General features: G+C 44.6%; 1 protein-coding gene across 1 annotated transcript; it reads right to left on the bottom strand.

Annotated features, from left to right (window-relative positions):
- Positions 1–39733: 39733 nt before the first annotated feature.
- On the bottom strand, positions 39734–100367 carry LOC144820341 (uncharacterized). The gene is made up of 3 exons (XM_078677909.1): positions 99794–100367; positions 99179–99522; positions 39734–39778 (listed from the first exon to the last, which is right to left on the bottom strand). Exons 1-3 carry the CDS (start codon positions 100197–100199, stop codon positions 39734–39736), a joined length of 795 nt encoding a protein of 264 aa, XP_078534035.1. The 5' UTR covers positions 100200–100367.
- Positions 100368–144179: the final 43812 nt, after the last annotated feature.

The following is a 144179-nucleotide window of genomic DNA, read 5'->3' as shown; positions in this document are numbered from 1 at the left end:
CGATGGTTCTTTGACCAACTTATCTTGCCACCTGCAGGGTTCCCCGGCAGCAGTGATAAATCCAATTTTTAGGCAGCTTTCCAATGGGAGCTACATAATGTTGAATGATCACATCTGTTGTGGAATGATGCCAGGAATAGCCTATCTCGTTAGTGTGTCAGCCAGGGTCACTTATTGTATGCTAGTATTGTTTCCTAAAACTAAGACAGACGGGGAGTTGCCTCTATGGCCTTCACTGAACATCTCCTCTATACGAATTGATACTTTAAGCAGAATGAAAGCCATTCTTTTGCAAAAAACTGTGCCACTGACCTCGTCCAGAGAGACGTATGATCTGCAAGTTGCAAGGTCCTCTGCAGAGATTCATGCCCTATTATCAACAAACTGCCCAATACATTTTGCAGAAATATTAGGTCGTATCTTAAACATGTCTGATACCAGTGGTATTGTACATGTATTTAAGACGATTTTTTCGGGACTGTTAGCACCCTTTGAAGCAGTCCTATGCATTTTTCCAAACTTCGTGCACTCTGTGTTCGGTGGCCTGCCTCTCATCTTGGTATTCGTAGCATGGAGACTATTTTTATTCCTCCTGCTCTGATATGGCAAGTCCATTCACCAGCGATACCCAGTTTACCATGGAGAACACTCTTCTGGCCATGCAGTATCGTGAACGCATAACACAGATTCTTGGCTTGGCTCGTTTGAGAGATCTGAATACCACATGGTTCCTTTCGTTCAGACCAATATGGCAAGATTGCATCTTACCTGTTCTACGATGCCTGTTTTGTGGAGAGGAATGCATGTTGGATATCTGTCTAACACTTCCATCAGCACTGCCAACGGATGTTGACGCTTTGCTTGTTCGGGTAACGGCTCATGCATTGTGTTGCCCCAACGGCTACCAATCCTGATGACAGCATTCATTGAGATCTCACCGGCAAATCCATCTGAGGGTGAGATACGCAGACCAAAAGGCACACAGGTACCATCTACTGCGAACATTGTTAATGCGGCTGGCGCTGACGGCAATGCTTTTCGTCTGTGTACGATTGATCTACTTAATGAAGTAGTGATAAAAAATTGGTAGTGGTGTTCCCTTGAGGGCGAATAACTGCACCTTCACCTATACAGTAAAACAAAATCGTATCAGAACTGTGGACAAATATGATCAGTATGATCTTATCGGAGTGCTACAAAGACCACTGTCACTCACTACCAAGGTTGACTGATGCCTATCCAAGGGATAAGCCAACATAAACATACAAACAAAGGGTTCAAGTGAGCACAATCCTAAATACAAAGTAAACTTGTTAATCACTATAGTAGCATGAAGACAATAAAGCAACTCCAATGATTCTTCTTTCTTAACAGGATATTGAAGCAAAAAGGCATTGTATATTTGTGTACTTCGTTTATTCAAGAAGCATCAAATGAAACAGCCAAAGCACCAAAAGACAGCCGACACGTGTTTCATCAGTACAAGAGTCTGTACCGCAACTTTTTCAAGGCTAGATGGATGAAAAATGTAGAGTAACAAAAGAGGCCAGGATTGACAGTCAAAATCAGGTGTTTCCAGTCCTAAATCTGCAATCTATATCAAACCAGCATTGCGCCAATGTAATAAAAGCACAGTGTGGCAATGCGTAGAAAGGTATCTTGTAAGAAATCAGTTAGAGTTCATCCAATAGAAAAGGACTAAAATGTAATATGGCCAGTATCCACATAAATCAAATACAGCAACGTCGTATCAGACGATGTGTAATAGTATTGGCAAGAAAGTATCCGGAAATGTCAATATAATGCTAGTGGAAAATGGTGGAAGATATCAGTGGCAATGAATCCTGGGGCCAATGTCATTTTAGTATATGATTGTGTGTCAGATAATTGTCTCATAATTTCATCCAGGTAAAGTTCATTGTCCATAAGGACAATGTTCCCTCCCTTGTCCGCCTCCTTGATAGTGGGAGTAATTTGTGAGTTGTAACAGGGCATTTCTTTCTCCAACCGAGAGTTTGTCTTTGAGTCTAGATGGCCTGTAGTGGATACATTGACACTGCATAAGTTAGCTAATTCATAATTGAATTGCTATGTACTTTACAGGGAATATAAATTAACACTTACAGATATTCAATAAGTGTAAAACATGTGTTAACGAGTTTATAATGTGATTGCATTACCGTAACAGAAGCGCTCACATTCCGTTTTGGTCACCATCTTGGAGTGTGTGCCTGAACACATGTATCATAAAACAGAGTGCCTGTACTCATAGCAATGCACGCGTCCTCCCTTGTTCGCCTCCTTGATAGTTAGGTGGGAGTAATTTGTAAGTTGTATCAGGGCATTTCTTTCTCCAACCGAGAGTTTGTCTTTGACTCTAGATGGGCTGTAGTGGATACATTGACACTGCATGCTAGATGGCATGGGAACAATGTCAGAGTTCATCAGCAAATACTGACTTCATGGAGGGGATAGGTATGAACTGAAAGACAGAAGTTGAGAGGCAGATCCTTTAGTTCAGGCACAACCATGAAAGAGTTTTACTCTACCAGGTGATCAAATGCCATTTTACAAAGCCTTATTGCATTCTGAAATTGTGGTAGAAATCTTCTGTGGTGCGAAGACTATCACAGAACATTCCACTCACTAATGGTTTTAAAAAGAGCCCCTCTAGTACTAGGAAGCACATCCTTGGCTGGAAGAGTTAACTGGCCTCGCTCAGTTGTCAATAGCCTCCATCTAGGCCAGAAAGAGCTAATTTGTGTTAATTACTGACCTCTTAGAAAGAATTAACTGTCTGGGAGTGGACAGGAACAGTTGTTAGAATAAAGGTCAGTGTTAGCGCTACGACTTTTATAGTAGTAGATGTCAGGAAGGGCTTCTGTTTATACTCACAGAATCCACTTAGACAGCCATGCTCCATTCACAGATGGGGAGAGAACCACTTTTGATCCTGTGAGGTGGGAGGTGTTACAATTGCACTCACTTTGTAATCTGGATCCAACAGGATTGATGCTAATATTCACACTTCACTGAAACCTCACTGAACATACAAAAATGTGTTTTGATCAGAGGTAGATCAAGATAAAGGGGAAAGAGAAAATTCAGAGAGAAATATAGACACCAGGTATTTACCTCACCTAACTTTCCTGGTGTGCTCAATCCACTGTGTGAACGCGTGGATATCTACAGCAAGAAAATACTCTTTTAGTTCATAGTCAGAAAGATTAAAGTTTACTGAATCCGCTATATCTCATGATACACCTGATCATTTTCTCTCAGTTACCCTTTCTTTGATGTTGCTGACAACTCTATGATTTCTTAGAGCTGAAAGAGGGGAATAATATTTATAAACATTGTCTAGAATAATCCAGACTAAAGCACTGAAGACCACCCAAAATGTCTACAATATGGAGTTCTATTCCAATCTTAATATGGAATTTGATCAATGCACCACCGTAATAAGTAACTGAGTTTATTACTACCCTTGCTCCAAATAACATTTTATTGAACTATATTTATTTTCACAAGCACATTAATGGGTTCTAATTCCCTTCTGATCCATGTGCACCCAGCTCTCCTTTCAATGAGCAAAGAAAATACAATGGGGATACTTTCACTAAAAATGCAACACATTCAAAGAATAGCTATTGGCATAACTGTGTTCTAGTCTCTTTACCTACATTCAACAGGTTGTCTGTTAAAGCTATGATGATTAGCATACTCCTAATTGTACAAAGGATTTTATCATCAGCAAACAAATATAAATATACATTAGTTTTACATCTTTCACTCTTGAAGAAATGCAATCACTACCTCACCACTAGTAGTACTTTGCTACCACATATGAGTCACGTGAAGTGCTAAAGTCTTTAAATAGAGAAAACTTTCAGTATTGAGTTTCAGTATTTGACATGATGACCTGGTATAAAGTTTGGAAACAAAGCCAGGTGAATGCGGAATAGAGTTCACAGAACAAAAAGAGATGACTTCAGTATAGACTAAATCACACAAAGCTGGATGACTTTAATATAGAGTTCATAGTACAAAAGCAGAAAACTCTGGTATAGAGAATCTAAAATGCTATGCTGTATACTTTTCTGTATGCAGATCCTGAATTACTCTGATGTGAAGACCCAAACTGGTGTGCAAAGCTGACAGTTTGTTGAGCTTGCGTTTTATCATTCACCATCTTTTTGATCCATTCAACAGTATGGAAAACCTCAATTTGGTGTTGTTGCTTTACTGACATGACTTCCATACATTGTTCTGCATCCTGAAGGTATTCTGTCATTGCCTGTCGCTCCACCATGCCTGTAGTGTTGCCTAGGTAGGTGCACTTTCCAGTCTTGGCTAGGCCCTCTCCTTCCACCTTGACTGGTGAAAAGTGTAGGATGTTGAGTGCATGACTTCTGCTTTCTTCATTTTGATCTTCAGCCCGATTTGTTGTACACAGATGTTGAGGTGATACATCATTTCCTGCATGGGCTGACTTGTGAGAAAGCTTGGCTTGGTCATCCGAATACTCAAAGTTCTGCAGTGCAGAGCCTTTGGCTTGGTCTTCAGTTTTGGGACTCATCACCAGGTCAGTGACTCATTAACTGAGAAGAATCTTGTGCATTTTCTTGTCACTAAACATTTCCAACCAGGAACTTTTGATGAGATGCAGGCAAGATACCTTAGACACTATCATTGCGAGAAAATGATTGAGATGGATAGGCACACCATCAGTAAAGAACAAGACTCCAGCACTAGAACGGCTCTCCTCTAGACCATAGAAGGCATACAGAAGAGAGGCAGGTCAACAAACCCCCGGTGGCGAAATGTGGAAACAGAAATGAAGACCCTGAAGCCCAGCTGGAACACAAAGTTGCCCAAGATAGACCGAAGTGGAGGTCCATCATTGCAGTCCTACATGGCAGTTGGCATTACGAGCAGTAAGTAAGAAGACATGAATAAATCTGACCTCTGGCAGCATAGGTTCTGGCTGCAGCAACATGAAGGCCAATTGGGTAGCAAAGAATGCTGTACAAGAGGAATTTATAGCCAATTAATCAAGCCACAATTATAAGTCTTGAGGGAGTTCCTTTGCATCCTGTAAATTATAGTTCAACTTAGTTCTGTTATGTGCTTTGCACATGGGAAGCATTGTTACCTTGAAGCCTCTGTCCAATTGGTACCTTCACTCTGCACACACTGATAAAGCTCACCTGACATCCATAAGTGAACATGGATCTTGAATCCAGAGAGCAGAATATCTCATATGAATAGAGGAGTGACTGAAGACAGGCCTGCCTAGTGGCAGATGATTTCAACATTATTGAAACAGGAACTCCTGGGTAACTTTTGAGTAATACAAAGAGGAAATATTGCAAAAACGAGATGGTGGACAGTGAGAAAATCGGATTGGGTGGCAGAATTTTTCCTTTCATCCTTTCAGTGGCTAGTGCATACAGAAATTATTGCAACTTAACCACCACCTCTTCAGAACATTCCTGGACCTGGGAAGACTTAACATAAGAATATCCTTCTAGAATAAGATTCTTGACTACTTATGAAGATGCCGTCTTAATGGCCTCAAGGTCTCACAGACTCCTGAATCCTGCTAGGACCCATGAACTGGAACTGATCTCTAAGGTTGAAGAGTTTGGCCTCCTGTTTGCTTGATTCCAAAAATTTGAAGAACTCTTGGCTCAAAGAGGACCCAGCCTTTCCATTGAGAACTGGACATTGCTGATGATAAGGCTGGAGCAAAGCCTGATAATTAAACGCTCTCCCCAAGGAGCTCGGCATGAAGGAGGAACCAGAAGGAATGATCCTATCAGTTGAAGAAAAGTGTGACTTAGTAATTTTTTTCACCTTTGGAGGATGGAGCAAAGTGCTGAGGCACCCCTCTTGGGGAAGGAAACAAGTTTTCCACTACCTTTTACTGTTCTAACAACTGGTTCACGGGGACCTTGCAGTAAAGGTAGCCAATCTAGGGGAGGCCTGCCTGACTACTGCTATCAGTCTAGTCCCAGTGGATGATTTTGACTTCTAAAAAAGTCACAAAGTCTAAAGTTAAATCTTTGAAATCCTGATATATCCTATTGAGTACTTTGGTGCCAAAAACGAAGGGTCTGCAGGAATTCGGTGACGATGCATCCGACTTCAAGAGATCCTCACTGGCCTCCATCTGGGATTTAGCCCCACTAAAATATTTTGTCTTCCATTTCAGGGACTAAGTGAGAGGGTACAATCTTTGACAGGGGCAACTCACTTGGGGTATCCGACTTCTGTTCTATCACAATCAGATTGAGATTGTGCTAGGTCCCGATCAACTTAGTTTTTTCAACTGCCATTTACTGTTTCTTAGTGCTTTTTCCCTTAAAACTTTACAAATTCATAACTCTGGTACATCATAACTCAATTTAATGATCTTGGTGTCTTTTTGCTCATCACATTTTATTCTAGTTTTTGCAACTGGTTTGGGAACATTCTTGACATGTATTCTTTACTGTAAAATTGTTGGTACTGCTGAAACTTCACAAGCACTTCTCTGCTGCTTGCTCATAGGTATCAGGGGATGACCAGAGATTTTCTCAGAACTGTATTTTGGCCTAACCAAACATTGTCAAGAAATTGGTAGGGTTACTCGTCTCTTAAATTCATAGCCCTCTTTCTAGAGATAAGAAACATCATCAGAAAGGCAGCTCCACCATAAGAGATGTCTGAAAATGAAGATTAATTTTCACGTTGTAGTGTTTCTAATCCTGTGCTTTCTAACTTCTGATACCCTGAATATTATGAAATTCTGAAGAGGCTTACTGTTGGATGGCAGCAACCTTCTCCAATACTTTCTTAATTAGATATATTTTGGTATTGTGATGGTTATTGACATAAGTCTGCAATACAGGGAGTACTTTGTTAATAAAGTAATTGCTAAATGTATCCCTTGCTTGAAACGTTAAGAGGCAACAAACCCCAGCAAACAGGTAGGTAGTGTAGTGCTATTTACAGTAGTGTGATACAAATGGGAATGATGTTGTATTCTATTGTGAACATGCAGGTATTAGTGTTAATGGAGGCAATCTTTAAGTAAATGTTACAGCGACTAGAGGAGTCTAACAAATAGTGGGTGATAGTCTGTTTTTGAGAAGAAAGAATAGGTTCAGGTTAAATGCAAGATACTCTAATGGGAGAGAGGGTCATGATTTATTGCCTGGGTAATTTGGAGTTGATATTACTCTGTTCAAATACTATTTTAATATGGATGTTTCATTAAATGACAGTTGTAATATTATAACTACACAGAACCAAGCTTCTGATCTTTTTAAGTTCCATTAACCCACAAGGACATACTAATGCTGAATGTGTGCTTTACAAATGACTCTAGCATAAAATAATGTGAAGAACAGTGTTATGCTTACCCAATGAAAGGGTAAGCATACTCAATGTACCCACCTCAAATGGTTGGACAGCTGAGATGTTCTGGCCGCAGTGCAAATTTAGAGATATGGTCCATAATTCTGATCGGAATTACATTTTTGGAAGCATTCAGTTAAATATTAGTTTGAAGAGGTATATTCAGATTGGGGTCCAGATTTTCTAGCATTTTGTAATATGGGTGCAACACTATTTTGGTGCAACAATAACGCAAAGTGAATTTCCATCATTACAAAGCCCGATTTGCATTTGTAGGAAGCTAGCTCTTTATATAGTGGGCCAAAAAGAGTTACAATATGTAAACAGTCCAGGCAAACCCCAGAGGAATTACAGAGGCACAAAGTAGACCCCAAATGCTCTCATTTATGGTAGTGTCTGTAAGCAGTTAGGCACAACAGAGGGCAGCGTTAAGCATTAACTACACGCACACAAAGTCAGTAAGTGAGACCACACTCAATAAAGAAATCTGACACCAATTTTTAAAATAACACATACTTTTATGTAAACTTTAATACCAAGATCATCAGAATCGGGCAAGTACTTTTTGAGTTATGAATTTCTACAGTTTTCAAAAATGGACAGAGTGCATTTTATGGATCAGTAATGTTATCCTACGGAGGACAAACGTGTTCCATTCGTACACTTGTCAGCGACTTAGGGAACTGTTCTTCTGGACTTAAGGTGAGTTTGGATAAGGTCTAAGACAACACAAACAGGTCACTTCGGGGGCTCTGGGTCGTACTGGTGCAGAGGTGTTTCATGTCATCAGGTGTCTCATGTACTTCAATGGGAGAACGGTCAGGTCATAAAGAGGCTGCAGGATGGGACTGGGGAATCAATCAGGGGTAACCCACAGAAGGGCATGACCCTTGACATCCTCAGGAACACAGGGACACCATTGGTTCACCTGTCCTTGGGCTGTGGGTCTCGGTGCAGTGGTGTCTTTTGAGGTTGGATTCCAGTGCAGGAGTCTCTAGCAGTTAGAGTGGGCCTGCAGAAAGATACTGCAGGAGGCCACTGGAACTCCAGTCTGGCAAAACCCAATCATAGGCTTGGCTCTTGTGGGTCTGAGGAGCCCGTTGGCATCATCACCTCTCTTGGACTCGAGCTCTGGAGCGCTGGTACATAGGTGTTTTGAGGCGTTCGGTTGCGGCAGTCACAGGCTCACATCTTGGTCTTTGTTTTGCAGTAAAGGGGCTAAGGGCAGCTGGGCCACTCTCGAAATGGGTCTCACTGTCCCTAAAGTCCCTCAATGTGCAGGATTATCTTCCTTGAATGTGGTGCCCAGAGTAGGCAGAGCAAGCCTTGGCTGCCTCTAAGGGGCCTGGTACCCGGGTATTGGTGCTGTGCAACTCCGGTTGGTGCTGCTGTCCTACCACTCTGAGGAGGGACAGATTTGACCTTCAGGAGCACAGTGCCCTCTTCCTGTGGAGCTGCTGTTTCAGTCTTCCTGGGGCAGCAACTCGGTGGACCAAACCTTGCATCTTTGGTGTCTGTGACCGTAGCTCCTTTACTCCAAGGGGTTTTCTCAGGTAATTGGTGAGCACTGGCAGCTCTACAGGTTTCTTGGAGACTTCACAGCGGCAGGTCAAATCTGCATCTTCCATGATTGTTGTTACCAGCAGTCAGGCTGGCAGGCTTGGCGCCCAGTCAGTCATTGCTGCTCAGTTCTCATGACGGACACTTCTCTGTCCACTCCTTCTCTTTGAAGCCCCCTACCTTGGAATAATAATTTTGCCAGCAGTGTTGGAGGAAAAGGTGATAACACGTCTCTATAGAGCAGGCATTGTTTCTGACAGCCGGAGAGTGAAGGATCTCACCCCTGGGGGTCAGAAACTCATCTGTGGCAGCAGACAGGACTAAACCTGTCAGCTAGCACAGTAGTGGGCTGGAAGGTTTCAGGGGGTACTCTTAAGGTACCCTCTGGTTGCATTTATTAATGAATCCATCAATGGAATTGATGCCAAACACTGTAAGTTTCAGTGAAGCTATTATGTAACTGGGGAACTCATTATGACCAGTGTCCAGTACATACCTTTAGATGGCTTCCCTGCTCACTTGCAATATCTGGTAATAGAACTAGACAACACAGTGTCATATCTGCTCAGTCCGATATGTCCTCCTATAAATAATAATGCACCCTGACGTAGGGCTCAAGGCCAGCTGTAGGAGTGACATACATATATTAGATGCAATGACTTTGGCATAACACCAGGGAGTTTGTCATGTTGTGTTTTCACTCATGATTTGCACAATGTCAGGATGCCTGCATTGGCGGTCTATGTGGAATTTGTATGTGGGTCCCTTAGGGTAGCATAAGACATGTGTAGCCCTTAGGGACCCTCATTAGTACCTCTGCCCTAGGTACCCGGAGTACCATTTACTAGGGACTTACAGGGGTGCTAATTCCTTAGCCCAAGGTAGCACAATTAGACTTTACCTTGGTGTAGGGAAGGAGCACTGGCACTGAGGTCTGGTTAGCAGGCCTCAGTGCACTGTCGGAGTTGAAAATCAGCATCCAGCAGCCAAAAACAAAAAAGGGGGAAAGTTTGTGGGAGGGGTAACTGCAACAAAAGGCCAGTTCCCTACAACATGACTTTCTAAAAAAAAGTAACGCTAGACACCACGTAGCATTGCCTTGCGCTACTTTGCAGTGGTGAGGCATTAAAATGGTGGAGCACAAAGAGGAAATAGAATCAACGGATAACTTATGGGAAGGAAGACTTTCTGCATATAAAAAATCTTGCTCACATTGTAGGCATCCTTGCACAATGGCACAAGTGTGCCTGCATTGGATCTAGGCAGCCACAATTGCGCCAATGCAGAGATAGGACTGAACAGAGCCATACCTTTGTAAATATGATGCAGTTAATCCCTCTCCCATTCACACAACACAGCCCAGCAACTAGCTGCACTGCCTTTGATTAACCATTAGCATATCTAGGCCTGGTTAATTTTTGTTGCTGAAGGTGCAGGAGAGAGAAACTTTTAAACTATGCTTTGTTAAAATTGTATACACTTACCAACTCATAAATCTTGAAATTAGTATTGAGTTAAAAATACACAAGCAGTAATATATTAAACAATATTGTTGGTGAAAAGCCTGCAAGTCGCAACACTGCAAGTGTAATTGTAAAAATCGAATGGCTTGTTTATGACTTTGGCGGTGTGGGAGCAGGGCTGCCCCGCCGCAGCCCCATTCCCACACCACCAAAGCCATGTGAGCACCATCGCCAGATTGCAAGTTGTCTCATGTCTGGTGGGTGTTTCTTTAGCAGTCACATGGTGGTGCCGCCCAAAAAAGGCACCGCAATTGGAGCGTCAAAGGCAGTTCCTGCACGACATGGACTCTGCAGTCCATGCCGTGCAGAAACAGGGATGCATGCACTCAGGGGATCCCTGCATGCACCCCATGGCCCTGAGGCAACAGGTGGACCTGTAGGGACCCCTTTGTTTTCTCTCCATCACAGTTTTCAAGGTGGGCCCACAGCCATCAAAACCACGGTGTAGAGGAAACTCATAATATGCTTGGCAGTGCAGCAGCGGCATCACCAAGCATATTGCACACTCAAACTCAAGACCCCTGCAACTGTCAGGAATCTCTGATCCAAGGCGGTTACGAAGGTCCCATGGTGGTCGAAAACGTCCAACTTGTAATAGAGCGGTCGGACCGCCAGTGCAGCGATGCCTGCACCACCACGTCATGATTAGGCCCTAGGTCTCAATGAACTAAAGGCACATTGTGAGTCAAAAATGTCTTTCTGGCCTGCAATGTGCATTTTGTGACTCACTGAAATTTCCTGAGAGTGATAAGTGTGAAAGGAGCATTGCCTGAAATTCATCAATGATAACCCATCAGTGCATTTGCAGGCAATCATGGTGATTTACAAACGGATTTACTGACTCATAAATATAAATGGATCATAGATTCTCTGAACCTTATTAAATGACTTTATGTGCTGTGAAAAAGTGTCATATCCATCAGAGCACAAACATATTTTCAGACATATCACTTTGTGTCAGACCCATCTCTGAGAGGATTTAACCTCATATCCTGTTTATCACCATTAAACAACAAAGGATAATATGGGATTGAGTTGTCTGGTGTTTACTAGCAAAAATATAGGTAGTTTCAACATAACGTCTATACAAAGTGAAAAATGAGGGCAACACCTGCAAAGGTAAAGAAATGTGTGTGTATAGGCTAGAAAAGTGTAAATGCCAAAGTATAAAGTCAGTCAACTACAAAGTTTACTAAGGCTTAGTGCTATCGTAAAGTGTTGCTAGTAATACAGTGTGACACAACATGATGCACTGGTATTAGCCTTTTTGCACAAAGGGTGTTTTGTGTAGGAAATTGCCCCTTTGTCAGTGCAAAAAGCGCTTTGAGCTGCTTTGCGACACCTTGCATCAAAAGTGTGGGGGGTTACTGTGGCAATACTTGGATGAATAGGTGCAAACACTTATAGGTTTTGAAGCAAAGCCTAATCTACCAAGATAGCCACACCAAGTTTTGCTCCAAAACCAAATGCCTCCTTGAAGCAAGTTAACAAATGGAAATGTTCTCATTTCTCCCAAACAAAACCATGCATTCCTTGTGCATGACAGTGCCTAACACAATTTCAATGTGTGAGATGCATTTAAGTTCATCTAGGCAAAGGAATATGTAGCAGATCAATTTCTGCACCATGTGCAAGATTGCATCAGGATGCATACTCAAAGTGCAGAGAGCAGCATCAGGCCAATCTTAGTATATTTGGCTCTGTGCTTTGATTTTTTCTTGTGCAACACAGTCCATCAAATTTGGGTGCTATGCAGAGTTGCATGAAACATTACTATGCCTGCCTCAAGGTGGTCAGGCGATTGTGATGGCTGATAGTGTCATAAGCAGACAAGGGGTGGCTGATAGCGACATAAACAATACATAACACAAACAGACAAGGTTCTTGAGGTATGTGATTTGAATCTTTGATTCTTTGGCCTTGCTGGCTCCCTTCTCTGTGGATTACCTACTGGGTGTCTTCCTCCTATGTTGATTACCTATTGGGTGGCAATGAATTTTCTTACAACTATGTTAGTCCTTAGTTAAAGTGGCTTTGGATTGTGTAGTAATGTAATTGAACCAAATCAGGCCTAGGTGCGTTTCAGGACAGTGGCGGCTTCTCTGCTAAGGCTGAGAAGCATCGCCTCACTGCGTGAAGTAAAGGAAGCATTAAATGATAATACCTCGCTTTATTATTATTTTATTTTTCCTTCTGCTGCAGCTTTGTGTTTGGGGCGGAACTGCTCCGATGACATAGGAACAGGTGAGAAATGGTTTGCCCACTCCTAAGTGCAGATGACTGTTTGGCCGGCCCTCTCGAGCCGGTCAAACATTTATGCACACTTCGCATCTTCTCCATGCAGGCAGCATTACAGCCTGCATGAAGATCATGCTCAGGCCCCATTTGCTGGCAGAGCACCAATCCACGGCACTCAGACCATCCACAATGCAGCATAGCAGCATTGTGTTTGACTATCGGGAGCTGGGTGCTTCCTGCTGCGCGACTGGAGTCAGGAAGACGAGGCCACGGCTGGTCGGCTGTCACAGGTATCTGTTTTTTTGCTTTTTTTTCGTAGTCCCCCCACCCCACCATACAGGTACGGTAGTAGCAGCCGCTGCTGATTCAGGACTATGCTGAAGAATCCACTCCAAGAAGGCAAGTGTGACTTGCTTGGGCAGGAATGTATGATTGTACAGGACTTTCTTTGAATTGCGTCATATGTGATGCGTCTCAAGTCTGTCTCAAGGAATGCCCGACATCACTAGGACAGCTGCCGTTGTAAGGAAGTATTTTTACAAGTTGTATATATTCTTATTAGATTATATATTGACTGTGAGGAAGTAGAATTACTTATGGCTGTTCATGCTGGGTTAGTGTTCCTGAATCTTGACATTGCTGTGTTTATTGATACTGATGTCTGTCATTAGAGAGTGTGGCATGTGGAAGGTGATAGAGTCGGGGAGCATCTTCACTCATTTATAGAGACCGGCTCTTATTTTTCCTCATCAGACATTTCCTGAAAGCATAAGTGGGAAAAAACACAGGGCCTGATTCTCAAACTGTCTTTGTAGTATGTTTGTTGTACTACAAAACATACTATAAAATGCAAGTCACAAACTACATGCAGAGTTTTACGACTAAGAACTCCCTAAACGTATGTGTGCTAAGTCACCTCCTGACTGCAAATAGAAAAGAAGTAGGAAAATCCTTCACCATGGGTGGGACGTAGAGACCTGCAAGAGTTAGATAAAGGGGCCGGGAGAGTCTGGTAGTCCTTTAAAGAAGCGTGAGCTCGATTGAAGACTGCACAGTCTTGGTATTCAGCACACTGAGATCTACAGCGCAGGCCCCGATCCTCACAGGCATTCATTATTTTAAAAAACGAATCACTGGGTCTGAGGAATGTATGTTTGATTATACTTAAGGCTTCCTGTTTTCCGTTTTTACAGATTTTTACAGATAAATACAAACAGAAAGACATTAATTTTTTGGCTATGTTTATTTTTAAATATGAATTAAAATGGAAATTGGATTCTTTTTAGAGTGATTCTAAAGGCTGTCAGTCATGACTGCTTGGAGCAATAGCTGTGCCGGTTAACAGGTAAGGGGTTAAAAAAAAGGAAGGGATTCCTAGTAAAAAAGGCTTAAACAACAGGAGATATGCACTACCTAGATACTAAAAGGTTCATGTTTTCATATATGTGCATTGATTTTTCATCTGTGGATCTTCATATCATTGATAAATATCAGGCATTCAAGCATGAATGCACAATTATCGGGTACATAAATGTGGATATATACTAGTTTCAACTTCATTTTTTTCTCAAAACCCAAAATAAATATGGATAAATAGAGATAACGGTAGCAAAAAAAATATGAATAAATCAGATGGAAATATAAAAAAAAAAAATACAGTGAACGGGAGCTCTAATTATTCTTAAAAAAAAAAAATATTTATTGTTCAGTTCATAACAAGGATATAACATATACAAAACATGTATAAACCAACATATTAAGGAATGTATTGCAAGGAAGCAAGAGAATAGAAAAAGAGGTAAGAAAAAAAAAAGAGGAGAGGAAAAAAAGAACAAAAAAGAAGAGGAGATCCAAACATTGCAAAAACAGGTGGTTAAATGATAGTGCACAAAATCAATCTAAACAGAGACAGGCTCACTAATCAGGACATTCACTTTCCATATGATATATCATGGGCTGCCAAATCTGAAACCTTAGTTCCTTTTTCTTCACTGACTTGAGACGATAGATATTAAATTCTAGGTGAAATACATTATAAAACTTAGCGCGCCACATTTCGTATGAGGGCGCCTCAGGCTTCAACCGAGCTCTAATTATACTTTAATGTGTGCCAGTAATGGTAATGAACTGGCAAACTTTATCTTATTTTTTGTATTTTATAACATGAACACCTGCTTTGTAGAAACATGGATGAACCTTCTTAGCCTATTGAGCTCAAGTCGAGAGACAATTATTTTCGCCTTAGGCCTTGTTGCCTGCTTACAATGTAATTAAGTTGCTTTCTAGCATTCTCGCTAAAAGAGGAGAAGAAACCCCATCATTTATCTCAAGAGAACTCCCAAAGGTTTTAAACAAAGATCCAGACAGCTGCAGCTTGTGCTTTATGACAGAAGCAAGGCTGCCAATCAAGTTAATGAACCTGACATTCATGAGAGCTGGCTATTACCTCTGTCTTACAGTTTCCTGGAAAGATTGGACTGGTACCAAAAATGTATCCTGAAGGTCCTCTGTGAACGTTAGCAGCCGCACATCTCTGTGCAATGTAGGAATGATCAGGGGGATTGTCTCAATTCTCCATCAAATGTTTAATATGTGCATTCAGAACTCGACATGCTTTTCAGTCAAATTACCTTGCTCCTGATTGCGCGTCTTGCATTCAAACGTTTTACCTTAACAAATTAATTTAGCAACTTCCTCAACTGCAAAGCAACTTTATTTCTGTAATTTAGCAAATATTTTGTTTCTATGAGATTCACCTCAATTGAGCATTTCCAATTTTCGGCATAATGTTACATTGATTGAGCTGCACTCTCTGAGACCCACAACATATTTTGTAACCCTTGTTACATAGACACTTTTGTAATCTATTGGTGAGCTGAATTAAAAGCAGGACTCCAATAAAGATTGCCCAATCTACTGACATTCATCTGACTGCAAAACTATGAAGTGGATTAATGGGTTTTCCTATTTTAAAGGTTCCTAGTAGGGGCGTAGCTATTAGGCAGGTGCAGTAGCATAGGGCCTGGATTGTTAGGGGCTCACTGCACCCAAACGATGGCTATGCTTTATTATCTTAAGACCCATAGTACCTTTGTTACTCCGTTGATTCCTAGACCATATATTTAGGAAGCTGAAACTGCTGAATTTCCGATGATTCAAAAGTATATGTTTTATATAATTAGTTTATGAGTGTTGATTCTCCAAAATGCCATGGTTAGCAGAAGTGACATCACATATTTTTTTACTTTAATGACATCACAAAAAAATACATTATATGACAAGTGATCATGTTATTTTCCCAGGAAGGCATGTCACATAACCCTAACATCAAAAAAGTTTGATCACTGAAGTTCCCTAATTACTGCGTGTTGGACCTGCGATGGGCAAGCCCAGCACAAAGGGGGTAGCTTGGCTCAAGTGTCAAGGCAGTGAAGGCTGTAGGGCTAAGCCGGCTCTGACCCAATAATAACCCCCTGCACAGTCACACCAAAAAGAAGGACACCACACCACTGCTGTAGAAAAATAGGATTCCTTTATATAAAAGTTCTCTGCTGTAAATAGGGCTCAATTGGGGAAGCACACTCACATTTCATTTGTTACAGCACTCTGGGATTCAGGTTGAGAATAAATTCAGTAAATAGGACTTCAGGAACACTGGTGTTGCATAAATATTAGGAATAGCTCCATCAATAAATACAATGAATATCAGGTTTATATATCACCAATACATGGAATAATAAAGCCTGGTTCATTTAAATGCATAACCACATTTTTATTCTGGTATCACTGCCACCAATTAAATAAATCAGGAAGTTTACATTTGCAAGATAAACCCACTTTGAAAAGGATAACAGTACTTGTGGAATCATGGGGAATGCATGCGGGCTTCTCTGGATTCACGGTGCACTGGGGACTCTTTTATGTTCACGCGGGGCCCATGCACGTGTACCTAAAGACAAGGAAACACGGTAAATATGACATTTGGCCCTCCGCTGCCACCGGGGAAGGATGTCCGCTTGCCGGTGTGGTTTACTTGAGCCTACAGCAATATCGCAGGCACCAGGGTAGCACAGTTCGAAGTCAGTAGACGAACGAACGGCTGCCAGCGGGGTCACTCAGTCTCAGTGCTCGTTCAAATCAACGCTGATGCACAGTTCCTGGATAACGCGGCACCCCTCCAGGGGGAACGACCCACCTCACTACGGCTGCAATCGAATAGCGATTCAGTCGGGGCACAGCACTTCCTACGCCAGCATCAGGGTTCTCAGGGGCTTCACGGACCTCCCTCCGACTTCCTCATACGGGGGCTGGTCCCGCCCACGGCAACAGTTTCCCGGGTCTCTGGGAAAGGGCAGGGACGCTAATCCCACCCAATGAAGGCAGGCCTCTCCCCGCCCCGGCGCACCACCTCACCTTCGATCACTGCACAACCAGGAAGCGCGCAACGCCGGTTGGGCTCGGAGATGTCCGAGTCCCCTGCGATAGGCGCTATTCACGAAGGGGGCACTGTGGAAGGTCGCGACTCGCCTATTCTTCACGATTCCGCCACCGGGGGGGGGGGCACATAAACTTGGCCACAGTCTTTTGGGGCAATGAGGCACTAGCTGGGCAGGCGCTGTAGGCGCAAGGTTACTGGAACACGCCTGACTGGAACGCCAGTCAGGAATCAGGCTATTAACCCTTGCCACTCTACTGCCTGTGCTCTCAGCCACCTCAGGGGTCAGCAGGGCAGGTGTCACTCTGGTGTCAAGTCTGGAATCTGAATTACATCTAAAATGGCCGCCAGGGACTGGGCTTTATATAGCCAGTGCCCTGAGGTACTGGCACGAGCCAGAAGGTTCTAGAACCTTCCCTGGCTGTGTCAATGGCATGGCACTTTTGAGGTGTCTTTTGGTCACTCAGAACCACCGTACTGGGGCTCTGGAGCAGCCATTTTGTGTACCTGAGGAAAGTTATGAAATTCCTGTCAGGAAAGCGCGCCAACCAGAAAGGGCGCCAAAACCTCAAAAGGTCAGGGTTCAAGGAGGCTCCAATGGGAGTCACTCACATGAGGGAAATATGTGTCCACCATTTTAAGGTTAAACACACACAGGTTGCCAACCTCAGTTTTCATGTCCACAGGTTTCGCCAGGCGCCTTGTACATAGGTGCCAGAAACCTTGTGAGCAACTGGGTGTCAAGGAACACCTAGCCCCATGAAACAACACACAAAAACGTCCTGGTAGACAAATAAAAAGCAACAAATTTTGGGAGGTTCAGGGGAACAAAAGAAATCATATTGGTGAGGGGACTCTCAGAAGCAGACGGGTCCAACACGCGTCTCCCCAGCCGAAAGTGGGGAGAACTACCCAACCCCTTGGGAGTCCTCAACACTAAGGCGGAAATACCTGGAGAGACCGTCTGCATTGGCGTGGTCAACTCCGGGCCGATGTTCCACCGAAAGTCCATTCCCTGTAGAGAGATAGACCACCTCAACAGTTTGGGGTTTTCCCCTTTCATCTGCATGAGCCAGACAAGGGGTCGGTGGTCTGTCTGAACAAGGAAGTGTGAACCAAACAAGTATGGTCGCAGCTTCTTCAGTGCCCAGACCATCGCAAAGGCTTCCCGCTCAATGGTACTCTACCTCTGTTCCCGGGGAAGCAGTCTCCGTGACAAAAAGACCACGGGTTGATCCAGACCCTCTTCATTGAGTTGCGATAACACCGCCCCAATGCCAATATCAGATGCATCTGTCTGGACAATGAACTCTTTTGAAAAATCTGGAGCCTTCAGGACTGGAGCTTTACACAATGCTTGTTTCAGAGTGTCGAAGGCTCGCTGGCAAGCCTCCGTCCAGATGACTCTCCTGGGTTGCTTTTTGGCCGTGAGTTCTGTAAGGGGTGCCACGATAGTGCCATACCCCTTCACGAACCGTCTGTAGTAACCTGTGAGGCCCAGGAAGGCTCGGACCTCAGTCTGGGTCTTGGGGGGTTTCCAGGCCATGATTGCCTCAATCTTCGCCTGAAGGGGCTGCACCGTTCCCCGGCCCACCAAGTGACCTAAGTACACTACCGACCCCTGTCCAATCTGACATTTGCTGGCCTTGATCGTCAAGCCAGCCCGTTCCAGGGCCGGAAGAACGGCTTGCAAGTGCTGCAAGTGATCCTCCCAACTGCTACTGAAAACAGCTATGTCATCCAAGTAAGCAGCAGAGAATGACTCCATCCCGGTGAGGATCGTGTTCACCAGCCGCTGGAAAGTGGCAGGAGCGTTCTTGAGCCCGAAAGGCATAACGCAGAACTGGTAGTGTCTATCAGGTGTGGAGAAGGCTGACCTTTCCTTGGCTCCATCAGTCATGGGAATCTGTCAGTACCCTGCAGTGAGGTCAATGCTACTGAGATATTGGGCAGCTCCCAACCGGTCAATCAATTCATCCACCCGAGGGATCGGATGAGCATCGTTTTTCGTTACCGAATTGAGTCCTCGGTAATCCACACAGAATCGTAATTCTGGTGTGGTGCCAGGTGGGGCAGCTTTGGGTACCAAAACCACCGGGCTGGACCAAGGGCTGTTCGAAGGTTCGATGACTCCTAGCTCCAGCATCTTGGCTACCTCGCTTCGGATGCTGGCCTTCACCTTGTCAGACAGCCGGTAAGACTTTGACTTCACAGATGGGCTGTCTCCTGTGTCCACGTCGTGGGTACACAGATGGGTCTTACCCGGGACAAGGGAGAACAGCGGAGCGAATGTCCCCAGGACCTGGCGACATTCCTCCTGCTGCTCAGGAGTCAGGGATGGTGAGAGTTTTACTCCCTCCTCTGACCCATCCTTTTCTTGAGACGCAAGGAGGTCGGGGAGAGGCTCTGTGTCCTCTTCCTCCGATCCGTCAGTCACCATTACCAACATGACTTCGGGCCTCTCGAAGTGGGGCTTGAGGCGATTGGCATGTAACACCCGATGCGGATGCCGAGGGGTCCTTACGTCCACCAGATAGGTAGACTTGCCCATCTTCTCCAATACCTCATAGGGGCCTGTCCAACGGTCCTGGAGAGCACTCAGCTCCCCCGGCTCCATCACCCACACCTTCTGTCCAGGCTCCAACTCCACTGGGTGAGCATTGTGGTCATACCACGCTTTCATAACTACTTGACTGGCTTCCAAGTTGTCAGAAGCTTGCTTCAACAACTTAGCCATTTGGCTTCGGAAGGCCAGCATGTAGCTCTCCACATCCTGGGGAACTTTCCGGGGAGACTTTTCCCAGGAGTCCTCACCAGGCTGAGAGGTCCACGTACAGGGTGCCCGTACAAATTCTCCAAGGGGCTGAAGCCCACTCCCTTCTGTGGCACTTCCCTGTAGGAAAAGAGCAAACAGGGTAGGAGGACGTCCCATTTCCTCCGCAGGCTTTCGGGTAGACTTCTGATCATACTCTTTAAGGTTTGGTTGAACCTCTCCACGAGGCCATTGGCCTGTGGGTGATAAGGAGTGGTGAACCGGTAGGTCACTCCACACTCCTTCCACATTGCCCGCATATACGCTGACATGAAGTTGGTCCCCCTGTCAGACACAACTTCTTTGGGGAATCCCACTCGGGTAAAGATCCCCATCAGGGCCTTCGCCACTACCGGTGCAGTAATGGTTCTCAGAGGAACTGCCTCTGGATACCTTGTGGTGTGATCCACCAGTACCAGGATAAACCTGTGACCGGATGATGTTGGTGGATCTAGGGGCCCGGCAATGTCGATGCCCACCCTTTCAAAGGGGGTGCCAACGACGGGAAGTGGTTCCAGGGGAGCCTTCAGCTTCATCCCTGTTTTCCCACTGGCTTGGCATGACACGCACGACCGACAGTATGTGTCGGACGCCACCCTCATTCGAGGCCAATAAAAGTGGGGGACAAGCCGGGCAAAGGTCTTGTCCTGACCCAAGTGTCCTGCCAAGGGAATCTCATGAGCCAACTCTAATAGGAAGGCTCGGTAACACTGTGGGACTACCAGGGCCCATGACAGTCCGTGCACTGGCGCCCTGGGTTCACTGTAGAGGAGACCTTCCTCCCAGTAAACACGATGGTTCCCAGACTCGTTACCTGCTGCCTGGGCTTCAGCCTGTTGCCTCAGACCCTCGAGGGTGGGACATTCCCTCTGTCCCTTGCTTAGTTCCTCCCTGGACGGTCCTCCCTCCTCTCGCCACTCAGCGGGGATAGGTAGGTCCTCCATCAGAACCATGTCCTCCTCCGCGTACTCCGGGTCTACCTCCACAGGTGGCCTATCCGTCTCATGGGGCACGGACATCGAGGCAGGCTCCTCCTGTCCTCGAGATGCTCCCTCATCAGCAGCTGGGTGGGCCATTGTTCCAGGCTCCAACCCATGCGACTTCTCCTACCGAGCAGCCGCAGACCTGGTACTCACACAGGCCCAATCAGGTGTACCCAGCATCTCAGAATGAGTCCGGTATTCCACCTCCTTCCAAGCATTGTGCTCCATATCATTGCCCAGTAGACAGTCGACTGGCATGGCAGGGCTTACGGCAACTCAAAGTGAACCTGCAACCCCTCCCCACTCAAAGGGAACCTCGGCCACGGGATAGTGGCACATTCTGCCATCAGCCATCGCGGCTGGGTGAAGTACGCCTGGAATCACCTGCTCTTAAGACACCAGATGACTCCTTACCATAGTCATACTGGCTCCTGTATCTCTCAGAGCTTCCCCTCTATGGCCGTTGATGGTGACCCACTGCCCATACTTGGTAGTATTTGAGGGCACCTGGATCTTTGGAACCATCTCCCGATCACCCAGGGACACTAAGGTGACACCCGCCCAGTCCCCCCCCTTAACTAAGGGCATCTCCTCCCCGAGCACTACACTAGCGACTCCCGGGGCTTTTCCTCCAGTGGGAGGGGGTGGTCTCTTTGGGCATTTCACGTCTCCTTTATAATGTCCAAAACCACCGCGCTCGAAGCAATGGACAACCCTTGGCTGCTGACTCTGGCCAGGATTAGGGTTCTTTAGCGGGTTAGCCTTAGAGTTGGGAAAGGAACTTTTCCCCTTAAAATTATTTTGGGGGCCTTTGGAGAACATTTTTTTCTTGTTATCTCCCCCCTCTTTCTTCTGGGGAGCGCCCTGTCCGGACTTCTGAGAATCTCCTCCCGTCCCCCTCGTGGACACTCGGGTACTTGTCCAAATGTCCGCCTCCTCAGCAAGCTTACGGGGGCAAGTAAGTTTGCTGTCTACCAGGTGTTGCCTCAGCTCGGGAAGACATTTCTCGAGTAGATGTTCCTTGAGTATTAGGTCGTACAACCCTCGATAGTCTTCCACCTCACTACCTTGGACCCACCCATCTAGGGCTTTCTTGGCATAATCCAGGAAGTCAACCCAATTCTGTGAGCTCAGTTTGTGGCTGCCCCTAAACCTCTGCCGGTATTTCTCTGGGGTCAACCCAAACTTGCTGATGAGCGCCACCTTCATGGCGGGGTAATCTACCTGCCCCTCCCGGTCTAAGGCCAATAGGGCATCCCTACCTGTCGGAGGCATGTACCGGTATAATCCACCACCCCAATGCTTCTCATGGATCCCATGGGCTCTTAAGGAGACCTCAAAGGCGGTCAGCCACTTGGCTATGTCGTCTCCAGCGGTATAACTGGCGACCACGTCCTTGGGTAAATGAGGCCTGGGCTCCCTGACAAATTCCTTTGACTCGACACCCCCCGGAGTAATGTTACGGGCCTGGAGGTCGAGCTCTCGTAGCTTGAGCTCATGTTCCATCCTCCTCCCCTATCTCTCTCTCCTATCTTCCATCTCCAGCTTGGCCAACTCCCATCTTAACTGTCTCTCCTCTCTCCTGTCGGCTAACTCGGTCTCTGACAACCCTCTTGAGGATACACTGCTGCCCTCCCGTGAGGCTACTCTGGGGCTGATTGACATCTCACCCACCCCCAGGGGACATTCCGCAGTTCCCTCAATGACAGTACCTCTGTCTGACTCCTCCTCCTCTACCGTTCCCTCCGGGTGTGCTTCCTCCCAGGCTCGCAGACTAGTACGGAGCTCCTCTCTTTTGGCCCCTCGCCTAACGAACACTCCCCTTTCCTGACAGAAATCCTTGAGCTGTGCCACAGTATAGGTCTCCAGCTCTGACATTTCGAATTCCATCTTGTCAGTGAAAAGTGTGGACAACCACCACGAAGTAGGTTAGAAGGATATGAGACTCTGAGGGTCACCTCCACCCACCTCCAGAAGAGAATTTGAAAAAAACTAAATGTTAAATCAGAGGGCAGCTGGGAGAAAACTCCGGGTGTGTACCTGTGATGCACACTGAATTATTATGGGGTACAGAACAAGCACGGCTCGCAATCCCACCCGCTGAACACCAATTTTATGTTGGACCTGCGATGGGCAAGCCCAGCACAAAGGGGGTAGCTTGGCTCAAGTGTCAAGGCAGTGAAGGCTGTAGGGCTAAGCCGGCTCTGACCCAATAATAACCCCCTGCACAGTCACACCAAAAAGAAGGACACCACACCACTGCTGTAGAAAAATACGATTCATTTATATAAAAGTTCTCTGCTGTAAATAGGGATCAATTGGGGAAACACATTCACATTTCAATTGTTACAGCACTCTGGGATTCAGGTTGAGAATAAATACAGTAAATAGGACTTCAGGAACACTGGTGTTGCATAAATATTAGGAATAGCTCTATCAATAAATAAAATGAATATTTGGTTTATATATCACCAATACATGGAATAATAAAGCCTGGTTCATTTAAATGCATAACCACATTTTCATTCTGGTATCGCTGCCACCAATTAAATAAATCAGGAAGTTTACATTTGCAAGATAAACCCACTTTGAAAAGGATAACAGTACTTGTGGAATCATGGGGAATGCATGCGGGCTTCTCTGGATTCACGGTGCACTGGGGACTCTTTTATGTTCATGCTGGGCCCATGCGCGTGTACCTAAAGACAAGGAAACACGGTAAATATGACATTTGGCCCTCCGCTGCCACCGGGGAAGGATGTCCGCTTGCCGGTGTGGTTTACTTGAGCCTATGGCAATATCGCAGGCACCAGGGTAGCACAGTTCGAAGTCAGTAGACGAACGAACGGCTGCCAGCGGGGTCACTCAGTCTCAGCGCTCGTTCAAATCAACGCCGGTGCACAGTTCCTGGATAACGCGGCACCCCTCCAGGGGAAACGACCCACCTCACTACGGCTGCAATCGAATAGCGATTCAGTCGGGGCACAGCACTTCCTAGGCCAGCATCAGGGTTCTCAGGGGCTTCACGGACCTCCCTCCGACTTCCTCATACGGGGGCTGGTCCCGCCCACGGCAACAGTTTCCCGGGTCTCTGGGAAAGGGCAGGGACGCTAATCCCGCCCAATGAAGGCCGGCCTCTCCCCGCCCCGGCGCACCACCTCACCTTCGATCACTGCACAACCAGGAAGCGCGCAACGCCGGTGGGGCTCGGAGACGTCCGAGTCCCCCGCGATAGGCGCTATTCACGAAGGGGGCACTGTGGAAGGTCGCGACTCACCTTTTCTTCACGATTTCGCCACCGGGGGGGGGGAGGCACATAAACTTGGCCACAGTCTTTTGGGGCAATGAGGCACTAGCTGGGCAGGCGCTGTAGTCGCAAGGTTACTGGAACACGCCTGACTGGAACGCCAGTCAGGAATCAGGCTATTAACCCTTGCCACTCTACTGCCTGTGCTCTCAGCCACCTCAGGGGTCAGCAGGGCAGGTGTCACTCTGGTGTCAAGTCTGGAATCTGAATTACATCTAAAATGGCCGCCAGGGACTGGGCTTTATATAGCCAGTGTCCTGAGGTACTGGCACGAGCCAGAAGGTTCTAGAACCTTCCCTGGCTGTGTCAATGGCATCAAACACAAAGGGCCTTGACTCACAACTCAGCAGGGCTGAGCCAACAATAGTATAATTAAACAAAACAGATGCCAGTGCCGAGAGATTCGCTTCAAACCTAACCAGGTCACAGAAACAATTGTTATGAATGTAACATAAACAATTTGCGTAACAAATTGCAGCATATGAATTTATTAATACTTCTTTTTTAGTTTCTTCACTTTTTTTTACACATAAGTATTCGTGCATGGAAATACAAAAATTCTTTTATATACAGACTATATACAAAAACGATTACCACAATAAAAATTTACGTATACACACTTCAAACATTCTTGGCCGTGCAATCACCTAAACCATTCATACAAACAACAAAAAAGCAGTGGTTGGTCTTGGTGTCACATAGACTAAGGTTATAAACTCCAGGGAATAGTCCTTATAGTTTTACAATGACAGGGTCTTTGATAGAAAATCTCAGAAGAGTAACCAAGAACTCGTATTATTCACTAACAGCCGTTGTGAACAGAGCTTTTTAAATGACCCACGACCAAATGGGTCGACGCGTTTTAAACCCCGCAGAGTGCCGGGGTTCTCATCAGGACCACAAATAACGCTGCAACAGATAAGAAGACATAGCTTTAGAATCGTGATCTATGAAAAGAGACTGGACCCCTACGCTACATACTGGCCGCCTTGTCATACCTTAATTCCTTTGTTTCAAATCCTCATTCAAAAAAGTTGTATTTCCAGGGGAAGTGCGCGCGGAAGCTGCGAAAGGGTGAGAAGACAAACAAACGCTACATTTAGTCAAGACATACACCCACTGTGTTATTCCCTCATGTGTCCACTCTCTCAGTGTAGCGATGTACCTGCTCGGCCAGTGGCGTATGGATCGCCGAAGGGTAGATCTCGTGGCAGGCGCTTGAGGCGGGGGGCGAGTCACTCCGCTATGGACGAAAAAAGGAAGTCAGAAGAGCTAACCACACGCATGGTTCCTATGATTGAACTACGTTGTCGGTGTGTGTACGCCACATACCAAAAGCCGTGGATTGAGCACTTCAGACGGGAAGGCTGCGTGCTTCGCCTTCACTTGTTTCAGTGATAGCGGCCGTCTCACCAGTTGCTTCCTGGTTTGTAGACCTTGGCCCGGTGGTGGTTCTGGGAATTGTAGTGTGGTTAGTTGAATCGGGTGGAACAGCCCGGTGCAGCTAGGTACTGGCCTGGCGGAGGTGAGGGGGTGGAAGGGATCGTATGTGTCAGAAAGGGCGCCCTCTGTGGGGTGTGAATTAGTGTGATATCACGCTGTGAAATCACTGCTCCACATCACTAAGTACTGAGCCTTAAACTCATCAGACATGAACTAATTGTTCGGTTTGTAAATCTCTGAGATTTCATTGAGGCCCCTTAGTGCAGTATTAAATTTCATAATAAGTAGCGCCTCACGCTGACATAACGTTGCGTCCACATCTCCTCCAAGCGGGTCTCTTTCTATTTTGGAAAGGACTGTCCATCTCAGGTCCGTTTGTTGGTGTTTTTTACTTATCCAATGGTTGACCAGAGGGGCATTCTCAATTCCTCTCCGAATTCTGGATTTATGTGGTGTTATGCGCTGTCTCACTTCCTGCGTGGTTTTCCCCATGTAAACCAACGGGCATGGGCACACAATCGCAAAGACGACATTTCTGGTCTTACAGTTCGTGAAAGATTCATGTTTCCAATGAATGTTGTTGAATGTGAAAACTGAATCCTCTATTGTCTCTTCACAGCATGTGCAAGTCCCGCACTTATGGTGTCCTTTGGTTGGAGGAAATCCAAACAAACTTCTTAGTGTTGGAGTTTTTTCAATCGGGAGAGCTGCTCTTACAATATGGTTAGCCACACTTTTCTCCTTTTTGTAGGCGAATAATGGTGGTACTGCGAATTCCTCATGTAGATCTTTCAATAGATGCCAATTAGACATTATTAGTTTTTTATGTTGGTTTGCTGCTGGACAAAAGGTCGTGACACAAACCAGTCTTTTCAGATCCTGTTTAACTTTCCTTTCCAGCAATGTTTCTCGTGGTATCCACCAAGCTCTTTTAAGGGAGTTTTTTAGTAATTTTTTAGGATAACCCCTCTGGATCAGGCGCTCCTTTAGAAGGCCTGCATGTTCAAAGTACTCCTCTTTCTTTGAACAATTCCGACGGATCCTGAGAAATTGTCCGAACGGAAGGTTTTGTCTTAGACTGCGTGCGTGATTACTAGAAAAATGTAAGGCTTTATTTCTGTCTGTTGGTTTGCGAAATAGAGTGGAACATAAACCTCCTTCTTGGGGTTCCACTTTGACGTCCAGAAACGTGATAGATTTGTCGAATGCCGTACACGTGAACTTGATATCATTCGTTCTTGAATCCAGCCACCTTACAAATTCATTGAGTTCTTCATGTCCTCCTGTCCAGATGAGAAAAACGTCATCTATATAACGCATATAACTAGATATGCAATGTTTGTATGGATTATTGTTATATATAAATTTGTCCTCAAAAAGTCCCATGAACATCACTGCTAAATCAGGAGCGAAGGGACAACCCATCGCCACCCCCTTTATTTGATAAAAAAACTCAGAATCGAACATGAAGAAGTTTTTTTGCAACGCAAATCTTGCCAATCCTAGAATGAAATCTGTCGGGACCCTCACTGGTCTTTCCCTGGAATCCAAAAATCTGTCAACGTTTCGAGAGCTTGTTCTTGCGGGATTTGGGTGTAAAGTGAAATCACATCTAGAGAGACTAAAAGTTGTGTATTACAGTCAAGTCAAGTCAAAAAGTTTTTATTTGTATAGGTACTCAACAGAGGACCACAAATTTACATTTACAACAAAAGGAAAAAAGAGAAATTTTAAGAAATAATTGCACATTTTAATCAATACAATGTTAAAAAAGATTTAAGAAATTTATAAAAATTATAGCAAACAAATTCATTTGGAGGCTGTTTACATAAATCCATTAGTTCGTTCACTCGGGTAATTCTACAAGATCGATAAATCGGAGCGAGGAATCTTTTCCGTGCAGTAGTTACCCTCAAATTGAGGCACACGTACAACAGGTGCTCTAAGGTTTGGTCTCCCCCCTCACACAGGGGACAAATCGAGGATCCCCCTGGCTGCCATTTTACTGTGTAAGTTAGTATGGGTAAGGTGCCCAGTCTTAGCAAGGTAATTGTCCTCCTTGGACCATGTGTCAATGAAAACCCAATATATGGTTGTTTTTGTTTATATTCCAGGGAGTCTACAAAAGATTTGTATGTTGACAATTTTTTACAATGTTGGTAGTCTAGTTGGTAGCTTAGCTTCGGAGTGAAGCATTTTAAGAAAAGTTTCATTTGGGCATATGTCCAGCCTTTTAGCATTTCCAGGGTGATCTCTGCCATTTGAAAAATATTTTTCATATTTTTTAAAAACGTTTGATTTTTAAATGCACCCTCAAACATTTCTTGACTCAGCAGATATCTTAATGTGCCCTCTTTTGCATGGAGAAGATTGTAGCTCCACCTAATTACATTTGCTACCGCCGTGGCATAGGAGCTCGTGATCGAAAATTCTATACGTAATGCTTGGACTGGTGTAGAGTCAGAGACTTTCATTATCCTTTTTAAAATTTTCCCCTCCTTACGATCCATATAGGACCATTGTGTCATTGGAATGTATTCTGTTGCATATGACAAAACGGGAGGAATTTTTGTTTTATATATTTTTATTAAAGAGGAGAAATGCCGGTTCCCAGTTGTCTGATATAGCCTTAAGAGGGCCTCAGTATGCACCTCTGACTTCCTCATTAGATTTTCTATATGACTTTGATTCGTGATATTTTTTGAGAGAATCCTGCCTAAGTATGGATATTCGCTTACTGTTTCTATCTTCTCTCCACCTATACTCCATCTATATTTAACAATAGATTTCTTCCTTGAAAAAACCACAATTTTTGTTTTGTTTAAATTGGGGACTTAAAAGTTAGTTTTTGAGTAATCGTGAAGAATGTCCAAGGATTGTTGCAGACCATAGGGAGTAAGATCAAACATCACGATGTCATCGGCGTAGAGTAGCACTTGTATATTTTGTTTAGCAATTTTAGGGGACAGATTTGAGCCTTGAAGCAGTTGCTTAGGTAGGTCGCTGAGGTATAAGGAAAATAATAGTGGGGCCAAGAGACACCCTTGCTTTAGGCCATTAGATGTTTTTATCCTTTCTGTTAATCCCTGTTCGCCTCCCATTTGGACCTGGCACCAGGTATCGGTGTGGAGGTTCACTATAGTTCGGAGTAGTAAATCTGGAATGCCAAGTTCCTTGAGTTTATACCATAGAGTAGGGCGATCTACTCGATCAAACGCCGTTGAATAATCTACGAACACTGCGTATACCGCCTGGGATTTACCAGTTACGTATTTATCTATTATTGTTTGTACTATAGCAATGTTGTCCGTTACTGAATGTTTTGGCCTAAAGCCAGCTTGAAACATGGGAATTTTGTTCAATGAAAAAGCCCATTCTTTTAATCTTTGTAATACCTCTGCTGCGAATATTTTTCCAGCAGCATCCATTAAGGCGATTTGGCGATAGTTTCCTGCGGTTGTCCTGCTTCCCTTTTTATGTATTGGGATGATGGTACTTCCCTGCCAAGATATAGGTATTTGACCAGTGTTAAAAATGTGGTTGAATAGATTTGTTAACAACTTACTCCATTCCATTGGATTTGCCTGGTAGATCTTTATTGGGATCTGGTCTGGACCAGAAGCTCCTGTTTTCCTTGCCTTTCTTATGTTCCATTCCACTGAGATAGTTGTAACTCTGTATATATAAGGGTCAGCGTCTCCGCTGCATTGTTCTGTGCTTTTCCCCTCAAAGTTAATCGGGTTTGCTTTATATAAGTCTGTTAGATAAGTTTCCCAGTCCTTTGGAGTAACAGGTATTGCTTGTAACTTTTTTTTTGTGCCAGTTAGTTTAGCTACAAGAGACCAGTATTTCCGGGAATTCATATCTTTTGCCGCTTCTTGAATATCCACCCAGTTACGATCTTGATTTTCTTTTTTTCTTTTTTTCTTTTTTCTTCTGAGTTAATTTTTTAGTTTATTTATTTCTTTCTTAATTGACATAGAGTGGTTCAGATATTGGGCACGTACTAATCTGTTCAATTTTTTCTTGATTATAGATGATTGGGTATTTTGTGTGTTATTTTTGTTGCGGCTATTGTTCCCATAATTCACACCTTTAGGGGCACATTGCAGTTTTTCCAATAGTAGATTTTTTAGCTTATTGATAATGAGCTCGAAATTTTCTATTGGATCATCCAAAATAATTTCTGATAGGAGATCTTTCTGTTCAATCAGCGTCGATATTCTGTCCAATACTTTCGAGCTCCAGAAAATTCTTCTTTGGGCACTATTGACCACAACAGAGCTTCTATGAAATATTAGCTGCCTGCTGATAGCTGTTTGAATCCTCCATTCAGTTTTTAGAATTAACAGAGCATGGTCGCTCTCTTGGCTTAACTGAATTTTTAGGTGGGTAACACTCTCCTTTATATTCATATTACAGATAATATAGTCAATAATGGATGAGTTTCCATTACCCTGTCTGGTATTTGATGCCGGAATGTCTCCTTCTATATTTCCGTTCAGAATTACACCTCTTATGGAAGGGAGTGTCGATAATAATAGTTTCCCTCTTTTATCACATTTTTCACCCTTTGGAAATTGCGGGACTAAGGACTCAGCAAATTCGTCATCATAAAGTTGCATCCATTTTCTAATTTCTGCATTTGAAATTTTGCCATTTAAATCACCTGCTATTATATATGAAATGCATAATTGATCTTCAATAATTTGAGTGATGGATTCCATAATTACTAGAAAGATATTATCGTAGTTCTTGCCCGGAGGGGCATATACGTTGAATAGCAGAAATGATTGTTTTGTTGCTTCATCATGTGTTTTTAGAAGGATTTTTAGGCATTGCAGGTTTTGTGATTTGGTCTGGATGATTTCCTGGGCCCACATATAATCCTCCTTCAATAATATGGCCAGGCCACCCTTTGCATGGCCACGAGTGGATGCTGTGGCGGGGATATCATATACGTAATAATTATTTTGCGAAAATGATTGTGTTTCCCAGGTTTCCTGTAGCATTAAGAGGTCCGGGTGGTTACTTATAGCTTCCGTTAGTTTGATCTTAGTTATCCCCGCTATATTCCATGATATAATTTTGAGACCATTGCTAAACAGGTTGTCCCGAACGTGATGTACATTTATTACTGTTCAAATTCTCAGATACCCATGACCAAGATCTGATGCTTTCTCTATATTCCTTTCCCTTTAAATCTTGTTGCCATACTAACCTTTCACCATTTTCCAGTTTTACCTTCAAAATGTCTTTCCCAGAGTACTTAATTCCTGAATGCGTTACTTGGGACACATCAGTTTCTCCCAGAGGATTTTTGGAGTGCGAGTTAGAAATTTTCCATATTTGATCGTCATATCTAGGGGGAAATCTGTTGTCTTTGAGATCCCTTCTTAGATAGACGTCGTATCCATGTTTGTGTAGTGTTTCCTTTTCACTGAATATAATTCCAGGTATAACGTTTGACCAGAAGGTTACTGTAGCTATTTTGTTGTTATCTTTTTGTGGAAAAATTACTAGGTCGATCTCATTGCTATTCATGGATTTCAAGGGTTTAATATGGTGAAGGAGATTGATAATTCTTCTTCTGTTTAATGGTGCTAAGTCCGTTGGAAAGAGTTCTTCAAGTTGAAGTGTTCTGGAGTATGACGTTCCTGCTCCATGTTGGTTTTCTCCTTTGTTCGCACTTTCGATCGTGCTTTGGAGTTGTAATGCTTCAGGGACATTATGCGAGACAAAATCCTTTGCAGCCGGATCTAATGGTTTCAATTTCTCTTCTCTTTTTTTTGAACTAGTTTCCATATTAACCATAGCCCCAGGCTTAGATGGTTCAATTTCTAGTGCTTCTTGATTATTTTTAGCAGTTATAAACTTTTGGAATTTCAGCTTGCGATTATTTTTCCTATGTATGCGTCTTATTGGTTTCTTCCTCTTTCTTTTTCCTTCTACTCGGTCAATATTTATAGATTTATTTGTTTTTTCTCTTTTTTCGTTTTCAGATGTTTTATTAGAAGTAACTTTTTGGCTATTTTCATCCAAGTCTTCATCCTTCGGTGTATCCGATTTCTTTACCTTTGCAAAAATTGGATAATGTTTGTCTTTAATAGGTTTTTCTTTGAAAAGTCTTTTCAGGGAGAATATCGGTGTTTCGTATTGTCGTATTAGCTTCTCCTTTTTTTGTTTTGGGATTACTGATGTTTGTGTACCACGATCATTTTTTTCTAGGTCTTTTACACAGTTTTTGTGACTTGTGTAATTCCTTTGATCATTATCATTAAACTTCATTGGGTTTTCCCCCAGTTCAGGGGGTTCTTTCCGTTTCTTTTTTTCCTCAACCAAATGCTTAAGGATTCCGATTTGTACATCCAGCGTTTGGTCTGAGTTTTCTAGTATATTCCCTAGAAAGGAAAGAACCGACTCAAGTATGTCATGTAGGGAAAACAAGGCTTTTGACATACGTGTAACTATGTTAGCTGTATAATTGGTTTTTATAAGAAAAGGGTCTACCGATGATTCAAGTGTTTAAGGATTCGTTAGATTTTTTTGCAAAGGGGAACTATTAGTTATTTTTGTCTCATATTGGTTTTGTGTTATCTTAGAGTTATTTGCACAAAGTTCTTCCAGATGACAGGTATTTCCTGGGCATTTTTTTGGTGTTGAAGATGTTAGCTGATTTTCCTCGTGACCCTGGATTTGTAAATTTTTCGAATTATTGAAGGACTTTTGCAATTTGTCAAAAACAATGTCACTTAAGCTCAATTTTGGATCTGGCCCAAGTTTAGATAGCACACATACTTCTGACCCTGTAACCAGTAGTGAGTTTGGTATTTCTTCTTCCAAAAGTAATTTTTTATCAATTTCGTCTTTAGATGTCAAAGAAGAGAAATATTCAGTAATGGCCGGGGTCCGTGTAATGCGACCTTGTTTTATTGATTTGTCTGTTGTTTTGCGAACAGCGTCCTCCGTACCCATACGTTTCATAAAGATAGTCCTAGATCGTAATTTTTTTATACCCATTTCTTTTGCTACCACGATTTCTGTTAGTATTTAATTACTTCAAGTCGCTCGTTGTTTTAGAGTGAGTATTTAGCACTAGTGGGGGAACAAGTAAAATGAGGATTTGGCTTACCAGGAGCAGATGGTTATTAAGGTGGCCCGTCCCATCCTAGTTCGTCCTCGGACGGCCTCAGACGGCCCGCCCTTTGCCCGGGCTTATCCCCGCGCTTGTTCCCGCGCGCGTCCCGCGTCGCGGTAAGCAAGATGGTATTCGTACGTTTCGTTGGGGGCGTGTCCGTGGGCGGTTCGCCTGGGGGAAGAGGAACCAGCTGATCCCTGCTAGGAATCCTGGTCCTCGCAGTCCCCCAGGCTAGGTGCGCTCTCAGTGCACACCCTGGCCTCTACCCTTTAGACTCTAGCTGGGAGTGACAGGCAGAGCGTGCGGAGTGCAGCTCACGCTCACACCAGCGAGTCAAGGGGAGGCAGCACCACGAAGCGATGTTAGTTGAGCGTCAGCTCCCTTCAAGCAGCACAGGTCAAAATGAATGAGGAGGAGTTCCAGCAACAGCAAAGCAGAGTACCGCACCAGTTCCAAGCTCCGGTGAGTGGCGCCCGCGAAGCGGGTGTCACGAAGCTATATTCAGCTCGTTGGGGGCGTGTCCGTGGGCGGTTCGCCTGGGGGAAGAGGAACCAGCTGATCCCTGCTAGGAATCCTGGTCCTCGCAGTCCCCCAGGCTAGGTGCGCTCTCAGTGCACACCCTGGCCTTTACCCTTTAGACTCTAGCTGGGAGCGACAGGCAGAGCGTGCGGAGTGCAGCTCACACTCACACCAGCGAGTCAAGGGGAGGCAGCACCACGAAGCGATGTTAGTTGAGCGTCAGCTCCCTTCAAGCAGCACAGGTCAAAATGAATGAGGAGGAGTTCCAGCAACAGCAAAGCAGAGTACCGCACCAGTTCCAAGCTCCGGTGAGTGGCGCCCGCGAAGCGGGTGTCACAAAGCTATATTCAGCTCGTTGGGGGCGTGTCCGTGGGCGGTTCGCCTGGGGGAAGAGGAACCAGCTGATCCCTGCTAGGAATCCTGGTCCTCGCAGTCCCCCAGGCTAGGTGCGCTCTCAGTGCACACCCTGGCCTCTACCCTTTAGACTCTAGCTGGGAGCGACAGGCAGAGCGTGCGGAGTGCAGCTCACGCTCACACCAGCGAGTCAAGGGGAGGCAGCACCACGAAGCGATGTTAGTTGAGCGTCAGCTCCCTTCAAGCAGCACAGGTCAAAATGAATGAGGAGGAGTTCCAGCAACAGCAAAGCAGAGTACCGCACCAGTTCCAAGCTCCGGTGAGTGTTACAGTCAAACTGAACAGTTGCTAGCTTATTGAGAAAAGCTGTTGTGTCTTTAAGGTGGGCTGGGATGGTTTCAATAAACGGTTTTAAAAAGAAATCGATATACTTCGCCACTGGTTCCATAAGAGACGCGCAGCCGGAAACAATAGGGCGGCCTGGTGGATTGAATTCATCTTTATGCATTTTGGGCAAAACGTAAAAGACAGGGGTTCTAGGGTTTTTATTTTGTAGAAATGCCCGTTCTTTTTGCCCAATGATGCCCTGTTCAAAGCCTTTGTCGATCATGTCAAAGAGCTGATTTTTTATTTCCGTAGTGGGGTCCTTTCCGATGCGTCTGTAGCATTCGTTATCATTTAGTTGCCGGTGGACTTCTGTTTTATATTTATTGATATCCCAAATTACAATTGCTCCTCCCTTATCGGCCTCTTTAACGACCACTGTCTTATCATTTTTTAACGTCAATAAGGCGTCTTTTTCGGCTTTTGATATGTTGTATTTGACGTAACATTTCTTTTTTTCAATTGAAGAAATTCCTGAAAGAACAGTACGCTCAAACATCAGTACCTCCTTAGGAATTTTGAAGCCTGTTTGACAGAAGGTGGATTTTCTCTTGAGTCCTGTAACCTCTTCTGGTTGCTCTTCTTGAAAAAATGTTTTTAACCGAATTTTGCGGCAGAACTCAAGTGTCTCTAGTTTCATTTTAACAAAGTCTGTCGGTCTAGATGGAACAAAATTTAGACCTTTAGTTAAAATAGCCATTTCTGCTATTGTCAAGGTATTATCAGATAAGTTGAAGACGGGTGATTTATTTAGTTCTTGTAGAACTGTCGGTGGTCCTCATTTCCCATGGCTGAGAAAAGCGGAAGCAACTGGTGAGACGGCCGCTATCACTGAAACGAGTGAAGGCGAAGCACGCAGCCTTCCCGTATGAAGTGCTCAATCCACGGCTTTTGGTATGTGGCGCACTCACACCGTCAACGTAGTTCAATCATAGGAACCATGCGTGTGGTTAGCACTTCTGACTTCCTTTTTTTGTCCATTGCGGAGTGACTCGCCCCCCCGCCTCAAGCGCCTGCCACGAGATCCACCCTTCGGCGATCCATACGCCACTGGCCGAGCAGGTACATCGCTACACTGATAGAGTGGACACATGAGGGAATAACACAGTGGGTGTATGTTTTGACTAAATGTAGCGTTTGTTTGTCTTCTCACCCTTTCGCAGCTTCCGCGCGCACTTCCCCTGGAAATACAACTTTTTTGAATGAGGATTTGAAACAAAGGAATTAAGGTATGACAAGGCGGCCAGTATGTAGCATAGGGGTCCAGTCTCTTTTCATAGATCACAATTCTAAAGCTATGTCTTCTTATCTGTTGCAGTGTCATTTGTGGTCCTGATGAGAACCCCGGCACTCTGCGGGGTTTGAAACGCGTCGACCCATTTGTTCTTGGGTCATTTAAAAAGCTCTGTTCACAACGGCTGTTAGTGAATAATACGAGTTCTTGGTTACTCTTCTGAGTTTTTCTATCATAGACCCTGTCATTGTAAAACGATAAGGACTATTCCCTGGAGTTTATAACCTTAGTCTATGTGACACCAAGACCAACCACTGCTTTTTTGTTGTTTGTATGAATGGTTTAGGTGATTGCACGGCCAAGAATGTTTGAAGTGTGTATACGTCAATTTTTATTGTGGTAATCGTTTTTGTATATAGTCTGTACATAGAAGAATTTTTGTATTTCCATGCACGAATACTTGTGTGTAAAAAAAAGTGAAGAAACTAAAAAAGAAGTATTAATAAATTCATATGCTGCAATTCGTTACGCAAATTGTTTATGTTACATTCATAAAAATTGTTTCTGTGACCTGGTTAGGTTTGAAGCGAATCTCTCGGCACTGGCATCTGTTTTGTTTAATTATACTATTGTTGGCTCAGCCCTGCTGAGTTGTGAGTCAAGGCCCTTTGTGTTTTTTGACTTTAGAGCAGGCACCAAGCTCGCGAGGTCCTGTTGGGCAGAGAAGTGGCTGCCACAGGGTAATTGTGTTAGTTGAAGTGGGTTGGTCCATGGATGGACAAGTGCATGTAGGACTAGTTTGTTTTGTTTTGTTATTTATCGATTCACTTCTGTTTCTGTGCACTTTGTATTGTTTATTGTCTACACAATTGTGTGATGGCTGAAAAAGACACACTTGCCTATAGCGAGGAACATATTCAGAATCTAATAAGAGACCCCCCTGTGTTTGCGTCGGCAGCACTTAGTCTTACAGCTAATACCCAAAACGAGTCGGACAAATTACTTAGGCTACGCAAAAAGCAAATCAGGACTGACCTTCACGGGCACTTCCTGCTACAACACCTACGGGCAGGGACGATCCCATCAGGACTACAAATTCGTAACGTCCCAGTAGTTTTTACAGACGACCCGGGTTACAAAAAAGGTTTCAGCGGGATTGAAACCAAATGTAGCAGAGACTTGATGGTCCTCACCATTGAGACTGCTCACAGAATATCATTAAAAGAACTGGATGAGATAGCTATTCTGCAGAGTGAAATTGAAAACAATCAATTGATCACTGACTCTAAGACACTTCTGGAGAAAATCGACAAGGAAATATTGGAATTTAAGGATTTCACGGTCACACAAAAAAACAATAAGTTTGAACTAGACAAAAAGAACTTTTCGTTGGAGTCCGTCTATCCCTATTTGCACAAGGATTTTTACATACGTACAGAGTCACGGAGATTCTTACAGGATAATCAAGGACGATCCCGTCAGAAATTCTTGACCTTCTCAGATACAACTTCTTCGTCGGGGAGTGAATCTGATAATACTACCAGAGTGCTTCAGAACAGACAAGGCAACCAATCAGAACCCCAACAACAACAACAACAAAATCAAATGCCTTTTTTAGGGCGAGGCCAACAGAGAGGCAGGGGACGGATCCGCTTTTCTCAGCCATGGGAGATGAGGACCCGCCGACAGTTCTACAAGAACTAAATAAATCACCCGTCTTCAACTTATCTGATAGGACCTTGACAATAGCAGAAATGGCTATTTTAACTAAAGGTCTAAATTTTGTTCCATCTAGACCGACAGACTTTGTTAAAATGAAACTAGAGACACTTGAGTTCTGCCGCAAAATTCGGTTAAAAACATTTTTTCAAGAAGTGCAAGAAGAGCAACCAGAAGAGGTTACAGGACTCAAGAGAAAATCCACCTTCTGTCCAACAGGCTTCAAAATTCCTAAGGAGGTACTGACGTTTGAGCGTACTGTTCTTTCAGGAATTTCTTCAATTGAAAAAAAGAAATGTTACGTCAAATACAACATATCAAAAGCCGAAAAAGACGCCTTATTGACGTTAAAAAATGATAAGACAGTGGTCGTTAAAGAGGCCGATAAGGGAGGAGAAATTGTAATTTGGGATATCAATAAATATAAAACAGAAGTCCACCGGCAACTAAATGATAACGAATGCTACAGACGCATCGGAAAGGACCCCACTACGGAAATAAAAAATCAGCTCTTTGACATGATCGACAAAGGCTTTGAACAGGGCATCATTGGGCAAAAAGAACGGGCATTTCTACAAAATAAAAACCCTAGAACCCCTGTCTTTTACATTTTGCCCAAAATGCATAAAGATGAATTCAATCCACCAGGCCGCCCTATTGTTTCCGGCTGCGAGTCTCTTATGGAACCAGTGGCGAAGTATATCGATTTCTTTTTAAAACCGTTTATTGAAACCATCCCAGCCCACCTTAAAGACACGACGGCTTTTCTCAATAAGCTAGCAACTGTTCAGTTTGACTGTAATACACAACTTTTAGTCTCTCTAGATGTGATTTCACTTTACACCCAAATCCCGCAAGAACAAGCTCTTGAAACTTTGACAGTTTTTTTGGATTCCAGGGAAAGACCAGTGAGGGTCCCGACAGATTTCATTCTAGGATTGGCAAGATTTGCGTTGCAAAAAAACTTCTTCATGTTCGATTCTGAGTTTTTTTATCAAATAAAGGGGGTGGCGATGGGTTGTCCCTTCGCTCCTGAGTTAGCAGTGATGTTCATGGGACTTTTTGAGGACAAATTTATATATAACAATAATCCATACAAACATTGCATATCTAGTTATATGCGTTATATTGATGACGTTTTTCTCATCTGGACAGGAGGACATCAAGAACTCAATGAATTTGTAAGGTGGCTGGATTCAAGAACGAATGATATCAAGTTCACGTGTACGGCATCCGACAAATCCATCACGTTTCTGGACGTCAAAGTGGAACCCCAAGAAGGAGGTTTATGCTCCACTCTATTTCGCAAACCAACAGACAGAAATAAAGCCTTACATTTTTCTAGTAATCACCCAAGCAGACTAAGACAAAACCTTCCGTTCGGACAATTTCTCAGGATCTGTCGGAATTGTTCAAAGAAAGAGGAGTACTTTGAACATGCAGGCCTTCTAAAGGAGCACCTGATCCAGAGGGGTTATCCTAAAAAATTACTAAAAAACTCCCTTAAAAGAGCTTGGTGGATACCACGAGAAACATTGCTGGAAAGGAAAGTTAAACAGGATCTGAAAAGACTGGTTTGTGTCACGACCTTTTGTCCAGCAGCAAACCAACATAAAAAACTAATAATGTCTAATTGGCATCTATTGAAAGATCTACATGAGGAATTCGCAGTACCACCATTATTCGCCTACAAAAAGGAGAAAAGTGTGGCTAACCATATTGTAAGATCAGCTCTCCCGATTGAAAAGACTCCAACACTAAGAAGTTTGTTTGGATTTCCTCCAACCAAAGGACACCATAAGTGCGGGACTTGCACATGCTGTGAAGAGACAATAGAGGATTCAGTTTTCACATTCAACAACATTCATTGGAAACATGAATCTTTCACGAACTGTAAGACCAGAAATGTCGTCTATGCGATTGTGTGCCCATGCCCGTTGGTTTACATAGGGAAAACCACGCAGGAAGGGAGACAGCGCATAACACAACATAAATCCAGAATTCGGAGAGGAATTGAGAATGCCCCTTTGGTCAACCATTGGATAAGTAACAAACACCAACAAACGGACCTGAGATGGACAGTCCTTTCCAAAATAGAAAGGGACCCGCGTGGAGGAGATGTGGGCGCAACGTTATATCAGCGTGAGGCGCTACTTATTATGAAATTTAATACTGCACCAAGGGGCCTCAATGAAATCTCAGAGATTTACAAACCGAACAATTAGTTCATGTCTGATGAGTTTAAGGCTCAGTACTTAGTGATGTGGAGCAGTGATTTCACAGCGTGATATCACACTAATTCACACCCCACAGAGGGCGCCCTTTCTGACACATACGATCCCTTCCACCCCCTCACCTCCGCCAGGCCAGTACCTAGCTGCACCGGGCTGTTCCACCCGATTCAACTAACCACACTACAATTCCCAGAACCACCACCGAGCCAAGGTCTACAAACCAGGAAGCAACTGGTGAGACGGCCGCTATCACTGAAACGAGTGAAGGCGAAGCACGCAGCCTTCCCGTCTGAAGTGCTCAATCCACGGCTTTTGGTATGTGGCGCACTCACACCGACAACGTAGTTCAATCATAGGAACCATGCGTGTGGTTAGCACTTCTGACTTCCTTTTTTCGTCCATAGCGGAGTGACTCGCCCCCCCGCCTCAAGCGCCTGCCACGAGATCTACCCTTCGGTGATCCATACGCCACTGGCCGAGCAGGTACATCGCTACAATGAGAGAGTGGACACATGAGGGAATAACACAGTGGGTGTATGTTTTGACTAAATGTAGCGTTTGTTTGTCTTCTCACCCTTTCGCAGCTTCCGCACGCACTTCCCCGGGAAATACAACTTTTTTGAATGAGGATTTGAAACAAAGGAATTAAGGTATGACAAGGCGGCCAGTATGTAGCATAGGGGTCCAGTCTCTTTTCATAGATCACGATTCTAAAGCTATGTCTTCTTATCTGTTGCAGCATCATTTGTGGTCCTGATGAGAACCCCGGCACTCTGCGGGGTTTGAAACGCGTCGACCCATTTGGTCTTGGGTCATTTAAAAAGCTCTGTTCACAACGGCTGTTAGTGAATAATACGAGTTCTTGGTTACTCTTCTGAGTTTTTCTATCAAAGACCCTGTCATTGTAAAACGATAAGGACTATTCCCTGGAGTTTATAACCTTAGTCTATGTGACACCAAGACCAACCACTGCTTTTTTGTTGTTTGTATGAATGGTTTAGGTGATTGCACGGCCAAGAATGTTTGAAGTGTGTATACGTCAATTTTTATTGTGGTAATCGTTTTTGTATATAGTCTGTATATAAAAGAATTTTTGTATTTCCATGCACGAATACTTGTGTGTAAAAAAAAGTGAAGAAACTAAAAAAGAAGTATTAATAAATTCATATGCTGCAATTCGTTACGCAAATTGTTTATGTTACATTCATAACAATTGTTTCTGTGACCTGGTTAGGTTTGAAGCGAATCTCTCGGCACTGGCATCTGTTTTGTTTAATTATAATATTGTGTCAATGGCATGGCACTTTTGAGGTGTCTTTTGGTCACTCAGAGCCACCGTACTGGGGCTCTGGAGCAGCCATTTTGTGTACCTGAGGAAAGTTATGAAATTCCTGTCAGGAAAGCGCGCCAACCAGAAAGGGCGCCAAAACCTCAAAAGGTCAGGGTTCAAGGAGGCTCCAATGGGAGTCACTCACATGAGGGAAGATATGTGTCCACCATTTTAAGGTTAAACAAACACAGGTTGCCAACCTCAGTTTTCATGTCCACAGGTTTCGCCAGGCGCCTTGTACATAGGTGCCAGAAACCTTGTGAGCAACTGGGTGTCAAGGAACACCTAGCCCCATGAAACAACACACAAAAAGGTCCTGGTAGACAAATAAAAAGCGGCAAATTTTGGGAGGTTCAGGGGAACAAAAGAAATCATATTGGTGAGGGGACTCTCAGAAGCAGACGGGTCCAACACTGCGTGATTAGTATAACAGCATAAAACAGACAAATGTCAATTTTAGATACGACTTCTATTATGGTGCTGACTTTAACTTTGAAAGTTCTTGGAATACTACTTTCCTGCATTTGTAATGAGAGCGCAAAGCATGTAAGCTAGATCTCTCTTAGGGAGTTTCTCCCCAAGAGTATATATTTTTTAAATGGAGTGAAAGTGCATTTTATAGCACCATTTTCACATAAATGTGCTAAAATACCATAGGGACTGACAGGGCACTTATTAAATGTTAAAATCCTTTCATTTTGTGCCAAGCCAATAAAACCTGATGTTTCCCAGTAGTTGACCCCATTTGTTTAAGGGATGTTCCCCCCACATGCCAAAAATTGCCTCCATTCCATGGATGCCCCCTTATATAAAAAAATGACAAAACATGCCAATGCCAGAATGTTGCCATTTATGACATCTGTATACCATAGGTGACCCGTATGGTGTCAAATATTACCGCAGTATGTCAGGGCTAGCATTTTGTCATGGTTGCCACCCTGCTATACCCCAGGTTTCCCTTTATGGTTTCTAGTCTTCCACTGAAACCAACCATACCAAGAAGTGCCTCCATTGTGCTCATACCAGCATTTTTCCACTGGTATCCACATGACAGGAATGTTCTCAAGTATGGCAGTGCCATAAATTACCTCTAGTGTGCCAGTGCCAGTAGTTTACCATTGGTTCCCTTTAGGCCAATAATTAACCCCATTGTGCCATTGTCAGTATTTTGTCACAGTTGTCTGTCATGCTAATAAGTATGCTAGCACTAGTATTTGCCCTGGGTGACCTGGGTGATTACCTTGAGTATTTCAGGGCCAACAACAACCTTTCTAGAATCATATGAACATTCACTCAGTCACACTCATTATCTCACTCACCCTCACCTATTCATTTTCACTTGCACTCATTCATGCTCACTCTCACTACCTTACATTACCTTACACTCATTTCTAGTCATTCTCACACACTCGTATTCACTCTTAATACCACTCATTTTCACTCACTCATACTTACTGACATTCAGGCCTAGTTTTACCAATGCTTTGCACCGGGTTTGCATCACTTTTATGACACAAACCAATGCAAAGGGTTAAGGTGGGTTTTACTTTCTTTCGAAAACAATCAGAATTTGTATTGGATATTATCCCAATGTAAGGAAAAGTTGCGCTAAGTGCTGATTTGCATTACTTTGCATCCAAAGGGTGTTTAATAGGTTCTGCATAAGCATTTCCATGAAATCACCAAACATTGATAGGCAGAAATTTGCACCAAAATGTTATGCCTCCTCAAGGCAGTGTTAACAAGGAGAATTGTTTTTATTTCTTCAAGTTTTTCCAATTTTACACGTGTGCTGTATTGTACAGCACTCATAGAAACTGGGAAAAGTGTCAAAGCATAGTTTTTGTACTGGAAAGGATGCCTTCCATTACAAATCCGAAGCTTCAGAAAAGGCACAAACCCTTGCATTATAGTGCAAAGGAGTTTTTGTTGGCACATGGATCCTAAAAGTGCACCAGCACACAAGGAGAGAAAAAAGGCACCATCTTAGCAGATATGGTGCTTTTTTACTGTCTGCCTTTGACACAAGGGACGCAACTTTGATGCAGCACTGTCTTGCATCAAAGAATAGTAAATATGGGCCTCATTCACACACAATTTCACTCACTACCTGTCACTGACTCACATATTTTCACTCTCATTCACACATGCTGACAAATACACACGCTTGTAGTGTCCAGCAGGACACGGTCTAGTCGTTTTCTGTATGCCCTACACTAAACACCCACCCACCACTGATGTCACTGGTCAGGTGACACAGCTTGAATAAAAGAGGCCGAGCCCACGTGCTCTGGGCCAGTTGTACCATGTAGCCCACTGTGTCTGCGTCAGTGATTGCAAGCAATGAGGGCCCAGGGCCCGCAACATTACTTTGGCGACGAGGAGGGCGGACGCTAGCCACGCGTGCCGCATATAAACGACGAAAAACTCCAGAAAGGAAAAGGGAACTGCCCATGTGGAGGGCAACCTCTCAGGGAAGCAGCGCCGTCCGCCGAGAGGCCTGCAGGGCGTAAGTCGAGCCCCGGGCCTGCCTGCAGACAAGAAGGTGACCGGGAGCCCACCCTGCACCTTCTGCGTGGGGTGAAGAGGAGCGGACCGACCGGAGCCCACCCGCGTCGGCCACGAGAGAGTGACCCCCACAGAGTGAAGAGCAGACCAACCAGAGCCCACCCGCGTCGGCCGCGACTGAGCCCCCCTGCCTGGGGTGAAGAGAGAGCCGTGCAGAGTCCACCTGCATCGGCCGCCACCGAGCTGAAACTGGATGCCCTACAGACGCGGCAACCACGGTGAGACCTCCACGGAGCCCACCCGCGTGGAAGGTGAAGGCCCGTCTGCCGAAGGTGAGCCCAAGCACCGAAAGCGGAGCCCACCCGCTATAATCTGCGAACATTGACTGTGCCCCCTAAAGTGCTAGCGACGCCGGCTATCAGCCCCCAGCAAAGTGAGGCCAGCGCAGCCCAACTGCGGCCTGCATGCGACGACCCCTACCCCGCCGTGCAGCGTGTGAGTGAAGTTGCTGAGGCAGGGAGCATATGGAAAACTGCCGGGCCCTGCCCTGAAGTCAGCGGGAGGCCATCCCGATCCCCGAGGTGCCCGCAGCGTGGGAAGAGCTGCCGGGCGCCGAATAGTTGAAGCGGAGCCCACCCGCAATGAGCTGAACCTTCAGCGGAGCCTACCCGCAATGAACTGAACCTTCAGCGGAGCCCACCCGGGGTAATGTATTAGTCACTCCCCGCGCGGCGTGAGACGTGTGACTGCGGCGGTGGGGGAGGGGGAAATGGAAAATCTAGCACCCCGCCCGCAGCCGGCAACCGCATCACTACACCCCCGGCGCAGCCCAGAAAACCCACGACATATGGAAGAGATGTCCGGCGGTGACCGCCTGCATTAACCCCAGCACCGTGGGTGAAAGAAGCGGCTGATCCTCGCAGCCCGAAGAGCGGTGCCAGCAACACCCCCACGCAGCCCGTGAAAAGGGAAGGCAGCGAGGCGGTTCGCCTCGTAAGCATAGGCCCAGAGTAACACTGCCGGCATAAAGCCAGAACTCCCCAGCGCAACAAACAATGAGGGGGAGACAGAGTGGCATGCAGCACCAAACCCCCATATAGCACGCAGCCCATGGAAGGGAGAAAGCCTGCTCGGAAACACAAGGATTAGAAAAGAAAGGCACGTGCAAAGTGCCACTGACCGCAGCAAGACCGGAGTCCGTGGGGAGCCCCATGTGGCATCTTACATCCCCGTGTGTACAGGGAGCAGCTGGGGAGGCAGGCCATGAAACCCGGCTGCTCCAACGACGCTCGCTCGTGTGGAGGAAAAACAGGGGCCGAGTCAGGGACAAGAAATGGATCCAAATCTCACGAGCAAGGAAACCGGCCAAGGAATACAGGGAAAGCAACACTGCCATCTCGGGACCAATCAAAGGTACTGCACCCACTAAGCAAATACACTGACTGAACCCAGTGATTTCCCCAGCATGAAACCCTGCCTTTAACCACAGCCCTGGTCACAAGGACAGTACCCAAGATTAGCCCGCAGCAACACAAGCCGAGGACGGCAACCACCGCGGTCACTGTGAAATGACTAACTGCAGCGCAAGGCCACCACAGGAACACGCCAGAACACAGGGCAGGAACACGCAAGGAGTGAAGGAACTCCACACAACAGGACAGCACAGCACTGCGCAGAAACGCGCAAGGAGTGAAGGAACTCCACACCTCAGGACAGCACAGCATTGCGCAGGACCGCGCAAGGAGTGAAGGAACTCCAGGCCACCATGACGGAGAGGCACGGGGATCGCGTCCTCGGAGACCTGTCAGTAGGTCACAGCGAAGATGACTTGCCAGAAAGTCATCGCCAGACGCAGACCAGGCAGATGGTCACCCGGAAAGAAAAGGAGAAGATGACCAGTCAGATGGTCGCCCGAAAAGGAAAGAAGACGCGGACCATTCAGATGGTCGCCCGAAAGGAAAGGAAGACGCGGACCAGGCAGATGGTCGCCCGGAAAGAAAAGGAGAAGATGACCAGTCAGATGGTCGCCCGGAAAGGAAAGAAGACGCGGACCAGTCAGAGGGTCGCCCGAAAGGAAAGGAAGAAGCTGACCAGGCAGATGGTCGCCCGGAAAGAAAAGGAGAAGATGACCAGTCAGATGGTTGCCCGGAAAGAAAAGGAGAAGATGACCAGTCAGATGGTTGCCCGGAAAGAAAAGGAGAAGATGACCAGTCAGATGGTCACGACTGCGAAGACATGCCAGAAGGTCAAAGCTAAAGTAACTGAATAGTCTGACATGAAGACTGACATGAAGTGGTCCATGGACGGGACCCAGAAGAGGTCTGATAACACAGACCCAAAGTAAAGTAGGAGCAACAGGAAGAAAGGTGCGATGCCTGGTTTTGGTCATCGGAACAAGAGAAGGCGTGTCCTAAGGGTAGGACACAACCAGGGAGACACGAGTGGAGTGCACGCCACACGGAGATGGCCTGGGTGGTTGAAGACAAGAAAAGGGACCAACCACATCGTGAAAGGAATGGAGGAGAAGAAGGGTAGTGAGTGCCACGGTGCCACTAGGAATCACAAGGAGAGAAGAGGTGTGTCCAGTCAACACACACACACCAGAAGAAGAAGATGGTGACCTGCACTAGAACACTAGAGTGCATTGAAGAACAAGGCCTGGCAAGAACACCGGCGGCACAAGTCAAAGATATCTACCTACGAGCCATCCATCCACATGGCGAACGCAGAAGAGGGCAAGTTGGACTGTTGGCAACAATCTACCTTTGGGGTTGAGCGGAAGATTGGATGGCTAGAGTGCTCACACATCCGGCTGAGGAACTGACCACTCCACTCCACCCCGTGGCAACCCAAGAAGCAGAGGCCTCAAGGGACTCTGGTGGCAACAAGTCCCGCAAGAAAGACAGATCCACAGCTGCGCGTCTGCAGGACCCATGGAGAGGAAAGCTCTGCATGCAGGAAAAGAGTCAACAGCATAACTTTCAGGCGGAACTAGGACACAACGGTGAAGATCGTGGAGCGCCCCGCTCACGGCCCGAAAGCTATGGTGGAGCAACATGACCGACAACACCAGTCCAGTGGAAGCCTGGCAAAGAGGTCCTCCTGGACATCTTGTAAGAGAGGAATACCGGCGAGAGGGGCATCCTAGTGAGAGGGATGTTTGCACCTACTCAGGACTGAAGAGGAGAACCTAGAGGACAAATAACATCCATATCATTTCACCCTTCTCTCTAACTACCAACTGTCACCAGTGGTGTCAAGCAAAGGCAAGACCGAGAACAACGTCCAGGCGGCATAGACAGAAGACAGGACTCGCCAAACAACTGCGAACCATGCCACAACTAACTGTGTTCATGGATGCAGTAACTACACTATCTGCGGCCTGCAAGCCGCCAAAGAGACTCGTTTCAAATCGAGTCCAATGTTATATTGTGGTATTGTTTCCTTCCCACAGGCTGAACTTTGTCGTGGGGTTTTGCGAACAGTACTTTTCTCCCACAGGTTGGACTTTGCTTTGTTTTCATTTTTCCCCAAGTTTGGGAGGGATGTAGTGTCCAGCAGGACACGGTCTAGTCGTTTTCTGTATGCCCTACACTAAACACCCACCCACCACTGATGTCACTGGTCAGGTGACACAGCTTGAATAAAAGAGGCCGAGCCCACGTGCTCTGGGCCAGTTGTACCATGTAGCCCTCTGTGTCTGCGTCAGTGATTGCGAGCAATGAGGGCCCAGGGCCCCCAACATTACAACGCTCTCTCACATAAATGCGATCTCACCCGCGAGCATGCACACAACATACTTTTTTTAGTGTGTTCCATTTTTTTCATTACAATTAATATTAATTATTACTGTAATGAAAAACGGCAGGAAAATAAGGAAAGGGAGCTGCTGCTGTCCTCTTGGCACTGATTTTGCCACCTCTGAGGTAGGGAGTGGCAAATGTAGTGTCAGGGGCAGCAAATAGCAAGCTATGGGTCCCAGCGCGCCTTATAAATTATGTCCATGGGCTAGTTATGCAGCCTCTATCATCTTACAATACTGTATTTTACACACGTTTTCTTCAGTAAATACAGTGAGTATCTCATCAATTTGAGGAAAAGATTGTCCTCTTTAAATCCTTTTTATGGCTCGGGGTGAATTTCTACGGGATACTTTCTATGATACCTTTTATACCGGTGCCAGACTTAGTGGAGGTGGGAGTGGGTTAGGCAGGTCTTGTTCTTGTAGAATCTGCAATGCTGCATTCCATGTTTGAAACCTAACCAGAGGTAGGGTTTTTATTAACTGGTTTATTAGTTTCAACTCTTTTTTCAAAAATCTACTTTTAGAGTCAGAAAATTCCACAGTGTGTTGTCTGCATTTTTAGACATTAATAACACAACATAAAAACGTTAACAGAACATAACATAACATAAAATGGCATGACATGACATAACATAACATATTATTACATATCACACACGGGCTACAAGGTCCAAACCACAATATCAACAAGCATTGGCATAGCTAATACGAACATTGAAACGCTGCGGGGACTTTTGTTGGTTTGCTCCCTACCTGTTCCTCGGTGCAGGACGCTACTTGTACTTTTCCGGTGGGATCGCTGGTGCTCCTTGTTCCCCCTCCCGCCGCTGCAACAGCCATCACGGCCGCAGAGTGGAGGTGGGGACTACAAATCCCATGCTGCCCAGCGGCGGAAGCCGCCAACGATACTTCCGCGCCCAGAGGCGCATTTAACCCCAGGTCAGCCCCGGCAGAGCGGGCGAACATTGAAACACTGCGGAGACTTTTGTTGGTTTGCTCCCTACCTGTTCCTCGGTGCAGGACGCTACTTGTACTTTTCCGGTGGGATCGCTGGTGCTCCTCATTCCCCCTCCCTCCGCCGCAACAGCCATCGCGGCCGCAGAGTGGAGGTGGGGACTACAAATCCCATGCTGCCCAGCGGCGGAAGCCGCCAACGATACGTTCGCGCCCGGAGGCGCATTTAACCCCAGGTCAGCCCCGGCAGAGCGGGCAAACATTGAAATGCTGCGGGGACTTTTGTTGGTTTGCTCCCTACCTGTTCCTTGGTGCAGGATGCTACTTGTACTTTTCCGGTCAAGTCAAGTCAAGTCAAGTCCGAATTTGTATAGCGCACTACATACCCGGAGGGTCTCAAGGCGCTCGAGGAAGGGGGGAGGTTTACTTATCGAATATCCAGGTTTTAAGCTGTTTTCTGAAGTCTAGGTGGTTTTGAGTGAGGTGGATGGGAAGGGAATTCCAGGTTTTGGCCGCTAAGTAGGAGAAGGATCTTCCCCCCCATGGTGGCTTTGTGGATGCGCGGGACGGCGGCGAGGGCTTGATTGGACGAACGCAGCTGGCGGGTGGGGGTGTAGAAGGAAAGGCGCGTGTTGAGGCAATCCGGTCCAAGTTCGTAGAGGGTTTTGTGTGCGTGGGTGAGGAGACGGAACTTTATCCTTTTGTTGACGGGGAGCCAGTGCAGGTTTTTCAGGTGACCGGAGATGTGGTCTTTGCGAGGGATGTCTAGTATGAGTCTGGCTGAAGCATTTTGTATGCATTGGAGTTTTTTCTGTAGTTGTGCGGTGGTACCGGCGTAAAGGGTGTTTCCGTAGTCCAGACGGCTAGTGATCAGTGCGTGGGTGACCGTTTTTCTTGTTTCGGTAGGGATCCAGCGAAATGTTTTTTTGAGCATGCGTAGGATGTTGAAGCATGATGATTAGACGGCGTTGACTTGTCTGGTCATCGAGAGTGAGGAGTCCAGGATGATGCCTAGGTTCCGTGCGTGGTCAGTCGGTATGGGGGCTTTTCCTAGGGCCGTTGGCCACCAAGAGTCATCCCAGGCGGAAGGGGATGTACCTAAGATGAGGACTTCCGTTTTGTCCGAGTTCAGTTTCAGATGGCTGTGCTTCATCCATTCGGCTACTTCTTTCATCCCTTCACGTAGGTTGGTTTTGGCGGCGATTGGGTCTTTGGTAAGTGAGAGGATCAGCTGGGTATCATCAGCGTAGGAGATGATGTTGAGGTTGTGTTGACGTGCGATGGTTGCGAGGGGGCTCATGTAGACGTTGAGGAGGGTGGGGCTGAGTGAAGATCCTTGCGGGACGCCGCAGATGACTTCGGAGGCCTCTGACTTGAAAGGTGGGAGGCGGACTCTCTGAGTTCTTCCGGCGAGAAATGAGATGATCCAGTCCAATGCTTTTCCTTGAATTCCTATGTTTCTAAGGCGTTGTATCAGGGTGCTATGGCAAACTGTGTCGAAGGCTGCAGATAGGTCAAGGAGGATTAGGGCGACTGTGTCTCCGTTGTCTAGTAGAGTTCGGATGTCATCTGTTGCTGCGATGAGGGCGGTCTCGGTGCTGTGTTTGGCTCGAAAACCAGACTGTGAGGAGTCGAGTGATTTGTTGGTTTCGAGGAAGGCGGCGAGTTGATTGTTGATGGCTTTCTCAATGACTTTGGCAGGGAATGGGAGGAGCGAGATGGGGCGGTAGTTTTTGAGTTCGGTGGGGTCCGCAGTGGGTTTCTTCAGAAGGGCGCTGAGTTCGGCGTGTTTCCAGCTTTCTGGGAATGTGGCGGAGTTGAGGGAGCAGTTGATGACGTCTCGGAGATGGGGTGCGATAACGGAGTTTGCTTTGTTGAAGAAGTGATGGGGGCATGGGTCTGTAGGGGATCCTGAGTGGATGGAGTTCATTAGGTGAATGGTGTCTTCAGTGGTGATTGGGTTCCAGTCGGAAAGGTTGTTCGGAGGAGGTACAAGTTCGGAGGTGAGTGGGGTGGTCTCGTTTGCGGGTTGGTTGTCAAAGCTGTTATGAATTTCAGCGATTTTGTCATGGAAAAATGAGGCGAGGGAGTCGCAGAGGGCTTGAGAGGGGGTGATGTCGTTTGAGCTGGCGGTGGGATTGGTGAATTGTTTGATGATGTTGAAAAGTTCCTTGCGAGCGTTGTTGTGTAGTTGATCTTTGAGTGTTGATTTCTTGGCTGTCCGGATTAGTTGGTGGTGTTTGCGGGTGGCGTTTTTGAAGGCGGCTTGGGTGATAGTGTTTGGGTCTTTTTTCCAAGTTTTCTCAAGGGAGCGACAGAGCTTCTTGGATATCTTAAGGTCATCGTTGAACCAGGGGGCGTTCTTGCTTCCTGAGTTAAGCCCGTCTGCGCCCGTCCGCGGCCGGCCGGGGCGAGGGGCACGTCACTCTGCCCCCATTACTACCTATTCCCCGACTAGCTTGAAATTCCTACAAGGTGATTGGCCCCTTGCATCTGTCATTAGTAGTAACATCTCATCTCTTGGCCTTACCCCTTCTACCCCGACACTCCGCCCCTCCCCGCCCTCCCCTCCCTCTGTTTTGTCTTTTATTTTGTTAAACACTAGGTCGGCGGTGAAACATCACCAGGACCTATTTATCTTGCTCGACACCCAGAAGCCAGATATATTATGCTTAACAGAGACGTGGTTTGGTGACTCGTCACTCCCCGCTCTCTTAGCGACTCTTCCCCTTACCTATGTGGCTCTTCGAGTAGACCGCCCTGCTGGGAAAAAGGGAGGCGGTGTGGCGCTCATCGCCAAAACCGAGTACAACTTCCGGTTACTCCCGTCTGCCTTTATTGACTCTGTTGAGTATCTGGTAGCTCGTTCTGATATTTTCTCTCCTCCTTTGATTTGTTTACTTGCCTATCGCCCTCCTCAGAATACCCCTCACTTTATTACAACCTTCCAGGACCTAATAGCCACGCTGACGGTTAATCATGCCTCCCTCCTTATATTGGGGGATTTTAACTACTGGCCTAATGATCCGTCCGAATGTCAGGCCTCGAAACAATTCTCTGACCTGCTTCAGTCTTTAAACTTTATCTCCCGTGTACAGGTTCCCACACATACGGGCGGACATGTACTTGACCAGGTTTGGTCTCTAAACTATCTTATCTCATCTGTAGCAGTGTCTCCCTGTCCTTGGTCCGACCACGCCATCATTTCTTTTACCCTCCATCTTAGCTTACCAGCCAGGATTCCGCGGGAAAAGAACTTCTGGGCCAGGAACTGGAGCCGGGTTGACTTAACCTCGTTATCATCTTCCCTCCTAGCCACAGTGCCTAACCTAGATGGCTTATCTCTGTCAACACAAGCCACTGGGATTGATACCTGGCTTACGGAAGGCTGCGACTCTGCAGCCCCCCTACGCCGGATCTCAATTAAAAGACCTAAGGAGGCTAACAGATGGTTCGATACCCACCTCAAAGATAAGAAATCGTCCCTTCGGCGCGCTGAAAGACTTTGGAGAAGGGAATACTGCCCCCTTCTGAAAATTCGCTACTTAACTCTACGGCAGGACTATAAGAAAGCTATCATTGAAACTAAATCCACCTACTTCTCATCAAAAATCTTAGCAGCTGAGAATCAACCTCGAGAAATTTTCTCGATAGTTAAGGAGTTAGCTTTCTCAGACAGGAGTACATCCAAACCCCTTCCTACACAAAACCTCTGTGACTCATTAAATTCTTACTTTTTGGATAAGGTGCTTAACATTAAAAATAACATTCCCCCTCCCTCTGCTTCTTATGCCGACCCCTGCCCACCAGCCCTGCCGCTTAGTCTAATATCAATTCCTCCCATCACGGAAACTAGGTTCCAGGAAATTTTGCTAAAAGTTAAGTCGGGATCTCCTGCTGACATCTGCCCGGCTCGTATTCTGCAGCAAATCTTCTCGGTCTGCACACAGCCCCCGATTATCTTCTTAAACAGTTCCCTGTCACAGGGAATTGTGACCCCGGCCCTTAAAGTAGCTTCTATTGTGCCCATCTTAAAAAAACCAGGGGCCGACTCAGCTATTTCTTCCAACTACCGGCCCATCTCTTTGCTGCCGTACCTGGGCAAGGTGCTTGAGCGGCATGTTGCCGCGGTGCTTAGCTCCCATGTTGAGACTACGGGAGGCCTGGCATCCTGCCAGGCTGGTTTCCGCCCTAAACACTCTACCGAGTCTGTGGTGGTGTCGGTCCTAAACACCCTCAGGGAGGGTCGGGACCAAAATAAACATCAAGCCCTGGTGCTCCTCGACCTCTCCGCCGCTTTCGATACGGTGGACCATTCCATCTTGCTTTCACGTATCGGAGCGGCGGGAATCGGAGGGTCAGCACTAGTGTGGCTCTCGTCCTTCCTGCGGGATCGCACACAGGCGGTCCGGTTGGGAGAGTTCACGGCAGACCCTGTTAAGATCACTTGTGGTGTTCCCCAAGGTTCCTCTCTTTCCCCTTTATTGTTTAATCTTTACATCTATCCTCTGATCTTTGCACTCCAACAGCGGGAGGTCGCGGTGTATAACTATGCGGACGACCTCCAGCTGGTCTTTGACCTTTCTTCTTCCCCTCACGCTATCTCCAATTTTCAGTCTATTATGATTTTTATCAGGGACTGGATGAGCCACAATCATCTGAAGCTCAATCCGGATAAAACCGAGCTGGTGCTTACTGGTGGCTCCCCCAGTCCTTGGAACTCTTCTTTTTGGCCCCCCACTCTCGGTACCTCCCCCCTTCCTTCTTCTACGGTAAAAACATTGGGCATAAAAATTAACCACCAGCTCACTCTTCACTCACAGGTTGGTGCTGTTGTCTCTTCTTGTTTTCTTATGCTTCGAACTATCCGCACTGTTTCCCGTTTCTTTTCCCCTCTGGCACTTAAACTCATTATGTCTGCCTTGGTCATCTCCCGGCTAGACTATGCCAATGCCCTCTACAACGGCATTCCGGCATACAGCCTCCGTAAACTCCAGCTTGTGCAGAACCAAGCAGCTCGGCTGGTGTATGGCCTTCCCCGGTTCCATCATGCTACACCTCTGTTGAAGGAACTGCACTGGCTGCCAGTCCGGCAGCGTTCGCTTTTTAAGATGGGGTGCATGGTCTTTCAGGCACGACTAGGAATGGCCCCGGCCTTCATTTCCTCTCTTCTAACCAATTACGTTCCTGTCAGACACCTTCGTTCGTCGGATCAGGCCCTATTGCAAGTCCCCCGTTTTACCAGGAAAAAATGGGGAGGTTCCAACTTCTCTTATCTGGCTCCGGTATTCTGGAACTCCCTGCCGGATCACCTCCGAAATTTAAAACAATATTCCCTTTTTCGTAAGGGACTGAAAACTTTTCTGTTTACTCAGGCCTTCCCACTCTAATTGTTCCCATCCCTGTTTTATTGCATGCCGCTAAAGCGCCAAGAAACCGTAATGGTGTACGTTGCGCTATACAAGCCTTTTAAATTCAAATTCAAATTCTTCCTTGCTTGAATTGATGTTTTTTCAGGGGTGCTAGTTTGTCGGCGGTTTGGGTTAGCCATTGTGTGAGGTTGATAGCGGCTTGGTTAGGGTTCGTTGAATAGGCAGGGTTTTTTTGAAGAAGCGAAGAGGAGATCTGGTCGATGTTGATTTTGTTCCAATTTCTTCGCAGAGTTGGTAGAGGGTGGTTGTGGATCGTGGTCTTATTGTAAATGAAGTGGATGCAACTGTGGTCCGTCCAGTGGAGGGGTGTGGTATGAGTGAAGGAGATATGATTGCTGGAGGTGAAGATAGGGTCGAGTGTGTGTCCTGCGTAGTGTGTGGGGGTGTTAACAAGTTGTTTGAGTCCAAGATTGTCGAGATTGTCCAGGAGGGTGGTAGTGTTACTGTCGTTGCTCTTTTCCAGGTGGAAATTGAGGTCTCCCAGTAGAATATATTCTTCCGAGGGGAGGGCGTGTGGGGTGATGAAGTCAGTGATGTCTTCGCTGAATTTTGTGCGGGGACCTGGTGGCCTGTAGAGGAGGGTGCCTCTGAGTGTGGTCTTGGGGTCGGTGTGGATCTGGAAGTGAAGGTGTTCGGTGATAGCGAGGTTGTCTTCTGAGCTGGTTGAGACGCGGATGGTGTTCTTGTGGACGATGGCGATGCCTCCTCCTGTTTGGATGGTGCGGTCCTTACGAATGATTTTGTAGCCGTCCGGGATGGCTATGGCGATGTCTGGAGCTGAAGAGGCATTCATCCAGGTTTCTGTTAGGAGGGCGATGTCCGGAGAAGTGGTGTCGAGTAGATTCCACAGGTCGATGGCATGTTTGTGAACCGAACGGGTGTTGAGAAGGATGCATTTAAGGTGGTTGCTGTTGGATCTCTGTTTGGTGTTTGTTGGTTTGGTGTGGGTCTTGATGCAGGTGAATTTGCAGGAGTGGCAGGTGAAGGGTCCATGGGTGTGTCCTGGTGCTGCTGGGGCGCAGTTAGGGAGTCGGCCGGGGTTAAGTGCTAGGAGGGTAGAGGCGTTGTAAGTAATGCGGGAGGGGTGGGTGAGGCGGGAACCAGGGGGTCTGGCGTTGGGTGCGGTCCAGGCGCGGACGGGCGTAGACGGGCTTACCTTTGGCGCTCCTTCGGCGCGGCCGCAGCGGGTGGACGCTGCGCGTTGGGTCATTGGTCATAAATGGAGAGAGGAGGGGGGGCGGAGCGTGGGAGGGGCAGAAGGGAGGCGGTAGCGGGGAGGGGAGGCGGGCCACAGGGAAGCACAACAACAGTATTGGTGGTCGGAATGGAAAGCGAGATCGGGTCAACAGGCAAAACGTACAAACAACACAGAGTATGCAGAAGGTATTACCAAAGTGAGAGACAGAGAAACGACGCGCAGCTTGGCAGGGCAGTGAGGGTGGCTCTACGATACTAGGCGCAATATTTGTGTTGAAGCGCTATTGAATGAAATAAATTAGGCTGCGGTATTGCAAATGCTGTTTGAATAAATTAGGCTACGATACCACACGCAGCAGCGTGATCGGCAATGCGCTTCAGCTGTTCCGGTGGGATCGCTGGTGCTCCTCGTTCCCCCTCCCGCCGCCACAACAGCCATCGCGGCCGCAGAGTGGAGGTGGGGACTACAAATCCCATGCTGCCCAGCGGCGGAAGCCGCCAACGATACTTCCGCGCCCGGAGGAGCATTTAACCCCAGGTCAGCCCCGGCAGAGCGGGCGAACATTGAAACGCTGCGGGGACTTTTGTTGGTTTGCTCCCTATCTGTTCCTCGGTGCAGGATGCTACTTGTACTTTTACGGTGAGATCGCTGGTGCTCCTCGTTCCCCCTCCCGCCGCCGCAACAGCCATTGCGGCCGCAGAGTGGAGGTGGGGACTAAAAATCCCATGCTGCCCAGCGGCGGAAGCCGCCAACGATAATTCCGCGCCCGGAGGCGCTTTTAACCCCAGGTCAGCCCCCGCGACGCGGGACCGCGCGCGGGCTAAGCCCGGGCAAAGGGCGGGCCCTCTTAGGCCCTCACAGGCCAGAGGAGGCCGGGCAGGGCCACCCCCTTTGGCTCATTGTTTGTGGACTTTCTCTCACCAGGCTGACAAGTAACAACGTTCAGGGTATTCATTAAGGTTTCTCTAACTTGTTGTAATCCTTTTGAAAAGCCACTCCCGGAACTGTTATTGTAACCTAAACTTGTATTTGTATTCTGTTATAAGTTGGGGATATAAGAAATAGCCATGCCCAAAGGGGTAACAACGAGCAGGAAATCACTGGGAGGTGGGAGTTTCATATGCACTAGAGATCATTTTCTGACTAAGGCGGCAAATAAGTTAGATCATGAGATTGCAGCGGCCGAACATTGCCTCTCGATAGAATCACTCTCCAATAAACGATCGTCCCTAAGCTCCCTAAAATCAGTTACCTCGCCCTCCACTCAATCTAGAGGCAATATCGTCATGGAAGACCCAGGGATTCCTTTACTGTTACAAGACACCCCAGCATTCACGCAACCCCTTACAGGGGGATCCTACTACTATAATTAACCTTGACCAATCTCTTAATTCCCCAAGTGAGGAGTATCCCCCACTGCCAACACCAGGGAACAAAGCCGGACCCACCCATCAGACACAGGTTAATCATGTACATTCTAAACAGAGGGCTAGGTCAAAGAGAAAGAGTGGCGGGGACACCCATATAGGTAGGCGCGCCAAAATATCAGGACCATCTACTCTATCTAGTAAGAAGCAACCTATGAGTGATATACAACCCGGTTTACTAAAACCACTACCCGGGGGCACTTTAACTGATGGGATAATGGAGGGCATTGAACAACTTATAAAATCCCTCTTGCTACCACTTATAGAGCGAGTCAAGAGGCTGGGCGACCAAATGACCCACCTACTGGAATCCATTCACTCTAATGAAGTGGCTTTAAAACAACTTATCTCACAGAACATATTAAATACATCTCGTGGTCACACACCGGTTGCAACTAACCCCTATCGGGAAGGCACCTTATTACCATCAAGGGTCGCACCGGTTGCTCCTAATAACGAGCAGCCCCAAAAGTTGCCCAGAGAGACACGACTAGCGGGAGCTTCAAATTCGTCAAACTTGCCTAATAGTAACAACATAGCAACAAGGAAGACTCCCCCTCCACACCTGGCTTCAAACAATAGCGGATACTACACTGACCTACCCCTGGCAGCAGCCCACTATGTGATCATACTGACAGGGGTTCCAGTATTGGGGGAAGGCAAGAAAGAAGGCCACACTAACCTCAAAAACAAAGTTATACATTGGCTGACCACCAATAGACCCTTACCCCCGAACATCAATGGGGATATACTCTCAGTTAGGAGACGAAGCTGGTTGGGTCCCCGACCTAAAGACATCGAGGGGGACGTAATATTAGTCAACTTTAGAGACCCTAGAGTTGTCTCTCATATTTCAGACTGGTTTTCGGTGAGAGGTGAAGGTGGGATATCACCTCGTGATTTGACCTACTTCTATCCAAAGGCTCTATTGACCCAGTCAAATCACATGTCATTTTCGGAAACTCGCAACACTCCTTATTGCCCTAACTGTAACTCCCGTCCCTCAAATTCCAGACCACCCTTTTCTACGATACCCTCACTCTTTCCCCCATCACGAACAGGCAGGCCTACCCTCTCACATTCTAGCAAGCACCAACATCCGAATTACAACCCCCGATAGAGTATCCCTATAGGTAACCCATTCGAGCCACTGTCCGGTCTCGATGATCTAGATTGACAGCCGATGGACACCATGCCGAGTCAATTAACTGACTCATTAATTCATACTTTTGATTATCAAACTGATCTGGGGTCTCATCCACCACCTGATAGATCTCCCAATGACACTGTATCCGGTGAATCTTTTCCCGAAGGGATGTCACACTGTCCCCTAGAGAAGGATCTACCAAAACTTATAGTGGACGTTGGGACACAGCCCGAACACTCTCCTATCACTCTCCTTCCTTCCCACTTGATCGAGGTAAATCGAATTGACTCTACCTACACCTCCAAAAAACTGATAATTTCCCCCCACCCAGTTCGTTCCTGGAATGTGGCAGGCCTGTCAGATAAAATCGGTCAACAATCATGGCGGGACCTAGTCAATAATTACTCTATCCTCTGTCTTCAGGAAACCTGGGCTGTAGACCATGTCCACTTACTGGGGTTTCAGACTTTTCACTCCCCAGCCTCGCTAAACCCTCAAGGCAGAAATAGTGGAGGTTTGTGCTCATATGTCAGCATTACTAGCGGGCTTACCGTTTCAAGACATGTGCCCTCCGAACATTACCAAATTTAAGTGAATAAATGGGGCATTTCTAATAATATGATTTTAATTAATTTTTATAACAACGTGCCTATTGAAAATTTGGAAAGAGTTATTAACAATCTAATTCACAGTGTTACCTCCTTAAAGGAACAGATAGGTGGGGAGATTTTTCTGGCCTGGGTGTGCGATTTTAATTGTAACATCTGTCAGAATGGCCCGAAGGGCTTGTGCGGCCTCGGGAACCTAATTCACGACAATCCGACCCATTTCATCCATTCCAGGCTGGGTGACATTTTGAATAATCTCTTGTTTTACTTTAACTTGTCTTATATTAACAAGCTATGCTCGCCACCCACACAGTTCCAGCCAACTTATCACGGGAGGGGATGCAACGCTATAATTTATTTTACCCTCCTCTCCAAAGCACATGCCCACCGAGTAACATCATGGGAAACCCTAGATGAAATTTATGGTGATCGTTATCCTATCTTATTTTCGATAAGAAAGGCCGAACAAGAGCAGTCACGGAGGGACACCTGTTTTTTATATCAACAACCGATCTCCCTCGCTTGTAACAACGGTTATACCCTTAAATGGGACAGGGTTGACCCTGCCGGGCTACTAGCAAAACTATTCTCGACCATGAGGGAAGACATGTTTACCTGCCTGTCTCCCTTTGAGGAACCATCAAAAATGTTGGGCTCCTTCCTAAAGATATTAGCCACCTTAAAATCTTTACTGACCAAACAGTATCGCTCAGATCCGAATCGCCCTAAAGGTTGGTTCGATAACAATTGCACCACTGCATTAAAAGCCCTAAAGAAGGCACTACATGCTTCACCTAGATCTCCGGGTGAGATCCTTCAAGCAAGAAGCTCCTATCGTCTAGCAATTAAACATAGGGAAAAAGTATTGAAGCAAAAGGCATGGCAGGCTTTGATCACTGCCTCCAAAAATAGGGATTCAACCGCCTTTTGGAAGGCGGTCAACGCCCCCTTCTTTCGGAATACTAATGCGGCAGCGATAGATATTGCCATAAACGGGGAAACTTGGGTCACCCATTTTCAACAGCTTTATGACATTGTAAATCCAACTGTCACTGTAACTCCCCCACTGACTACCATACCTGATGAAAAAAGAAGCTCCTGTTTGGGAGTCTTCCCACTGGGTATTTTCTTCACCTGTGACGAGGTTACCACGGCACTAAGGGAGAGGCCCTCGGGTAAGGCTCCTGGCCCAGATGGCATTCCAGTTGATGTCTTTAAAAATGAAATTCATCTCTGGGCTCCTTTATTAACTAACGCCATGAATAATGCTAATTCCCTCGAATTTATACCAACTTGGACGGAGGCCATTGTGGTCCCTATCTTTAAAAAGGGGGACAGACAAGATCGAACCTACTACCGGTAGCAGGCCGGATAATTCTGAAGCGAATCCAACTCTGGGCGGAGGAGGACAACATTATATCAAACCTCCAATATGGCTTCCGCACTGGCATGGGAACTATCGAGCATAGTTTGAACCTGTTTCTTTTAATATCCAAGTATACTCAGGCCAGGAAAGGGAATCTTTTTATTACCTTTATCGACCTGAGTTCTGCTTTCGATTGCGTGGATCACAACCAACTATGGTCGACACTATCTGACCTGGACATTGATGTAACAATACTCAATTTCATCAAGGAACTATATAGGGGTGCCGGGGCCAGGGTGCGCTTCGGTCAACGAGGTGAGTGCTCGTCAAAATTTTCCATCAACAGGGGCGTGAGACAGGGGTGCATCTTAGCCCCCCTACTCTTCACCCTATATATTAACTCTATTGGCGACCACCTCATGGACCTAGAGTGTGATTATCCATCGTTTCAGGGCCACCCTGTCCCCATACTCCTATATGCCAATAACGCTGGCATCATGTCACAAACCAGGCTAGGTCTGCAAAGGGCAGTCTCAATATTTCCAAACTATATGAAAGAAAAAGGATTGAAAATCAATATTACCAAAACTTACACTATGGCTTGTGGGCACGGCACCAACAAAGTACCTTGCCCATTATTCATTGAGGGTAGAAGGATAGAGTCAACGGTCCAATTCCCCTATCTCGGTATCTCCTTTAATAGGAAATGTACTTGGCATACCGCAGTTAAATCTAGAAAGCTAGCTTTTACAAGGGCGGTTGGTGCATTGCACAATTCTGCTGCAAAACTGGGTGGCAGACCCGTTAAGGAGCTGATCTCAATATACAAGGCCAAATGTATTTCCACGGCCATTTATGGTGCAGGTATCTGGGGTATTGAAAATATAACATCGATTCAATTAATTGAAAAGCAATACCTCAGATATTTGCTGGGGGTCCCTAAATCCTCTTCAAGCTACCTTGTCCACATTGAACTGGGTTTGCCTTTTATTACAGACATCCTAAAGATTGCGCCCATTTTGCTGTGGCATAAGGTGTGGATCACCCCCGAAACAGCCTTAAAACGGAATTTAATTTCTGACTGTCTTATTTTAGACGGGGTTACAAAGCAGGCAGCATTTCCATCCCGTGAGGGAAACGGGTTCATCTTCCGCCGTGAGGGAAACGGCACCGGACGACTCGCTGACCCACGCCGGACCCACCAGCAGCAGTGGGAGGAACTACATCTCCCAGCTGCCCCGGCTCACCAGGCACACCTGTGGCTCCTGAGACTCGCCCGGAGGCGCTACAAATCAGCAGAGCGCCTCTCGCCCCGCAAGTCGCGCGCGGGAGCGCCCGGGTGAAGCCCGGGCAAAGGGCGGGCCCTCTGTGGCCCTCAGAGGCCTGAGGAGACTGGACTGGGCCAGGGATTATACATCTTTTATCCGGATCTTAACTGGTTATTATTTACGTGATAATTTATTTCTTTTTATCTGTGTATTTTTCGTGAGTGAGTAGTGTTTCTTAGACGATTGCTCATTTTGTTTCATAGCTATACAAGATGTCTAAATCCAAAAATGATAAACCGGCCACAGGCCCCGGCACCATTGACAATTATATGGTGAAGAAAGTGAGCCAGATCAATAATGAACGGCGCGCACCTTTAGGGAAGGGGACTGCGATACTGTGTTTGCCTGAGTTGTCTCCGCAAAGGGTGGACACAGAGGCTGAGGCAAATATGAGTGATATAGTTAGAGAAGATCTGTTGATGCCTACTACGGTGAGTGTTGAGGTTCACTTAGATCAACATGCCCTGTCAAGTGAGGAATTAGGAGAAGTTTTGCTTGCTTCAAGGCCTGTGCGAACCTGCAGGAAATTTTGGCAGGAAAGCACAGCAAAAACGGGGGGGGGGGACACAGTAAAAAAAGAAGCGAATCGGGTCGGTCAGATACTAATGGCCCAGTCATAAACCCCTTTGTGTTTACCGGAAATAATGAAAGAGGTCTTAATATAAATGCTGAGCAGTTTGCATCTCTTATTAAAAACTTAGAGGTAAAATTAGAAGCAAAATTAGAGGAGATGATTAAACCGCTGACTATTCAGATAGGCACTCTGGCTACGGAGGTGGCTAGGCTTGGCGGCTTGGTGTCCACTCACTTGGCTGTAGCCACCGGTGTAAGGGCTAAGGCTGGGGGAGGAGGGCAGGAGGTGACGAGTACCAAAGTTCTTCAGAACACTTGTAATACTGCTGCAGTAGTTACTACTGTGAATGAGGTACTAAGTACACCAGTCGTCCCAATAATACCTGCTCTGCTGACACAATCCAACTCAGCTCCGAGGAGCGGACTAGATTCACGGCCTCCAAGGAGTAATCGTTATTTGAACTTACCACCTGACTGTGCACCGTTTGTGGCGGTTTTGACTAATGTTCCACCTTGCGGTACCCACCCTGCCTCACTGCATGGTGAATGTCACGCCTCACTGAAAAATAAAACAGTCGTTTGGCTCAATAAAAACTGTGGTTTCCCTATTTCATATTCAGATCAGATAATGGTAGTAAGGAGGGTGAATTGGGTAGGCCCGTCCTAAAAACTGGGAAGTGGGGATTGCATTGTTGTAAATTTTAAACATCCCCAACATGTGGCAACTGTCCTCCTAAGAGCATCTTCACTAATATATAATGAGAACAGTATATGTGTGCGTCCACTGGGGTATTTTTACGCACATTTGTGCCAACTCCCCCCACAACAAAAGTTAACTAGGCGGGTGTTTGAACCTCAGACCCTGGTTATGGACACACAATTTTCATATAACATTGCTAATCCATGTGGGACTGGAAACATGGCCGAAAGTCAGAATAGGATTACTAGTGCTGGACGCTACCGTCATGGGTTTAATGTCAATACACAGAATAGGTATGATGCTCTATCTAGCCTTGAGATGTGTGATTGACATGAGGTACCTGTGGGTCATGGCACTGCGGTATTAGGTGAACCAGCAACCTCTGAGAATTCACGGGACATAACACCTGGATGTAATGTTGTCTCGTGGAATATTGCGGGTTTGGCTGCTAAAATGGCTGATGAAAACTGGGTTAACTATATTAAGCAATTCAAGGTCATCTGCCTACAAGAAACCTGGGGCCCGATGTAGGTAGCCCTTTACCGATCGGTAAAGGGCTATCGAGATGTAGGGGCACATTTTCGGTAATTTTACCGATTCGTTATCATTACCGAATCGGTAGATTTACCGATTCGGTAATATTTACCGATTCGGTAATGATAACGATTCGGTAAAATTACCGAAAATGCAATGTAGGTAGCCTATGTTCCATCAGCACATGGCTTACAGAATCGGTATTTTACCATGGAATACAAATCCATGGTAAAAAAACGATTCCTGTGTACATGCACATCTGTGCATGTACACATGTGCCATGTGACAGACAGACGTGCCCTTAGGGCATGTCTGTGTGCCACATTGCACACATGCCCATTTTGGGGGTGCTAGAGGGTGTCAAAGTGACACCCCCTGCACCCTTGTGAATTCTTTAATTACCGATTCGGTAAATACCGAATCGGTAATGCCTAATCATTCCTATGGGCTTCAAAGCCCATAGGAATGAATGGGCATTACCGATTCGATATTTACCGAATCGGTAATTAAAGAATTGTTAAGGATTCGGTAACGAATCCAGATGTTGGGACCTACATCCCATTTACCGATTTTGAAATACCGAATCGGTAAAATTCGGTATTTCAAAATCGGTAAATGGGATTTACCTACATCGGGCCCTAAGTCGGTAGAATGCGATCTCTTCTTAGAAGGGTATAAGGCCTTTTATGTGCCAGCTATATCATCAATAAGAGGTAGACCAAAGGGGGGACTTGTGATTTTTGTTTCTATTCTAGTCCCTTGTAAAATTTGTATAATTGAATCACAGCATTCTGGAGTGATGGGCTTAGTTCTAAATGGAGAAAACTGTCTGGCTGGTTTGGTGAATTTTTATAATGCCATTATTGTTAGTACTGCGTCTAATCAAATATCTGTATTGAATGCTTTTATTACTACTTCTATGAAGGATTTTAGCCATAATCTCATGATCATGGGGGATTTTAATGTGCACCCGTGTGGTGATCCTTTGAAGAAATTCTTAACAGATTTACGGTGTGAGCGCTTGGGTGGTTTACATATGAAACATACAGTGGATGGGGAACTCTGTAATAACTTAATGAATAACTTGGACCTCTCACTGGCCATGACACTTAGGGACCCCTTAAAACGCTTTGATACTCCTACTTTTAAAGGGTATGGAAGGGGCACTTTTATTGATCATATGTTATTTTCACTGACGATGCAGGTTTTCTGGACTCGTTTAACATTGTTCAAAGTGAATTCAGTGATCATAACCCTTTATTAATTTGCCTGAAGGGACCCTGGATTAACAAGGAAAAACAGAACTGTAGCTCAGGTAGGCTATGTACAACAGATGGGAGGCGGCGACTGAAATGGTCAATGGTTACCCCAGATTAAGGGTGGGCGTCCGAATCGGCTACGCCCACGGAGTAGGCGTAGTGTTGCCTTCTATGCATTTTGCGTAGACAGCGTAGCCGGCAACACTATGCCCACTCCGTGAGCGTAGCCGAGTCGGCCGCCACCCGCCTCCCTCCCGCCCTCCACTAGATACTTTATTTAAGCATTTGCACGGATAAAAACAACTTAAAAGCACTTACCTTGTCCGGGGCTCATCCGGGTCTTCATCTTTGAATAGCGTCCTTTGCCTGGATACCAATGCGCATGCGCGGGCGGCCGCGCATGCGCATTTCTCGGGAGAAATGCGCATGCGCGGCCGCCCGCGCATGCGCATTGGTATCCAGGCAAAGGACGCTATTCAAAGATGAAGACCCGGACGAGCCCCGGACAAGGTAAGTGCTTTTAAGTTGTTTTAATCCGTGTAAATGCTTAAATAAAGTATGTAGGGGAGAGCGGGAGGGAGGTGCGTAGTGGGGCTACGCGGAGTGCGGGAGTGGGCGTAGCTTCTCGCCCTCTCCGCGTAGCTCCGCGGAGCCCCACTACGCCCCACTACGCCCAGGGTTACCCCAGATCTACTATATAAAAATATAGTGGATAAATGCACTGAGGATATTAAGAATTGTACGCATGAGGGGGGAGATCCCAGGCAGGTCCTTACTGCATATCAAAACCTGTCGGAGAAGGTGTCAGAGCTGATGATGTTCCTCGTAAAGAACTTGGTGAAAGGGGGGCCTAGGTGGTTTAATCACGATTGTTCCAAAGCAGCACGTAACCTTAGGTTTGCTCTGTCAGCTAACCCGAGAATTCAGGAGGACGTAAAATTGCGCCGGAAAGAATACAAGTCTGTTATTGCATCCCATAAGGAGTTTTTAAGAAAAGAGGCTTGGGACGAGATACTTGATCCCTCCACCCTAAAATGTAGCTCTAGATTCTGGATGTTAGTTAAAAGACCGTTTTTGGTTGAAGACCCGGGTGATGGTCTAGATTGCTGCGTAACTAAGGAGGAGTGGGAACTTCATTTTAAACAACTGTACCATTCAGTGGACCCTGTAACAGTTGATTCATCTCTCTATGTTAGGGGAGGCACCATTAAGTTTGATAGAAGTGAGGTTATGGAGGCCATAGAAGGGCTCACAGCCAGGAAGGCCCCAGGACCCGATGGGATCCCACCGGATCTGTACAAATTTGACCCAAGTTTTTGGGCACCTATTCTGGTAGCTGTATTTAATGCAGCCGCTACAGCGGGCTGTCCCTTGTCTTGGGGATTATCAACAATCATCCCTGTGTTTAAGAAAGGAGACAAGGGCAGCCCCCTGTGCTATCGTCCAATCTCATTAATAGACTCTATGGTCAAAATTATGGGGAGAATCCTGCTGCAGCGAATGTCAAGTTGGACGGCGGACAACAATATTATGTCCATCTCCCAGTACGGCTTCTGTAGAGGCCGTTCCACCATAACCCAGTGCCTTAATCTTTTCCTTATACTGAGTAAATATACTGTTGTGCAGAAGGGAACTGTCCACCTTGCCTTCATGGATCTGTCATCAGCCTTCGATTGTGTTAACAGGGGAAGGCTGTGGCAGACCATGAGGGAGAAAGGTGTGGACATAGGGATTGTGGACTTTCTGGTGGACATGCACAGTAATACCAGTGCAAATGTTAGGTATTCAGCAAATGGGGATACTACTGGCAACTTTAATATTAAAAAGGGAGTGCGTCAAGGTTGCATTCTGGCCCCATTTCTTTTTAATTTTTATATTAATGATTTAGATGCTGTTTTACAGAGCGGACTGCCCCAGAGTTGGCAGGCGGGGTATTCCAGTTCTTTTATACGCAGACGATGCGGTTTTAATTTCTAGAACAGAAAAGGGTCTCCAGGCGCTTTTGAATGCTTTTAATATTTTTATGACTAGCAGAGACCTAATGGTCAACAATTCCAAATCATATATCATGCATGTTGGCCGACAATCGAAAAATAATTTTATTTTTAAACTAGATGATGTGTTGATCCCTATTACTCAAACATTTTCATATCTTGGTGTCGTATTTGACACTAAGCTTAGCTGGGGTCCTCACCTGGCTAGAAAGAATGGGGAATTGACAAGGGTAAATGCCTCCATTTTTAACTTTGCAACGAAATTGGGGAAGAAGCCACATAATGCAATGATTAAACTTTATAATGCTAAATCGATAGCTACTGCTGTATATGGCAGCAAATTATGGGGCTACGTAGCTGGAGAACAGTTACAGGTCACTGAAAACAACTTCCTAAACGTCTTCTCTGTGTTCCGGCCAGCACACCTAATTTGGCGGCACACGAAGAACTGGGTACACAGTACTTGTATGATATATTTGCCCTAAGACCGCTGACATGCTGGGTAAAATTGTGGTTAAACCATGATATACCGCTTACCCGCCTGATTGTGAAAGACCTTGTTTCTCAGGATAACTCAATGTGCATTCCCTGGTTAAAATACCTAAAATCCTGCTTTTCAAGGCTTGGCTGTCTGAACTTGTTTGAAAACCCTTGTGGGATTGTAAAGGGGGATGTGGTAGCAATCAAGCGGGCTTTTTATATGGACAGAACGGCCCAAAGAGAAGGGGAGGAGCTTAAGAAACCCAATATTTGGAAATATGTTATGCTAAAAACTTGTGACTCTATGGAGCCATATTTAACATGCACTTTTACCTCTCATGAAAAATTTCTGTTGACAAGGTTTAGGTTTAATATTTTTCATCATCTTTTAATTAGAACAAATTCAGATATTTTTAATAAGACTGCTGCTCCCTGTGGCTGCGACGGGAAGTCTCCACAGGATATGCTGCATTATATATTTTTATGTAGGTTTTATGAATACCCGCGCAGACGTTACCTTGTTGCTCTTTTAAAAAAAATTTTTTAATCAAATAAGACCAGCTCTTATGTATTTACAGCTCTTGCATAGTGACAGTGTTCTTCATGTAATAGAATTTTTTAAATTAACTGTCAAACTGAGAAATTGCTTGGAACAGTGATTCTATATCTCTTAATGAATGATGAGCTTATCTATTGAAAGACCTTTTTATCATGTTGTAAACCAGTACTATTTGCACTTTAATGTTGATCTTGTCTACTTACTCATTTATAAGACACGTGTAATATGTTTATCTTTATGTGATTATGACTCTTAAAGAATGAATTTTTATTTGGACTGTCTATATGTGTACTTTTATGGTGTGAAATATAACCGAAATAAAGTCTTTATTGAATTGAATTGAATTAGACGGGGTTAGGAATATTAAATGGCTGTCCTTTGTGGAAACTCTGATGACCGAGATCGGCCACCATGAGTATTTTACAAGCCCGTCCACTATGGAAGCGATTCCTAGGAAAACTTTGAAAAAATTGGCTATGGATCACCTAGCTAATAAAAGATGGGCTATAGAAAAATCAAAAATCACAGTTTTGGCCTTTCAGCAAATCACCACTAATCCAGGGCCCCAACTGTACTTTGTAAGCGACCTAAACTGCTTTTCAAGAATGCTAATATCACGTTTCAGGTTTGGGTCTTTTTTCCGTATAATCACCTTTCCCACCTGTAACAATTGGTCGAGGGAATTGCCCACTTGCCCTTGTGACGATTCATCTCCCCAATCCAATTTACACTGTGTCTTATTTTGTAAATTTTATGTTGTCCCGAGGAGGATTATTCTGAAACCTATCCTTAAAGGGTGGGGCCACCGTTCATGCAGAATAGCTTTTGTCAGACTGCAACAGATAGAAAATGACAATGTGGCACACGCCATATCCAGCTTTTTGAAATTACTGGTTAAGTTTAGGAACTCAGGGCCCGATTCACAGAATGAATTTAAGACTAAATCCTAAACTTACTACTATTTGGTATTCACAGAATGCACTTACTACTTTCGGGATTCACAGAGTGAACTTACTACTTTCGAGATTCACAGAATAAACTTACTACTTTCGGTATTCACAGAATAGATTTAAGACTACTAACTCTAAGTCCGAAATCGTGGAGTAAATTCCGGAGGCGGAGCTTGCGGCCCGGAGGCGGAGCTTCCGGCCCGGAGTCGGAGCTTGCGGCCCAGAGTTGGAGATTTCAGCATGGCAAAAATCCCCACCTCCGAGCCGGAAGCTCCGCCTCCGGGCCGCAAGCTCCGCCCCCAAGCCGGAAGCTCCGCCTCCGGGCCGGAATTTACTCCCCGATTTCGGACTTAGAGTTAGTAGTCTTAAATCTATTCTGTGAATACCGAAAGTAGTAAGTTTATTCTGTGAATCCCGAAAGTAGTAAGTTCACTCTGTGAATCCCGAAAATAGTAAGTGCATTCTGTGAATACCAAATAGTAGTAAGTTTAGGATTTAGTCTTAAGTTCATTCTGTGAATCGGGCCCATTATGAAATAATCTATTTTTAAATACTTGCATTTTTAGAATTTTTAACAACTGGTTTTATAAACTTGGAACCCCTTTTTTTATTGATTGTAATAACATTGTCTGTTTTTTTTTAATCTCTTGTATTCAATTGGCACTTTTTGAATATATGTTCCTTTAATCTGTATGCTTTTATGAATTCATACTGAACTCGAATAAAGCTTTTTTTTTATTTGAATTTGAATTTGAATTTGAATAGCTAATACGTCTCCCTTTTGGGACCTTATACGTCTTTAGCCATGCAGCATATTACCCTGTGTATAAGTGTTTACCCATGCAGCATGTTACCCTGTGTGCTGTGCCATCAGGGATTGACGTACTATGCATTTACTACACAGTGTGTTATAATGTTGATTCAGCAATACATGTTTGCCTTAGGAAACAGAGTTAAACCTTGGGTGGTGGTAAAGAATAGTGGCTTGTGAATTTTTAGTGCTGCGAGGTCAGACCCAATGTGACTATGCAAGTTATTATTAAAATCTGCATCACACACAGTATAATATAGACTGACACAAAATACACAAAAATGTTTAGGATACATTGGTGCATCCAATTTGTATATGTTAGTAATTCCCAGACTGTACATTTTTTAAGTGTGAGTGTATGTGTCTTTATGAGTTTGTGCATGAGCCTCTATGTATAATTCAGTATGTGGGTATCTATGTGTGGGTGTGTTCAACTATATTGCAGCATTTGTATAGCAGTTGCCTCTTTGTATACCTGTGGGTGCCCAATTGTTTTACTGTATCTTTATTCATGTGTTTGTGCGAATATTTTTGTGTGACTATGTATGCATCTGTATGTGTTGGTGTGTGTGCGTGTTTGTGTGTGTGTGTGCCGGTTTACTTGTTTGTAAGTGAGTGTGTCTATTATGAATTTAATCTTTATGTGTGTCTATCCATGAGTGCAGTTCGTCCAACCATGTGTCTGTTTTGATGTGTATTTGTATCTTCCTGTATCTCATACCACGGACTGAGACTGAGGCAGATCAAGCATCCCTCACATGAAACAGATTCAGAATGGATTGATTGATTGATTGATTGATATCTGTATATCTCTGTGTATGTTTGTGTGCGTCTTTGCATCTCTGCGAATCTCGGTATAGTTGTGTCTGTATATATCTGCGGGTTTATGCACGCCCATGTTATATGTGTGTGTAAAGCCATTATGTACCGGTATATGCCTTTCCCTCTCTCAGTGTGTATATGTAAATGTCTGCCTCCCTTTGTGTCCTGTATATAAAGTTCAGGAGGCTACAGCACCTGCTGCAGCTAAATATCAGATCTACACGGATGCAGGGGTAAAATGTAGAGCGTGTGCTAACATTTTTGCCACTTTAAGCGAAGCAACATTTTACTAGCCCTTTCCCATTGAAGTTTGGCCCTAGTTCATGATTCACCAACCTAGTTGGCGTGTCCGTAGTTGACGGCATCATATTCAGCATTGGAGTCGGCCGCTCTGGAAAAGGAGGAAAAGACCCCATCAGACCCTTGCTCGCCATCGGTCCATTCCAAGAGTGTGAGAGAGTGTCCCTGGACACAGGCAGGAGTGATTCCTGATCAATAATACCTGCTGGAGTCGGAATCTGGGCAGTTGGCATGTCATTCCTGCACTGGATTCTGCACAGAAAGGTCAGGCTTCACAAAGAACCGCCTGATACACCACGAACTGCGGCAGAGAAAGCATCCCTCTTACATGAAACAGATCCAGAATGGAAAAGAGAAGTGCAATCTTCCATCACACACATCAGCCTGATACAGCACAGATAAGCAGAAGCTCAACTTACATCACAAGCAGCAGAGATAAAGTGAGGAAATAAAAAATCCGAGCTTATCTGACGGAAAATACCGGGATGGCAGGGCCTGCTTGCTTACAGTTAAATTAAATGGGAGTACATGAAACACAATCGCAAACCTGGACTCATCATAGAGGCAGAGATCAAGCAACCCACAGCAGTGCCATTTCGCCTCTTTTAACTATCGGGCCTAGTAATTACTGGTGTTCTTTGCATAAAGTCCGCACTGGCCACTGAGTGCTGCCTGTGCACTATCCACTGCATCACCAGCATGAATACTTCATAAATCCTGCAGCGGTGGTAGTTTGAATGTCCAGATTTCCAAATAGCAGAGGATATAAGCTCTTCTGCACTGGTATCACGGTTTATTCTTGTAGCTCCAACAGCTGGTTTATGTTTATTTCAAATGTGTTGCCTTCCTTTCTTCATAACTTTCATCTGTTATAAAATCCAAAATCTAGACAACCACCAAAATATATGATCAGCAGTTGCTTGTGCTTTGCTGAGCTTCATTTAATGATGTCTAATGAATTGCGTAAACAACTTTCCATTTTTAGTGTGAAGTATATTTGCTCACGTGAAGACTCTTTCACATGCAAATCATTTTTACAATCATATTAAAAGATATTTATTTTATGGGGACTATGATTCACGGATCACATTTTTCGATTTCCATTTCATTACACCATCTTCTAAATCACACGGCTAGACTCTTTGAAAGATATAGATCTGACCAGTAATTGAGTTTATTGAGTGGGTTTACCCTGTTATTGTGTATCTGAGCTGTAGTCCCCTTACCAACTCCTGGAGATAGCCTTTACTACTCATTAATACCAACACCACTCTTGTAGACTCAAACATACAAAGGGAATAGCCTGGTTATTTCGTTGGAGTTAAACAGTATCTTAGCCATAGGACACCAATGGAAAATATATAGATGTATGGATGGGTAACAGTGAATTATGGAATTGTTTATTACTTAGGGGTTCCTACTGACATTGAACAGATAACATGCATGAGGCTTGAGTTGTCTATGATGTAATTCAATAACTCACTATTTACACAACTATAAAGTTATGTCTGGCCCCCAAAATCATCTGCCCTTGCGTTCAATTGGTATGGAAGGGCATATGAATAATGAGGGAGCCAAATAAGACATGGCTTCTCGTTCCTGACCTATATGTAAACACAAGTAATTTATTTTCCATTCTTACCCAACGCTCACCAGCATCCTTGCCTTCCTTTCCCCTCCTTCAGTTCTATTTTTTAGTTTTGAGTCGAAGCAGACAAGCAGCACTGCCCTGACTGACTTTCAGTGGTACAAAAGGGGGTGGTGATGGACAGAGCATCTGAACCAATCAAACACTCACACCCAGTCAACAGATCTAGGTTTAATCCATCACTGTTCTTTAGCCCACTCTGCCACCCCAGTTCAGACATGGCCACATGCAAATCAGTCTGACCCTGTGCCTCATGGGAACAGTCCAGCCCGAACTACCATCTCATGCCTTCCCTGGACCGGAAACAAGCTTCCGAGGACCGGTTTCTGGCATTACAGCCGTCTTCAGCCCGGCTTGCTAGAATCCAGTGGCAAAGTGAGCAAGGGACTCACGCCTGAGCATACCCTGCCAACTTATGGCGAACAAAGAGGTACAAAAGGGGGTGGTGATGGACGGAGCAGCTGAACCAACTTTCAGTCAGCCTTGCCTGGAAGGCCTTTATAGCCGATATTGTTTATTTCACTTTCTAAATTTCATAACTCACTGCTATGATATAGCATCAGTTGATAACAAAACTCTTTACCCACTGTTGTTATGTCATAAAGGCCTTCCAGGCTAGGCTGACAGAGATCTCTGAAAGCTTGTCAAAGCAGAACTGAATGTTTGCTTTGACTGAAAACAGAAAGCCCAGCAGCTGGAGGAGGAAGTAAGGTGGGTACGGGGGTGGAGGCTGGTCAAGTATGGCAAGTAAGGATTTGTTTTTACCTCTGGGACAAAGATACATAATAGAGGCCATGTTATGTATGGCTCCCGCATTACTCCTCTGCTACTGCATAGCAGTTTAAAGCAGGGGCAGATTATTTGGGGAGCCACACATAAAATAAAATTATTGATGGGTAATATGTGAAATACGGGGATGTTTTTCACCTCGGGTTCTGTATGATATCATAAACAACTCAAGCTGCTCTCTCACTCTCTATTTGATGTCACTCAGAACCACCTTGATGAAAAACATCACCATAATTCATAGTTACCTATCTATAATTCTAGATGTTATCAACTGTTGTTTCATCATAGCAGTCAGAAACTGAATTTAAAATGTGACTTAAACGATAAAGGATTACTATGGAAACCATGCATAATAAGGTATCCACCAAAGATATTACATCGAAACCACCTGATGGTCAAGGTCCCAGAGTAAATGTTTTACAATATACTTTAATTATTATGCCATTATCCACAAACACTCAAGCCACTTAGAAATAGGTTCACTGCTGTTGGGAGTGCTACCAAAAAGCAGAACTTGATATGACTCCATAAAGGTGAGGAGCTTATTAGGGTGGGCAGACGACACAAATCCTAACACTAGAGGCTGTCCAGTAGTTACATTTACAAAGATATGTTGATAATAAGCATTGCATTAAAATATGTGCAGGGTTCCCCACACATTGGTATTTTCCATGGATCTTGGGCCTAACTGCCCAACCTTTTCCTTTCCCCTGTCATTAGGTAGTGGGCAATTTGGAAAATTGTGAACCAGTAGATATACAAAACTGTCTTGTCTTGGGTAGTCACTTTTTGAATACATCCTTCTTCTCCCACTTCTAGGTTTTGTTGGACAGTGCACCTTTTGCTCAGCGGCGGCCCCCCATATGGGAAGAGAAGAGCCACCCCCTTGCTGCCAAATGCAGCGAAAGTGAAAAATAAAACGATAATAAAATGAATTTTCACTGTTCCCAGCCCGAGCAGTGTTTGGGGCAGGGCGCTGCTGCTGAGTGGCAGCAGGAGAGTGGCGCTCACTCCAACAGATTACACTGCACAAGTCAATTTGGCTGGCCATCTTACGATGGTCAGCCTGACTTGCGCAGTGTACACCTCTCCACCTAGCTCTCTCAGACAGGTCGGTGGAGAGCAGGCACAAGCCTCATGTGCCTTCTGGAACATCGACTTACAAAAATACAAGATGCTGCCCACACACTCACTTGGATCCTCTGTTTTTGAGGGAAAAGACCAAGTCGACACTTCCTGGTCAATTTGGGTTTATCACTCAACCCTTTTATTATTTGATTTTTATCTTTTTTTGTTTGATGTATGAAAAAAACACCTTATCGTAATTTATATTTTGATCAACAAACACTTATATACAATTCATAATTATTTACAACACAAAAACATACACATGACTACACATATATACATGATTATTTGCTCTGATATATATACACTAAGTTGTTACTGATTACATAAAGACATGAGTCATTGACAGTTCCGTGAAAATAAACAATTAATCACAAGGGACTACAACTTGATGTAGTTAGCTCAAAAAGAATAGAAAAAACAGACTCAAAATTAATTCATTCAGTCTATTCAACAAATTAATGTCTAATCTTTTTTACGCCAACGCGTTTCGAATCCGGTATGTCAACTCTAAGGATTCTCATCAGGGCTCTGTCTTTTTACGAGGTATCTGAAAGTGTATAAAGCAAAGCTTTATTTAGCTAGATTGTTGATATATGACAAAGCTTCCCACTGCACTTAATTTATATTCCTCTAATTACCTGTTCTGCCAGCTATTGCCGGTTCGGGAGTGGATTGTGGATCCTGACTGAGTTTCTTGTTTGCAAATCTGGAAATAAATATATGACTGTCATAACCTGTTTTGTCTTGATTGTTATACAGAACAAGGGCACGCACATTCCATCGCCTACCTGACTGGATCTTTTCGTTGATCCTTTGTTTTCATTAATATAGATTCATTTTCACCCCGGTGTAAAACTTACAGCCTGTAAGGGATGAAACGCTCATTTAGTGCGCGTTCACAAAGACGCGAGAGAGAAAGGCACTCAATGCTCTACTCGGCATACCTGCTATATGTAGCTCTGTGTTGGGGCTGTTCGTGTTTCTTTTGCATATGACGGTACGCGCTCTACACCGATGTCGGCACCACTTATGAGGTACTCAATACCTCCAATCGTTTCCCCTAAAGGAGATAACCTCATATTACAAAACCCTTTATCACTACTGCTTTTCCGCGTGAATCAACCAAAGTTGTTTCAGGACTTACTTAATCACGCTGCAACCCGGCGTCTGGCTCACAATTCCGAGTGTGGCGGCCATGTTGGAACGTGGTTTTTAAGCTTGTTAAAATACGTTTTCGTGGCGGCCATCTTGGAGTGGGGTTTCTGGAAAGGGATTTCTTTTGGGATATACAGAAAGGTGAATCTCAGTGGTGAAACACGCCAGAGTATCTGAAGCAAATTACAGTCTAGATATCTCAGATAGTGAATTGAGGCCGCTTTGGGCACTTTTGAACTTCAGTATCAAATATGCCTCTTTTTGTAAAAGAATTTTCTCATGATCAGTGTTTCTAGACTGTTGTAATACATACAAAACCGTCCATTTCAAGTCGGTCTCATTATGATTATTTTCAATAAAGTGCTCCACCATAGGTGCAGTCAACACCTTATTCTTTAGTCGTGATTTATGTTGTGTTATGCGCGTATTCACCTGTTGGGTTGTCTTGCCTATATAAATTTTGTCACATGGGCAAATTACTGCATATACCACATTACGTGTTTTGCAGTTTGAAAAACGTAAGTGTTTCCACTTAGTATTTCCATGTTGGAATTCCTTCCCTTCCACAGTTGTCCCACACGCTACACATGACCCACATTTGTGGTGTCCCTCTATAGGTTTCATTTTCCATAGTGACAAAAGGTCACTCTTAGGTTTGGGTATTGCTATGTCAGCTCTTACAAGTTGTTGTCCTATGCTTTTGCTCCTCCTATACGCGAACATGGGGCGGGGAAAGGGACAATCCAAGTTCTCTAATAGGTGCCAATTTTTTAAAACAGTTTGCCTGAATCTATTGGTATCAGGCCCAAATGTGGTGACACATACCAACCTGTCCAGTTCGACCCTTGGTTTTACCTGTAGTAAACATTCACACGGTGTACAACGTGCCCGCTTGAATGAGTTTTTTAGCAATTTTTTAGGATAACCTCTGCTTTCCATTTCGTGACAGAATGTATCCGCATGTCTTTCATACTCCGATAGTTCCGTACAATTTCTCCTAATGCGGAGTAGTTGGCCATAAGGTAAGTTGGCCCTTAAGTGCCTGGGGTGGTCACTTTGATGGTGCAATATTGTGTTTTTGTCGGTCTGCTTCTTATGTAAGGAAGAGACTAACTTTCCATTTGCACATGTGATCTCCACATCCAGGAACGTCATTCATGAGTCACTGGATGTCATTGAGAATTTAATGTCTGGATGTTTAGAGTTAAGCCATCCGTGGAACTCAATCAACTCAGTGTGACTCCCCTGCCACAGGAGCCACCCGTCGTCGATATATCGTAACCACTGTTTGATCTGACTGCAGTACGGGTTATCCTCGTATTTTAACAAGCTTAAAAACCACGTTCCAACATGGCCGCCACACGCGGAATTGTGAGCCAGACGCCGGGTTGCAGCGTGATCAAGTAAGTCCTGAAACAACTTTGGTTGATTCACGCGGAAAAGCAGTAGTGATAAAGGGTTTTGTAATATGAGGTTATCTCCTTTAGGGGAAACGATTGGAGGTATTGAGGACCTCATAAGTGGTGCCGACATCGGTGTAGAGCGCGTGCCGTCATATGCAAAAGAAACACGAACAGCCCCAACACAGAGCTACATATAGCAGGTATGCCGAGTAGAGCATTGAGTGCCTTTCTCTCTCGCGTCTTTGTGAACGCGCACTAAATGAGCGTTTCATCCCTTACAGGCTGTAAGTTTTACACCGGGGTGAAAATGAATCTATATTAATGAAAACAAAGGATCAACGAAAAGATCCAGTCAGGTAGGCGATGGAGTGTGCGTGCCCTTGTTCTGTATAACAATCAAGACAAAACAGGTTATGACAGTCATATATTTATTTCCAGATTTGCAAACAAGAAACTCAGTCAGGATCCACAATCCACTCCCGAACCGGCAATAGCTGGCAGAACAGGTAATTAGAGGAATATAAATTAAGTGCAGTGGGAAGCTTTGTCATATATCAACAATCTAGCTAAATAAAGCTTTGCTTTATACACTTTCAGATACCTCGTAAAAAGACAGAGCCCTGATGAGAATCCTTAGAGTTGACATACCGAATTCGAAACGCGTTGGCGTAAAAAAGATTAGACATTAATTTGTTGAATAGACTGAATGAATTAATTTTGAGTCTGTTTTTTCTATTCTTTTTGAGCTAACTACATCAAGTTGTAGTCCCTTGTGATTAATTGTTTATTTTCACGGAACTGTCAATGACTCATGTCTTTATGTAATCAGTAACAACTTAGTGTATATATATCAGAGCAAATAATCATGTATATATGTGTAGTCATGTGTATTTTTTTGTGTTGTAAATAATTATGAATTGTATATAAGTGTTTGTTGATCAAAATATAAATTACGATAAGGTGTTTTTTTCATACATCAAACAAAAAAAGATAAAAATCAAATAATAAAAGGGTTGAGTGATAAACCCAAATTGACCAGGAAGTGTCGACTTGGTCTTTTCCCTCAAAAACAGAGGATCCAAGTGAGTGTGTGGGCAGCATCTTGTATTTTTGTAAGTTTATGATTGGTCCAGCTAGCCCCACGTCCCAGGACCTGACTCCCCCATTCTCTTTCTGGAACATCGAGGCAGCCTGCTCCAGCCAATCCTGGTGCTGCTCTCATTCTGCTCACCTGCAGCATGAGAGCAGCATCATAATTTGCAGAAGGGGATGTCTGATGCTCCACAAGGTGCTGTAAAGCTGACGGCCTCCAAGAAGAAGGAAGAAAAAGACAGAGGAGAGTGAAACACAGGTAAGTGCATTTTTATTTTAATCATTTGACCCCACAGGGTTCGTCTTTCAGTCCCCTCAATGTCCCTCTAGTGTTTGATGATTGATTTTGATTTGTCAACTTCTAAAGCGCGCGAATGCCCGAAGGCGTCTTGGCGCTATGACAGACCCTCGACTCTCGAGAATGGTATCTTGAGGGTCACCACCTACCACTGTGTTTGCCTAACCTTATGTGATAAACAAGAATATTAGGGAGAACAGGACTTTGGCTCTACCCACATATTGATCTATCTACTGGGCAGAAGTTGCATGCTTCTGCTGGAAAAGAGTGCTTATGTTGCAAAGATTATTATTAATACGACATATATAAATTTATATATATATATATATATATATATATATATATATATATATATATATATATATATATAAATTGATTGTGGTGACAAGAAAGACGACAAGGCCATGGGCCTGATTGAAAAGTTATGTTACATGCCATAGGTGTGATTTCTTTATGATTATGAAATGTAATGAAAATACATTAGGCCTGATTATTTATTGTGAAATTCAAGTATTAAAGCCCAATGGCCTATTTGAGTGGCTGTATTATTACACTGTGTTAAAGCCTGTAGTAAAATATTTTCTAAAACTAATTCCCACAGAGTACCTTAGTATTCAAGGATCTTGTTTACCTACTGTGAGTCAGCGGATCCTTGGACTCACTTCAGGTAGCCTGGTTTGAAGGATGAAGATACAATCTTTTTTCTCAGACAGCAGGGAAAGCATCAAGCAGCAGGGCCGTCCTCTATCAGCAGGGTGGTCATTGTTCTATAGTATCCACAGATCCAGGAGTGTACAGGTAAACGGGCCTCAAGGTTCAATATTTATACCTGGTGCCAGCTTTGAAGCAGGAGAAACTTCTAGACTTGCCCTTCATATGCCTCTGGAATTTCCTTTCTTCAATTCTCTACCCATGTCCCAGGGTGTCTGGGGTGACAAAAGGCTAGTGTGTGTACTTAGGCATCTCCTTTAAAGTGCAAGTGTGTTAGGTGACAGCTTAATTCCCACCCATACTGTCAGGATTGCCCATCCTGCCAACACGGAATCCCCTTTGTGACACTGCCTGGGAGGAATAAACTGCACCTAGCCATGTGACCCAGGAAACAGAGGCTGGAACCACCAAATGGTTAGGACAAGTGAATGTAAATTTTCTAGAAGTGGCATTTCCAGAATTGCGACTGAAAATCGGAATTAACCATTAAAGAGGATATTAAATTACCATTCTTTAGAGACCAAACATGATATTTCTATTGTTCCGAGACAAATATTATCACCTATTAAATCGAGTAAGGTTACCCCATGTTATTCGTTGGGAGAGGTAAGCCTAACAGTGATCAAAAATGAATTTAAGACTTTTTCACCACCAGAACATGTAAAACCTAAAAGTAGATGTCCCACATTTTAGCTACTATACAGGTGACTCTATAGACTGCTTAGTGCTTAGACTGGGGGTAACTTACAGATATTATAAAAGGAGGTTTGGCCTTGGCAAATGTTTTTTTTTTTTTGCCAGGTCAAAATGGCAGTTTAAAATGACAAACAGGATGCATTTGCAGGCCTGATGCATGTTTTAAAAGGCTATTTAAGTGGGTGGCACAATAGGTGCTGCAATCTCACTAGTACCATTTAATTTACAGGTCCTGGGTACATGCAGTACAACATTACTAGGGATTCATAAGTAAATTAAATGTGACAATTGTGTGTAACCCAAATATACATGTTAAAATGCAAGAGCAATTGCATGTTCACACTGGTTAGCAGTGGTAGAGTCAATAGAGTCCTAAAAACCAACAAAAACGGGTTCAGAAAACATTAGGGGTATAGGCAAATGGTTTGGGGATAACCCTGCAGAGAGGTCAATGCCCATAACCTACTTAGGATCAACCCTGATTTTTTAGAAATTGCTTTGGTTTTAAGACCTGGCCTGTCTGTGAAGGTTTATGTTCTCACCAAAGAAAGAGCTGTTAGAAGTAGACAGGCAGTAGCTCTGCCCACAAGTTGATCATTTTCTCCCAAAACATTTCATTGAAAAATAGTTATGGTAAGCTGCCTAAGAAGTAGTTCCATTGCTTATAACTAATGGGGATATAGTTAACATAGGCCCCATGTCAAGTACAGTAGGAAGGGTCTGCGCAATGTAACCTTTTGACCAATACAGTAGAAAGGTGTTTCACATTGTGTAAATGGTTTTTACAATGAACACCTTTATAAACTCCTTATGCAGAGGCTTTAATTTAGAAACCCTACAAATGCAATACCAAACGATTTTCATTGTGAACTTTGACAAATATAATAGGAAGGGGTTTTGCACTCTGAATGCCATGACAAACCCCACTGGAAGGGGCTTTACGTTTTGAACTACTTGGCAAAGCCATGTAAGAATGGGTTATACATTGTGACTCTCCAGGGGGGACAATACAGAGTTCTCTTTTTAGGTTTGGCTACATGAAGGTTTAGGCCTTCATCATGATGTTGGATGGACTTGCATCCGCTCAACTCCGTTTCGGTGAGGGAACCACCGGACCACATGTCAGCGGTTCGGCATACAGAATTAGGATGCAACCACGCATGGTGCGGTCACAGACTTCAATTTTACAATGGGAGTTTATGTGCTGCGGTCTGAAACTTGCCACAGCGCAAGCTCCCACTGTAAAATAGAAGTTTTTGCACATCCCTGCACCGTGTGGCAGGCACCTCATAGTGCCTGGAAAACAGTGCAGGGATATGAAGGGGCACCACAGGTGCCCCACAAGGCCTCAAATTGAGGGCCAGGGGTGAAGGGGGACTTGCTGGGGGCCCCCAAAGTCACTCCCCGACAGCCTTTACATTTCAGAAAGGCTGACATGGTAAGGCTCTGGGAACCCAACATCATAATTCCGATGGCAGAAATGCTATCCTTATGGGATTATGTGCGGCTTCCGACTTGAACTCAGTCGATTTCCCTGGCCGGTTTACACTCTGACCGCCAACATTATAATTCAGCGGTCAGAATGTAAACCTACCATGTCGGTTGGTAAGCCTCTGACGTGCGGTCGGAGGCTGACTGACCAACATTGTAATTAGGCCCTTACTTTTCATGTCAAGAAATACATTGGGCGAGTGTAACGTATTTCAAGTGTCTTTCTACACAATGACTACTTAGTCATGTTTATGTTTATGGTACAGTCAACAGGTTTACTTTACTGATTTTTAACTGTGCTGACAAAGGTGTAGGTTTCTCTTTCTATATTGTGTACAACTTTACAAAGACTGTAGACATAATCTTATGATTTTGAAATGCCCCATGTTTTCCACATAGCCCATAAAGGAGCATTGCTTTTTTTTCGATGGGAGATTTCTGGTGTACCGGTCCTCACATAGTATCTCACAAATAATTGGAGCAGACTACATTTAGAGGGTAAGTTTAACCCTTTGATATTACTTTATGAAATATGTGTTACAATAGGGTAACGAGCACCAAGGTCATGTTCCCAAGCTAGGCCCCTTTTCCCGGTTTTACTTTTTAATTCCAACATGAATAGAATATGATGGAATCTTATTTTTTAGGTTAAATTCCCATGACAGGCACCTTTTCCTGGTTTAAATTTGTAATTCCAATATGAATATGATTTCATTTTATTTTTTAGGTTAAATGTGGTATATTTGACAGGTAATGACCACGTGAACAACCACTGTCCTTGATTAATGAAACTTTGTAAAGCAGTACTTATTTTCAAGTGATCTATTTACTCTTATGTTATGGTTACAATAAGTTCAAGTTTAAAATTTATATAGTGCACTACTCACCCAGAGGGTCTCAAGGCGCTTGAGGGAGGGGGGTGCTTTACTTATCGAATATCCAAGTTTTTAATTGCTTTCTGAAGGAAAGGTGGTTCTGAGTAAGGCGGAGGTGGGTGGGGAGGGAATTCCAGGTTTTGGCCGCTAAGTAGGAGAAGGATCTTACCCCCATGGTGGATCTATGGATGCAAGGAATTGCTGCGAGGGCTTGATTGGACGATCGTAGTTGGCGGGTGGGGGTGTAGAAGGACATTCGCGTGTTGAGGCATTATGGTCCTAGGTCGTAGAGGGCTTTGTGTGCGTGGGTGAGGAGACGGAATGTCATTCTCTTGTTGACGGGAAGCCAATGGAGGTCTTTCAGGTGGCCGGAAATGTGAGCTTACCGAGGGATGTCCAATATGAGTCTGGCTGAGTAGTTTTGGATGCGTTGGAGTTTTTTCTGTAGTTTGGCTGTGGTTCCGGCGTAAAGGGTGTTTCCGTAATCCAGTCGGCTGGTAACCAGTGCGTGAGTGACCGTCTTTCCTGTTTCGGTGGGGATCCAGCGAAAGATTGTTTTGAGCATGCGTATGATGTTGAAGCAAGATGATGAGACGGCGTTGGCTTGTCTGGTCATCGAGAGGGAGGAGTCCAGGATGAAGCCTAGGTTACGTGCGTGGTCCATGGGTATGGGTGCGGTTCCTAGGGCTGGAGGCCACCATGAGTCTTCCCAGGCAGAGGGGGATGATCCTAAGATGAGGACTTCCGTTTTGTCCGAGTTTAGTTTTAAACGGCTGTTCTTCATCCACTCGGCTACTTCTTTCATTCCTTCGTGTAGGTTGGTTTTGGCGGTGTTTGGGTCTTTGGTGAGGGAGAGGATCAGCTGTGTGTCGTCTGCGTAGGAGATGATGTCGAGATTGTGTTGGCGCGCAATGGATGCGAGGGGGCTCATGTATACGTTGAAGAGGGTTGGGCTGAGTGATGATCCTTGTGGTACGCCGCAGATGACTTCGGTGGCTACTGATCTAAAAGGGGGAGGCGGACTCTTTGGGTTCTTCCGGCGAGGAACGAGATGATCCAGTCCAATGCTTTACCTTGTATTCCGACGTTGCTGAGGCATTGTATGAGGGTGCTATGACAGACTGTGTTGAAGGCTGCGGAAAGGTCAAGTAGGATGAGGGCAACCGTTTCTCCGTTGTCCAGTAGTGTTCGAATGTCGTCTGTTGCTGCGATGAGGGCGGTTTTGGTGCTGTGTTTGGCTCGGAAACCGGACTGTGAAGGGTCGAGGGATTTGTTGGATTCGAGGAAGGCGGCGAGCTGACTGTTGACGGCTTTCTCAATGACTTTGGCGGGGAATGGGAGGAGCGAGATGGGGCGGTAGTTCTTAAGTTCGGTGGGGTCTGCTGTGGGTTTTTTCAGAAGGGCGTTGAGTTCGGCATGTTTCCAGCTTTCCGGGAAGGTAGCGGAGTTGAAGGAACAGTTGATGACATCGCGGAGATGGGGTGCGATGATGCAGTCTGCTTTGTTGAAAATGTGGTGGGGACATGGGTCGGTTGGAGATCCTGAGTGGATGGAGTTCATCAGGCGGATGGTGTCTTCGGTGGTGACTGGGTTCCAGGCGCAAAGGTTGTTAGAGTGCGGTTTTGGTTCGGAGGTGGGTGGAGTGGACTGGTCTTCGGACTGGTTTTCAAAGCTGTTGTGTATTTCGGCGATTTTGTTGTGGAAGAATGAGGATAGAGAGTCGCAGAGGTCTTGGGAGGGAGTGGTGTCGTTGGTGCCGGCGGTGGGGTTGGTAAATTCTTTGACGATGTTGAATAGTTCCTTGCTGTTGTGGGCGTTGTTGTCGAGTTGATTCTTGAATGCTGATTTCTTGGAGGATCGGATCAGTTGGTGGTGTTTGCGGGTGGCGTTCTTGAAGGTGGCCAGGTTGTCAGTGGTTGGGTTTTTTCTCCAGGCTTTCTCGAGAGTACGACAGAGCTTCTTGGATTTCTTAAGGTCATCGTTGAACCAGGGGGCTTTTTTGCTACCTTGCTTGATATGATGTTTTTTCAGGGGTGCTAGTTCGTCAATAAAGATGTACAGAAATATCAAGATTTCAACACAACCTACGTTAGAGAAACATTTATTGAAAATATTCCTGGAATAACTAAGGACCCGATGTACAAATATTTTGTCTATTTTCAAACCCCTGACAGAATGATTTACAATAGCAGAAGCTGATCAATGAATTGTAATAAACTCCAAAATTCAAGGAGTTTGCCAACACTGCACAATGATTCGATCATTCAGTGACTTGGCCATTTAAGACATGAAATGGCAATTTCCTAAATGTGAATTCCATATAGCGAATTGCAAGCGCTATGTACTAAACATTTGCATTCTATGAAGAGTAGAATGCACTCACATATTACCATGAAGTGGAAGCAGAAGGTAACTAGGTGGAAAGTACACAAAGGTAAACTTACACTTCTGAGTAAGTTTACTTTTTTTTCATAAATTACGAGTTAATGGTAAATTCACAACTATGAAGACTCCACAATTGGATCAGAGAACTCCACATATGAAAAGATAGACCTGTCCTATATTTTGATGTGCGGAGTTCTCCATCCCAGAATGCAGAGTACCCCCAGACGTAAACGTACTATAACTCGTAGTTTATGAATACCAACAAAAATGTAAACTTACACAAAAGTGTACATTTAACTTTGTGAATCGGGCCATTTGTTTCCTAGAATTGCTCATTCTGAAATATAAAATAGCCACTGGTAACGTGAGGCAATCCTGCAAATATTGATTGGAACCCTTGGTGCATACCTAATCAATTACAGAACAGGTTTAATTCAGACATTTTCATGACTCATTTGTTCCAAAAGCCACACCATAATTATGATGTAGAAATAGACCCATATCCCTTCATAAAGCAACAAATCCACGCCACGCTTTTCTGCTACACTTCCACATGATATAAGAAATGTCACAAACCTCAATCTTTATTATGTTATTACTAATTTCTAAATGATGTGCAGAGTTTGCCATTCATAGGCTCTTGTTACTGATGACTGTCTTCATTAGCAGAGTGGAATCTGCTAAAGGAGGATTTCCCTATGGTCAACTCTTGCATTACACAGGTGTTTGTGGGAGTAGACCCTAGAGTGCTCGTAGAAAGCCTCTAAGGGAAATGTTTAACTTAGAAATGGAAAGAGTATGGGGCATATTCTCAAGGAACTATCCCCAAGTTATCGGCACTTTATCGCAGCCAAAGTCGTGATTAAATTACCTCCCAATTCACAAGCTGGTGCTAAGAGTCCACATCACAGTTTACCTGCGATAGCTGCTGCAAAAATCATTGCCACAGATTACCCCGGCAACTATCGCTAATGAGATGCACAGAAGGCGTTCCCGTGTAAAAAGCCGCGACAACACCACGTCACAGCATTCTCAACGACTAGCCAGATCGGTGATAAGATCACAAAACAAGCAATAAGGCCCGTTAGCAGCAGGAAATTAACACCTGCTCTGACCTGGTGTAAAGTCGGACTACAACCTGCACCAGAAAAGGGAGCCAAGCCAAGAGCCACACCTGAAGGACAACAGATGCCATGGGGCCAACGATCTTGCAGCGCAGACACCCAAGAGGGCCACAACACCCACCGTCACCACCCCCAGGACCATCCCTCACCCCCGACCCTACCCCTGGCACCCCCCACCTCCCCAGACCAATATATTGCACATCAACATCACAAATTCATGAACAAAATCATTCGCCTGATGTTGCACCTTTACAACAATCAATATACATGTGAGTACAGAAAATCTGTTTCATTCATTCACCATTGAAAGCTCAAACAAAATATCACATTTGTCCCCAAACAACTATTTGGAAGAGTCATGGTGGGCATCCCTGGACATTCTGTGAGTCACAGCCTGCAAGACAATATCCAAGATAAGAAGGTGTGTCAGGCACTCATCAAAGGGCAGAGCGAGAGAGAAAGAGAGAGAGAGAAAGAAAGAGAGATACTGAACAAGGAGCGCAAGGCCAATTGGGCCCTTGGCTCATTCATACATGCCAACTACTGCGGGTATTTCACAATTGGTGCACCCCAAATCTAAGACCTGGCATCAAAGTCAGCGCAAAGGCGACATCAAAATTTAAGAAATGCAAGCAGTAGTCAGACTAAAATTAGGTATGAAAGGTACTTTGTCTCAATACACAAGGCAGAAGGACAACCGAACCCCCGACCTTGGTGCTCAATGCGGCTGGAACACCATGCATGAGATACCATACCAGCCTCTGACGACTCCCACACCACGAACTGTACTAATGAAAGACCAACGTGTCTACACCCCACACACACCTGCCCCTGCTTGAGCTACACCTGCAAGGGATGCCCTTGACACAATGGTAAAAAACAACCAATACATCCAAACGGTGCACACACATACGACTCATTACCCAGAGATGTGGCATATCGTCCACCGAACATCAGCCGGTCTGAAGATTGCTGGTGCTACGAGACCAACAAACGCAATGGCAGGCAATTCCGGGCACATGCACAACCCCTGTCACGTGGAACTGTACCTTGCACAAATGCTGCATCTGTCGAGATCACTGCCAATGGCAGTGTTGCAAATCAGTTACCGTCTGAGTTTCCGTCTTGCCTACGTCACCTGCGTCCAGCCCTGGTTCCACTATTGATCATGCACATTCGAGTGCCCCTTGGACATCTGCTTTTCCAGCACAACGGTAGCTGAATTGGTTTATGACTTGACAGTACACCCCCTGTTGGCCCACCAACAGGAGTGTCACTGGGATACTCGTGCATGGGATGCCTTGATCTTTGGCGTATGTGCTGGCAGTTGTGCATGGGAGATGGCACAACTCCTCGTGTGCAGTGACCACATCGAGGCTCTCCCCTATTGGTCAGTCTTGCGGATTGGTGAAACAGCGACGGAGCACATCTGTTCGGACCAGTTAATGGAGTGGCTCTCCCTGGTGTTCCTTGAACTCAACAACAACGTCCTCCTGGAGCAGATTGCCCATGAAGCTGCGCTCACATTCACGGACAAGTAACTACGTTCCTGCAGCCACATCTGATTGTCACCCACAGCACAGGTCCCCACAGCTTGTTGCACCTTGGGGAATGCTTACATATCCCACCACAACAGTGGACAAGTCTGCCTTTGCCTGGACTCAGAATGCACGTGCGTGGAACTACGCGTGTGTACACACACCTGTGCAAGGTGATGCAGGCCCATGGGTGGAGCTGCACAGCATCGATTGGAATCGTTCCCAATTCGGACATACTACTGGGGGGGAGAGTACACACATGGCAATGTAGTACAACATGTGACCTTGTAGAACCCTTTCACCTGCTCACTGTCAGCAGAGCAGATAGTCGGCGCAGTTCGTTGGTACAGAACTATGCCGATCCCATGGGCTGTGAGTCTTGTCCCCTGACACGGGGCAATGAGCATGCGCCAAACATCACATAACTCATCCAGCAAGGCAAGGTGGGCTGCACGTGTTGCCATCAGTTATGATTTGTGAACATTTTTGCCTCCCAATCCTTGAACCTTGACATGTTTGCATGCTGTGTGTAAGTGTCTGAAACATTTCCCTGCATGTTGTGGCCCTTGCCTTGCCCCTACTGACATGCACATGTTAATAAAGTCTACGTAACTTCACTAGTGTTCAACTGTGATGAGTGTTGATTAGAAGGACAAATCGTGTGCCTCAATGAGCATTATCCGTACAGGGAGGGACTGACTGATGCCTGTACAATGGGGGTGGGTCCCTCTTGACAGCTCCTCCTCTGTGAGCCAGACATTGTGTTTGGGATAGTGGCTGGCACAACTGTGCACTTACGTGTCTTCAGCAATGTGAGTATGGTGTCCAACTTCCGGCCATGTGGAGCAATGTCATACATCAAAGCAGACTGTGTCCACACAGATGTGTGTGGGTTGGTATGCGAAGAGACATTCTGTTGTCACATGTGATGGAGGACACCACTTCTGGCCTGCTACCAATTTTGACATATCTACACACAGCCCTATTTAATACATGGACGGCTGCCTACGTTGGGGGGTTGCGAGATTGTTGTTCATGTGCAATGAGGCCACAGCTAGTTCACACCTTCACAGTCATCTAATTGGTCATGTGGTTCAGGGTCAAACATGCGCATTGATGTCATTTACCAGGGTGTACCGTCTTGCGCAAACAATGTCCCTACATCCATTCATACTTTCATACTTGAGTGCACATAGGCATGACACATCTGTATAATTTCGAATGATAATTCACATTCTAATGAATGCCGGAGCTGTACATGGCCATGCCAAGCCCACATTACATGGTTGCCCAGTGGGGGACAACCAGAGTCCCCCACTGGGGGAATTAAAAGTGAATTGGAAGAGGGAGAGTTCAGCCCACAGCCACAATGCTGTGTCATTGGTAACCACAGCAGATATTCCCGTCCATGTCAGGGTCCAGGTGAATGTCGCAGAGTTTTCCAGGGGATAGTGGGAGGTGTTGTCCCAGGGCATGATGCATAGGGCTGCACCAGGCAGGGACAGGCCATATGGTGGGGATGATTGCTACTACCTCCTTCCCCACACAGTGATTACCATCCACATCTTCTCCTCTGATACGTCTTCTGTGTCCGATGTGTCAAGTGTGTGTGGTGATGTTATGGCTACATCACTGAGTGCCACGGACACATCAGGGTGCGCAGGTGATACAGCTGCATCACTGTGTTTGACTGACACATCAGGGGTCAGAGATATTTGTGTCAAAGTTCCCGCAGCAGTTATCTGGGACAGGCTCAGTGGCAGCAACGGCAAGATGGGGAAGTGCAAGGCATGGAAGATCCCAGCAACATCTCACTGGTGATTAGCCGTGGCAGCCATACTTCCAGCCTGCATCGGCTCCATGGTCTCCATTATCCTGCGCATCTGTGCAAACTCTGTGCTGTCATCGCTGGTGCCTGTCTGACTAGACAGTTCTCGTATCCAAGTAATGGCCTCAGCCATGTCAGTCAATGATGGTCAGAGAGCATGGTGCGGACAGTGGGTGTCCATTACGGACTGTAAGTGGGCCCTGATGGGACTCAGGCACCCACATATGGCATCGAATTTGGCTGCCACAAGCTCAAAACCCACTCGCAGTTGATCAGCTATCTCCTCCTGGCAACCCATCACACGGCGTTGGAATTCCATGTGTTGGTCGGGGGGTCCTGGGAGACAGCCATGGTGGTGTGTGCTTCCTGCTGTGTGGTCTGTGCAGGGAGTGGGGTCACCTCGAGGCAGCTGGGCTGCCCTGATCCTGGGGGTGGGTGCAGAGGCTGTCCATCAGCCGTTGGTGGGTGTCTGAGCATATGTGCAGGTTGTCCTCTTCATCATCACTGATGAGATTTGTGGTTTGCTCTGCAGGAAATGTTGATTGTCGCTCTGCAATGTAAAGAGGAGATGCTGGTTAACAGAGTGTCCCATGTATGTTGACGCTTTGTAGATGTTTACATACAGACTGCAGGACAATGTACATTGGGACTGTTTTAGTGGAGCTGGCTATTTGGTGGCAGACAGTGGAAATTCCGACTACATGAAGGCTGTGTAGTTGTACTTGTACACTATCATCTCACAGTGTCATGCAATGCCAGATGTGAGTGGCCAGTTACTACGCACAAGCAGTACCAGTTGTGTCCTCTGTCCTGTGGTGTAGGTGTTGCACTTTGAACCACATTGTCGTCAATGTTGTTGTGCTGTGATTGCTATGTTTGTGTGCTGCATTGTGAGAGAGTCGCCACTGCAGCTCTAAATTAGCGGACCTTATCCCTTTGAGGTGCTGTGCCTTTGACTTGTGTGCTTTTCGGGTGCTGGGATGTTTGCTACTTGGGTCATTTGTGCTCTTGGACAGATTTTTTGGTCTTGTGCATTGTTTGTCTGCTGATGTGCTATTGATGTCATGGGTTGTAGGTGCACGTGGATGTATCAGAGTGTGAGCTGCTCCTTTACGGATTTGATCCACACTGGGCCACCTCAATGTCGAATCGTGCACCTCATCAATTATTTTGACTGCAGCCATGCTATCTGTCATGCAATGTCACTTGCATTGTCAGTGTAACTCACAGAGCCGCTGCTTTTCTGGATTCTGCACATGTGCATGGGTAGGATGGGGCATTGGTGATATGGAGGGGGCCCATTTGTGCACATTGTGGACGGGGGCCTACTTGGTGTCTCTATGTGTGCTGTAGTGTGCTATATATGATTGTGCATGTGTGCCATTGTGCCCATCTCCCCCCGTCCCTCCAGTCCCTGGTGGTTACTCACCCTGTTGCTGTTGGGTCAGGTCATATCGAGCTGTGTCCAGACCCCCAACTCCTTGCACCATCTCCACACTGATGACTGTAGCCACCATTTCCTCCAGCTCATCCAGCTCCTCTTGTGGTGCAGGGCTCTCACCTCCAGTCGCCTTTGCTGCCTTCCTCTTGGCAGCAAGTTTCTGTTTGGTCTGGCTTTGCACATCATGCCAGCGCCTCTTGACCTCTACCATTGACCTCCTCCACTCTCCTACTGCATTAACATTGTTGCCGATGGACTGCCATATTTCCGTTTGTGTTGCCAATGATGCAGTAGAGGTGACAACCAGTTGTTGGTAGTGCTCTATCATCCCCTTGATGATGATCCGGTCTTCCTACAGACTGAACCCCGTCTTCCTCTTCCTCTTCTCCTTGCTCTTCCCCAAACACGGGGTTCCTGGCTGGTCCACCGTGGGGCTTGTGGGATTCGGGTTGTCCTCTGCACCCGGTCGGGTGCATGCATGGTGCTACATGGAGAACATCGTTTACAACTAAACTTTTACCACGCACTACCATTACAAAGCAGGAATTACAACGAAAGTCGTTACAACGACTTTCGCTGGAGGGCACTGTTGGATAGGGAATAGTTTAATTTTCTATCCAACACCTTCCCTGCTATCCACGGGGACTGGAGTTGGAATAGTAAATTAAACTATTCCACTATCATGCACCCCCCAACGCAAGTCGTTGTAACGACTTGCGTTGTAATACCTGCGTTGGAAAGGCATGCGTGGTAAAAGCATGCGTTGAAACGTCATACATCCTGCTACATAGTTTGCTTTGGTTTTGATGGTTTTTTTTAGTTGCTTTTATAGTGCATTTTCCCGCATGACGCGTGAGAATTGCAGGCCTGTCGCTGGTTGTCACTGATTTTTCTATCGCAATTTGGGGCATCGCATCTTTTTGGGCGTTTGTGTTTCGCATTTTTTCTGCGTCTCGTTGATTTTTACGGGGTCATTTGGCACGTTATCCTGCTACTATCGCATGGTGCCGCCGGGTTGGGAATAGAACTTTAAAACAGTGTTATTTTGTCGCGATAAACTGCGATATGCAAAGTTGCGTTACGCTAAATTTGCGATGTTTATCACACGTTCTTGTTAATATTCGCCTATGAGTATTAGAGTGTAGCCATTGCCTGCCGGAGGTGTTAGTCAGATATTTGAACATCCCAGATTACGGCCACTTGACATTGGGACAGAAAGTCATTGATATTTGGAATTTTCCCTTTCTGTAGGGAATTCGATTAGTAAAGCATTTGTCTGAGGCTGCACAGACGAGGCACACTTCTAATATTTAATGCAGCAACTTCTTTCTTATCCTACCCCTAGCCTCAGTACTTTGGAATAACAGACAGACGGCATAGAATATTCTGGCATTGACCATTCTGCAGCTGATTCCCTCAGAGACACGCTCCATTGAAACTACATTGTTTAAAATGTAATTGTCTCCCCACAATTTACCAACAATTGTGATTTATTTGTTGCCAGAACACCCATTTCCTCGGAAATGACAGTGTGCCTCCAGCTGCATCCCACTGGGGTCACAACAGTAAGTGGCAAAAAATGGCAGCATGCTCTTGTCCTTGGATTCTAGCTACACCTGCCACAGCTCACGTTATAAAAGCAAAACCGGAGATATGGATGGGTGGCGGCTGGCAGAAGTGTTGATCTCTCTTTTTTCAAGATTCAGCTGCTGCTGCTCTTATGAATAAACCACGGAATAAGGTGGGAGCATGGGCTATTTTTTAAGGTGCTTTTACACACGATCGAGTCGGGGCATGCTGGGACAAAAGACTATAGATGCTCTCACATGTGGGGCTGACACCTTGTTTGGAACGTAATCACGCACTCCAGAAACATAAACATAATGCTGTCATCATCATCAAATTACTTTATTCGGTATACAGCAATACCATAAAAGTACAAAAATGAATTTAAAAGACAACAGTGTATGTGACCTGGTTCAAATACATATACACACTTTTAAGGGTTATATTACAGATATCTATAAAATTCATCTTGGTGGTTATGAAAATGAACCTCAGTAACAATGGGACATTAAAAATGTATAAACAGTGCATTTAAGATCTGTCAAGAGTAGGGGCGCTAATGCAATGCCAACATAATAAAAAGGGGGACCCGTCTCCCACAAAATTCATTATTTAATCAACATGAGGGCTAGTGCAAGAAGAATCGCATCAAGTTCCGTCAGCCATCTCCTTTTGTGCTTCTAAGTCTTGCAGCCATCCGTAAAAAGTTAACAGTACAAAATAGTGTTAAAACCTCTGCGGACAATTTTAGGAACAGTAGAGCCACCTTTGCCTGTTTGAACCTGGCGTTTTTTAAAATACGCTTTAAAAATAACTTTCTGGGGTGTGCATAATAGGGGCTGTTAGAAACGGGACCCCCGGCCGGCCAAGGCTCACGCCAAGGTCAGTCAGGGATCACCATTTCTAAGGTCAGGGCAAGGGAGTCACACACCAAGATAACCCCTGCTCACCCTCTAGGTAACGTGACGCGAGCAGCAAGGCCAATCTCAGAGGCGATGTGTAAAGCGTTTGCGCGCGCACCCCAGCGACAACACCCTAGGCCCACCACAAAGGAAACTCCACACAAGGTTATATCAAAAATAGCCTTTGTATTATAATAATAAAAACACATTAGATAACACACACACTTTACAATGTGCCAACAGGCACGGGCAAGATTTACAAGGGATTATGTACAGGACATGGCCACCTGGACCACTGTCAGGGGTATGCACTTTTTAGAAATAGCACTTGTAGGTATAACACTTAGCACATAAATATATAATGACTGTAACACAGAAATAGTAAATGTAGCATACAACCAGTAACTACTGGTAAAGGGAAAATACCTCCTACGCCACCCTAAACACTGTAGGGAAATCACGCAAGGAACTAGGACCTTATCATCAGGACCTATGGAAGGAAAACCATCACCTAAGCAATTCACATTTAGCAAAGGGAAGGAAACCTAAAATAATCACCTAAGCAAGTCACATTTAGCAAAGGCAATAAAACATCAACATTCCTCTAAGCAGGTCACTTTTAGCAAAGGGAAATAAAAGCATAAGGAATCACCTAAGCAGGTCACTTTTAGCAAAGGTAATACATAAACAATCCTCTAAGCAGGTCACTTTTAGCAAAGGGGATAAAACAGAAACAATTACCTAAGCAGGTCACTTTTAGCAAAGGTAACAACAAACATTCCTCTAAGCAGGTCACTTTTAGCAAAGGGAAAAAAAAAATAAAGAATCACCTAAGCAGGTCACTTTTAGCAAAGGTAATAACAAACAATTGTACATGAAACATTAAAACACATTCAGAGGTGCAGGTAGAACATTTGCGCAGGAATCACATAAGCAGTAAATCATAAATTGCGCAGTGTGCACGTAGCACAACACTAGAATTGTCCCCCAGGCCAATTGGCCTCGCAAGGGCTGGAATGCCCTGAGTCTCAATGTCAGGGAAGCTGCGCAGGCAGCACAGCACACAAAGCCTAAACGTAGCAACTGTCCACTAAGTGCTGGACAGTTGTAAATAGGGCTGGGCAACGTTGGAGCCTCGTGGGCTCAAGAACAATGAATGGCGCCCAAGAGCCTCTCTGGGGCTCTAGAACAACTGGGGCCAAGAGCCTCTCAGGGCTCAATAAACACCTGCGGGGCCCTGGAGCCTCGTGGGCTCGAAAATGCAGATGTGCCCCTGAAGCCTCTCGGGGCTCCCTCGCAATTGGGGCGGAACGTTGGAGTCCCTCACGGGGGACTCGAAGACAGATAATGCCCCGGGAGCCCTTGGCTCCCACAAAGAAATGCTGCCCACGTTGGAGCGGCCCTCTCCCAACGGGGCCGCTCGAGGAATCACAAAGAACCCGCCCCCGCACTCACCGGGACTTCACTGGTGCTGCGGGAGGCGGGAGACACGGCCGGCTTCTCCTCTCTTGGACGGCGCGCTGGGGCCGCGGGCGGGGCTCCCCTGCCCTCGGGAGCCTCGGCGAGACGCGGCAGGCTGCTTCCTGCTTCCTCGATCCTCGCAGCCAATCACAGCGCGAGTCGCCCGGCGAGCCTCCGGCAGCTGTGACCAATCACAGCGCGGCTCTCCGGGTGACGTCAGCGGCTGCACTCTCTCGGTCCCGGGCTGTGGCGGTGAAACCACGGGGCAATGCCGGGTGGGCTCCGGCGGTAAATAATTAAATAAAACGGGGCAATGCCGGGTGGGCACCGGCCTCAAATTAGAATATAAAGCGAGGTAGGCACTCGCTATGCCTGGCAAAGCGCTCCAAAGCGCTATAATCAAAATAAAGCGCACCCAGCGCTTAGGGGACAAAGAGAAGCGCTCCCAGCGCCAGGGAGGAAAATAAAGCGCTCTTTAGCGCTATAAGGCAAATGAAAGCGCTTCCAGGCGCTCTGGCAAAAGTATAGCTCCAGTAAGGTCTGGAGGCAGGCAGGGGGGGGGCAAGGCAGGGCCAGAGCCAGCACACTGGGTCTCCAGGCAGGGAGACAAGCCAAGTGGCGGTCCTCCTGGCCCTAGCAGCAGCAACAGCCCCCTCTGGCAAGGATCCAAAAGTAGAACAACTTCTGTGGGGACACAGCCCCATTTTTATACAGAGAAATCCTTTGTTTCAGGGTGCAGGGTGGGGGGAAACCAGTTGCAGCTGGCTGGGGAGTACCCTTGATGGCCCAACCACCCCTTTCATTCACTGGGGAGGCTTGGGTCGTTAGACAAACCACAGGGGGGCGGAGCCAGCATTGTGTGGGGAAAAACCCAGCCCATCCAGGACCCAGGTGCACTCCTCCCACACATCACTCATGCTGATCTCACACTCACCACCGGGCAGACCCATCCAGACTTCCTGGAGCCTGGCATGCCAGCCAGCTCCAGCCAATCACGCTCCAGCACCCTCACTGCACACATACATCAATGTCCAGAAGTAGAACTTCCCTTCTAGACACATGCAAGCCGCACATACCATTGCGCAGCATTCATTCTCACGAGTTCATACATACCAAACTCGAGCCTGCACTCCCCACACATCAGGAACTAACATGGACACACACATTCCCCATGCATTCCTATGGGAGGGCAGGCCAGCCATACTACACGCACGCACTTTACTCTGGGGCACAGGGAAAAAGTGCGCCAAGACCCAAAAATCACTAACACTGGGTCACAAATAAAAGCAAAAAGATTAGGGGTGAACCTGCCCTAAGGCCCATGTCCAACACAACCCCCTTCCAGCCAAAACGCAGGGCAGACCAATCACCACCGTGATGGACTTCCCTGCTTGGGGCGATAAAACACGGACGCGGGCCCACAACTGCAGGGACACCCTCCTGTTTTACGCCACGGTGAACTCCTAGGGTTCCTTCTAAAACTACTGTAGGGACTAACTGGGGTACCCCACTGATACTCTCCAGCTGCCCTCGGCCAGGACCAGGCCCTAGGCCACCCAGGTGCCGCTGGATCCTGCCTACTCACAAAGTGGGGGGTAGTAACCCCTGGCACATAATAGCCATTCTCCACCCTTCCTGTCTGCAAGACAGGGCTAGACTGCCACTGGTTCTCCAACCTAGGGTCTACAACCTCAGGCGGACCAGGAGTCTCAGGGAAGGCTCTCCTCCCCCTACCTCTTCTTCTAGGGTTCCTCCTCCTCCTGCGAGGGGTACCCTCTAAACACCATTCTCCCAACCTAGGGTTTAACCCCTCAGGTTGCACCGGGGTCAGAGGGGGGCTCTCCCACCCTCTGCACCCCCTTCCAGAGTCCTGCTCCCTCCCAACCGGGGCGGTACCTCTGGAAAAAGAACTGGTCAGGACACTGATTACAGTAGTCCCACCCTTCAGGTCAGGCGGATCCTGAACCTGGCCTCCGGTCTAGAACCTTTGGTGGAACCAATGCCTGGCACTCCAGGACTCCTGGGGACTCGCATACTATTCCCCAATCACTCCTTTCGCTGGACTCCTGTACCCTCCCCACTGGAGCGGTACTGCCAGACTCTAGAACCATAGAAGCTCCGCTTACAGATGCTCCAGGTCCTCTACACACTAGGAGATCTCCCTCAAGTGAACTAACAGGCAAGTCTAGGTTCCCATCCTGGTGTTCCCTAAAGAAACCATCCAGGCTCTGTGACAGGGCTTCGGGCGTCTGGGGACTCTCGGTCACACACTCACTCCTGCTCCACTGAGACAGGCAGTCAGCCCCTACACCCTCCTCACTAACCTGGGACCTAGCTGGGCTACTCTCACCCTCCTCCACCACGCTGGGCTGGAGGACACCTGACCCACTATTGTTGGAATCACTCACTAGTGACTCTAAAGACCCTCTCGCACTGTCCCAGCGCTCTGCTTCCTCTGCGAGGGTGTCTGGATCAGTCAACCCATATTCCAACAGGTGTTGGCGCAACCCTGGCAAACAACTATTGAGCACCTGCTCTCTTAGAACCAGATCAAATAGCTTGGCGAACTCAGTTCCCATGTGAACCTCTAGCCAATCAGACAGTGCACCTTGACATTCATCCACAAACTCTTCCCAAGACTGGTGAGACAGTTTCCTAAGGTTCCTGAATCTCAACCTTAACTCCTCTTCTGGGGAAACAGGCACCACACTCGGGAAACTGGGAGTGGGACTGTCTACACTAACACTTAAATAGCTGCCACCACTGGACTCCACCCTCCCTGTCCCTAAGCTGGGACTGAGTATCCAACTCACTCACCTCCATGCCGCCCTCTTCACAGAATCTGACCAGCTCTGACCTACTGTACCTAAAAAGACAACAGAGATCAAAAACAGGCTCCATTTTGGCGGACGTTCTCAAGAAGAGTTTGACACAGGGAACCTGGGGGTCTGAGCTTACACAGGAGTACACAATTACAAGATTCAGCAAGATTCCTATCTCAGAGAACTTGCACTCCTCTGTCCAGTGTAACACACCACTCATTCACACACACCCTCCCCTCGGACCGGTAAGGCAGTTTCTACCACCCCTGACTTCTCAACCTGACCATAAGTGACACAGGTACCAAACTCTGGAAGCAGGGCGGGGAACAAATGTACTGGACAGAAATTACAAAATGACACCTTTCAGGAGAAGCAAAACTGAACTTCCCTAAAAAACAACAATCCCCAAAATGTGGTTATCTAAAATTGCAGAGTTTTGTAGTGTGGCCTGTCGCCACTGTGGTACAGCGCAAACGCAAGTCCAATCCGCACCGCTAGCCACCAATGTTAGAAACGGGACCACCGGCCGGCCAAGGCTCACGCCAAGGTCAGTCAGGGATCACCATTTCTAAGGTCAGGGCAAGGGAGTCACACACCAAGATAACCCCTGCTCACCCTCTAGGTAACGTGACGCGAGCAGCAAGGCCAATCTCAGAGGCGATGTGTAAAGCGTTTGCGCGCGCACCCCAGCGACAACACCCTAGGCCCACCACAAAGGAAACTCCACACAAGGTTATATCAAAAATAGCCTTTGTATTATAATAATAAAAACACATTAGATAACACACACACTTTACAATGTGCCAACAGGCACGGGTAAGATTTACAAGGGATTATGTACAGGACATGGCCACCTGGACCACTGTCAGGGGTATGCACTTTTTAGAAATAGCATTTGTAGGTATAACACTTAGCACATAAACATATAATGACTGTAACACAGAAATAGTAAATGTAGCATACAACCAGTAACTACTGGTAAAGGGAAAATACCTCCTACGCCACCCTAAACACTGTAGGGAAATCACGCAGGGAACTAGGGGCCAGATGTAGGTAGGCTATTACCGATCGGAATCGGCCGAAAATACCGATTTCCGTCCGTTTCCGATCGGTAGTGAGCGTTCGATATGTAGGTGACCAAAAATAGGCTGATTCGGTAATTATACCGATCGGTATGATTACCGAGCAGTAAAATACCGATAATTGAATGTTACCTATCGGTAATGTTACCTATCGGTAAAGTTACCGATCGGAAATGTTACCGATCGGTAATGTCACAGATCGGTATTGTTACCGATCGGAAATGTTACAGATCGGTAAATAAAAGTAGGTAAAATTGAAAATCGAGATGTAGGGAGGCCCAGAAATACCGATTTTGCCTCAAAATCGGTATTTGAGAGTCGGAATTTACCATGGATTCAAATCAGGTGGTAACCAGGTGCAGCCTATAAAAAAGGACCCAAAATGCAATTCAGTTTGCACAATGGCGGCATTCTATGTAATAGCAAGACGTCTACGGCTACGGGAGGAAGGAGAGAGGGAATGGCTGAGACAGGAGCAGGTCTACAGGCAGAGGGTCACCCTGTTGATGCTGACAGAGGAGGAGATAGTACAAAGGTACAGGTTGGCTCCAGTAACCATCATGGAGCTCATCAGGGACCTTAAACCACTGTTGGAGCACCCCACCCCAAGGGCACATGCAATACCAGCACATGTGCAGGTGCTGTGCAGCCTCCACCTGCTGGCGTCAGGGAGCTACCAGAGCGTGGTTGCTGTGGCGGGAGGGGTGACCCAGAGCAGCCTCTCAAGGTTCTTCCACAGATTCCTTGACGCCATGTTGCACAGGATGGAGCATTATATTTCATTTCCATCCACCCATGCTGAACTGGTACAAACAAAATCAGACTTTTACCAGATGGCAAGATTTCCCCATATCATCGGATGCATTGATGGGACACACATCCCCATTTGTCCCCCTGCTGCCACCGAATACATTTACCGCAATAGGAAGTCAAGCCACACCATCAACGTCCAGGTGATTTGCAATGCAAAGTACGTTATCACAGACCTTGTAGCTAAATTCCCTGGAAGTACACATGACTCCTATATATTTCAGAACAGCGGCATCTATGAACGGCTGTCAGCAGGGGAATTTGGCGAAGGATACCTCCTAGGTAAGACAGAGTCTGCGACAGCATTCACACATATTGCAGTGAGACTTACAAGTATACATGTGACTAATGTACTCCCATTTCCCTTTTAGGAGACAGTGCATATGCCCTACGTTCTTTTATTCTCACTCCCTACCTCAACCCCTCCACACCCAGCCAAAGGAGGTATAACCGGGCACATAAAAGTACAAGGAATGTGGTTGAACGGACATTTGGCATCTGGAAGAGCCGATTTAGATGCCTTCACAAGAGTGGAGGCGCAAGGCAGTATACCCCCATAACATGCTGCAAAATCATAGCTGCCTGTGCCATGTTGCACAACTTGGCTGTCAAAAAGGGTACAGAGGTGGAGTTGGAGGAGTACGAGGACCATGATGACGACAATGCCGTGCCTGACATACAACCTGCTGGAGTCACAACACCAAGTGATGGGAGATACAGGCGTGAGGAAATAACAGCCAACTATTTCTGAGTAAGTAATGACACACAGACAGGTTGTGAATGGAAGTAAAGTATTTATCTGTTGGCACGAACTTACAGCACTTAGGTGCAACAAATTAACATGTACAAAGGTGGGGACAACATGTCCAGGGTTACTTCACCCAAACTTTTAAAGTCACTTTCTCTGCCGCTTCCCAGACACACTGGGAGTATCCCCACTGCCTTCCTCCAGGCTTGAAGGCTCAGCTGTGCGCCTCCGGCCCCTACGAGCAGGCACCACAGCACTACCCAAGCTGCTGCGGCTACTACTGTCCTCCCCTTCAGCCACATCCAGGGCAGGATTGTGAGCAGCATTACTGATCATCATTGCCTCTAGGGCACTGGTTATTTTGGCTATGCCCCTTGTGACCTCTGCTGTATTTTGTGTTAGGCTTTCCTGCATATTGTTTCCTCTCCTGCATAGCTGTGCAGTGGCAGTGGCAAGGCGATTCAGCGCCCTGTTGGTAGCGCGGGTGTCCCTGCGCCTTGTATTCTCTATGTGGTCCATCTTATCGCACAGCTGCGTGATAGCAGACGTAATACCAGCAACTAGGTTGTCATTTGATTTTACCATGTCCCTGCTGCAATTGGCTATATCAGTAATGCCCTTCCCCATCTCTCCTACAGTTTGATTGAGAGCACGGAATTGCCGGTGGCAGGCCTGGATGGATCTGCCCTGCATGCGCTGGATGCGCACCATGCTTCCCTCCAGCCCCCGGAAGACAGTGCCTTCTCCAGTGCCTCCTGCAGTGCTGTGCATGCGGCGACGTCTTGGCATGGTGTCTTCATCAGTGTTTGCCTGCAGTGCAGCATGAGGCATAGGTGGAGTTTGCTCAGCCTGATCTAATGCTGCCTCCATCAAGGGCAGTGTGGCCACGAGTCGCCTCCTGGCTGGTGGTGTTGCAGGTGCAGCCTGTTGCATTACTGGGGAAGTCTCCGGTGAGAATACCAATGCAGGTGATTGTGACAGGTGTGGGGAGTGTGGAAGGTCGGGGGTGAGGCCTGTCTCCTCCTCCTGTGCAATGCCACTTGTGTCCTCCTCATCTTGCGATGGTTGCTCATGGCTTGGCCCTGCCTCCTCACTCTCCTCCCTCGCTGCTGCAGTCCCTGGTGTCGATGTGCCTTGCTTGGCTGATGGTGCCCCTAGGTGTAAATAAGCGTATGTACATTGATTGTTACTGTGTCACAGTGACTATAAATAAATCTTTACACATTTAACTTTCATGATTCTGCAATACTTTCACTGCCTTGCTGATGTCTGTTCAGTTATACATGGTCTAATATTAGCAGACTACATTTCCCATTATGCATTGCTCCTGTATAGTGCTAGCAGTACTGGACTGGGCTTGGCCTGTGCTCAGAGGTTTAAGGGATGCTGCTTGGTATGGGGTGTTGTGCTGCGCATGCATCTTACCTTTTGATTTGGCTCGGGCTGAGCTGTCCACTGCTCCCAGTCCCACCACACTGTCTGGCTCGATGGTAGACGCCACCAACTCCTCCAGCTCAGTCAGGGGGGGTGCTGGATTCCTGCCTCCTCCAGTGACACCAGCCTGTTTATGCAGCTCTGCAAGCTTCCTCTTGGTTTGGCTCCTGAGGTCATAGAATCTTTTCTTTAAATCCTCCATGCTCCTGCTGGTGACTCCCACTGCATTTACCCTTTCCACTATGTGCAGCCACAGCTTTCGCTTAGCTGACTCAGCCATGGTGAGGGAGAGCTTCCCAAATAGTTGGGTGTGCACCTTGACCACCTCCTCGACTAGGAGTTCAAGCTCAGTGTTGCTGAACTTAATTTTTCTCTTTCTCTCACTGCTGCTTGACATTATTCCTGGGTTTTCAACACAAACAACTCTCTCCCTGCTCCTCTCTCTGTGTGCTCTGCTCTGCCTGTCTCCAGAACTTTCTAATGAGTTGCACCTGGCTGGGCAGGCACTTCCTGGGAGGAAGGGGGAGGGTGGTTGCACCTGATTGGCTGTTGTGTTCAGTTTCACTTTTGTTTGCTGCACGTTTGTTTGTAATACCGATCTGTATTTACCGATCGGTATTACCGATCGGTATTACAGATCGGTATTACAGATCGGTATTTCCAATGCATTCCTATGGGACTTTTGGCCCATAGGAATGCATTGGAAATACCGATCTGTAATACCGATCGGCAAATACCGATCGGTAATACCGATCGGTAAATACAGATCACCCGTTACCGATTTTTACCGATTCGGTATATTTTTCCGATTTTTTACCTACATATCATTTTCCGATTTTTAAATACCGAATCTGTAAAAATCGGTAAAATTCGGTATTTAAAAATCGGTAAAATGGATTTACCTACATCTGGCCCTAGGACCTTATCATCAGGACCTATGGAAGGAAAACCATCATCTAAGCAAGTCACATTTAGCAAAGGGAAGGAAACCTAAAATAATCACCTAAGCAAGTCACATTTAGCAAAGGCAATAAAACATCAACATTCCTCTAAGCAGGTCACTTTTAGCAAAGGGAAATAAAAGCATAAGGAATCACCTAAGCAGGTCACTTTTAGCAAAGGTAATACATAAACAATCCTCTAAGCAGGTCACTTTTAGCAAAGGGGATAAAACATAAACAATTACCTAAGCAGGTCACTTTTAGCAAAGGTAACAACAAACATTCCTCTAAGCAGGTCACTTTTAGCAAAGGGAATAAAAACATAAAGAATCACCTAAGCAGGTCACTTTTAGCAAAGGTAATAACAAACAATTGTACATGAAACATTAAAACACATTCAGAGGTGCAGGTAGAACATTTGCGCAGGAATCACATAAGCAGTAAATCATAAATTGCGCAGTGTGCACGTAGCACAACACTAGAATTGTCCCCCAGGCCAACTGGCCTCGCAAGGGCTGGAATGCCCTGAGTCTCAATGTCAGGGAAGCTGTGCAGGCAGCACAGCACACAAAGCCTAAACGTAGCAACGGTCCACTAAGTGCTGGACAGTTGTAAATAGGGCTGGGCAACGTTGGAGCCTCGTGGGCTCAAGAACAATGAATGGCGCCCAAGAGCCTCTCTGGGGCTCTAGAACAACTGGGGCCAAGAGCCTCTCAGGGCTCAATAAACACCTGCGGGGCCCTGGAGCCTCGTGGGCTTGAAAATGCAGATGTGCCCCTGAAGCCTCTCGGGGCTCCCTCGCAATTGGGGCGGAACGTTGGAGTCCCTCACGGGGACTCGAAGACAGATAATGCCCCCGGAGCCCTTGGCTCCCAGAAAGAAATGCTGCCCACGTTGGAGCGGCCCTCTCCCAACGGGGCCGCTCGAGGAATCACAAAGAACCCGCCCCCGCACTCACCGGAACTTCACTGGTGCTGCGGGAGGCGGGAGACACGGCCGGCTTCTCCTCTCTTGGACGGCGCGCTGGGGCCGCGGGCGGGGTTCCCCTGCCCTCGGGAGCCTCGGCGAGACGCGGCAGGCTGCTTCCTGCTTCCTCGGTCCTCGCAGCCAATCACAGCGCGAGTCACCCGGCGAGCCTCCGGCAGCTGTGACCAATCACAGCGCGGCTCTCCGGGTGACGTCAGCGGCTGCACTCTCTCGGTCCCGGGCTGTGGCGGTGAAACCACGGGGCAATGCCGGGTGGGCTCCGGCGGTAAATAATTAAATAAAACAGGGCAATGCCGGGTGGGCACCGGCCTCAAATTAGAATATAAAGCGAGGTAGGCACTCGCTATGCCTGGCAAAGCGCTCCAAAGCGCTATAATCAAAATAAAGCGCACCCAGCGCTTAGGGGACAAAGAGAAGCGCTCCCAGCGCCAGGGAGGAAAATAAAGCGCTCTTTAGCGCTATAAGGCAAATGAAAGCGCTTCCAGGCGCTCTGGCAAAAGTATAGCTCCAGTAAGGTCTGGAGGCAGGCAGGGGGGGGGCAAGGCAGGGCCAGAGCCAGCACACTGGGTCTCCAGGCAGGGAGACAAGCCAAGTGGCGGTCCTCCTGGCCCTAGCAGCAGCAACAGCCCCCTCTGGCAAGGATCCAAAAGTAGAACAACTTCTGTGGGGACACAGCCCCATTTTTATACAGAGAAATCCTTTGTTTCAGGGTGCAGGGTGGGGGGAAACCAGTTGCAGCTGGCTGGGGAGTACCCTTGATGGCCCAACCACCCCTTTCATTCACTGGGGAGGCTTGGGTCGTTAGACAAACCACAGGGGGGCGGAGCCAGCATTGTGTGGGGAAAAACCCAGCCCATCCAGGACCCAGGTGCACTCCTCCCACACATCACTCATGCTGATCTCACACTCACCACCGGGCAGACCCATCCAGACTTCCTGGAGCCTGGCATGCCAGCCAGCTCCAGCCAATCACGCTCCAGCACCCTCACTGCACACATACATCAATGTCCAGAAGTAGCACTTCCCTTCTAGACACATGCAAGCCGCACATACCATTGCGCAGCATTCATTCTCACGAGTTCATACATACCAAACTCGAGCCTGCACTCCCCACACATCAGGAACTAACATGGACACACACATTCCCCATGTATTCCTATGGGAGGGCAGGCCAGCCATACTACACGCACGCACTTTACTCTGGGGCACAGGGAAAAAGTGCGCCAAGACCCAAAAATCACTAACACTGGGTCACAAATAAAAGCAAAAAGATTAGGGGTGAACCTGCCCTAAGGCCCAAGTCCAACAGGGGCACAGCAAAACGAAGGGAAGCGTGTCCTGCGGAGACCGTTGGTCGCAGCCGCACGGACCCCTCAGCTCTATTGATGTTAAGTACCCCGCAGGCACCCAGTGTGTGATGCAGTAGGTTCAACCTGAATTGGGTCATTAAAAATCTGTCCTGTGCATTATGGGAATAGGACAGATAAGGTTCCATGCCCATACACGATTTGGTCAGAAGGTGAGCTCTCACTGATGGTTTGATCAGCTCACTGTCTTCCCTAATGGATGCCAATTTCTTTAAAAATTCCAGCTTGATAAGGGCCTTGTCCCGGGCTAACAGTTTAGTGGGGTGGTTAAAGTATTCAATGTGTCCCAATCCTGAGAGGGTCTCCTTCACATATTTTAGCCAAGGGATGTTCCCCCCTCGCTCCCGGGAAATGCAGTCCATTATGAGCTGTTGAGTTAATACAGCTTCAGGATTTGTCCAAATTTTGATACAACAAGTGAGTGGTTTTAATTGGATCCTATCTCTGACATAGGTAAGACCCACTTCCTCGTGAATGCTATAGGAGGGTGTGCTCTGCGGGACTCTAAGCAGCCACCACAGGTATTTATTTTCTTCAATTTGAATCCTCTGAGGTTCAATGAAGCCCCAAACCTTGCTGCCATATAAGGTTTTGGCAATGCATATGGAACTATATAGTTTCAATATGTGTTCCAGAGACCAGCGACCAGCCTATGTGCAAAACTCATAATTGCCCCGACAGAACTAGTTATTGTTTTACATTTATTGTCCATGAGGGTTTTAAAACATAGGCGACTATCAAATAGGATACCCAAATAGGAAAAAGCCTGCCCTTTTTCCAATCGATGGGTACCAATCTTGTAAGAAAAATTCCTGCTTGGTCTTTTTCCCATTTCCATTATGTACGATTTGGAGAGGTTGGCAGACAAATCCAGGCTCTCCATAAATTTAACAAAGCCGTCTAGAAGGTGCTGTAGGTCCCACGTGGTTCGGCTAAGAACACAGCGTCGTCCGCATAGAGCAAGACGGGGATCCCTCTTCTTCCTATCCTTGGGCAGTCTACTCCTAAAACACTAAGTGCCCGGTCTAAGCCATTAATGTATAAGGTAAATAAAAAGGGCGCCAAGATACCTTCCTGTCTCACCCCCCTTGAGCAGGGGAAGGAATCAGTGGTGTTGTCCTCCTCATTGTACCTAACCTGTGCTGAAGTATGCTGGTGCAGGGCCCTTAAAGTATTAACCAAACCTACATCAACACCCAGGGCCTCCATTACCTCCCAGAGCCTATTCCAATTGACTTGATCAAAGGCTGCCGTGAGGTCCATGAATGCCAAATACACCGTCTTTTCACTAGCGGCGGTGTGCTTGGCAACCAAAAGATACAAGTTGAGGCATTGGTCTGAGGTTGAGCGGCCCGGCCTGAACCCATACTGGGTGTCCGAGATTATATCGTTTTCTTCCGCCCAGTCCATTAGCCGATTCAGAATGGCCCTCCCCAGAACATTCACGGTTACATCAATAAGGGAAATAGGTCTGTAACAACCCTGTCGCCTTTTTTAAAGATCGGCACTATTGTTGCTGTGGACCACGACGCAGGCATCCCTGACTCCACTGCAGCGTTTATGACTCTTGTTAAAATGAGTGCCCAGAGATCTACCTGGCTTTTTAAGAGGTCAAGGGGGATCCCATCGGGCCTGGGACCTTATTCCGTGATAGACCCTCGATGCCCACTTTTATCTCATCCAGGGAGAAAAGTGTCGGGAGTGAGGTCATATTTGCCTCCTCTGCTGATGGGACTGAGTCACTAAGGCTACCTTGGTTATATAGGCCTTGAAAGTGCTCCAGCCATGACTCCGGTAGGACGTGGCATGCAAGTTTAGATTTATTTGTGTCCTGGAAACAGGGGTCATTTATGACTTTCCAGAAGGCGGACGAGTGCTTTGCCTCGACAGCTTCTCTTAGGCTCTCCCATGCCTGGTACTGTAGAGGAAGTTTGCAGTGTTTGACTGCCTGTTTGTACCGTGCCCTACACGTGGACACCAACGTTGTTACTTTAGGGACTGCCTTTAGGGCTGACTTTAATTCCCTTAAAGCAATAGAGCATTGCTGGTCAAACCACCTTGGAGTGTCCTGTTCCCTTTTCGGTGTTCTGCACCTAAGCAGACCATCGATGCATTGTGCAACACCTTCAAATATTTTTATTAGATCTACCCCCACCACTGTTAGGTCTAGGCATTTCAAAACCTGCTGTTCCTTCTCAGAGAGTAACTCCCTATAAAAGGTTTCGCCGTTAGTGTTAGCCCATCTCAGTCTCCTTCCCTGATCAACGGCTGTAATTGTGCCACTGGACTGCGGTCACTGTAGGTCCTTGGCTGAGGAGGGGTCCAATATGGACAACACTAGGGGGTTGTGGTCGCTAAAAATACTGAGTTCTATAGTGAAGCTTGTGATCCAAGATTTAAGTGTGTTGGAAACAAAACGGAAGTCAATAAAAGTATCCCTTTCTCTCCCTTTAAAGGTTGGGTGGATTGGATTCCCTATGCCCACACTAGTTAGGTCCATGGTATGCGCAAAAGCGTACATTCCTAGGACCTTACTTAACTCATTTCCCTCCCTAGTGTGATCCATGTGCAAACCATCTTCCAATTGGCAGGAGGTCCATTCCCCCTTACTGGTGATCCGGTGGGGACACAAGTGGCTGTTAAAGTCACCCACTAATATCTTCTGGGCGCTCATTGCCACTAACGCTTCTAATCCCGCCAACCTTTGTTCCATCTCGACCAATTTGTTTAAGGTCTGGCCCACTGTGATGGCATTGTAAAAGTTGACGAGGATTAGTTTTAGACCCTTATTCTGATATTGAATCCCCTGCATGGAGTCTGAAGTCCAGCCTAGGTCCACCCATCTTCCTTGAAGCTTCAGATACATAGATGATCAGGCCCCCCTTGGCTCGCCCTGATGTGGACTTGCGTTCTGGGGCAAAGAACATTTTGTAGCCGCCCAAAGCTATTGGACTTCTGCTTACCTCCCACGTTTCCTGGAGACATATAATGTGGAATCTCTTTATATAGACAAGCCAGTCAGGATTTTCAATTTTATTGGACAGGCCAGCTATATTCCAGGGTCCCCTTGACCCCCCCCACCACCGAGCTTATGGCCTTCCGCTTACTCATCATACAAAAAATAAGGATATTGGTTGACTTAATCAGGATGTTACAAAGAGTCAGTAATAAACAGCAGCAGACAGTGCCTTGGAGCTGCCTAAGTTCTGTGAAATCTTACTCACGTATACCCTGTAATGTCCAATGTTCTTGTGGTCGGGGTGACTCTGGTTCTTGTTTGCCTCCTCCTGTCTTTCCAAGTGGTGCAGAACAACTGGTTGGTGTTTTTGAGGTGGGTTGTCAGACTTCCTCTCCCTAATTAAAAGAGAGAAAACCAACAAAGCGCCCGCTCTCAAGAAAGAAAATTAATGGGAATGGCCCAGCCCAGCCTCTTTTAGCCTCTGACGGCCTAAGAGGGCCCGCCCTTGTCCCGGGCTTCTCCCACGCGCGTCCCGTGTTGCGTGGGGGAAGGCGGCGCTTTATAGCACGATGCCAGCGCCTCCCCCTGCAGCAGCTGTCTCCACTCTCGACAGGGCGGTGGTGTGGTGCACCCTGTGATCAGAAGTCCCACCAGGGTGTTGGTGCGCGATTTGCGTCGTCCCTCTGGTGCAGGGAGGGCGAATTCAAAGGATTTGGCAGCAGTGTCAGGCAGGAAAAAACAAGTGACGTGCCCCGCGCTGCGTGGGGGAAGGCGGCGCTTTATAGCGTGATGCCAGCGCCTCCCCCTGCAGCAGCTGTCTCCACTCTCGACGGGGCAGTGGTGTGGTGCACCCTGGGATCAGAAGTCGCACCAGGGTGTTGGTGCGCGATTTGCTTTGATGCTCTGGTGCAGGTAGGGCGAATTCAAAGGATTTGGCAGCAGTGTCAGGCAGGAAAAAACAAGCGAAGGGCCCCAGAGCTGGGTGGGGGAAGGCGGCACTTTATAGTGCGATGCCAGCGCCTCCCCCTGCAGCAGCTGTCTCCACTCTCGACGGGGCGGTGGTGTGGTGCACCCTGGGATCAGAAGTTCCACCAGGGTGTTGGTGCATGATTTGCGTCGTCCCTCTGGTGCAGGTAGGGCAAATTCAAAGGATTTGGAAGCAGCGTCAGGCAGGAAAAGACAAGCGAAGGGCCCCGTGCTGCGTTGGGGAAGGTGGCGGTTTATAGCGCGATGCCAGGGCCTTCCCCTGCAGCAGCTGTCTCCACTCTTGACGGGGCGGTGGTGTGGTGCACCCTGGGATCAGAAGTCCCACCAGGGTGTTGGTGCGCGATTTGCGTCGTCCCTCTGGCGCAGGTAGGGCGAATTTAAAGGATTTGGCAGCAGTGTCAGGCAAGAAAAAACAAGCTGTCAAATTACCTGAAAAATTGCTATAAGGCTATTAATTTCATTACAGAGTTCAATGGATTTATCTGTTTTGACAAAGGTCCCTGAATTTAGGATACCAGTGTACAGACTTCATGCATGTCCTTGTCTGAGGGCCCTGCTATTAATATACATGGCTGCTCAATCATGAAAAGACAATTGACATATACGTTTGCCCCATCACCATTACCACCTTCCTTTCAACTCCAGCACCAGCAGTGCGAGAGAGAGAGAAAAAGAGAGTGAGAGAGTGAGAGAGTGAGAGAGAGAGAGAGAGAGAGAGAGAGAGAGAGAGAGAGAGAGAGAGAGAGAGAGAGAGAGAGAGAGAGAGAGAGAGAGATGGTCAGAGTTATTGTTGCATACCTGACCCACATGGCATCTTGTGTCCTCACCTCCTTCATGGTGATTCCATGAAGGTGCCTACTATTGGCATAATAGAGATAGTCCTTTGTATGGCTTGATGGTATCAACTTCAACCTTAATTCAGACTATTGCATTATAGTCCCAATTGTTCGCATAATGCGGATGTCAATAGCTACTTCTACCGCAGTGCAGGCACTGCAATGATTTCAGTAATTCCTGGCATACCATAGGCACCCATGGCATAATGGCACTCACATCTGGCATAAACATGTTGCTAGCAGGCTGGTCATTGGTATCACGCGATGGATGTACCTGGCATGCTGATTATATATATATATATATATATATATATATATATATATATATATATATATATATATATATATATATATATATAAATATATTACCTACTGGCGGTCGCCAGTAGGTATATATAGTTAGGATTTTTTCCCTATGGGATTTTTGAAAATTCTATGTCTAATAACTTTGGCGTTTGTGGACGGAATTGGCTGAAATTTTCTGGAAAATGGAACATTTTGTTTCTGAGCAGCCCCTGGAAATTTGGGGGGGGTTCGTCAAGGGGGGGCTGAGAAAAAAAGGGGGGTCCCAAAACGTGTTTTTAACATTGAGTTTTCCATAGGGCGGTTGGCCTCACTTTTAGCCCGAACGGCTGAATGGATTTTCACGAAACTTGGCAAAATTGTAGGGACTGGTAGCCCGATGTGCCTTTGCTAGGTCTCAATATATGTGCTTCAGTGGATTTTGAGAAATTAATGTTCAAAAAAAGATATATATCTGTAACAGCGGACCGGTTCGCGGACTTTACGCGTACCGGAACTTCGCGTAGCGAAGCTGATTGGCTCTCCGGTGTCTGTCAACATTCTAAACAGTCCGGAGCGGCCGCCATCTTGTCTCTCGGTAGGATTGAGAGACAAGAGGAGGCCAAAACAAAGGGGGAAATGACCATAAGGGGGCATAGTATATCCTCCCTGACCCCCTAGGTTTAATGTGGAGGCTTTAAAAGGGCCCCGCGGGGCAAAAAAAAAATAATTTTTTTTTTGTTTTTTTTGCGTGGGTAGCGCCCTGTTCGCGAACCGGGAAGCATTCTGGGCAGCGTACTATAATGAAAAATGAATGATAGACTTTTCAAATACTGTATGTTAATTGATTGTTGGTTTTGTTGATTATTTTTTAATTTTTTTATTTTTTAAGCAATTATTTATTATTGGGATTGTGTTTCAAAATTTAATAACATTTCTAACATTTAACTAGTTTATGAATTACATATAAAAATGATTAAAGACTCCATAACTTGTTCATTGTTGCTGTCCAGAACAATTTCGAAGGAAACATTCTGCTCACCTTCCATTTTATTGCTGTAATTTGCATAAAAAATAAATATATCAGTAGTGATAGGACACTGTTGGGTTTAAGTTCAGACAGGTACTTGTGAGTTTATAACAGAGAAGTAATCTATTGGCACTGTATGGTTTCAGGCGTGAAGTAGTACTATTAAAAAGTGCCTGTGAAGAAGCCTAAGTAAATTCATAATTATACCACAGAAACCTAAATCAATCCATAATTATAATAAAGAAGCCTTTCTCAATGTCTAACTCTTACAGAGGGATAGTATATAACTATCTGAAAATGTTTTCAAATTTATAAAATAATATCTCACCTTCTAAAAACAAGTTTAAGTTGTGAGTGAAAATGATCTTGCAATGTAATTCAGGAAGTAGTAGTCAAAATGGCTGTGTTTCTCTCTCTTTCTTTATATATATTCAGGTACATAACCAATCAAATGTCAGGTAAAAAAAGTAGAAAATGAAAGTAACATTTTCATTGGTTGTCAATTCCAACACTTCAGATGTGGTTTGAGAAGTAATTTACCTCAGGGTATTTAGAGAGGTCTACAGGCTAAATGGTTAAATGGAATTCCAATCAAATTTGTGAAAATGGTAGGGATTGGTATGTAGTATGAGCTAATCTATATTTGGTGAAATTGTCTCCAGTGGCTTTTCTGTAAACTACTTTCCCACCTTTTTTGATGGTGCGCTTCCCAGGGAGCGACCCGGTACGCGAACTGTTGAGCGCCCCGGTTCGCGAACCTTAAGCGTTACGGGAGTCCACCATTTTGTGTTTCGGTCGAATTAAGATACAAGATGGAGGGCAAATAATGTTCAGAATGGGTAGAAGGGGGCACGGTAGACTTATCTTGACCCCCTAGGTTTTCTGAGGGTGGCTGAGGAGGCCCATATGTGCGAAAAAAAAACATTTTTAAAAAAATTTAGCGAGGTTAGCTCCCGGTTCGCGTACCGGGTAGCACCCCAGGGAGCGTACTTTTTTGAAAATTAGTGAAAAATGTTAGAGTAAAATAATAATTGTGAGTGATCAGATGTAGGGTAGCTCTGAGAAGAGCTTTTGGGTTTATGGTACATTTGGGTACTTATAAGTAGGTACCAATGCACAGTCTTAAATTCAGAATGAAAATTCTGTTGCCCTCATCTGAGAAGTGAACTCCATCTCCTCTGTAGATATCTTGCATGTAGTAACGCAAGTTATTGTTGTACAGGGAGCCCATTCCATGGTCTCTCATGTAAGCTGAAACAGATTTGTTTACATGCTTCCTCGACTTCTCAATTTGTGGACAAAATTGGTTTGACCACCTCCATTTCTGTCTTTGGCATATATTTGAATATACCAAGGCAGTTTGAGGAAAAAGTGCCATCAATTGCTCAAAGGTGTCCTTTAAAAGCATTTCCAGACCTACCCCAGTCAAAGTGCCCAAATCATTACCTCCACAGTGCACAATTAACAGGTCAGGTTTTGGCAAATGCATAAAGGTTTTCACCAATGGTATCAATTGGTGACATTTTAATCCTCTGTGGCCAAACCACTTAATTTCCACATCTTGTAAATTGAGGTTAGGTAAATTTCTGTTCTTAGCATACCTGTGAGCCCAGTGGATATAACTATGTCCAACAATCCAGACAGAAAACATGGTGAGAGAAGGTTCTGCTGCAGTCAGATGAAGTGTGGCAATGAAATGGCAGTTGAAAAAATGAGAGTTTAAAATGAAAAAAACTGTGGAGTTTCTGTGTTAATGAAGCAGTAACAGTGATTGGTGGATTTTGATTGCTGAAAACAGAAAGTTAGGGTGCATGGATGAGTTCTTTGAAAGATGTATTTTGAATGGTCAATAAAAAATCATTAAATGAAAGATTGCAGTGGATACGCAGGTGCACTGAGAGTTCAGAGTTCAATTGCAACATTGTTGTGTGAACTTGCAAACACCAGAGGTCTTCCAAGAGGTGGTTGCCATGCAGAAAAGGCATGAAATGGCAGAGGGGGGAAGGGTTTTCATTTGAAAAAAGTGAGGGAAGAGTTTTGATTGGGTGACATGAGAGATATGTGTGAAGAATTACAGCATTTCTGTGCTTTTGATAGCTGCAGACTCTGGAGTGCATACCTTTTGCTCTGCTGAAGACACATTGGTGTGTTTCTGAGACTGTTTTCAAACTCAAAGTATTTGCTAAGGTGAGAAAATATTTCTTTAATTTAGATAGAGAATAGTGTGCTTTAAGGAGAAAATTATGAAGAAAGTAGTGTTTTTCAAATGTTGCTTTGTCTCAAGTGTTTTACAAATAGATTTTGTTTCTTTGAGAAAATGTAATTGGAGAAAATGTGAAGTATTAGTACTGACAGGGTGTTTTTCTGCATAGGAGCTGTGGAGTCTTTTCAAATTATGACTAGAAAATCGTTTTTGAGGAAAATTAATGGTTATAATATTTCTGACAAGGACATAATGGTGTATACTTCTTTATAATGCAATTGACTGTCTCTGATGTTATTTTTCCCATTTTAATGTAAGACCTTTCTCTGTGGCGCAAATTGCTTGTAAATATGCTCCCACCTGTGCATGGCAAATTTAGATTTTGAATGTTTGTGTTACATAGCCATGTTAAAAGTGATACAAACATGCTGCAAAGGCAATCAAAAAACGCTTTTATGTGTCTTAAGGACATTTTAAGTACTTTTCCCATGTGCAGTGTTTTGAAATTATGATTTGAAAATCGTTTTTGGGGAAAAGGAATTGTTTTTAAATTTATGACAAGGACATAATGGTGTATGCTTCTTTATAAGGCAATTGACTGTCTCTGATGTTATTTTTCCCATTTCAATGTAAGACCTTTCTCTGTGGCGCAAATTGCTTGTAAATATGCTCCCACCTATGCATGGCAAATTTAGATTTTGAATGTTTGTGTTACATAGCCATGTTAAAAGTGATACAAACATGCTGCAAAGGCAATCAAAAAACGCTTTTATGTGTCTTAAGGACATTTGATGTCATTTTTCCCATATTACATTAAAAGACCTTTCTCCGTGGGGCACATTCCTTGTAAATATGGTTACACTTGTGCATGGTAAATTTAGATTTTGACTGTTTGAGTTACATAACCATGTTAAAAGTGACCCAAAAAAATTGCAAAGGCTTTCAAAAAACACTTTCATGTGTCTTAAGGACATTTTAAGTCATTTCCCTGTGGGCAGTGTTTTCAAATTATGACTTGAAAATCGTTTTTGAGGTAAAGGAATGTTGTTAATTTTTATGTGCACCATATGCCCCCAAATTTCTTTTTCAGGGGTGCAGCAGGGTGTTCTTGAGACACCCCTGCACCTTTGGAAAAATTCCTAATTTGCGATGAGCTAATTGCTAATCGCAAATTGCACCTTCATTCCTATGGGCATCCTGGCCCATGGAAATGAATGGGTAATTTGCAATTAGCAATTTGCTCATCGCAAATTAGGAATGGTAAAGAATCGCTATTTATTCTTTAAAATTCGCTATTTTGGAAATGCAAAATAGTTTGATGATACATATGGCGGTTGATCTCTAACAAGATAAGAAGCTTAGGGATACATTTATGATGACTGACGCAATGAAGTGGACATCACTTACTTCATTGGTAGAGCTTTACATGTATTATCTCCTCTGTATTCTTCATCAAGCGTAACTTTAATCTGCAATCCTGAGTAGGCCTCACCTTAAACAAACCTCTGGATAGGCCACACCTTATCGTCATCATGAATTAATCATTTAAAATGCTAGGGACAGATTTATGATAGGTGTATGCCTCTTTTGCGCCACTTACAAAACACTGCCCATGGGGAAATGACTTAAAATGTCCTTAAGACACATGAAAGTGTTTTTTTAAAGCCTTTGCAATTTTTTGGGTCACTTTTAACATGGCTATGTGACTCAAACAGTCAAAATCTAAATTCACCATGCACAGGTGGGAGCATATTTACAAGGAATGTGCTCCATGGGGAAAGGTCTTATAATGTAATATGGGAAAAATGACATCAGAGACAGTGAAATGCCTTATAAAGAAGCATACACCATTATGTCCTTGTCATAAATTTACAAACCATTCCTTTTCCCTAAAAACGATTTTCAAATCAAAATTTGAAAACACTGCACATGTGGAAATGACTTAAAATGTCCTTAATTCAAAATTTGCTATTCCTTATTTTGCGATTGCACTGAAGGATTTGCAAATTTTGCGATTCCTTAAATGCAATGTATCAAACAAAAAATATGTAAAAAATGACATTAAGGATTTGGAAACTACCACCAACTTCTAGTTTGTGGTAATTTGCGAATTCTTTTCAAAAAGCTTTTTTTCCAAAAAACAAAAGGTGCCATATGACGCCAATACATGCCCTTAGGGCATGTATGTGCGCCATATGCCCCCAAATTTCTTTTTCAGGGGTGCAGCAGGGTGTTCTTGAGACACCCCTGCACCCTTGAAAAAATTCCTAATTTGCGATGAGCTAATTGCTAATCACAAATTGCACCTTCATTCCTATGAGCCTCCTAGCCCATGGAAATGAATGGGTAATTTGCAATTAGCAATTTGCTCATTGCAAATTAGGAATGGTAAAGAATTGCTATTTATTCCTTAAAATTCGCTATTTAGGAAATGCAAAATAGTTTGATGATACATATGGCGGTTCATCTGTAACAAGATAAGAAGCTTAGGGATACATTTATGATGACTGGCGCAATAAAGTGGACATTACTTACTTCATTGGTAGGCCTTTACATGTATTATCTCCTCTGTATACTTCATCAAGCGTAACTTTAATCTGCAATCCTGAGTAGGCCTCACCTTAAACAAACCTCTGGATAGGCCACACCTTATCGTCATCCTGGATTAATCATTTAAAATGCTAGGGACAGATTTATGATAGGTGTATGCCTCTTTTGCGCCACTGTGCGTCACTTTTATGATGCAGCGGCGGTGCAAAAGATTTGCTATGAGGCGACAAAATTACAAATTGATGCATTTAGGCAGATGTGTCATGGTGTAAAAAAAACGTGCCACATGAAACTGATGCAGCAGTGATGCAAAAGATGCACCATGTTGCAAGACAGGCCTCACTTGGGACATATGTATCAAGCTAATTAGCATTCGCAAAGATCAAAATTCTGCAAATTTCGGCCTTTGCGAATGCTAATTAGACAAATGGTATGTATCAAACAAGTTTGATGCAAAATAAGGAATAGCAATATTTGCTATTCCTTATTTTGCGATTGCACTGAAGGATTTGCAAATTTTGCGATTCCTTAAATGCAATGTATCAAACAAAAAATATGCAAAAAATGCCATTAAGGATTTGCAAATTACCACCAACTTCTAGTTGGTGGTAATTTGCGAATTCTTTTCAAAAAGCTTTTTTTCCAAAAAACAAAAGGTGCCATATGACGCCCATACATGCCCTTAGGGCATGTATGTGCGCCATATGCCCCCAAATTTCTTTTTCAGGGGGTGCAGCAGGGTGTTCTTGAGACACCCCTGCACCCTTGAAAAAATTCCTAATTTGCGATGAGCTAATTGCTAATCGCAAATTGCACCTTCATTCCTATGGGCCTCCTGGCCCATGGAAATGAATGGGTAATTTGCAATTAGCAATTTGCTCATTGCAAATTAGGAATGGTAAAGAATTGCTATTTATTCCTTAAAATTCGCTATTTAGGAAATGCAAAATAGTTTGATGATACATATGGCGTTTCATCTGTAACAAGATAAGAAGCTTAGGGATAGATTTATGATGACTGGCGCATCACCAGGGATGTGCCAGTCATCCTGCGCCGCTGTTCCGCCACCCATGGTGTGCTGCATTTACAATGCGGCGCAGCATGGGGCAAAAATGGCACAGATGCGTGACGTATCTGTGCTGTAAAGGTGGCGCATTGCTGGAGTTGTATTGCAAGTGTGATGCAGCTCCAGCAAGGCTCAGAGGTGCCCCATCTCCACAATGTTGCGTCAAGACCTATGCCTGCTTAAAGCAGGCGCAGGGTTTTGACGCAGCTTTCTCCTATCTGATTGTAAATGCGGCACACCATGGGTGGCAGAGCAGCGGTGCACGTTAACTGGTGCATGCCTGGGGATGTGCCATTTAACATAAATCTGCCCCTTTACATTTAAGTATGTGCAGGGGACACAGAGTCGGTGAGGCTTATCCAAGGTTAAGAAGAGATGAGTCCTGTTCACTGAAAAATTAGACATAGGCTTCACCTGCTCAGCATCGCTGGACATGGCTAAATAATATCTGCAAAATGTTACTCTTGGTAAACAATTTTACTATTATAATCTCTGAGATTTGTCTCTTACTCTGCAACATCTCATTGTTGTTATCTTTCTTTAAAGATAAAGACAACATCAACATGAGCGATAATCTGCAATCAGTTGATTTTGACCTCATCATTGAACTTGTAATTGAAACATCAGTGGATGTTGATCCCTTGGATAATTTAAATCCTGAGGATGAAGAAGAACGTGATGAGGATGCAGATTTGTCCGAATTATATGACATAGGGTGGGAAGCTGACCTGCTTGAGCCTATGGAACTATAAACATTTATTTTAAAAATTTATAATAAAAAAAAAGTAAAAATGTAAACCGTTTAATTTAAAAATAAAGACACCTTCAAAAACAGGTTATGTGTAGTGTCTTCAATAAAATATTAAAATATGCTCATAAAATTAGATCAGATTCACATATAAGATAGCACAGGTAACATGATTATAAATTCCATTTCTTTTCTGCTATTTCTGTATTCTAAAATTGCCATGCCCTAAAAAATCTTATATGTAAAAATGTAAAGTAGTGTTTTAAGTTTTTGATTACTGTTATTGATGTACTGTTGGGTAATAGTGGTTAATAACATTTTTAATATATTTTACACAGATTCAACTGCAGATCATTTCAACATTTCACCATGCCAACGAAAGAAAGACTGAGAAAGGCTGCAAAACGTCAAAGACAGCAGGTGATTGAAAAAAAGCAGCAGTCCTCTAACAAAAAGATTTGTCAAGTCAACAAGAAAGCACCGGGTAAGAGTACAAAAACATTCATAAGAAATATTTGCAGTAAAAAAAATATTACTACAGAAAATGTTTCAGTCCAGAAAAAGAGAAACAATTCAAATGGAAAGGAAAGGCCAATCAAAAATGTTACTGCTAGAGCAAGAGATAACTCTGTGCATGATAGTAGAAGGAAACAACAGTTTAGGGACATTCGTAAACGAATGTTCCGCAACAGGATAATTGGCAATTTGTTAAAAAATATTAAGAAAGGTCAACAGAAAGTGGTTTTTTATAAGAGAAAAAAAAAAGTTGAGAAAGTTATTGATCAGGCATTTGAAATTAAACGTAAGTTATTTATTTTGATAATCAATAGAATTAGGAAGCTAAACAAGGCAATTTATGATTTCAAAAGAAATAGTAGATGGAAGAGAATAGTTAATCGTAGTCATTTTTGTGAAGTTTTTTCTGGAGAATGGATGCATAGTTCAAGCTGTGAGGCATTTTTTAATGAGGAGAGTTATTTCCAGGATAATGATTTGGTGCATGCAGTTGACACCAGTGGTCGTGCTTATGAAGTGAAAGATGGTTGTCCAGTTGAAAAAGAAAAACTTGTGACAACAGAGGCAGAAGAGGTGTTAGGTAATGAGGTTTTAGGAAGACGTGCTAAGGGTCCTGTGTACACCTGGAAGTGTAGTAGTATTTGCAGTGTGCGACAGGATTCCATCAATTTGCTTTGTGATTTTGTACGGTCATTTAATAAGAAAAGTTTGAAGCAGAAAATAAGGTTGTTGCAAGAATTAGATCCTTGCAGAGTGAGAGAAGTGACAGGTTTGCATGGTCATTCACTGGCTTGTCTTTCCAGGAGAGTATGCCAGAGTGTTTTTCATCATTTCAGGATGCTAGCAGTGCATCATAATAAAGTGAGGAAATTAGTTAGAATGTTGTATTATGCTAAGAGTCCAGCAATTATGCTTAAAAAATTATGTGCTGCTCTTTTGCATGGTTCTGAAATAGATGTGAAGAATATATGTGAAGAAATTGAGTTTTGTTACTTTGGAAGTAAAGAGGAGAATGTTGAAATTGACCAAGAAGAAGCGGGTAATGTGGAAGATAGTGTACAGGTTTCCAGTACAGATAATTTCCAGAGGGAAATTGCCACGTTTCTGGTCAAATCAAGTGAGAGGCCCAATTTCACTTTTGTGTGTTGTCGACGCACTTATTATAAGAATCAGACTAAGTTAGTGGATTTATATGCAAAAAGTGAAAGGGAAAATAATAGTGAATGGAAGGATTTCGCAACATACTTGATGGTAGAAAATTGTTTTGATTTGGGATTGGATCAACGTGTGTGTACTTATTGTTGTTGCAAATTAAATCAAAACCAGATGCCTGCTAGAGCAGTTCATAATAATCTGGAATTGGTTGAGATTCCTTCTGAATTGAAGGATTTAAATACTTATGAATCTATTTTGATTCAAAGTATCCATCCCTTTCATGCTATTGTAAGAATGGAGCCAAAGACAGGGAAATTGCCTCCATCAGATTTACAGAGAGGATTAAAGGGAAGAGTTGTTTATTTGCCTCTAGATTTGAAGAAAAACATTAACACAATTGGAGTAGAAAAAGTGGACGAGGAACCTCTGGTTATCTTAGTTAATGGGGTTCCGACAAAGAATAAGAAAATATGGCAAGATTTAGTAGATGTTAGGAAAGTTAAAAAGGCAACATTGTATTTAAAAAAAAATAATAAATACTATAAGAATGTATATGTTGCAGAAGAGGAAGTAAGTGAGGAAGAGGATAGCGATTTGTGTGCTGGTCAAATTGAGAAAGTAGAAACTTCTACTAGTGAAGAAATATATGAACATTATAGTGTTCATCCTTTGCATTCCAAGGAAGTCATGGGGAATGCTATTGAGTTGTTTCAAATGAAACAAGCCAAAGGGAGTCCCATTAGTGTTTGGGAGGAAAGTTTGGAAGCTCGGTGTTTCCCACAGCTTTTTCCAACAGGTCAGGGAGGAAGATATGATGAGCGACCTCATCAAATTCCTGCTTCTGAATAACGGACTTTGCGATTGTATGCAGGAGATGCTAGGTTTCGACAATGCATTCCTTATTTGTTTCATCTCCTGTTTGAAAGCGATCTGTCTGGACTGTCATATGCAGTGAACCACATCTTGAAAAGTGGTATACACATGCAAAACATCTCGGCAAGTGACTTTATGGATAAAGTCAATGTCCAAGACAGTATTTTGGATTCTCACCTGATTAATCTCATGGCGTGTCAGCGTGGTACTAATGAGTACTGGTACCGTCGTCATGGTGATTTAAAATGTATGCTGAGGAACTTAGGTACTCCCACATGGTTCCTCACTCTGAGCTGTGCCGAGTATGGCTGGGAAGACTTACTTGAATTTCTACGAGAGGCAAATGCTAACGTAGAAAACATCGAATTCAAGACACCCGGAGAACTGTGCTCTTTGGATCCAGTCAATGTATGTAGGTACTTCAATCATAGATTTGAAGCTATGATGTCTTTCATCATGAATAAGAAGAATCCACCTCTTGGAGAGGTGTTGGATTTCTTCTGGAGAAAGGAGTACCAAGCAAGAGGTGCTCCTCATATACATATGTTGCTGTGGATCAAGGATGCACCTAAATTTGGAACGGATCCAGAAGACTCAGTGATGAGTTTTATACAACAGTATTCTACGTGTGCTGTTCCAAACGCAAAGGAGAAGAAAAGCCTAAGAGAAAAAGTTCTGCGTTTCCAAAGCCATCGATGTGGAAAGTACTGTCGTCGTAAATTCCGAAACAAGGACAAGTTCTACACCAAATGTCGTTTCGGTTTTCCACGACCGGTGATTTCTAAAGGAAGAGTAAACAGTTTGATGTCTTCGCTGCGACATAATGTGATGAAGAAATCACCTAAAAACACATACAATTTGAAGAGGAATGAAGAGTCCAAGTACATCAACGACTACAACCCGGTGATTTTGTCCATGTGGAATGCTAACATGGATATACAGTTTGTGGCTGATAACTGTATGGCTGTGGCTCGGTATGTGACGTCTTACATCACCAAAAAAGAGAAGACAGAATTGAAGGATATGTGGGAGGACATTTCCCATGAAAAGAGCCTCAGCAAGAAGTTGTACAGTTTCAGTCTGAAGATGTTGTCGCATCGAGAAATCGGAGCGTACGAATGTTCTGACCGGTTGTCTTCAGCAAGTCTCTATGCCAAGTCCAGGAGTATCATTTGGGCGAGTCTTGGTCTTGCTGCAACGCGTAATCGAGTTCTCAAACCTGTGCGGGAAATTGAGTATTTGGCGGAAAAGGAGCCAAACAGTACCGACATTTTGAAGACCAACATGTTGGATACATATTATCCAAATCGAAGCAGTCACCTCGAGAATGTTTGTCTATATGAGGTTCTGCAAAATTACATATTCAAGAGGAACATCAAAGAAGATACTGAGAAAGGAGTGTATGCTGTAATAGGAAGTGAGGGATGTCTGGTCAAGCAAAGAAAATGCCACTTGGTAAACCATCGAAAATTGAGTGGCGAATCTCCTGAAAAAAAGGAGTTTTTCTATTTAGCACTTTTGCAACTTTTCAAGCCTTGGCGTGCAGAAGAGGAACTGCTTGGAGATTTTCTCTGTTACGAAGACTCTTTCAATGCCGCCAAGGAGACCATAGAATGTCCTGCTTGTCCCAAATATGTACAAATGTTGAATGCGGAAATTGAGCAGGAAGCAATGATTGCAGCAGAGATTGCCAGAGACAGTTCTCAGGACAGTCAGAGTTCTGCTTCATTGAGTCAGGATCCACTAGGAGGACCTGTTATCGAAAATGAAGCTGCCACTGCTATGAATGAAGTGGAAAGAGCCATGGCACATGCTCAGGAGGATGCGGTTAACTTAGAAGAGTTGGAAAGACAACTCAACGTTGAGCAGAGGAAAATATATGACGAAGTTACCATGCAAATTGATCATGGATTAAGTCATGACAAGAAAGAGTGCTCATGTACGTCGTTGAAGCCTGTCCGACTGTACGTGAGTGGAGAAGCGGGAACTGGAAAAAGTTTCCTCATTAAAGCAATTTCATGCTATTTGCAGGAAAGAACAGAGTCATCGCTGTCTTGTGTTGTCACCGCTCCAACTGGACTGGCAGCACATAACATTAAAGGGATTACTTTACATCGTTTACTGATGCTGCCAGTGGAGCATGACAACAAATTACAATATCACAAGCTATCTGGAGATGCTTGTTTTGAAGTTTCAAGAATCTTGAGGAAAATGAAACTTCTTATCATTGACGAAGTAAGCATGGTTTCCAATGTCATGCTTGCCTTTGTGCATTTGAGAATGCAAGAAGTTCTCAAAACAGAGTATGATGTGTTATTTGGTGGCAAACACATCATTGTTTTCGGAGATCTTCTGCAGCTGACACCAGTGAAAGGGCAACCTGTGTTCAAAATGCTCACGCATGAAGATACCAGGAAGTGCCTAGGCAGCATTGGCAACGTCAATATATGGTTAAACTTCAATTATGCTGAACTGCATGAAAATATGCGTCAGGCGAAGGATGAAGTTTACAAGACTATTCTACAAGATGTTAGAATTGGAAAAGTGACCGAGCATGGGAAAAAGCTTTACATGCACGATTACTGTCAAATTTATATCCAGAACAAGATGTTGTGCCTGAGAATATTTTTCAGAAAATTACTGAGAAGAAATCTGGAATATGTTTGATGCCAACTCTTGCAGAATGTGCCAAATTCAACAACAAAATGTTGCATTTAGAAAAGCAAGAGATTGTGAAACTGGAAGCTATTGACAGAGTAGAGCATATGGGATCAACAATTATTTTGTCTGAGAATCTGAAAACAAAATTGGATTCATTAGAGAAGAGTATATCTAAAACTGCAGGTTTTGAAAAGACTCTGAATGTGTGCTTGAACTGCCGTATAATTTTAAGAAGGAATTTACATGTTGAAAGAGGTCTGGTAAATGGATCAATGGGTAATGTTGTTGATTTTGTAAAATACAGAAATAGAGATGGAATTGAATTTTTAAAAATTAAATTTGATGGCATTGAGGAAGTACAGCTAATTGGTCGTTGCTCTGCTAGATTTTTGCTTGTAAAAGACTTATATGTTCGCTGTAAGCAGTTTCCTGTTTGCTTGGCATATGCGGTGACAATCCATAAATCGCAAGGTTTAAGTGTAGACAGTGCATTGGTGAATATTGGCAGTTCTGTGTTCAAGGAGGGTATGGCATATGTGGCATTGTCACGAGTTAGAACTTTATCGGGATTGTACTTGATTGAGTGTGATGTCACAAGCATTTGTGCGGATCTAGATTGTGTTAAGGAATAGAATAGGTTAAGAAGAGAGTATGCGCCACATTTGCCTCAATATCCTTTGTTTGAGAAACGTGTGGTAGGCCGGAAACGAAGAAATGTAACCAATACTGGGGAGGTTGTAGCAAAAAGACGAAAAGTCGATGAACCTGAAATTATAAGCAGAAACAAAAAGAATTCTGTTGAAGATGTTGTTGGTTTTCAATTTGAAAACAGCTCTGGTGTCAACTGCTATGCTAATGTAGTGGTTAATGTTTTGTTTTCTCTAGAAAATGTAAAAGAAGAGATTGTGGTCAATTCTGATCAAAGATTTTGCAGTTTGTTAAATTCTGTGTTAGAGAAATGTAGCACTGATAGAACAAACATAGAAAGTGTGTCTGAAATTCGAAATCTGTTAGACAGATGTTCAGGCCAAACACAATTCTCTCAAAATATTCAGCAAGATTGTCAGGAGTTTTTAATGTATATGCTTGATGTATTGCATGCTGAAGGTGTAGATGTAGATCAGCTGTTTGGGCTTTCTTATCAATGGCAGCATGACTGCAAGAACTGTATGGTATCAAGTACTACTAGTGTAGACTCAGAAAGATTTATATATTTAACTTTGCCAGACAGTAAATCAGTCTCCTTTAATAAGCTAGTAAAAGCAGCTGATCACAACATGGAGTGTAGCCAATGTAAATCTGAAATGATGTCCACATTATTTATACGAACATATGGCCAGTATGTCATTTTAATGTTCCAACGATGTAGGCCTGATGGAACAAAATTGACAACTTTAATTAAAAATTTTGTGGCTTCGCAGTTGTCAATATCAGGAAGGACTTTTGTAACTGCAGCAATTATATATCATGACGGTCCTTCAATAACATCAGGACATTACACAGCTTATTTAAAGTCTAGAAATGGCTGGTCATTTTGCAATGATTCTGTTTTAATTTTCACAAAAAAATTGCCGTATGACCTTAAAAACTCTTACCTGGTGTTTTTAAAACCAAAATTTTAGGGAAAGAATCTCGGGATGTGCTCTGTGGAATTTCAAGAAGTTCTAATGGCTCCTACACGATTTGGCCTTGAGGATAAGTGTAGTTCAGAGACATAACTTCTAACCATAAGACTGGACGTCATGGAGAAATAAGTGCACTTTGAATGAGTTCAGAAAAACTATTTCTTTTTATAAGCTAATTGAAGCAGCCAATCAAAACATAGAGTAGAGGGAATTTAAGTCTGCAATGCTGTCTACTGTTTTACAGTGCTTTGTGATTAAAAGTGATGTAGAGAATTAAATAATTGTAGTAGTCATAGAGGTAGTGTACGTCTGCTTCATAGTAAGCAGTATCAGTGTCATAGGAAATGTAGAACATGACTGAGCAAGAAGGGGAAGATATTACTATTCCAGGATTGTGAAAATGATCTTCAACATTTTAATTCTGAAAGTTGCAGAAATGCCAAATGACGGGATTGGCTTACAAGAAATCCAAGAGTTATAAATGGCTCTGACAAGATTTGGGTTTGTGGAAACTTGTGGTAGAGAGCAAGAAGTCATTTATTGCATGTAACATGTTTTTAAAAACGATGGAGGTTTTCTTTCAGAAAGTGGCGGGCTGAAAGTAATAACAGCACAACAGAGTGTAAGCTGTTCATAGGACATCCTTTGACGTCATGGAAAGTAAGTTAACTTTAAGGAGTTCTGAATTCTGATTTGTTATGTTGTATGGGTTTTTTAAACACAATCATTTTGATTGTGTTTTTTTTTCCCCGCTGTTATATGATGAATACCTTCAAGTCACTGTTTTTAGTGAATTTTGATACATTCTGAGAACAGCAAAAATAAACCATTTAACATGTATAATTAATTCTGTACTGTTTGCATTTATGATGTATATGTAGAACTGTGTAGGACGCATGGAGAAGGTGAGGCTTCTGTAAGTGTCAAAGTTGTTGCATGCAGTGCTGCACTTCTGCGTACTCTTTCATATGCTGGACTACATCTGCACAATGAGATACCTAAGCAAAGGAAACACAAGTGATGTGATTGTGAAATGAGCAAAAGAAATTGCACGTATTTCAAATACATCACCTGTGTTTCCTATCATTACGAATCACATTGTGCAGATCAAGTTTAGGTCTGTCCAGGGAAACATAGGAGGTTTGGACTTTGTTCAAGAGTGCAGTGGACATGACTCACTTCATTGGTAGACCTTCACATGTATTATGTCCTCTATTCTCTTCAACAACTCGAAATTTCATCTGCAACCCTGAGTAGGCCTCACCTCAAACAAACCTCTGGATAGGACACATCTTATTGGCATCCTGAAGCAATCATTTAAAATTTTAGTGTCTTGCGACACTTTTCTGAGACAACAGCAATGCAAAAGATGCACCATGTTTTAAGATAGGCCTCACTTCATCTGCATCAAGATACTGTTAGTTTAAAATGTATATCTTTAGGACTGTGTAGGGGGCCTGGAGATGCAGAAGCTTCTGTAAGTGTCAAAGTTGTTGAAAAACTGTTTGTCCTTCAATCTTTTCCCTTGTCTTTTGTAATTTTTAAATACATGTTTTAATATTTTTCAAATGTTTGTTCTCTCTTTCACAGATTGAAAGTATAAAAACAAAAAGTGAGTAATTTAACGACAATTATAAGGTAAATGTTTTGTACTCTTTTCGTTACATTTCTATCACATTTAACTTCTATTAGTTCCACTGCTTCAGTTCTTTAACCCTCAGTTTCCTGCCTTTGCTACTTCCCTCATTCCTTTCTCTATTACCTACTTACTCAACTCCTTCCACTCTTTTTCTCAGTCCCTCTCTTCTCATAGTTCCTCACTCTTGTTCACTCACTCCGTCTCTATTACTCTTAGTGTCTTTGACTGATCACTCTATCACTATTTGTTCATAATGCTTTCTCTGTGTAGTTGAAGCACACTAAGGGGCATATTATGAACACAGCCAATAAAATTATTGCTGTTTTTATTGGCAGAAAACTGGTGCAAAAGTGGTTTTAGCGGCAGTTTTCTGCCGCAAAAGCGGCTTTAGCGACACATTTCTGCCAATAAAAGCTGCAAAACTTTTATTGCCTATGTTGATGATATGGCTCTATGTTACTTACATTTCTTTGCTGTTTCAATTAATCTTTTTCTGTTATTTTTTGTTTTCTGTTTTCTATTTTTTCTCTCTGTTATTCCCCATGTTTTAATCTTATTTTGAACATTCACTCACATTCTCCAAGAAACTCTTCTTTGTTAATGTTATACTCTCTTTTTTTTTCTATCACTTCCTTATCTATTTTGTTTTTCACAATTATACCCTCTTCCGTCTTTTCTTCGGTAAATAGATCTATTAAACAGTATCTCTTCTTTACTCCCTATAGCTGTCTTTCTTTTAACATCACTCTCTGTTTACTTTCCTTATACTTACTCTTTTTTTTTTGGTTAGCTCCCGGTCCGCGTACCGGGAAGCTAACCGGGAAGCGAACCAAAAGAAATAGAGCTTGCCAGAGTGCTAAACATTCTAGCAATTTTTTTTGAAAGGGGAGGTAGTTCTGAAAAGAACTTTTTTTTAAATATTTTTGTTGTTTTATATTTTTTTTTATTTTTTTTTATTTTTTGTTTTTTTTGTATTTTTTGAACGATTTTATATTTTTTTTGGTTTTTTTGGGGGGGGGAAACAACAAAAAACAGGCATTGAAAAGGGCTCAACAGGAGCAAAAAAAAATTACTGGGGGCGGTTAGGGCAATTATGATGTTCATAAGCCAGGTTGATAGCATTTATACTCATATTACCACATGCTATCAAGGCACCACAGTGCATACAAGTATGTTTCATGTGGCCAAAATTCTCTTGTATGTTTGGCACAGTTTCCCGTGCCTCTGCTGGTGTCAATGAAATTGACGATCTTGATCTGGCCACAGGAGTTGATGTTGGATTTTCCTCCAAATCCCGTATTTCCGCCCGGCTGTAATTAAGTGGATGCTTCCTGGTCATGTGCCTATGCATAGTATAGTTCCCATAACTATACTTCTTATCCGTCCCTCTTGATAATTTATCTTTGCAGATGAGGCAGGTGACATACCTCGCATTCACTTTTTTTTGGCCAGGAGGGATTGAATAAAACTGCCAGATGAAACTGGGTTTCTTATGGGAAACCCGGGGCAACTCTTCTAAGAACTGTGGTTCTTCTCCCTCCTCTTCCTCCATTTCTTCCTCTTCCTCCTCTGTGTTGGTCATGACCTGGGGAGGTGGTCCTCTCTTCCCATGAGGAGGTGGAGGTGGTGGTGGGGGTGCACCAGCTGAAGCAACTACTGAAGCCATTTCTGAAGTATTAATAAAGGTCTTCCTCTCACAATGATGAAAGTCAGAGTGAGGAAAGAAGGAGGGGTTTTCATCATTTGGGAAAAACAATAGTTCTCAACCAATGAAAAGTGTTATTTTTAGGTCACCTGACCTAGCCTTACATGATTATGAAACCAAAAGTGAAATGAACCAATGAAAAGTTTTATTAACAAGTCACATGACCTCTCACGCTCATGTTACGCGCTGCGGAACGCGCCCCGGTTAGCTTCCGGGTCGCTGCGCTTCGCGCCTCGGTCCGCGCCCCGGAGCACTTCCGGGTGCGCTAACGCAGTACGTCACAAGACGCATTACGCGGCAACGCGATACGTCGCGCTTTCGCGACGCGCCGCGGATCGCTTCCGGGGAGCTGCGTTTCGCGCCTCGGTCCGCGCCCCGGGGCACTTCCGGGTGCGCTAACGCGGTACATCATAAGACGCATTACGCGGCAACGCGATACGTCGCGCTTTCGCGACGCGTCACGATGTTGATTTCTTACCGGTTCGCGGACCGGGTCGCGGCATCAATTTGAGCTAACGGAAAGCTTTCCGGTTCGCGGACCGGGAGCGAAACAAAAAAAATATTTAAAAAAAAATTATTAATAAACATATAAAATATATTTTTGGATTTAAAGAAGAATATATTTTACAGCTATAGATATTAGCTTTTAAAAAACCAAGGAAATTCACTGAAAAAACCATAGGTTATAGACGATATATAGTTAGGAATTAGCATTTACAAAACCTTGAAAATTCACTGAAAAAACCATAGGTTATACACCATATATAGTTAGGAATTAGCATTTAAAAAACCTTATTTTACTCACACAAAACCATTGAAATTCCATATATAGTTAGTTGTACTAACTATATATCGCGCACCCGCAATCCACTGCTGATCATGTCACATATTACATCATTCATGACATGATCAGTGACATCACTGATGACATCACTGATGACATCTCAAATGACATCACTGATGACATCACTGATGACATCTCAAATGACATCACTGATGACATCATTCATGTGATAATACGATGAAGCTCTTCAGACTCTAATATAACCTTAGATACACTCAGTGTAAACAGACACTCACAGACTGTCACTCATCCATGGAGTTACTCACACACCTAGTCAGTCATGCAAAGAATCAATCACACCTCCATTTCCTCAACTATACAGTTATACACACCTTACTTATTCAAACATATACTAACACATATCTACTCTCTTATACAATCCCTGATACAAGTTCACAATGATCCATACAGCCACTCACACATTCACTGGCTCTTTTGCACAGTTATTTATATATGTCAACTCTCACATGTACTGTGTTTTACATATGTACTTACTTTGACATGTAGCACTGAGATATCCATTCACTCACCAATACACTCATGCACACAGTCAACCGCCCATACAGCTGTTTCCACATGCACTTTTGAACCCATACATCTAGTGAATCAACTGCTCACACATCTATGCACAGAGTCATACACCTCCCAGCCACCCATACACACTCTCAGTCTCCCATACAAATACTTGGGCAACCAATCAATAACCCATATAGTTAATCATATAGCTAATGATCAACACATGCAGCAGTTTATAGAACAACAGACATAATGATGCACAAATTGAGACAGTTTAGTCACTAACCCATGCACTCAGTGAGACACATTTAATCACTCACTCATACAGTCAGTCATGCACCTACTAAATCCTTCATCCAGACATTTATACATCCACTCATTCTTAAATATGTAAGACATATTTTAACTTTACAGAAAAATACAGTCACTGGATGTTGTCATCAGTGATGTCATCAGTGATGTCATTTGAGATGTCATCAGTGATGTCATCAGTGATGTCATTTGAGATGTCATCAGTGATGTCATCAGTGATGTCACTGACCATGTCATGAATGATGTAATATGTGACATGATCAGCAGTGGATTGCGGGTGCCCGATATATAGTTAGTACAACTAACTATATATGGAATTTCAATGGTTTTGTGTGAGTAAAATAAGGTTTTTTAAATGCTAATTCCTAACTATATATGGTGTATAACCTATGGTTTTTTCAGTGAATTTTCAAGGTTTTGTAAATGCTAATTCCTAACTATATATGGTCTATAACCTATGGTTTTTTCAGTGAATATATATATATATATATATATATATATACATATATATATATATATATATATATATATTCACTGAAAAAACCATAGGTTATACACCATATATAGTTAGGAATTAGCATTTAAAAAACCTTATTTTACTCACACAAAACCATTGAAATTCCATATATAGTTAGTTGCACTAACTATATATCGCGCACCCGCAATCCACTGCTGATCATGTCACATATTACATCATTCATGACATGGTCAGTGACATCACTGATGACATCACTGATGACATCTCAAATGACATCACTGATGACATCACTGATGACATCTCAAATGACATCACTGATGACAACATCCAGTGACTGTATGTTTCTGTAAAGTTAAAATATGTCTTACATATTGAAGAATGAGTGGATGTATAAGTGTCTGGATGAAGGATTTAGTAGGTGCGTGACTGACTGTATGAGTGAGTGATTAAATATGTCTCACTGAATGCATGGGTTAGTGACTAAACTGTCTTAATTTGTGCATCATTATGTCTGTTGTGATGTAAACTGCTGCATGTGTTGATCATTAGCTATACGAGAGGCTATATGTGTTATTAATTGGTTGCCCAAGTATTTCTATGGGAGATTGAGTTTGTGTGGGGGTGGCTGGAAGGTGTGTGACTCTGTGCATAGATGTGTGAACAGTTTATTCACTAGGTGTATGAGTTCAAGAGTGCATGTGGAAACAGCTACATGGGCAGTTGACTGTGTGCATGAGTGTATTGATGAGTGAATGGATATCTCAATGCTACATGTCATACTAAATACATATGTAAAACACAGTACATGTGAGAGTTGGCATATATAAATAACTGTGCATGAGAGCCACTGAATGAGTGAGTGGTTGTATCGATCATTGTGAACTTGTATCAGGGATTGTATAAGAGAGTAAATATGTGTTAGTATATGTTTCAATAAGTAAGGTGTGTTTAACTGTATAGTTGAAGAAATGGAGGTGAGATTATTTCTTTGCATGACTGACTGGGTGTGTGAGTAACTCCATGGATGAGTGGCAGTGTGTGAGTGTCTGTATACACTGAGTGTATCTAAGGTTATATTAGAGTCTGAAGAGGTTTATCGTATTAGCACAAGAATGATGTCAAATGAGATGTCATCAGTGATGTCATCAGTGATGTCATTTGAGATGTCATCAGTGATGTCATCAGTGATGTCACTGACCATGTCATGAATGATGTAATATGTGACATGATCAGCAGTGGATTGCGGGTGCGCGATATATAGTTAGTGCAACTAACTATATATGGAATTTCAATGGTTTTGTGTGAGTAAAATAAGGTTTTTTAAATGCTAATTCCTAACTATATATGGTGTATAACCTATGGTTTTTTCAGTGAATTTTCAAGGTTTTGTAAATGCTAATTCCTAACTATATATGGTCTATAACCTATGGTTTTTTCAGTGAATATATATATATATATATATATATATATATATATATATATATATATATATATATATATATATATTCACTGAAAAAACCATAGGTTATACACCATATATAGTTAGGAATTAGCATTTAAAAAACCTTATTTTACTCACACAAAACCATTGAAATTCCATATATAGTTAGTTGCACTAACTATATATCGCGCACCCGCAATCCACTGCTGATCATGTCACATATTACATCATTCATGACATGGTCAGTGACATCACTGATGACATCACTGATGACATCTCAAATGACATCACTGATGACATCACTGATGACATCTCAAATGACATCACTGATGACAACATCCAGTGACTGTATGTTTCTGTAAAGTTAAAATATGTCTTACATATTGAAGAATGAGTGGATGTATAAGTGTCTGGATGAAGGATTTAGTAGGTGCGTGACTGACTGTATGAGTGAGTGATTAAATATGTCTCACTGAATGCATGGGTTAGTGACTAAACTGTCTTAATTTGTGCATCATTATGTCTGTTGTGATGTAAACTGCTGCATGTGTTGATCATTAGCTATACGAGAGGCTATATGTGTTATTAATTGGTTGCCCAAGTATTTCTATGGGAGATTGAGTTTGTGTGGGGGTGGCTGGAAGGTGTGTGACTCTGTGCATAGATGTGTGAACAGTTTATTCACTAGGTGTATGAGTTCAAGAGTGCATGTGGAAACAGCTACATGGGCAGTTGACTGTGTGCATGAGTGTATTGATGAGTGAATGGATATCTCAATGCTACATGTCATACTAAATACATATGTAAAACACAGTACATGTGAGAGTTGGCATATATAAATAACTGTGCATGAGAGCCACTGAATGAGTGAGTGGTTGTATCGATCATTGTGAACTTGTATCAGGGATTGTATAAGAGAGTAAATATGTGTTAGTATATGTTTCAATAAGTAAGGTGTGTTTAACTGTATAGTTGAAGAAATGGAGGTGAGATTATTTCTTTGCATGACTGACTGGGTGTGTGAGTAACTCCATGGATGAGTGGCAGTGTGTGAGTGTCTGTATACACTGAGTGTATCTAAGGTTATATTAGAGTCTGAAGAGGTTTATCGTATTAGCACAAGAATGATGTCAAATGAGATGTCATCAGTGATGTCATCAGTGATGTCATTTGAGATGTCATCAGTGATGTCATCAGTGATGTCACTGACCATGTCATGAATGATGTAATATGTGACATGATCAGCAGTGGATTGCGGGTGCGCGATATATAGTTAGTGCAACTAACTATATATGGAATTTCAATGGTTTTGTGTGAGTAAAATAAGGTTTTTTAAATGCTAATTCCTAACTATATATGGTCTATAACCTATGGTTTTTTCAGTGAATTTTCAAGGTTTTGTAAATGCTAATTCCTAACTATATATGGTCTATAACCTATGGTTTTTTCAGTGAATTTCAATGATTTTTTAATAGCAAATATCATAAGCTGTCGAATGTGAAGTACGTGGTAAGTGAAAACATTTTCGTGTTTATGCACACTGATCTGCTTTGAATGGTGCCCCCCCCCCTCATTTCTATTAGGAGTACTCTCTCTTTGCAGATAGTGAAAGGTAGTTAACGCAGGCCTTTGCCCCCGTTGTAATCCGTCGTGCCTGTTTCTCTCTCCATTTGATTGATTGTTATCCAAGTATTTACTGTTTTAGAATTAGTTCTCTTTGGTTCATTCTCCATTTACAAACAAACACAGAGTCGCAATACTCTGTTTAGTCTTTGCAGATAACGAAAAATCGTGTAAAAAAAAAAGAAAAGGAATCGAGCAAAATCAGTAGGCCACTAATGGGATCTCTTTTTGACCTCGCTAAAATAGAAACATTAGGAACAACCCCTCATGACAAATACAAAACTAGTGAGATGAACTGAACTCCACACAATGATGGCTGCAAAACAGCTCGGCTCCGCCACCCACACCGTCCAAAATAACGATAAAGAACGGCTGCCATGATTGGTTGCGGAATGACCACGACGGAGCTACGAAATGGTGCTGCTCTCATGCTAACCCCATCTTCAGTCTGAAACATCCAGAAACACTGTAGACTACCAATTCGATCAGTTCCGGTAGCGCCCCAATGTAACCCGGTAGAGAAGAACTAGCCCTCCCCTCTTTGACTGATGGTTCTTGTTGCCTGTCCCTTCTGTTGTCATTTAACAGAACTATTTAGCCTGCTGAAAGGGGTTGTGTTCCGACCGCTGGTTGGTGGAGACATTTTGACTATATTCTGTACCTGCGTTGTCGCGTAATGCGTCATATGACGCGCCGCGTTAGCGCATCCGGAAGTCATCCGGGGCGCGCAGCGCGTAACGTAAGCATAACAAGTCATGTGACTTGTTAATAAAACTTTTCATTGGTTCATTTTACTTTTCTTATTGTAATGATGAAAGGCTTGGTCATATGACCTAAAAATTACGCTTTTCATTACTTCCGAACATTATTTTTTCTTAAATATATGTTATAATGTTCCAGGCTAATGTACTTTCCCGGAAATTTTACAACTGTCCTGCAAGTAAAATATATTCTTTTTTCGAGAAAAATAGCGTTTCTTCGTCCCATGACGGAGCCGTTGAGCAAAAGAGGGTCGACCTGCTGTCTTAGTCGCCGATACGCCTGCATATGAGATTCTTATCGATCACTTTATGTTGCAGGAATAGAAAACACAACAGCCCTTGACCATTTATCTTTACTGCGTTCCTTCGTATTATACCTTTTACCCTTCATGTAATTGGTCTGCTTTATTTCACTTGCCTTTTAATGATTCTAAAACAGTCACTATTATTAAAAACTTTACCAATGTATATACTACTACCATGTTTTCTTTTAAAAACCTTTATTGGGAAAATTTCATTATACAAATACGAGCCTATAACCACGTGGGCCTGCCACAGAGCAAACTGTAATCGTATATGATGAATAGACATTTACACTGTAGAGGAACGTAACGGGCGGGCCATTAAGTTGCAAGAACTAAGGTGTCTAACAGTTACGGAATCGGTGGACGTACATTTTATAATTAAAATACGACAGGGCCAGTTACAATAAAATTATCTAGATATACATTTGCGGGCAAGTACCATGGGTGACGTTAATTCGAACTTTCAACAGTACAGTAATCAATAACACATCAGAACTTAATATCAATAGGGATGTCGAAATATTCAATCAATTCTCGTCCCCGCCCGCCATGTGCTTCAAAACTGCATACGTATCTCGTGATTTCAAGGTTCTGCAACCAGTACACAACAAGGAGTTACGAGTCCCATTTATTCCGGCGCCATTTTGGGCGAGGACGGGCAGGTCCAGGATATAGTCAAAATGTCTCTACTAACCATCGACTATGATGATGTTCATATGCTGTATTTATTAGAGTAACACTCATCTGTCCACATGAAATTAATTTGCCACAATCTAAACATGTCATTTTAATCTTTCCAAAGTTCTTCTAAATATTTGGGACCGTTTCCCTTGCCTCTGAAGCTCTCAGTGCCACTTCTTTGATGAATGTACTAGCAGGTCAGGGGTTCTCCTCCAAATCTCTCTTTTATGCAGCACTATAATTAATTGGTGCCACCTCTCCATATGACGATGCATGGTATAGTTACCACAACTATATTTTTTTTCGGTTCCTCTGGAGAGTTCATCGTGGCAGATGAAGCGTGTAACGTACCGGGCATTTACCTTTTTTTGCATGTACAGGAAAGGAAAAAAAAATCGAGCGTCCGAGTTCTAAGGTGTCCCAGGGCCATTTTAGTGGACCAGGCCCAAATCCAAAGAACAGGCCGCCATTTTGAGAGTCCTCTTGCAGCCGCCTGTCGCTGTAGCATCAAGAGCAGCCGAAACTCAGCTGAATGGCAACTGAAACGGTAAAAGGGGTGCCCCACTACAGCAGACGAGCCTCCACCTAGGAAGGCCCATTCACGCCGGCTCCCCTCCCCCTTCGGGCACCCCACGCCGTTATTCGGAGCAGTATTGTAGGATGGCCACACCAGTGCGGCAACTTGCTAGACATCACCTCGGTGGTAACCGAATCTCAACGCCTTGTGGTGTCTTCTATTTAAAAAACATTGTTATGCTGCCTTCGACCTATTCGCCGCAAGTGCGCACACAACTCAACTGCATAGCTTGCTAGACACCACCTCGGTGCCATCCGGATCTTGGAATGTCAGCACCTTTTGGTGTCTTCTCTTCAGAAAATATTGTTGCGCTGCCTTTGGCCCCATTCGCACATCAGTCCGCTACTGACGCCATCTCACAGGCTAATGGGGCGCCCCACGCCGACTTTCAGCATTGTAGAATGACCACACCAGTACAGCAACTTGCTAGACATCACCTCGGTGCCATCCGGCTCTCGGCGCCCCACTGCAGATGAAGTGCCTCTCAACTATGAAACCACCCCGGTGACATCCGGATCTTGGCGCGTTGTGCTGCCTTCGGCCTATTCGCACATCGGTCCGCTACTGACGCCATCTCACAGGCTAATGGGGCGACCCACGCCGAGTTTCAGCATTGTAGGATGACCACACCAGTACAGCAACTTGCTAGACATCACCTCGGTGCCATCCGAATCTTGGCATCTCAACGCCTAGTGGTATCTTCCATACAAAAAATATTGTTACGCTGCCTTTGGCCCCATTCGCACATCAGTCCGCAACTTAGACATCACCTCGGTGCCATCCGGATCTTGGCATCTCAGCGCCTTGTGGTGTCAGTCAGAAAATATTGTTGCGCTGCCTTTGGCCCCATTCGCACATCGGTCCGCTACTGACGCCATCTCACAGGCCAACGGGGCGCCCCACGCCGACTTTCAACATTGTAGGATGGCCACAGAAGTGCGACAACTTACTAGACACCACCTCGGTGCCATCCGGATCTTGGCGCGTTGTGCTGCCTTCGGCCTATTCGCACATCGGTCCGCTACTGACGCAAACTCACAGGCCAACGGGGCGCCCCACGCCGACTTTCAGCATTGTAGGATGGCCACACCAGTGCACCTTACTAGACACCACCTCGGTGCCATCCGGATCTTGGCGCGTTGTGCTGCCTTCGGCCTATTCGCACATCGGTCCGCTACTGACGCCATCTCACAGGCCAACGGGGCGCCCCACGCCGACTTTCAGCATTGTTGGATGGCCACACCAGTGCGGCAACTTACTAGACACCACCTCGGTGCCATCCGGATCTTGGCGCGTTGTGCTGCCTTCGGCCTATTCGCACATCGGTCCGCTACTGACGCAAACTCACAGGCCAACGGGGCGCCCCACGCCGACTTTCAGCATTGTAGGATGGCCACACCAGTGCTGCAACTTGCTGGACACCACCTCGGTGCCATCCGGATCTTGGCGCGTTGTATTGCCTTCGGCCTATTCGCACATCGGTCCGCTACTGACGCCGCCTCACGTGCCAACGTATTTTCTCCCCATTTTATACCCTATGCCGCATAACAGGTCATGTGACTTGTTTATAAAACTTTTCATTGGTTCATTTTACTTTTGGTTTCCTAATGATGGAAGGCTTGATCATATGACCTAAAAACAACACTTTTCATTGGATGAAAACTTTTTTTTTTTCCCAAACGATGAAAGCCCCACCTTGTTTCTGGATGTTTCAGACTAAACTGGCGTCAGCATGAGAGCACCACCATCTCGTAGCTCCGTCGTGGTCATTCCGCGAGCAATCATGGCAGCCGCTCCCCACCAGAAGCCTGCAGGAGTCGGGGCCCCCAAAACTTTTCATGAATTCTCAAGGCGGAGGGGACGCTTTCGAGAATGGGGTCCAAGACCTAGCAGACAAGCGTCCGATTTCCAAGGTGTCCCAGGGCCATTTCAGTGGACCAGGCCCAAAAAGGAAAGAGCCTGCCGCCATTTTGAGAGTCCTGTGACAGCCGCCTATCGCTGCACCGCAAGAGTGGGCGCAACTCAGCTGAATTGCGGCTTTTGACACAGTGGACCAAAAACGGACGGAATGGCAACTGAAACGGTAAAGGGGCGCCCCACTACAACAGATGACACTCCACCTGGAGAGGCCCGTTCACGCCGCCTCCCCCGGGGCGCCCCACGCCGTTATTCGGAGCAGCATTGTAGGATACCAAAACCAGTGCGGCAACTTACTGGACATCACCTTGGTGCCATCGTTCTGCTGCCTTGGAACTATTCGCACAACAGTTTGCTACTGATGACCCACCCCCCGCGATGCCCCACGCGTTATTTGCTGGGTGGCAACTTACTAGACATCACTTTCGTGTCATCTAGATTTCGGCGCGTTCTGCTGCCTTGGAACTATTCGCACAACAGTTTGCTACTGATGACCCACCCCCCCGCGACGCCCCATGCCGGAAATCTGGACGTTGTGCTGCGTTGGGACTATTCGCACAGCCGACCGCTACTTCGTTGTTTTTCCCTAAAAATGTTTATATGTTATTACTATTTTTGTTTTCTTGTATATATTTATAAATTATTAAAGTTTTATAATCTTACTACTTTGTCGGAGTGCTATATATTTTTAATGTGACACATAATTGTAAAAACTTTGATGTACAAAGAGTCATCCCTGGAATCTTCCGCTTCACGCTCGGTCCCCTCCCCAATCACAATACAGGATGGTTTTCAGATAATAGCAACGCTTCTGCTGTGACGGATCTCATCGAGTGTGGGCCTTGATCTACTATAACTCCTTTGAAGAGGGGTGATTCTTTACAGCTGTGGCCATAAACTACATCTGCAGGGCTAGCTGATAGCCTAGGACCGGCCTGGACAATCGGACACAGAGGAAAAGGAGTGTCAGAGGGTGCGGTAGTGAATAGGGCGAAAGGGAGGTGTCGGGCGGGCACAGGGTGTGATTCTCAGGGAAGAGCAGCGCAGATGGGGGGAGGTTTATTACCCATGCATAAGACAGAGAGCGGGGGTGACCACTGCCTGGGTGAGATGCTTGCGAGGGTGGGGAGCCATGCTAAGGATCGACAGCGTGCACAGAGTGGGTCTGGTCAAGGCATCTAAAATGGCTGCCGTGCACGACAAAAGTGTGGCATTTGAAAAAAGACAAGATGGCGCAGACAATGTTTTTCAACACTTCCTGATTTCCTTCGAATCGAACGTTAACAGACGTTGGGGCATATTACCAAAGTTAAGCGATATTTATCCCCAACGATGCATTGCAAAGATTTTTTTACCGTCAGAAATTATCGCAGATAAACCTTGCTATTATCAAGGTTTATCGCAAATACGATAAAAAACGACCGCAATGCATTAATATCGCTGAAAACTCAGCGATATTCATGCATTACCGAGCTAATGCTCTTAGCCATGTTATCCACCTCCCATTGGATAACATGGCTAAGAACAGCTCAGGGCAGCTGTTACTTTTTGGAGATATTCGCGCTTATCTCGAATATTTCCAAAAGTTGATAATAGGAGATAGCGATGTTAGCGACTGTTTCCAGTCGCTAACATCTTGGCATGCCCACTTTGCATGTCATTAGTGATAAATATCACTCACATGCAAAGTGGGGCCCAAGATGGTCGCTATCTCCTACTAGCCGTCGCTAACTGGTGTTAGCAACAGCTAGGTAATACAGATATAATTTTATCTCCGCGAAGCGGAGCGCTGTTACAGATATATATCTTGTTTTTGAAAGTTAATTTCTCAAAATGCACTGAAGCACATATATTGAGACCTAGCAAAGGCACATCGGGCTACCAGTCCCTAATATTTTACCAAGTTTCGTGCAAATCCATTCAGCCGTTCGATTATTATTATTATTTTTTTTTTTTGCCCCGCGGGGCCCTTTTAAAACCTCCACATCAAACCTAGGGGGTCAGCGAGGATCTACTATGCCCCCTTATGGTCATTTGCCCCTTCGCTTTGGCTTCCTCTTGTCTCTCGATCCTACCGAGAGACAAGATGGCAGCCGCTACGTACTGTTTTGAATGTTTACAGACACCGGAGAGCCAATCAGCTTCGCTTCGCAAAGCTCCGTAACGCGAAAAGTACGCGAAGCGGTGCGCTGTTACAGATATATATCTTTTTTTGAACGTTAATTTCTCAAAATCCACTGAAGCACATATATTGAGACCTAGCAAAGGCACATCGGGCTACCAGTCCCTACAATTTTGCCAAGTTTCGTGCAAATCCATTCAGCCGTTCGATTATTATTATTATTTATTTTTTTTGCCCCGCGGGGCCCTTTTAAAACCTCCACATCAAACCTAGGGGGTCAGCGAGGATCTACTATTCCCCCTTATGGTCATTTGCCCCTTCGCTTTGGCCTCCTCTTGTCTCTCGATCCTACCGAGAGACAAGATGGCGGCCGCTACGGACTGTTTGGAATGTTGACAGACGCCGGAGAACCAATCAGCTTCGCTTCACAAAGCTCCGTTGCGCGAAAAGTACGCGTCCTGGAGCGCTGCCCGGTCCGCTGTTACAGATATATATCTTTTTTTAAACGTTAATTTCTCAAAATCCACTGTAGCACATATATAGAGACCTACAAAAGGCACATCGGGCTACCAGTCCCTACAATTTTGCCAAGTTTCGTGCAAATCCATTCAGCCGTTCGGGCTAAAAGTGAGGCCAACCGCCCTATGGAAAACTCAATGTTAAAAACACGTTTTGGGACCCCCCTTTTTTCTCGACCCCCCTGGACGAACCCCCCCCAATTTTCAGGGGCTGCTCAGAAACAAAATGTGCCATTTTCCTGAAAATTTCAGCCAATTCCGTCCACAAACGCCAAAGTTATTAGACATAGAATTTTCAAAAAACCCATAGAGAAAAAATCCTAACTATATATATATTCACTGAAAAAACCATAGGTTATAGACCATATATAGTTAGGAATTTGCATTTACAAAACCTTATTTTACTCACACAAAACCATTGAAATTCCATATATAGTTAGTTGCACTAACTATATATCGCGCACCCGCAATCCACTGCTGATGATGTCACGTATTACATCATTCATGACATGGTCAGTGACATCACTGATGACATCACTGATGACATCTCAAATGACATCACTGATGACATCACTGATGACAACATCCAGTGACTGTATGTTTCTGTAAAGTTAAAATATGTCTTACATATTGAAGAATGAGTGGATGTATAAGTGTCTGGATGAAGGATTTAGTAGGTGCATGACTGACTGTATGAGTGAGTGATTAAATGTGTCTCACTGAGTGCATGAGTTAGTGACTAAACTGTCTTAATTTGTGCATCATTATGTCTGTTGTTCTGTAAACTGTTGCATGTGTTGATAAGTAGCTATATGAGTAACTATATGGGTTATTGATTGGTTGCCCAAGTATTTGTATGGGAGACTGAGTGTGTGTGTGGGTGGCTGGGAGGTGTATGACTCTGTGCATAGATGTGTGAGCAGTTGATTCACTAGATGTATGGTTTCAAAAGTGCATGTGGAAACAGCTGTATGGGCGGTTGACTGTGTGCATGAGTGTATTGGTGAGTGAATGGATATCTCAGTGCTACATGTCAAAGTAAGTACATATGTAAAACACAGTACATGTGAGAGTTGACATATATAAATAACTGTGCATAAGAGCCAGTGAATGTGTGAGTGGCGGTATGGATCATTGTGAACTTGTATCAGGGATTGTATAAGAGAGTAAATATGTGTTAGTATATGTTTGAATAAGTAAAGTTTGTATAACTGTATAGTTGAGGAAATGGAGGTGTGATTGATTCTTTGCATGACTGACTAGGTGTGTGAGTAACTCCATGGATGAGTGACAGTCTGTGAGTGTCTGTTTACACTGATTGTATCTAAGGTTATATTAGAGTCTGAAGAGGTTCATCGTATTATCACATGAATGATATCATCAGTGATGTGATCAGTAATGTCAAATGAGATGTCATCAGTGATGTCATTTGAGATGTCATCAGTGATGTCATTTGAGATGTCATCAGTGATGTCATCAGTGATGTCACTGACCATGTCATGAATGATGTAATATGTGACATCATCAGCAGTGGATTGCGGGTGCGCGATATATAGTTAGTGCAACTAACTATATATGGAATTTCAATGGTTTTGTGTGAGTAAAATAAGGTTTTGTAAATGCAAATTCCTAACTATATATGGTCTATAACCTATGGTTTTTTCAGTGAATTTTCAAGGTTTTGTAAATGCTAATTCCTAACTATATATGGTCTATAACCTATGGTTTTTTCAGTGAATTTTCAAGGTTTTGTAAATGCTAATTCCTAACTATATATGGTCTATAACCTATGGTTTTTTCAGTGAATATATATATATACATACATATATAAACATATATCATCTGTATATCTATATAAATACAAACATAAATGCATGCATACATATACTTATATGCATACAGATGCATGTTATTTACATGAAAGTTGAAAAAACACTAATAAAAGCAAAGCTAAAAAGCCACCTCATTACAAACAGAATGGCTTTAACTTAAACGAGGGCGAGATCTATTGCATTTTCAATGCTTGTTTACTTTGGTTCCATCAAGAAGGCATTCAGATGTGTCACACATTTGCCATAAATTCTGAATGTTAGCACTCTAGTTGCACATTAGATCACTGTAGTAAAGCTACTGCTCACCAGGGACGTCTGCTGCTGGTATTCAAAGTGCATGTTTCAGTCTGCATGTCAGAATTTTTTTAATGAAATTGAAGAGGGTTTGAGAAGTCACTCAAAATGTGCCCTAATTTTTCTTTCTGCAGCACTAATCATAATTCATATGGCAAAATATACCCCCTCATTTTGTTCCTTTTTAAATTAAATGTTTTAAGAGTTACCACTTTATTCCAATCAAGATGGCTTCAGGTGTGCCATACCTTTGTAATAAGTAGGACTGTTAGCGCTCTAGTTGTTCTTTAGAACTCTCTGGGACATTCTGTCATTGGGCTATACTTGGGCTACATCTGGGTGATATTTGGGCTACATTTGGGCTCTTTTGTCTCTGGTGGCCATTTTGGGAGACTGCATGTCAGAATTTTTTAATGAAATAGAAGAGGATTTGAAAAGTCACTCAAAATGTGCCCTAATTTTTCTTTCTGCAGCACTAATAATACCTTCTATTGCATAATATACCCCCTCATTTTGTTCCTTTTTAAATTAAATGTTTTAAGAGTTACCACTTTATTCCCATCACAATGGCTCCAGGTGTGCCATACCTTTGTAATAAGTAGGACTGTTAGCGCTCTAGTTGTTCTTTAGAACACTCTAGGAGGCTGCAGTAGAACACAAAGGAATCAACTGACAGTCTCTGTCCTTGTTGGATGTACATGTTTTACTGAGAATGTCAGACTTCATTTTCACATGACTGAGAAAGATAATGTGAATTTACAGAAAATATGCTTTCAGTTTAGCTTATAGATCCCCTTCCAAACCACTGTGGGAAAATCATGAGATATTAGTTTTCTTTCAAACAATATTCATGATATCACAGCAGAAGGTTTTTTCACATGGTAAAATCACCTTAGAACCCACCACAATTCCTAAAACGAGTATGGTACCATCAACAAATGATTTATAATGTAACTAAAGTCCTAAAACCCTCTATTAACTACAATGCTTTTTAATGAGGTGCTATCATGTATATTGGTCCCAAGATGGCTGCCAACACTTCTTGGATGAAGTGCTGACAGCCAATCAGATCAGATGTGTGGTTAGGCTCCGCCCAGATATATATCTTTTTTTGAACCTAAATTACTCAAAATCCACTGGAGCACATATATTGAGACCTACAAAAGGCACATCGGGCTAACAGTCCCTACAATTTTGCCAAGTTTCGTGCAAATCCATTCAGCCGTTCGGGCTAAAAGTGAGGCCAACCGCCCTATGGAAAACTCAATGTTAAAAACACGTTTTGGGACCCCCCTTTTTTCTCAACCCCCCCTGGACGAACCCCCCCCCAATTTTCAGGGGCTGCTCAGAAACAAAATGTTCCATTTTCCTGAAAATTTCAGCCAATTCCGTCCACAAACGCCAAAGTTATTAGACATAGAATTTTCAAAAATCCCATAGAGAAAAAATCCTAACTATATATACCTACTGGCGACCGCCAGTAGGTAATATATATATATAAAATCAGCATGCCACATATATATATTTGTCATTGCAAAGACAGTTTGGGTAAATATGCCTGTGGATTAAAGCACTATATTTACCTATTTTAGGATTATTGAGGGGGATTTCCTCACCGCAGACTCATGGTCCCAGAATGCATCACGACGCTATTTTAGGCTTATTGTTTACCCGGATTGCTGCTTTACTGGATTAAAATATGCTTTGAAGAAGAGTGCGTCTCTGTTGTCTGTGGCAGAGTTGTGAGTCTTAATATGAATCGGTCGCCAGTTGGGAGACTGCACCATCGCAGAATGTAACAACTACACGGGGCATGGAAAGGAGCCTCTGACTGTATTTTTCAGCGATTTTTGTCATTGCAGAGACAGTTTGGGTAAATATGCCTATGGATTAAAGCACTATATTTACCTATTTTAGGATGATTGAGAGTAGTTTCCCCGCCGCAGAATTGTGGTCCCAGAATACATCACGACACTCTCATGAGCATGATTGAAGTTATGCAAATGAAGGACTATACAGCGCGGCACCTCCGCAGTGTCTTAAATGGCCCGTGATGAAGGACTGTGTTAGTCTGAAACGCGTTGGGCCTGCATTGATTATTGTTTACCCGGATTGCTGCTTTCCTAGATTAAAAGATGCTTTGAAGGAGAGTGCGTCTCTGTTCTCTGTGGCAGAGTTGTGAGTCTTAATATGAATCAGACGCCAGCCGGGACACAGCACCATCGCAGAATGTAGCGACTAGACGGAGCATGGAAAGGAGCCTCTGACTGTATTCTTCAGCAATTTTTGTCATTGCAGAGACAGCTTGGGTAAATATGCCTATGGATTAAAGCACTATATTTACCTATTTTAGGATGATTGAGAGTGATTTCCCCGCCACAGAGTCTTGGTCCCAGAATGCATCACGACTCTCACATGCGCATGATTGAAGTTATGCAAATGAAGGACTATAAAGCGGAGCACCTCCGCAGTGTCTTAAATGGCCCGTGATCAAGGACTGTGTTAGTTTGAAACGTGTTGTGCCTGCATGGATTATTGTTTACCCAGATTGCTGCTTTCCTGGATTAAAATATGCTTTGAAGGAGAGTGCGTCTCTGTTCTCTGTGGCAGAGTTGTGAGTCTTAATATGAATCGGTCGCCAGCCAGGAGACAGCACCATCGCAGAATGTAGCTACTACATGGGGCATGGAAAGGAGCCTGTGACTGTATTCTTCAGCGATTTTTGTCTTGCAGAGACAGTTTGGGTAAATATGCCTATGGATTAAAGCACTATATTTACCTATTTTAGGATGATTGAGAGTGATTTCCCCGCCGCAGACTCGTGGTCCCAGAATGCACCACGACGCTCACATGAGCATGATTGAAGTTATGCAAATGAAGGACTATAAAACGCTGCACCTCAGCAGTGTCTTAAATAGCCCGTGATCAAGGATTGTGTTAGTTTGAAACGCGTTGGGCCTGCATTGTTTATTGTTTACCCGGATTGCTGTTTTCCTGGATTAAAATATGCTTTGAAAGAGAGTGCATCTCTCTTTGAGAATGAAACGTGTCAGGACTGCCACTACCAGCGCGAAATAATTAAAGTACCTGTCCGTGAAACCCATGCAGTGCAACTCCGATTCTTCATTCAAATGTAGAGGTTGTTGAAATATATATATATATCCACCCCGTACCCGACGGAAGCGAAGGCATTGCTGCCAGCTGACAGTCCGTGACACACACGGAGAGAACACGTTACTTTAACGATGTCTCCAAGCCGAGCCAACGGAGGACTGCGAGGCTGGAAGTGCAGGGGCAGGAATCAACAAACACCTGATACAGTTTTACTATCCCAAGCCGACCGCCCTCCAACTCAGCCTCTCACCTTGAGAATAGCAAACACTCCTGCTGTGTGGTGAGCGCTCTTCCATGCTGAGAACCAATTGCATGCTGGAACATGCAGCCCTTAACCATGAACTGGGAGGAGTGCTCTGGTACGAGATGCGGTGCAGGTGAGCCCCTCACTACTTTAGAGGAGGGGCATAACGAATAAAACAAGTAAAGACAATCTTGGGAGTACAACAACGGAGGCATCTGATGAGGCTACCGCCGAAATGTGTCATGCCGTACAACATTGAAGAATTCCGTGAAGCCCAGCCGCGTCCCCTCATCTTTTTCTAACTGGGAAAAGAAGCTTTGGACATAATAGCGTGTGACCAATGACACGCAGAGGGGAGCCTTCCTTAAGTGGTCTTCCGGTAGCGTTTAGGGTTCATTGGCATAACCTAGACCACCCCGCACCCGACGGAAGCGAAGGCATTGCTGCTAGCTGACAGTCCGTGAAACACACGGAGAGAACACGTTACTTTAACGATGTCTCCAAGCCGAGCCAACGGAGGACTGCGAGGCTGGAAGTGCAGGGGCAGGAATCAACAAACACCTGATACAGTTTTACTATCCCAAGCCGACCGCCCTCCAACTCAGCCTCTCACCTTGAGAATAGAAAACACTCCGGCTGTGTGGTGAGCGCTCTTCCATGCTGAGAAC

Source organism: Lissotriton helveticus, chromosome 2_1 (assembly GCF_964261635.1).
Source record: "Lissotriton helveticus chromosome 2_1, aLisHel1.1, whole genome shotgun sequence".
Lineage (NCBI taxonomy): Eukaryota > Metazoa > Chordata > Amphibia > Caudata > Salamandridae > Lissotriton > Lissotriton helveticus.
Note: the sequence above shows the minus strand (reverse complement) of the source record. Positions and strands in the feature narration are given on the sequence as shown.

Bases quoted from the DNA above. Each gene is read 5' to 3' on its own strand.
- LOC144820341 (XM_078677909.1), bottom strand. From the start codon at position 100,199: ATGTCAAGCAGCAGTGAGAGAAAGAGAAAAATTAAGTTCAGCAACACT. The intron at 99,523-99,793 runs GTAAGATGCATG...ATTTACACCTAG, and splicing joins AGCCCGAGCCAAATCAAAAG to GGGCACCATCAGCCAAGCAA. The intron at 39,779-99,178 runs GCAAACACTGAT...CTCTCATTGTAG, and splicing joins TGCCTCATGCTGCACTGCAG to CGATGTACCTGCTCGGCCAG.